Source organism: Hippocampus guttulatus, chromosome 18, assembly GCF_054856545.1.
Source record: "Hippocampus guttulatus isolate MCC_2025c chromosome 18, RoL_Hgut_1.0, whole genome shotgun sequence".
NCBI lineage: Eukaryota > Metazoa > Chordata > Actinopteri > Syngnathiformes > Syngnathidae > Hippocampus > Hippocampus guttulatus.
Genome location: NC_141278.1, coordinates 10746957 through 10889211, shown reverse-complemented (window position 1 = coordinate 10889211; position 142255 = coordinate 10746957). Strand labels below are relative to the sequence as shown.

The following is a 142255-nucleotide window of genomic DNA, read 5'->3' as shown; positions in this document are numbered from 1 at the left end:
TAATGATGTCATTGATCGATTGTGCAAATTATGATATGACACTCGATTTTCGATTACATCAGATTTTCCATGAAATGTATAATATCAGCAGATCTCTCTCCATTCAATCAGATTTGTATAAAGTCTAATGCAGGGGTGTCAAACTCATTTCACATTGTGGGCCACATACGGCCTCGGTAGATGTCAAGTGGGCCGGCCCATTAAAATTTTCCATAATCTGCTATTAATAACCAAAGTAATATGTCTTTCCTTTGTTTTGGTCTAAAGAAGCATGAGAATATTTGGAAAATGTTGAAATGTAATGAACATATTTTTTACAAAACATTTCATGAAGCACCTTAGATTTCCTTAGACAAATTTGCAATTTACTTTTATCATTCACATATATGCATTGCAACTGATCCCACTGACTGTACAAAGGCACAAAACTTTAACAAATCATCCATCCATCCATCCATCATCTACCGCTTATCCGGGGCCGGGTCGCGGGGGCAACAGCTTTAGCAGGGAAGCCCAGGCTTCCCTCTCCCTAGCTACTTCTTCCAGCTCTCCCCGGGGGATCCCGAGACGTTCCCAGGCCAGCTGGGTGACATAGTCTCTCCAGCGTGTCCTGGGTCTTCCTCGGGGTCTCCTCCCGGTGGGACATGCCCAGAACACCTCACCAGGGAGGCGCTCAGGAGGCATCCGAATCAGATGCCCAAGCCACCTCATCTGGCTCCTCTCGATGTGGAGGAGAAGCGGCTCGACTCTGAGCCCCTCCCGGATGACCGAGCTTCTCACACCCTGCGGAGAAAACTCATTTCGGCCGCTTGTAACCGGGATCTCGTTCTTTCGGTCACGACCCACAGCTCGTGACCATAGATGAGGGTTGGAACGTAGATCGACCGGTAAATTGAGAGCTTCGCCCTTTGGCTCAGCTCCTTCTTCACCACGACAGACCGATACAACGTCCGCATCACAGCAGACGCTGCACCGATCCGCCTGTCGATTTCTCGCTCCCTCCTGCCCCCACTCGTGAACAAGACCCCAAGATACTTGAACTCCTCCACTTGGGGCAAGATCGCCTCCCCGACCCGGAGGGGGCACTCCACCCTTTTCCGACTGAGGACCATGGTTTCAGATTTGGAGGTGCTGATCTTCATCCCAGCCGCTTCACACTCGGCTGTGAAATGCTCCAGTGAGAGTTGGAGAGCCCTGTTTGAAGGAGCCAACAGCACCACATCATCTGCAAAAAGCAGGGATGCAATACTGAGGCCCCCAAAACGGACCCCCTCAACGCTTCGGCTGCGCCTAGAAATTCTGTCCATAAAGGTTATGAACAGAATCGGCGACAATGGGCAGCCTTGGCGGAGTCCTACCCCCACTGGAAACGATTCCGACTTACTGCCGGCAATGCGAACCAAACTCTGACATCGGTGGTATAGTGACCGGACCGCCCGTATCAGGGGGTTCGGTACCCCATACCCACGAAGCACCCCCCACAGAACTCCCCGAGGGACACGGTCAAACGCCTTCTCCAAGTCCACAAAACACATGTAGACTGGTTGGGCGAATTCCCACATACCCTCGAGAACCCTGCTAAGGGTGTAGAGCTGGTTCACTGTTCCACGGCCGGGACGAAAACCACACTGCTCCTCCTCAATCTGAGGCTCGACTTCCTGACGGACCCTCCTCTCCAGCACCCCTGAATAGACCTTACCAGGGAGGCTGAGGAGTGTGATCCCTCTGTAGTTGGAACACACCCTCCGGTCCCCCTTTTTAAAAAGAGGGACTACCACCCCGGTCTGCCAATCCAGAGGCACTCTCCCTGTTGACCACGCGATGTTGCAGAGGCATGTCAACCAGGACAGCCCCACAACATCCAGAGCCTTGAGGAACTCCGGGCGGATCTCATCCACCCCTGGGGCCTTGCCACCGAGGAGCTTTTTAACCACATCTGTGACTTCAACCACAGAGATAGGAGAGCCCACCTCAGAGTCCCCAGGCTCTGCCTCCTCCAAGGAAGGCGTGTTGGTGGAGTTGCGGAGGTCTTCGAAGTACTCTGCCCACCGGTTCACAACGTCCCGAGTCGAAGTCAGCAGCGCCCCATCCCCACTGTACACAGTGTTAGTTGTGCACTGCTTCCCCCTCCTGAGACGTCGGATGGTGGACCAGAATTTCCTCGAAGCCTCCGGACGGCTTCGAGGAAATTCGGCTTCCATGGCCTCACCGAACTCTTCCCACGCTCCGGTTTTTGCCTCGGCGACCACCGAAGCTGCATTCCACTTGGCCAGTCGATACCCGTCAGCTGCCTCTGGGGTCCCACAGGCCATAAAGGCTCGATAGGACTCCTTCTTCAGCTTGACGGCATCCCTTACTGCTGGTGTCCACCAGCGAGTACGGGGGTTGCCGCCACGACAGGCACCAACCACCTTACGGCCACAACTCAGATTGGCCGCCTCAACAATAGAGGCACGGAACATGGTCCACTCGGGCTCAATGGTCTGCCAGGATGGACCGGCATCTTTCCCCACCATCGGAGTCTACTCACCACCAGGTGGTGATCAGTTGACAGCTCCGCCCCTCTCTTCACCCGAGTGTCCAGAACATGCGGCCGCAAATCCGATGATACAATTACAAAGTCGATCATCGAACTGCGGCCTCGGGTGTCCTGGTGCCAAGTGCACATATGGACACCCTTATGTTTGAACAAGGTGTTCGTTATGGACAATCCGTGGCGAGCACAGAAGTCCAATAACAAAACACCACTCGAGTTCTGATCGGGGGGCCGTTCCTCCCAATCACGCCCCTCCAGGTCTCACTGTCATTGCCCACGTGAGCATTGAAGTCCCCCAGCAGAACAAGGGAGTCCCCAGCAGGAGTACTCTCCAGCACACCCTCCAATGACTCCAAAAAGGGTGGGTATGCTGAGCTGCTGTTTGGTGCATATGCACAAACAACAGTCAGGACCCGTCCACCCACCCGAAGGCGGAGGGAGGCAACCCTCTCCTCTACCGGTGTGAACCCCAATGTACAGGCACTGAACCGGGGGGCAATGAGTATGCCCACACCTGCTCTGCGCCTCTCACCGTGAGCAACTCCAGAGTGGAAGAGAGTCCAACCCCTCTCGAGAGAACTGGTACCAGAACCCAGGCTGTGTGTGGAGGCAAGTCCGACTATATCCAGTCGGAAATTCTCTGCCTCACACACCAGCTCGGGCTCCTTCCATGCCAGAGAGGTGACATTCCATGTCCCAAGAGCTAGCTTCTGCAGCCGAGGATCGGACCGCCAGGGTCCCCGCCTTTGGCTGCCGCCCAGCTCACATTGCACCCGACCCCTTTGGCCCCTCTCATGGGTGGTGAGCCCATGGGAAGGGGGACCCACGTTGATTCTTCGGGCTCTGCCCGGCCGGGCCCCATGGGTGTAGGCCCGGCCACCAGGCGCTTGCCAACGAGCCCCACCTCCAGGTTAACAAATAATGTGGTATTGAAAAATATAGTAATGCATTTTAAGATTAAACAAGATTTATAAAGAAAGGAATGTTTAAACTATTTACACACGTGCATATAAAATCTAAATTTAATCCCTGCCTACACCTTTGAAACTAAGGAGATTATTCTTTACACATTTAATAGCAAAGTATTCACATGTCCTTTATAGCGTCTGCTGTGTTGGGTCTGTCTCAGTGACAGACTGAGACTGCTGTTGTCTTCTTTGATCAAAACAATGTTGTCTTCCACTCTGATCAAAACAGTGATGTCCCTAGCGGATACTCCATGAATTGCACCTTATTAAAAATATTCATTCTGTGTCCATGCATTTTTTCACTTTTAAATGATCCTGCGGGCCTGATTGAACCTCCTCGGGGCCGGTTCCGGCCCGCGGGCCGTATGTTTGACACACCTGGTCTAATGGCAGTACTCTATTTTTAGGTTTCATTTTTGGCCATCTGTTGCCAAAAGAAAAGCAAGTTCAAAAGGGTCCAGAAAAAATTTGAAGCCGAATCAGTGCAGGAACAGAGTGACCCGGTGATTGAGTGGTTAGGTGCAGGGTTAGATTCTGGCTCTGGCCTTCCTGTGTGGAGTTTGCATGCTCTCCCCGTGCCTGTGTGGGTTTTCTCCGGGTACTCCGGTTTCCTCCCACATTCCAAAAACATGCATGGCAGGCTGATTGAACACTCTCAATTGTCCCTAGGTGCGAGTGTGGGCGTGGTTGTTTGTTTGTCTCTGTGTGCCCTGCGATTGACTGCCAACCAGTTCAGGGTGTCCCCCGCCTACTGCCCGAAGACAGCTGGGATAGGCTCGAGCATGCCCCGCGACCATTGTGAGGATAAGCGGTTCAGAAAATGGATGGATAGATGGAGTGCAGGAACATTACACCACACATGATTCATGTCTATGTCATGCCAATACAGGTTTGGTGTTGAGTTTTCTACAATGCCCAAATGTATTTTCTCTGTCAAAATTTATGGGGCGCTGTTCTGGCTTCATATCTCAAATACATATCCATAGATGCAAAAGCTGGGCTATTTTTATCCTGGCCCCTGGCACTTCAGTTCTGAGAGTCGTTAAGTGTGTCTAATACGATATGTTAAGGAGAGACATTCGGGTAGCCAGACCAGGCTCAGGTCTGTGACTGATAATCACTCCTCCCAAAAATATTGGAATAGTGAGGCCGATTATTTTTATTTTCACTGACTTGAGAACATTTTGGTTCGATGAGACAGTGGATCAAAATGATTTTTGTCCAAATGACTGTTTTCCAACAGATGGTATCACCTGGTCCTGCTGGCGGGAACTATTTTTAGTTCCATCTTGGCCAAGGTTCTTAACAAGCAGTAGTGTGAAATAAGCAACCAAATAGAGGCAGCATGGAGACAATCAGAGAAAGGGGTAGGGGGGATGGTGGGGGGTCGGGGGGTGAGGGGAAATCGAGTTTGCTGTCTCAGTTCCACCGCAGAACAAACTCACTCTCAACCGCTTAGTTTCCCCTGGCTCTTAATTCTTCAGCCGACCAAGACATTTTGGACAGTTTTATGCCTCAGTTAGGGTAAGGCAATCATGACTGTAACCCAGTGTGCAAAGTAAAGTGAGTACATGCATGGGTGGAAAAAAATGAAGTGTTCTTGTTGTCACGTTCCACAACCTTTTTCGTTTGCCTTCAAGCCAATGCAAAGCGAGCCGACTTGATATAGAAAGCAACTTTCGTACACAAGATATCTCAATGTTCTTCCCACAAAAGTACATTTCAATTTCATTTTACTTTAACCCTTTCGTGCACCCTGTAACCTGATAACATGATAAGCCGTCCACTGTAATAACCGCTGTCTCTGAAAGGGTTAATGTCCTTAATATTAACATCAAACTCCAGCTGTTTTACTCATAGTTGGATATACAGTGAAACTCCTCTACAACGAAACCTACATGGCAAAAATACCCCCTAGTGTGAAAAAATGTTCATGCATGAAAGCCATTCCCACTTTTCTGCTCCCCTTACGACAAAAAGTCCCCCTGTTCCGTTATACGAAATCTTTTTCTCTGCTCTTGCCTCGCAACAAGATTCACTACATGGAAAACTAGCCTTCAACAAAAGTCTAATCCAACCTCAGCATGCCACAGCGACCTCTGCTGCTTCGTTTGGTAAAGGCAACCACCACACCGGTTTACACATGCGCAGTAGTCCAGAAAGTATTTGTTATTGTTAGTTTCAGACACAGCACGAACGTTACATTGCTAAAATGGCTACAAAACGGACCTTTGCAGACCAAGGAGTTAAGAAAAGAAAAGCATTCACGCTTGAAGACAGGATAAAAGTAATAAAAATGAAAGATGGAGGAAGCAAAGGAGAAGACATTGTGCAAGAAATTGGTGAAAGTGAATGATGATCGTAAATTGCGCAATGTATTTCCGGTTTTTTTCTTTCTACATTGGCTATATGAAGTGTCAAATAAGTGTATGCTCATATGTATGCACGATGTATTGGAATAAAAATAAAGAGTACACACATACGTTTTGTGTGTGTGTGTGTGTGTGTGTGTGTACACATCTGTGATTAAATTTGCTACAGTGAAAAGCCCCCTGTTGTGAAAAAATGTCTTGCTGCAAACATGATTTCATTGTAGAGGAGTATCACTCTACCATTTTTTAACTGAAGCCGATTTGAGGTCAGGCCTGTAACGTCTCCACATCTTTTATCATACTTCCACATCGCTGGTTGGAATTCTTACGTGGCTTCCTATTTACAGTGGTAACCAATGGGGGCCCATAATTCGGTCATTTGGTTCAAAGATTTAAGTGTGGCCTACATTGTCTGTTGAGGACTCGATTTGCTGTTCATAGGCAACCTCGTTGAGATCAGGAGTCAATGGCAGACAACGTCGCTCAAATGTCTTGATTCCGTAATCAAGATCATTCCAAATAAAAATGTGCCCTGCAGTTGGTCACATCGATTTTTCATGTTAACAACTAGAACTTTTTAAAAATGTTTTTGTGCCCTAATTGCTACTCCTTTACATCTATCTAACTTCTTGTCCCCCTGTTCCCCTCCTTGCATGGGGTCCAGGCACAATATAACTAACTACATGAAGCCTCCAGAGAACTTATTGTTATGCAACTGTACTGTTCTAAGCATGCCAGTACAAATGCTTTTCAGCACCAGGCAAGAAGGGGGGAGAAAAAAAATCCCCCGCTGTCAAAATAAATTGTTCTTTCAGGTCGGGGCTGATGACATACACACCTCCACAGTTCCTGCCCCATGCGCATCAGATGGTGGGCGGGATTTGGGGAGGGAGGTGGGCACTAGTGAGTGGGGGGGGGGGGGTTGGGTAGCTCAACCCACCCTGCTTTAGTTGGTTGCCTGTGAAGGTCATGGAGGAAAACACTGACAGAGTATAAATCAGGTCAGAGGTTCTCCCGGGAGAGCAACACAGCTGGTAGCAGGAGACGAGCTTCGCCTTGCTCTGATGCCGGAAAACAAATTCAAATCTTTTAGCAACTACCAGCCGCTGTTTAAATGTAAGCTGCACATATTTGCCATGACTCTACTCATCCTGTCGTCTTCTGTTGCGAACGACATGAGGTACTGGAATATTGATCAATGAAAAATCAAATTAGTGAGCGCTGGATTGGGAATAAGAAACTTTATCACGCCCACACTGGCTCGTACACAGCATATGGTCTGACACTGAGTCAGAGCACCTCATCGTGGTATCTAATCAGATCTTTGGCTCGCATGGCATTCAAGTGGCCCTCAGTGGATACTGTACACCTCCAGAGACCAATCGCTGACCCACTACTAAATGGGTCATGCCGGCGGATGGAACAGGCAGCAGAATGCACGACACCAGCCATCGGAGCCATGGAGTTGGTGACCCGTTATTCTGAACCAATGATGCAACGCCTGCGTCAACTGTTTCCATCTGGACTGCCAGCCGCCCCCAGTTGAAGCATGAAGAGCATGCGCCGGCCCTCAATTTTTGGTGCACCATGAATAACCGACTGGCACATTTCAAGGACGCGCTGAGTTTCTGAACAGTCGGAGTGAACCAATGCACGCTTGGTGGTGTACTTCCGAACACGTCTATAGATTCCCAACTACTGTGATTTACAAAGTATTTATTAATTTTTTTTTAAATTTCAGTACTCCACTGCAAAAAAAATATCAACAGGGTGATCAGCTTCGATTCGATTTTCATCTCATTTAGTCTTGACTGAAAAAAAAAAAAACATCAGAAGTCAGCCACTTATTTCCTACATTGCCTCTTAAATCTCTCTAACTGTATTTACTGCACAGATGAATGGGCTGAACATTGCCACTTACATGGTCTTTATGTGAAAATTATGGAAGAGGATTAGGGCCAATGAAGAAAAAAAACAAGGTTCGCAAGATTCTCTCTTTAATCTGAGAATTAATTCTGACTTTAATCTCAGAATTATTACTTTAAAGTGAGAATTCTGGCTTTATTCTCAGAATTCTAGATTAAAATCAGAATTCTGAAATCGAAGTCAGAATTCATAAAATAAAATCAGAATTCTCACTTTAAAATCAGAACTCTGAGATTAAAGTCAGAATTAATTCTCAGATTAAAGTGAGAATCTTGCCAACCTTGTTTTCTTTTTCTTCTTCGTTGCCCCTAATCTTCCGTAGAAAATGATGTCAGCACTAAAATTCAGTGCCTCGAAAAAAATCGGTTGTGATTTAATTTTTTTTTTTCTGTGTGATGACTTTTACCCAGGCCTGTCCACATAAAAGACGGGAGGTGGGCACTGTAATTTTTTCTGTCTTAGTTTATCACGTTCTGTTGTCGCCTATCAAGTCTGAAACGGTGTTTAATCTTCACCAAAATCCACATGAATGAAAAAGCGATCTGTAGAATAGTTTGAATTTCTTGACATCATATTGAGCTTCTATGAGTAAAAGGTACACACACCTCCACAAAATCAAATATATTGCCCTGGTATTTTTTTTTAAATATTATATGAACAGGTAGACAACAGTAGGAATGAGCATATGAAATTTGGGAATGTGGTTTTCGGGCATTTAGCGAAACTTTCGTTGTGTTATCTCTCCGACAGACAGGCAGGCGGGCCACCAGGTTAGCTCCCGCTAGCTCCCACGGCTAATACCAATGCTAACACCACTGCAGCTGTCGAGGCAAAATTAGCTTACAGTGGCTAAACAAACGAAGGTAGCCAAATGAAATCGGTCATAACTGGTCCGGAGTGAAAGAAAAACTGATGTAGCCCTTGTTGAAAATCAATTTGAAAATTAATCTGTTTAAAACTACCCACAGCCGCCTACATATATTTTTGAGATTTGGTGACAACAGTGGTGAAGAGTTGCCTTGATGGGAACCAAAAGGGCTATGAAGTAGGGTGCATGCTTGAAGTGGGTTTTTTTCCCCTGCTGCTTCCACCTGCTCTGGTGATAGGTGAGCGACAGAAATTCCACTCTTTTTTAGCTTTTGCTCACCAGGTGTAAGAGTGCTTCTGTCTCACACATTCTTGCTCGACTCCTTAGCAACAGTACCCCCCCCCCCCCCTCGAGAGGCACAATGTAGGTCAGATTTGTGTACATGCTTCACGCGTCCTCTCTGAGTCTCCGACAGTTAGATTTTTCTCTCAGAGAAGGTGCTTTTCGGCATTTTAATTTGTTATCATCCTTGAATAATTGATGTGCATGCGGAAATCACAACCCAGAGGAGTCAACCGCTTTGTATGATACTAAAAAAATATTTATTTTTAAAACTGTTTCCCAGAGCTCTAATGTGTTCATTTTCCAGTTCTCATGCCATCACAATGTGCCCAGAAGGTGGAGGTAACATTCACCCAATGGGAAATCGCAGTAAGACATGCTTTTTTTATGTCACGACGCACTTGATCCATTTGACTCACCTAACTACCTTGTCCAGCTCTGGCCCACCGCCACTCTGAGCCTGAGCTGCACTCAAGAATGTGCGCCGTTACTTGGTGATACAACATTGCTTTCCTCCAACCTTCTGGACTTGGTTTATTACGGTCGTGGGATTGTATTTAGCTGTGAACGGGTTTTCTGAGTCTTATTTTTTCACAGTTTCAACCTGATAACATGCTAAATTTTCCACTGGAGTAACCGCTGTACCCAAAAGGTTTAATTTCACAATTGGCATTTTTTTTTGTGTGTACTCTGGGTGATGATTTCATTTCAAAAACATTCTTTTGTTGTGACCTGGGTGATGTTTGTGGTAAACAAGGTGCCTAAGACCAAGTGGTCAAGCATGTTTACTCATTTGGGGATTTTCATGTGGTCAGTGACCACGTGAGGTTGTCAGTTGGTAAAAATAATTTTGTGAATGTCATCACTGACTCAGAATCAGTGATCTAGTCTCACTTTATATTATTCATCCATTCATTTTCCGATTCGCTTTATCCTCACAATGGTCATGCTGCAGCCCATCTCAGCTGTCTTCGGGCAATAGCTGGGGGGCACCCTGAACCGGTCGCCGGCCAATCACAGGGCACACACAGACGAACAACCATCCGCGCTCCCACTCACACCTGGGGAAGATTTAGAGTGTTCAATCAGCCTGCCATGCATGTTTTGGGAATGTGGGAGAAAACCCTACGCAGGCCCGGGGAGAACATGCAAACTCCACACAGGGAGGCCGCAGCTGGAATTGAACCCGGTATTTCTGGACTGTCACCAGTCAGGATGCTTGTAAATGGGGCAATGAATGCAAATTGAGATGACACGAGCAACAGCAGTCAGCCGTGTAATCCACGAATGATTGCCGTTCATTTTGACAACGCATGCGTCATGGAAACACAAACGTCGGATGATTTAAATTCAGTCTTTAAAAAAAAAAAAAATGTGCTTCATCTTTTGGGCGGTCAAGTTATTTTCATGGCTCAAGCGCGCGCACACAGACGCACACGCACGTGCACGCGCGCGCACACACACAACACACACCAGAGATGTGTTCCTCGAGCCGGTCCTTGGCCTCGAGGACCAGCTCGAGGACCGAGGGGCGGTCCTTGGTCCTCGGCCTTGGCCTCGGAGTCAAATCCTTGGTCCTTGGCCTTGGCCTCGGATTGCCGGTCCTCGGACACAATTAGGGATTAGAGCCTCGAAACACTTGTATAAGGACCGCAAAAATCACAAACGAATCTAATAAATTCTATCCAAGGAAACCCATATTGATGGTTTAACTCTGGCGCTTTAAGAGGGGCGGGTCTGCCACTGACAGGTAACAGTTAGCGCAACGTATAAAGAGCGGCATCACAGTTTCAATCACGGTTTGTTGCGTTCGCGATCAGCAGTTTAAATAGCGTGTAAAGCCTTTCTGTAACAGTGGTGTCTTTTATTTCGTTATTTTTGCACAGTCGTCGCACTAGAATGTTTGTTTGAACCAAGTAATTTGCGTTACAGCTGGAGTCAATAATGTCGGCACTTCACTTCCGGGTTTGGCCGTTGGGATTTGAAGACTTTTGCTCGATTCCAGTAATGTTTGCTGAATGCTTTCTCGTGTTTGGAATAATGAATATTGATAATACATAGTTTAAAATCATGGTTGATTTAATTATTTATTATTATTGTGAACTTGAAGGTATTAATTAATGTAGTATTAGTGGGAGTGGTAATAATAGTAGTACTCAGAGAATGTTTAGAGATCAGCCATTTCGTTACCTCTGCGTCCTCGACGCATAATTTTCCCACAGGACGCACAGTTCCAAACAATGTGCGTTTTTGGGACGCAAGGAAATTTCTCGGTCAAAACAAACAAACAAACAAAAAAACTACGGCAAGCCTGAGGATTTCACAGTAACAATGGTTACCGGTAGCGTGTCGTTTCCGTGGCTTCATTTTCACGGTACCGAAAAATAGTTTAATTCTAAAAGTCACCGCACTTGAATTGACTGTGTGATCCACGCGATTTCACTGCGCCTGTATGTGTGTTTGTGATGTGGTGTGGTGTGTGAGTGTGTTTCTTCTAATTTACTTTCGTTTTGTTTTGTTTTCAGTGTTCGGGGGGACGCAACAGATGACATGCGCATGCAGGTTGTTATTTTAGTCCGCAAATTGAGGAATCGCGCGGATGAAAGTTTGAGATGGCGGCGAAAAAAACTCACCAAGGTCTACTAATTACGATATTTAAGAAATGGGAACGCTTGTCTGATTTTTCGTATGAATCGTCCAAAGGGCGTATCACTAAACTCACCTGTGACGTATGCACAGAACGCGAGAGCGAAATACGACACGAGGCACGATTACGAGGCAAATTGGTCATTAGATTTGTAGGCTAATCGCTGTGAAAAATATTATGAAACAGTATTGGTTATTGTATAATTTACTGGTTGTAGCATGGTAACTTTATGAATAAAACATTCGTCACAAGGTGTAGTCATGCTAATGTTAACTGTTGGTAGAACTAATGATGACGTGTGTTAAATTCTTTCGTCAAATTGATCGCAGATTACACATGCATCGTCTTGGGAAGAGGATGTCAAGCCACATCAATACTCACCTGTATTAATGATTACCAGTCAATTAATCTTTGCAGTGTGAGATTGGAAAAAATACTCTGATGATGCCACATGAGTACACCAGTTTTTGATCTATTTATTTTTTGGAATAAACCTGGAGTACACAGCTGTTGTTCATTGTTAATGCATCGTTTTCAAACATTGACCCTTGAAACATTATACTTTTGGGTTTCGGAATTCTTGATTATCAATATCATTCAAAATAGAAAAATGGGTTCCCATGATGAACGTATATGGAACCCAACATTAGTTGCCGTGGTTTCCCATTGGGTATTCCGACAGAACCGAAAAACGGTTACCATGAATTTTCCGAAATCCTCAGGCCTGCTCCTGAATTATTTAAATTTTTGCAGCATTTGTTTATCATTGTAAGTATATGTTGTTGTTTGTGTTATTATCATATGCAATTGAATAAGTAGACCCTTTCAGAATTCGAAATTTGGGACTCTCTCAATCCATAATGGCACTCGTACTTTTCTGATCAGCGAGTCCCTGGGACTCGCTGCCGGTAAACTGTAAAATTATCACTGAGAGATTACCGCTTTTTCTGCAGTCAGTGATTGACTTCTATGCAAAGTCATTTCTCAACTTGTGTTCCGTGCTATGTCATGCCTGTTGAGTGTTGATTTACTTCACATTAAGAAACTACTGCACTAAAACATTAATTCATAAATGTATATCATATGCTTTTTTGTTTTTCTCAGTATAAGTAACACGTACCCTGACTGTTCTACTCTTTGAATAAAAACACTTCATTCAAGCGTTAGGGAGTGCAAGGGGTTATGATGGAGGGGTGTTGCAAATCATGAAGACCTGCCAAGTGGTATGATAGCATTGTTTTATACATGTCCTCGTCTAGGCCTCAGCTTCAAAATCAGTCCTTGGTCCCTGGCCTTGGAGGCAAGTCCTTGGTCCTTGGCCTTGGCCTCGGAAAATTTCTCAAGTCCTTGGCCTTGGCCTTGCCTCGGAAAATTTTCCAAGTCCTTGGCCTTGGCCTTGGCCTCGGGTTGCCGGTCCTTGGACACAACACTGACACACACACACACAATCACACGATTGATGTATTTTTCTACAAATAGGTTAATACACTCATTTTCTGTCGCCTAGCCTGTTCACGGCCAAAGTTGAACGAAATCCTATTCCAGCTCACGTTGTATATTGTTTAAAAGTCAATTACAGGGCGTACATAGATAAGGCAGCCATTTCACATTCAAGATTAAGATGTGAATTGTAATGTAGCTGAAGCATGAAAATGTTGTCAATTAACCCCAGCCTGTCTTGTAATTATTGTAATTCCACTCTAAGAATGAGTTGTTTTTTTTCCATTGCCAAGTGTTTACTCAGACTAAATTTACCAGTACCTTGTGATATTGTTTCAGTTGTTCTTTTGCGCTCAGCTGGGAAGGAGGCCAGGTCACAGGGCACAAGCTCTTATGAAGTCTCTGTTCATCTTTCCTGTTTTGTTGGAACATTTCAGTTCAAGGGGGAGTTTGCCGTGGTAAAACTGCTTCCAACGTTTGATTCAAGCCTCACTTCACTAATCATCTGCTGAGACTAGAACGAAAGTAGGCCCCTCGCTCATACGCACAAGACATGCACTGACATCCATTGTAAACAAGCCGGCATTCGCTACGGTTGCTACGTTGGTAGCATGACTTATTTGCAATGGAGTGTTACTATAAAACGAAGGGGTTTCATTTTGTAAATGGCATACAGTAAATCTTGCGCTGCACATGCCATAACGCTGCCCAGAGGCAGGTTAGACCAAGTGTTGGTAATTTTGCAGATGAACGCAGATTAAAACGACTCCTCCCATTCCCTTTAAATGTGGCATGCTAGTCGCGCAATGGCGTCAACATGGTAGAGGCCCACATCTACACCATGAAGTGGGAACTTGGAGACCACCCACATCCCCCGATCATTCATCCGCCCTCCTCATCGAGATGCCCCCTCTATCCCCATAAAAAAAAAATTCCTGCTGTATAATCCCGATCAGGTCTGCTCCTGTGAACTTCTGATCCTGTACCGTCCCGACTTGGCATCCGAGTTCATTGATGTCAATGTCTTACCCGCCATCTTGTTCATGAAGAAACAGGCCTGCAGTCTACACTACTTAGTCTCACAGGCACATCCCACTGCAAATGTGGCCTGCGTGAAATGCTCAACCGTGGAAAAATGACTACAGTCAAAGGTGACATATTTAGTTCCAGATGACTCGTCAAATAAGATTGCTTGTGGTGAAGAGCCAAAGTTCTGCACATGCAGTCTGCCTTGTAAATGTTGTTGTCTGAAAGGCTCTGGAACTACAAGCTCAGTGCTGTCCAACTCACCAAGGAAGCTGGTGAGCTATTTTAGAAGCAGCACAATTGCCAAAGTCGGTAACATTTGTTCATGTGTTTATTTATTTATTTTTACACGTGCATTGCGACACATTTATTTATTTTTAAATGGACCTTGTGCAAGAACAGATGGGAAGACAAACAAGCTCATTCAGTCGGTAGAAACAAGGTGGAATAGCATCTCTGAAAGGCTGCCGAAAGTGGTGTACCCCAGGGAACCTGTTTTGGCAGCTTTGGCAGGCTTACAAACTGACATTCCCGCACTGAGATGTGAGGAATATTAATATTTGAATGTACCTGTCCATTCTAGCTCTCTTTTCTTATGAGGCCATCATATAGCTGGTGGAAGAAAAAAGGGTTTGTGACTTCAAAGGAACACCGCCATGTTGGCTTGAGATGATTTATTTGGTTGTTCGTCGCAGAATTGTAAAATCAGATTTTTGAAAAGAATTTCCAATTGAAAGCATTTGATAGAAAAAGGCATGTGTGCCGCCATTGTCCCAATGCATTCTGGGTAGTCATATAGAATGGTTGCTGCTCTTTGGCAAGCAAAGCAAAACAAATGTGAACTAGGTACTATCATAGGCGAAAGGGAGACCTGCACAGGAAAGCTTTTTTTTTTAGGTACCCAAATTACTGAAGGAATTTTATGCGCAATGCTTGAAGTCACAGGTGTCAAACTCAAGGCCTGGGGGCCAGATCAGGCCCACCACATAATTTTATGTGGCCCACGAAAGCAAATCATGTGAGTCAACTTCCATGATCTTTGCTACAATCTGTACCGAAATGTCAAATTGTAATGTGTTAGAATTAATGTTGAGACTTTGCAATAATTTTGTTACCCTGTTAACACTCACTCAAACAATAATTGAACAAGCTATTACAGTGTAGTTGATTTGACTGATTTCAAAACTGGTAATCCATCAATTTGTTGTGCTGAAGTAATAATATATACAGTAAACATTTATTTAGTTTCACTTTCATGACGTCCCTCCGAGGGAAGTGAACCCCAACCAGGGTTCGATCGAACCCCAGGGGTTCAGTGAATCGGTGTCAGGTGTTCCGCAGAGCCTCTGCCATGGAGGTTAAGACACACCCGACTCAACATGTCAATTAGTTGTGACACGCCCGCTGCAGATCATCACATTACATGGCTTGTCCAATCAGTGCCGCGGGAAATTTAGTTCGCTCAGTCGTCAACGTGTGACTGCCGTGATAGTATGTCGTGTGATTTTTGGGGGGGAATTTATATACACGCTAACTATGTTGAGCAAAAAAAAAGAAAGCGGTTGGACGAATATGTACAACATGGATTCACATGCATCACAGAAAGTCATGGGACTCGGCGTTCTATCTGCATGATTTGTCATGCCAAGTTGAGCAACTGAACATATCTTTTACAAAACATTTCATGATACACCTTAGATTTCCTTAGACAAATGTGCAATTTACTTTTATCATTCACATATATGCATTGCAACTGATCCCACTGATTGTACAAAGGCACAAAAATTTAACAAGTCATTGGTATTGAAAAATATAGTGATGCATTTTAAGATTAAACGAGATTGATAGAGAAAGGGATTTTTAAACCATTTACACATGTGCATATAAAATCTAAATTTAATCCCTGCCTTCACTTTACAAACTAAGGGGAGTGCTATTAAATGTGTAAAGAATAAAGTATTCACATGTCCTTGATAGCGTCTTCTGTGTTGGGTCTGTCTCGGCTCTCTGTCTTCTTCTCTGCTGTTGTCTTCTTCTCTGATCAAAACAGTGTGTCCCTTAGCGGATACTCCATGAATTGCACATTATTAAAAATATTCATTGTGTGTCTTTTATGCATTTTTTTCTCACTTTTAAATTATCCTGCGGGCCTGATCGAACCTCCTTGTGGGCGGGTTCCAGCCCGCGGGCCGTATGTTTGACACCACTGCTATAACCTGATAACATGGTAACCCACCCACTGTAGTAACCACTGTCCCCGAAAGGGTTAAAAGCTGTATTGCACTTGCATGTGTTTGAAACCATTTTTACAAAATGCCAACTTGACAAGACACAGACGTTTTTTGTTTTCGCATTTTCAGACAGGTAATAAATTCATTGAAATAGATCAAAGGCAAAAGTGGCCGTTTTTCCCCAAACAAGGCTTTCTTGTTTCCTGCACTATTTTTTTCCATCTAAGTTAAACACATTTTTCTTCCGCACTCACTTCTTTCTTGGCTCGAGCATGTCGCCTCTGTGATGAGAGAGCATCCGCACCAAAGGCAGCCTCACCACACAGAATTGGCTATTCCGCACATCAACGAGGGTGGGGGTATCGAGGTGCCCAGATGAAACTATAATGGCATCGTAAATCTTAGGAAATCCCTGATGCTTATTTCAATGCTCGACCCACTCGTCATGCCCCTCACGTCATCTTTACTTTGAACCTCCCTGGAAAACTGTCCTTCACCTCATCTAACACTTAGAATGATAAATCTTCCGCTCTTGCGTATAACACATACACACACATATACGGGATACACACAAATTGTGGTGTTAAATTACATCATAAGGTTGTTATACACATAATCTAGTCGCATGGTCAGATGTGGACACGAAAGCATCTTGATGCATTGATATGACGTGCTTACACAAAGGCTGTCCTGTTGCATTGGCTTTACCGGGAACAAGCTCCAAGACGATAACACCCTCCAGATCATCGGAGCTTGCACTTGCAATTGCTCCGTCAAATTCTAAGGCAGAGGCGGCCCGGTAGTCCAGTGGTTAGCACGTCGACTTCACAGTGCAGAAGTACCGGGTTCGATTCCAGCTCCGGCCTCCCTGTGTGGAGTTTGCATGTTCTCCCCGGGCCTGCGTGGGTTTTCTGCGAGTACTCCGGTTTCCTCCCACGTTCCAAAAACATGCATGGCAGGCTGATTGAACACGCTAAATTGTCCCTAGGCGTGAGTGTGAGTGCGCATGGTTGTTCGTCTCTGTGTGCCCTACGATTGGCTGGCAACCGGTTCTTTCTTGTCTTCCGACGTCATGCGTTAACCCTTCCATGCACCCTGTAAACTGACACCACGGCAAGCCATCCACTGTAGTAACCGCTGACCCTGAAAGGGTTAAAAGTGCGCAGTACAAAATGCCACAGAGGTTTCCTGTCCTCGGTCCGGTTTCCAGAGATCTCGACATTTTGTACACGGTCACCTTATCATGAAAGCTGCATCAAAGAGGATGAAAAAGTTATCTTTCAAGATGTTCTGGCAGCAGTTTGGCCTGAAGGTGCATCGAAGAAAGCTTCTTTGTATGGCTGAAGAGAGTAAAAGCTTGTCTTTGCCGTCAGTGGCAAAGACAGGAATTACACTTACAGCAGGATGGTTAGACAAACAGAATTTGCTTTTATTACAAATTGAATGGGAAAACTGGAGCGGATGAGGATTTTTTTTCCGGGAGGCATGCAGACCAACCAAAGCTCCATATGGCATTTTAGAACAATTTGCTATGATTTTACTTTACCGTTTTTAACCGGTGATTCCTGAAGTGTGTGAGAGCGCAATTCAGGACGTTCGTGGGAAATGATACTCACTGGCACGATTTCGAAAACAGGTCTCTGAATGTTAAAACGCTTCATACAAACATAAGCCCCTTCCATGGCCTCTTCCACCGCCGTGCCAAGAACAACTTTTCGATTGCGTTTAAAAGCAGAGAATACGATGGAAGTTAGTTCTACATCAGATTTTGGTTTTTCACTGTGACGAGGTTGTGCAAAAGTGTGAGAATGTGATCGGCGTTGCAAGACTCCATAACTCTTTTGAAAGATAAGATTGCGTATAGTTCAGTCGAGGTCAAGTATACGTTACATTTCTTCCGCTTCCTCTGCCTCTATACGTCCTGCTGGTCCTCCGCGGATTTCCCTTCTCGCCCTCACTCTTCTTCCTCTGACGTCTTCCATTTTGGTTGAATAGAGGTCAACTTGCCTGGAGAACTCAAAACTGGTTTTTGTGTCGACACTAAAGCAATCGTGTTTGGATACCTGATGTATGTGTTGAAACATTTTTGCTTGTATTTGTGGGGGGTTTGTCAGTTGGTGCTTTGGAATTAGAAAGAAGTGAATCAGCAGTATTAAAACAATAAAAGACCTCAAATATTTCAGTTGGTGTGCAATAAATCTAAAATATATGAAAGCTGAATTTTTATCTTTACATTATGGAAAATAATGAACTTTATCACAATATGTGAATTTTTTTTTTAGAAGGACCTGTATAGCAGCGATCCCCAACCTTTTTTTCCCCATTGACTGGTTTAATGTCAGATAATATTTTCAAGGACCGGCCTTTAAGGTGTGACGGATAAATACAACAAAATAATATGATATGACTTGCATGAAAACTGTGGTATTTTCGAAACAGAATAATAAACACGAATCATGAGATGAGAAACGTCCTATCTGGCCGCAACACTCTCTGGTCGCTATGGTAATGTTAAAACGTGCCTTCAAAATAAAATACGCCGCAAATACAAAGTGCATGAAAAATACGACTCACCATCGCCGCATATTATGCAGAGTGGGCTTATGGTGCGTGGGAATCTCCCGTTAAGATAAATCCGTATTTTAAGTAGGAAATCCTTATACTGTCTATTAAATGTAGCCTCCTTTTTCTTGAAAGTCGTAGGCTCCTCTTCTGTCTCCTGTCTTTTCCCCTTCCCAAAGACGTTTGTTACTCATATTGCTAGCTCCTGGGTTTCATTTTAGCGGTAACCTATCACGTGGCCAAGAAGCGTGTCAAGAGTGACGTACTTTCGATTGATGTAACAGAGAATCCGGTCATTTTTCAAAATAAAATAGATTCCAAAATAAATCAAACGCAAGTAATGTAAGTTCTTTATTCTTTCTGTGCAGCCTGGTACCAAATGCCCCATGGACCGGTACCGGTCTGCCATCCGTGTGTTGGAGACCACTGATCTATAGTGACAGGCAGAACAATGAAATTGTCTTCCATTAGATAGCTGAAGGTAAAAATCAATGTGTTGTCATTCATCAAGAATACCATAATATCTTTGTTCAACTAAAAAGGGCCACATTTTACATGGAAAAAGTCCATTTGTGACCAGTCATAATTTTGGTGACATTTTTGCTTGGTGTGTGCGGTAAGAGTTTTCAGAAGTAAAATGAGTGCCTTGGCTAAATAAAGATTGGGAAACACTGTTTAAAACAAGTAAAGTTCCCGACTACAATAAACAGACATTGGTACAATACAGTAGAACCGTCCATCAAAAGATATATATTCATATTTTAAATCCATTCTAAGAATAGGAAAAAAAAACAATTGCGTCATGACGCAACAGATTCGTCATGAAAAGTGTCAAATTCACTGCACATTCAGAACTGATGAGCTCTTGATAGACAATATTACCATATAATCATAAGTAGATCAGTGCATCTTGCAGATATAAATCATGACGTTTTATATTGTCAGGACAGTTGTAGCACTTGGGAATTCATGTCATCCATACCTTCCTTATGAATTGCCACGCTGCATTTCTATTTAAAGGACTTTTCTGACATTTAGTGGTATAAAATAGTACTGCACCGTCGAGGTGACTCGAATGGCACTGTGGCCTCTAAGGGGCGCCACACAACCAGAAAGAAACCTGTCACTTTCAAGTATAATTATATTACATATAAACGAGTTAGTACAATTAACCTCTTTAGATGAAACCAAATTCAAATGTGAATAACATGCCCAATTAATATTAATACAAATGACAATACCAAACAATAGCTAACATTAGCATTAGCATCAGTTGTACTCTGTCAGTCTTACCACAGTGGTTGACATTTCATGCTTATCAGCAAACTACTAGTTTAAATTTCTTATAGCTGAGCAGCATGTAGTGGTCTGAATAATTATGGTGGACGGTTTGTAGCCTGGAAAATGTGTGTAACAAATTTATGCTAGTTGTTGTTACCTGTTGTTAGCTCACATTTTTTTGATTTTAAAAATGAATTGCCACACGCCATGCTCTGGATGGGAGAAACGGTTAGCTTAGCGCAAGCTAACTGGAAGAACAGAACACTGATGGGTTTAAAACGTTACCAGAAGTGAAAAAACTGCCAGTGTACAGCAAATGATCCTGGAGGTTAAAGTAAATTATTTTAAGTTACATGAAAGGAAAACCTTTCTGTAGGTCGACACTGGTGTGCAACGGTCGCAGAAGTCCACTTGTTTCCCAAATGTTGAAAGGCTTGGTAAAGTGCTCTGGACAAAATATGATGTACATAAAGCGCTATATAAGTGCAATCTATTTACAGTTTACCTTTTAAGATCAGATTGGACTTTTCTTTTTTTTTGGACTATGATGTTGTGGTTGAACTATGTCGACTGCCAGATTTTGAGAGCGACGGTTTTCATCCTTTGATGATGCTTCAACCCCATGTCTGTACATCACCTTCCTGATGTGGAAGAGATCGCAAAAAGAAATCCAGAGGCTTATATACTTGTCTTGACGTAATTAAAAAGTCAATTTTCCATCATATGTTTAAAGAGTCACATCACATCTGTGGTGACTGTGGTCCCACACAGTGTGGGACAAATAAAGGATATCTTATCTTATCACATGTTGTATTTCATTCTCATAACTGAAACACCAAATGATTAAACCATCTGTTAAATCAGATGCCCTCACGCTTTATTTGAGTTTTTGTGAATTTCTGTGATTAATGTTTCAGTCAAATTCAGCCAACGAGGTTCACTAAATAGAAGCCCGTGTGCAACCCTCTGTTGTCACACTGCATGCAATTACTCTTAACCATTTCATGCACCCTGTAACCTGATAACATTCCACTGTCCACTGTAGTAACCGCTGTCCCCGAAAGGGTTAAAAAGGTGTATGATTTTATTTTTATTTTACACCCAATCAGATGTGAAAGAACATTTACTTAAATTACTTTAGTTTATCCTGTTACTGTAAATGTGTGTCAGTTTCATTTAACTTCCACACTAAACATTATTCTGCATTTGTAATGTCACTGAAATTGAAAGTGCCTGTTTAAAGTTCAACAGAGTGGACAGTGTGAAACCAGACCGTTGTTGTTGTAATTCATAAATGGTGCCGGTCTGACAAATAGTGCTGTTGTCATCTGGGCTTTCAAGAGCCACATTTGTGAGCTTAGTTCTCACTTCTGGCTCAAGGAGCGTTGAGAGAAGAAGAATTTAAGCGAAAAAAATGAACCCAGTGTTATTTAAAGTAAGCCAACCAGGGGTAGATTGGAGAGATTTCGTGGCCCGAAATCAGTCATTGACAGACCGGCCCACTTCAAGCACGCCACATGTATGTGTGTGTGTGTGTGTGTGTGTGTATTGTTGGAGGATGATCAAACAGGGGGAAGTGTGTTGTTGTCGACACGGCGGGATCCCTTGACCGTTCTCCACTTCCCCAGGTCCTCCGCGTGTTCGTTTGATTCGGGCTGAGTTGATGTGCAAAAGTCAGAGGCTGGAAATGGAGAAGTTCTTGCAAGATGTTTTACTGAACGTTCAGGGCACAACACGAATCGATTCGGGCTCCTGTGAGTCTAAGATTTCATCAGGAAGCCCCGAGCAACTACAGTCACACGTACATATAGGCATAGTATGTTAATTATATTAATTAGGGGCGGGCAGTCCTTCCCCTTATGTAAAAATCGGAAACAAAGAAAGTCAAGCAAAGTTCGATTTTGGCATTTTGACAAAGTACAGACCATATCTGTTGGTCCACAAATCTTGAGATTAGGGTTCCTCTTCGAAGGCACTTGACAGCCTTCAGGGACTTTCCCAAGGTGGGAGACGCAAAAGAAAACACTTGGGGGGCTGTTAATCACTCAAGGGGAAATAGGAGCCCAGCTTCACACTACATTCTTTGTTTTAAGTAGCGGATGTTCAGGACAGAGACCTAATAGTCAAAGTCGACCTGTCTATGATACAAAGTTTTAAGCTAAACATATAACATAGGTGATATCTTCAATCCCTCTCTCGGACTCGAAAGAGTCCGAAAACTTGTTCGAAAAAGCTTTCCCTCTCTCGGACTCGTAAGAGTCCGAAACCCTTAAATGCATCTGAAAACATTATGTAAAGGTGATGTTTCAACAGCAAATACATTGGTGAGATAAATTCAAAACGATATGAAATGTGACAATAATAACGTAAACGTCAAAAACACTAATGTGTAATTCCAGCATGCAAAAATGGCGGTGATCATGAAAACATTGTGCATGCGTCAAATTCAAAAGTTATTTGGTTGTTTCCTATCATATGCAAGCAGATGCCCTCTCTGGTGGAGGCTGAGGAGGAGAGTATTCCTCCGTATGCCAAGGTGGTATAAGTGATAGCTTTGGGAGTGGGGCAGCGATCGTTCGACGAGAGGGGAGTTTCTCGCCTGGTGGATGCGAGTTGCACAAGCAACAAACCGATCAAATACTTGGCGATCATCGTCGGTGGATACTTTGAGTGTGATGACAATTTTAGGGCAGACCACTTGAATTCAGGGTGAGTCGCTGGGAATGCTGTGTGTGTTTTTTTTTTTTTTTTTTTTCTCAAGATGTGAGCTCAGCTGCTGTTGGATTGCAGTTTTCCTGGGTGGAAGTTGCTCCTGCGTTGTCTGTTGCCGGGTTCAATTTGGAGTCGTCTGGCTCTGTTCGGGATTCGTCGAGCGTTGTTTCGAAGTCGTCAGGCGTTGTAGTCGTCCCAGGCTGGTCTCCCTGGCTGTTGATGTGATGGAAGCTGATCCCTGTGGGGCCTCAAGCTGGTCTGGTAGACGTCAAGTGGAACCACGTGTCTCCCTTTCCTTGCAGGCGAACCGCAGATGAAGTCCTCTCCGTCACCTTGTATGGACCCGTCCACCTGGGTTCCGACCACTTCCTTTTCAGAACCTTTAACCACACAAGTTCACAAACATTCATTAGCGGTGGAGCATCGGCCTGTTTTTCGGTCAGGCTGGAGAACGTAAAGGTCAGCTGTCGCAGCCCAGGCGGTCCCTCCACCTGCGATTCCTCCAGTGGAGCTGTTGGTGCCGGAAACGGTCTGTTGGTATGACATTCAAATGGTGTCCACCCTTTGGCTGAATTTAGTGACATCCTTACATTCATTAAGGCAATTGGGAGAGCCTGTACCCAATTTAGCTTAGACGATGCTAATGCTTTTGCTAATTTTTCTTTGATGTTCCTGTTCATTCTTTCAACTTGACCTTGGGACTGTGGGTGGTACACTGAACCAAAAGAGTGTTTTAAACCCAGGGCCCTTTCTACTTCTTGTAGATGTTTGTTTTTGAAATGAGTTCCGTTATCGGACCTGATTTTCTTTGGGAACCCATGAGTTGGAATGTAATGATTGATCAAGTGTTTAGCCACAACGTTCGCTGTTTCCGTTTTGCATGGATAGGCTTCTGGCCATCCTGAAAAAGAATCCACAATTACCAACAAATACCTGTATCCTGACACTGGTTTGATCATGTCAGTGAAATCCATCGAAACCACTTGACCAGGAGCAGTCACGTCCGGATCGTGAGTGCCCTGTGGTGGCTTCGTCGTAGGCATGCTGTTGTACCTGCTACAAACACTACAGTCCTGTAGTTCACTTTTTACAATCGTTCTCATGAAAGGGTGCCACCAGGTGTGGAGTCGTCTCAGTGTTTCATCCACGCCTACATGGCACACTCCATGGGCTTCACTTATCAACTGTTTCAACTGTTTTTGTGGTGGGATGCATCTCCTATCCTTTTTCTATATTCCATTATCACTCTTTGCACCCCCTTTTGACTTCCACACACTCTTTTCTTCTGGACTGGCTTGCTCTTGCCACAACTTGACCGTATCCTCATTCACCTCTTCCCTATCGGTTAATTCATTCTCACTGATCATTAGTTGCAATGTGGGAAGATGATAGCCTGCTGCCTCTTTCGCCGCCTTATCAGCCGAATCATTTCCTTTTGCTACAAAGTCTGAGCGTTTGGAATGTCCTTTGCATTTAATGATGGCCACTGCTTTGGGCAGCATTAAGGCATCTCGCAATGCTAGAATGTCTTGATGATGCTTAATTGGCGTTCCTACAACAGTCACAAAATCATTTCTTTGCCACTCAGCCAGAGCCGTGTGTATTACCACGTGCACATATGCTGAGTCAGTGTAAATGTTGGCAGTTTTTCCCTGGGCTAGCATTAAAGCTGTTTGAACCGCAATCAGTTCAGCTCTCTGTGCTGATTGAGGACCTGTTAGTCTTTTTGCTACTACCGTCGTGAAGTCGTCATTCGTCATTCGTGTCACAGCGAATCCCGACTGGAGTCCTTTTTCTCCTTTGAAGCAACAGCCATCTGTAAACAGTATCATGTCTGGATTATTCAATGGTGTCTCATACAGTTCTTCTCTGAGCGTGTTTTCGTCCACTATCCGCTGTGTGCAGCAGTGTGGTTTTCCTTCCATCATTCCTTCCGCCATGTTGACGCCTTCGTGCGTAAACAAGATGTGGGGTTGGGTTAGTATTGTCTCGATTTTTCTTTGTCTCCCTCCTGTCATGGTGAATGCCTGGCTTGTGACGTATTGTACAGTGCTGTGTGATGTGCGGATAGTGAGTGGATGATGTAAAACTATGTGCGATGTTTTCTGAACGAGCCGAGCAAGAGCTGAGGCAAAAGCCGCACATAAAGGATGTCGTTGTTCATATACGTCAAGTGGAGTGGATGCATACAAGCAAGTGTATCGTTCACCAACTCCCCCTTTCTGAAAAAGCACAGCAGACACACTGCTTGATTTTTCAGACACATCAAGAAAGAACATTTTGGTGTAGTCTGGAATGGCCAACGAGGCCGCAGAGGAAAGAAACTGTTTCAAGCTGATAAACGATTGGTCTGCATCAGAAGTCCAGGTAAGAGAGTGAGTCAAGTTTCGCATGCCTTGGTCATTAACCATGGCGCGCAAAGGACGTGTGAGTTCAGCGAAGTCTGGAACATGGTGTCGAGAATAATTACAAAGTCCCAGGAAGGCAAGCATTTGCTTGACATTGGTGGGTTTGGGATGGTGCAAGATGTCATCCTTGTGTGAAGGTGACATGCCTGTCCCGTGTCTCGAAATGAGCCGCCCAAGGAATGAAACTTGAGGGCGTGCGATTTGAAGTTTGCTCTTCGAGCATTTCAAGCCAATCGTTGCCAAGTGAGCAAGCAGGGATCGTGTGGCTTCAACACACACAGTTTCAGAAGGAGCAGCCAGCAGAATGTCATCAACATATTGGATCAATAGTACTCCGGCTGGGAGAATTAGTGGCGCCAAAAGTTGCTTCAAATAGGCATTGAACAGGCCTGGAGAGAGAACAAAGCCTTGTGGCAGTCGGTTGTACGAATAGCACTCACCATTCCATGTGAATGCGAAATACTCCATCATGGAGTCATCAAGCGGGATGCAAAAGAAAGCATTCGCCAAGTCTATACAAGTGAAATGAGTGTGGGATGGTGCAAGTTGAGATAAGGTAGAATGCGGGTTGGGAACAGGCAAGGTAGGTGTCAAGACAGCAGCATTGATGGCGCGTAGATCGTGAACCATGCGGTATTTTCCGGTATTCTTTTTTTCTACGGGTAGGATGGGAGTGTTATATCGCGAACGCGGAATTTTGCATAGAACACCCGCTTCCAGCAACCCATTTATTGTGTCTGTTATACCGAGACGCCCTGATTCTTTAGTTGGATACTGTGGAATATAAATCGGCTCGGGTTTTATTTGAAAAATGACTGGAGTGACGTTGCATCGTCCCACGTCTGTTGAGTCGGTGGCCCACAAGTGCTGTGGAAGTTGTTCGAGCATGGATGCAGCGAGATCACTATCGGTCATTTCTCTGCCATGATGCCTGTCCAAAAGATTATGTTCAAGAACTGAAAAGGGATAAAATGCATCAGATTGGATCCAGTAGGCATCGAGAGATTTGGAATACAACAAGTTTTCGTGTATTGTTTCATACCAATCAGTCGCCGTTGTACACTCCCTCACGAATGGACCAAGATCCTTGGCTGTGTGTTGTGGAGAAACCATCAGCGAGACATGTGGATGGCAGGGTGGCATATACGGGTCGGACGGATCTGCCATCATGTACCATTTTTGTTGTTCGTCTGTTAGAGAAACCGAAAAGGCTACTCCTGGCTTTCCTACAAACAAATCGCCCATGTTCAATTGCCACGTGTTTCCCTCAACTTCCTTAAATGCTTCACTGTACACTTCATCACTTTTTCTGTCATAGTAGAGTGTGCAATGCATGCAGTCCGACACCATATCATAAGTGCGAAGGTTGCGAACCCAAGGCGACCATTTCGTCCAGAAACTCTCCGCCTTCCTCCAATCAGTTGAATCTGTGTCCACTCTCGCCCAGTAGATGTCAGCTGTGGCACAGGCAATTGCAGGTGAGGTGACTTGTCCCTCGAATAGCTGTAATAGTTGAGCGTCCGTGTAGACAGATTGAGTAGAGCAGTGGCAGGAGTTCCCATCAGGGAACTCCAAAGTGAGTCCATCAGGGCTGCATTTTATGATCGGGGCCGTCTTGATGAGGAGATCACGACCCAACAGGTTCACTGGACAATTTGGTGCAAAGACAAAAGAGTGCATCAACGTTTGTGAGTAACATTGAGTGCGGACAGGGGTAGTCATGTGCAGGGTGGTTTCCTCTCCCTTGAATCCAACTAATGAGATGCCGCCGGTAGTAAGGGAACTTTCTGGTGGTAAGGTCATGACGGTGGAATGTCGCGCTCCAGTGTCGACCATGAAAGGTAGAGAAGTTCCTCCTACCGTCAAGTTGATCATCGGTTCCTGCAGACCGCGGCTAGTGGATCCAGGGCCCCATCATTGCGAATATTGACCGGCAGTCGGTGGCAGGTATTGTTGGTTTGGTGGTTGAGGAGGGCCAGGTTGCAGAGGTGGCATGACAGTCTGTTGTGGTGGCTCATTATAGGATTGTTGGTTGTAGTCTCCCCTGCCACGTGACTGTGCGTAGCCTCCTCTGTCGTAGCTCCTTTGTTGTCCTCTGCCTCTGCCCCCCCATCTTTGTCCTTGTGGTCTGGCTCGGCAGTCACGTGCCCAGTGGCCCATTTTGCCACAGTTAAAACATTGTCCTTGGTCACCAGGGGGCGCTCTCCGACCCCTGAATGGTCCCGACTGATACATCATGCACTCAGAAAAGACAGAAGGTGATGAGGTGTTAGCAGCTGGTGGAGTCACGGGCTCCTCCTTTTTCTGCAAGCTTTGGAGCTGCATAATAGTCAATTGGGATTCAACGTTCTTTCGCTTTTCATGTTTTGTTTCGTTATCTTTACTATGTCTCCGTAGATGGTGCTTCAGGTGAGACAGCCAGCGAGCGTGGTCAGCGCCAGGGAGATCAGGGTTTGATTCCATGGACTGGACTACGGATTTGGGAACCCCTTTTAGCACAGCCGCCCGAAATACTTGGGAATAAAGAGAGGAGTCAGTGGGTTGATGACCTGTTTTTAGCGCAAAATCGACTTGAGCGCGATCAATAAATACTGCTGCATCCTCATCCGACTTTGGAGCAAACATCAAGTCAGAGATAACGACCTCGGGTATGGGGAACAAAGCATCTAATGCTGTCAGTATTTTCATAAACTGTGTGCTAGTAAGTGCGATGTTGTCCATAATGTCTGTAAGTCCCGATTGTTTCAAAAGAGTCTCTAACTGAGACAGCGGGCACGATTGCGTCATCAATGCTCTTACGTCACCTGCTGTGAGAATTTGACCTGTCGTGGCGCGCTGGACGGCTTTCAGCCAGCTCTCTCCACCATTCTGCATGGGAGGAAGTTTCTGCAACATCAGACTGAGGTCAGAAGGGGGTGAATGGTTTATAATACATTGCTTGACATCCCGACACAGGGTCCACCTTGGATATCATGGGAGCTTGGAAAGCAATCCCTCCCATAGAACGAGTGTACATGCCTCGCGGGCTCTGTGAAGCATCTGCATGTACTGAGGTGTCGATTTCAGTGTGTCGCGATGTACTCAGTGGTGAGTCTGGATGTGTATCTTTAAGGCTCTGTAACTTGCTTTTCATGTCAGTCATCTCCTTCTGCAGCTGGGACATGTATAGGTGTGTATTCACAGTCGCCATATCCTTCCGTCGTTCCCCCTCCTCTATCTCCTTCTGTCTCTCTTCAAAAATAACATCTCTAGCCTCACGGCTGCGTCTCACCTCTTCCTCTTCTTGTCTGTGTGCTTTCTCCTCTGCGTCTTTTAAGAGTGCGAGTAGCTCGTCACTAACATTCCTCGGCACTTCCTGATGTCTTGTCAACAAACTTTTAAATTTTATAGCTCTGTCTAGCAATTGTCGCGGCTCACGCCTGTATTTCATTAGTTCGTCAAATTCTTTTTGTATCATGTCGATTGAAGCAGTGACTCCTGCAGCCAGCGAGTCCGCAGCTGTCTGTCTGGTCGGATCAGAAGGTGGTCGACCCGCAGCGCCAACTCCATCCCAGTCCACTTGTAGGCTGCCTCCATAAACTGACAAGATAGGACAAACTGGTACAGATGTATCTTTAAGCATTTGTTTTACGTTTGCATAAGGTGAGTCGGTGAAAGGGTTAATAGGCACACTTTGTCGCCCCACGGCAGACTCACAATAGGATGGCGGCGCAGAGGGCAGCTGCTTGACTCCCACACTTTCTGTCTGAGATTCTTTTCTTGACTGTTTTACAGCATAGCCCATTGCCAACAGTCTGGCATTTTTTTGTCCATTTTTCAACTTTCTTTAGACGTCCTCTCACCTTCCTGCCTCTCGGAGACAACTTGTTTGTTCTTTTCACATCTTCCTCCAATATTTCCTTCTTATTCAAACATGCTTTTTCTACTTCTTTCATCAGAGTCACCAAGCACGCAGCCGAAGACATCGGCGGGAACCAGCCCTTGTCACAACATTCTCTCACCCACTCTCTCAGTTCATCCCTTTTTTCTTCCCTACTTTTCTCTGGCAAAGCGCCCACACACACACTACATGCACTTCTCACTTGATCACTCAGCAGCACACTACGGCCATGGTTTGGAATAACATGGGTATCGAACCACTCCAACTCCCTATCGAATTCCCCATCCATCTTTATACTTTAACAACACAAAACAAATTACAAACAAGGACACGACACACAGATTACAAACTAAGACACGACACACAGATTACAAACTCCTCTTCTCCCCTCCTCTTTTTATTTTATTAGCGGCCTTATTTATTTATTTAACGTCACACAAATTGAGGTCAATTCTTTCCCTATCAATCTCGCCCTACCTTATACTGTAAATTGAAATGTGTGACTCCCTTTATTCTTTTTCCCGGGAACCCCTTTTATTCGCGAACTGCAGTATTTAATATCCGTGAACTTCGTTGTCCACAAACTTCTGACTCACGAACCTCTTTATTCGCGAACCTCTTTATTCGCGAACCTCTTTATTCGCGAACCTCTTTACAAGTGAATTCTCCTGTATTCTCTTTATGATCTTATTAAATTTGAGGAATTCCTGTTTCTAAAATTCTTGACAGAACGAAACAACCCCGCCTAAAATAAGATCAGTCTTAAAATCAACTCGTCTTCCTCGAGGAATTCTAGTCTCTAGGATTCTTAACAGAACGAGACAACCTCCCTGAAGACGAGTTTTTCCTTTCCCTTTTTCCTTATTCTCTTGTACTTCACTTGTATTTGTCTTAAAATCAACTCGTCTTCCTCGAGGAATTCTAGTCTCTAGGATTCTTAACAGAACGAGACAACCTCCCTGAAGACGAGTTTTTCCTTTCCCTTTTTCCTTATTCTCTTGTACTTCTCTTATTCTCTTGTACTTCTCTTCTTTACCGGTTATTTTAGGCCTTTGGTTTAAGCCGCAAAACGAGGAATTATTACTCCTATAACTCGATAATTCAAGCGGAGTACACCCAGTAATACGTTTAAACCGGTTTAAAACGTAAAACGAGGAATTATTATTTCTAGAACTCAGAATTAGAGCGAAATACACCTAGTAATACGTTTAAACTGGGTTTCTCAATTACCAGCCCCAAACTAATTTGGTCTCAAATCAAACGTGAATCATCACATCATATCAGTCAACAGGGCAGAAAATCAATCGAGAGGATAAATGTCCCCTTACCTTATCAATTATGGCGCGCCGAAATTCTGCCTGTTGACCGACAATCAGCTCGAATCACGTCGGGGTCACCAATTGTTGGAGGATGATCAAACAGGGGGAAGTGTGTTGTTGTCGACACGGCGGGATCCCTTGACCGTTCTCCACTTCCCCAGGTCCTCCGCGTGTTCGTTTGATTCGGGCTGAGTTGATGTGCAAAAGTCAGAGGCTGGAAATGGAGAAGTTCTTGCAAGATGTTTTACTGAACGTTCAGGGCACAACACGAATCGATTCGGGCTCCTGTGAGTCTAAGATTTCATCAGGAAGCCCCGAGCAACTACAGTCACACGTACATATAGGCATAGTATGTTAATTATATTAATTAGGGGCGGGCAGTCCTTCCCCTTATGTAAAAATCGGAAACAAAGAAAGTCAAGCAAAGTTCGATTTTGGCATTTTGACAAAGTACAGACCATATCTGTTGGTCCACAAATCTTGAGATTAGGGTTCCTCTTCGAAGGCACTTGACAGCCTTCAGGGACTTTCCCAAGGTGGGAGACGCAAAAGAAAACACTTGGGGGGCTGTTAATCACTCAAGGGGAAATAGGAGCCCAGCTTCACACTACATTCTTTGTTTTAAGTAGCGGATGTTCAGGACAGAGACCTAATAGTCAAAGTCGACCTGTCTATGATACAAAGTTTTAAGCTAAACATATAACATAGGTGATATCTTCAATATATATATAAAACGTCCTCAGCATTTTTTGCCCACTAATTTAGCTCACGTTCTCTCTCAGAAGTTGTTTTTACCTGGCATTTTGTATGTAAGAACTGTCCAAGGATGTTTGCTTTTGTCGGCTTTTAACAATCCTTTGAAAATGTCCAAGGCAAACATCAGCAAAGTGAGCGATCGCCCAACAGGTGAACACTTTTTTCTGGGTGATTCGCATTTACGTCAAACTATCGGAACACCTCATGGCCAGAGGAGCGAATGACAAGGATTGCCGCATCTACACATATCTATTTACCTTTTCACACCTCTACCGTACGACATGTACGGTAGAGGTCCCTCTTAGCCAATGGGATGCCAGGAAGGTGCTTGGTAACAGCCAATGGCAGAGGAATGTCTCAAAGTGTTTGTAAATGTGAGAAATTTATCTGAGGCAAGTCCATGCCCTGTATTTTTTGGAAACACATATTTCTACATGTTTTTCTTTTCTGCAGTCCCGAGGTTGAATTTCCTTGCAACCCTGCAACTTGTACTTTTCCGAATGCGAGATTGAACGCATCTTCATGGTGCATCACCAATCAGCACCGGCGCGCAATTGTAAATCATTTCAAATTATTTAGTTAGGAAAGCAAAACAAGACCTTGCAGGCAAATGTGGAAAAGTCTTGAGCTGGCTGAGTTGATCTTGGCATGGTGCGCTGCAATGAGAGCATGCCCCTTCCTGGTCAAGAGAAATTGCTCCAATTTGGGTCAAAGTAAAAAGTTCATCCAAGAACAAAAGAGATTGTGAAGAGACACATTCCAAAAACCACACGCTTCTCAGTTTCACCTCGTAACATAAACCTTTTATTGAAGTCTGACCACCTTTTCGCTGCTTCAGGCAATTTTTACTTCCAAATGTTAAGGACAGATGAGATCCGTTTTTGCTTTTGTTTTTCTTAACCGTGTGGTGGATCCGCTCTATTTCTGTTCCTATTTTCAATCATGTCAGTACAGCAACTTGTTTCAGATGCCAGCTTGATACAACAGAGATTGACAAATTCACCTATTCACGCCAACTCTATCACAAAACCACTCATGAGGCAAAGTGGTATTTATTATTACTATGACATCTACAGTATATATGTTGTTGATCCAGTTATAGTCATCACATACAGTACAGTACAATTCTCTCGTCGCACGCTCTTTCACAACTGCGTATTTAGTTTACACGATATACTGTAGTTAGTATTGTATACGAAAGAATACGTCGTAAAGCATAGGGGTCAATAGAGGGCGGTGCTCTAGCGCCCTGCTATACTCAAGCACCTTGAAAGGCCCAACAATTAAACAACGAAAACGGAAACATTCAATTGAAAATATTTTAAAATGTATGTAAAGATGTTTAACTCATTCAGTACCAGCCAATTCTAGACCAAGTCTGAAAAGACGTTTAAAAACGTCTTTGGGAGTGAATGAGTTAAGGATACATAGTATACAGTTAATAGAGAGTAAAAGTCATTATTTTATCGCTGGCGTCTTCCAGTTTGGGCACACAGAACATCGTCAATGGCCCAAAATGTGACATGCGCAGTAGGTGCTCACTCATGCAATACACAAATATTGTGCAGCGTTTGGCCCAGATTTCTATCGACCACAGCCAATAATGGTTATAATAAGTTTTTTGTTGTTGTTGTTGTTGTTGTTTTGTTTTGTTTTTCAGGAGGGTATGCAAAGTCTCGAGTTAACCGACGGATTTTTGCCAATTTGAAAATAAGCGCTTTTGATAATGGATGGATGGATGGATGGATGAAACAAGTTAACATCAGCCGTCCTAATCAGTCCGCTGATTTCCTTGAAGTCTTTTCGCTGAAAATGGAAAATACACTTTGGGCCCAAAATTTGGTGTGACAAACTGTACTTAATTTCACTCTTTTCACAATAAGCAGCACTTGGGTGAATATTGGACATCTGAAATGACTAGATTCATTGCAATTATAGGTTGGGAAATGTTCTTAAAGTGTTGCACTATTTTCTCAGGCGATTGTTCACAAAGTGGTCAACCTCACCACAACCTTGCTTCTGAGCAACTGAGCCTTTCAGTGATGATCCTTTTATACCCACTCATGACACTCTTGTTTCCAATGAACTTGTTCCTGGACAGGATAAGCAACTCTGGGGATGCTAGGGGATGGCAAGGGGTGGCAGCCACCATCGCCACGAGATACCTCATCACCCAAGTTGCCATCCCTACTGTTGGCAATGAATCTATCAATAATCAATTACAACAAGAAACCAGTACCCCATTTTTAATTGCTTATTTTTGTCCCTTAGACACAAAAAATGGCAGACTGGAGGGGGTGATCAGTCGACCATAATCCACAATCACAGTATACCTGTGACTAAAATATGACTCTATTTAGGGTGCTTAGAGGGACACTGTAGATGGGGGGGGGGGGGTGACTACGATTGATGTGTCTGGTACTGGAACATCTGAAGAGGTGCTTGTGAAATGTGCCAAAGACGGTCAGAGAAGATTTTAGAGTAAAGTGGTTCATGTACCCGAATGGGGATTTGTGGAGGCTAGTGAAGTTGCACAACATCATGAATGCTGTTCATGCCCTTTTTAAATAATGCCTTGTTTTTTAGACTGAGAACAAATGCTAAGTTTAAATTAAAATTGGTGCTTGAAATTGCCTCACTGAAAATGTTTGTTGACAAGAAAATAATTTGCTGCAATGTGCTTTAAGACATAAGTACATGATCTAAAAAAGGAACCCAATTGGTCGTTCAGTAGTAACTAATATGGTATGTTTTGTTTTATGTATGCATCAGTGCGCTTTTAACAAGCAAAAATATAGTTTCACGGAATACTTGATTTATCGATAAAACGTTGAGGAGGACGCTCAGATACTAAAATCTTTAATAGCTGCAGCCCTACGAATTACTCAATTGGAAAATTGATTCTAAACGCTCATCACATTGTCTCTACTGTTCGTGTCTCCATTTTGTAACTCCAACCCACCTCTCTCTTTAAAGAAAAAACATGGTTGTTTGTGCTGCGTGTGTACGTGTATAATTTCTGCCCCCACTCCCCCATCTCCAATTGAACCTCCTGCCAGTGAACGTGTCCGAGGTTTCTTTTCTCATACTGTGACATGCCCGACAAGAAAAGCATGCAACACAGTTCGAAAACTCCAGGCATGACGCACTACCGCAAGTCAACATCTAGAGAAATGGAAAGCCACAGAGCAGCTGTGATCCAGGAGGAAATCAAGGAAGTGAATCATGGGCTATAGTTCCAAGTTAGAAACTGAGACGTCCATGGCTTGATATCAGAATATGCACTGATGCTTTTGAGCAAAGCAAAATAAATAAATAAATAACCCAAACAACCCCCCCCCCCCCACACGCATACACATTCATTAAATATTGATGTTTTCCTTACATGATTGAGTAGGTGAAACTGTTCCACTAAAATTCTATGCAGGTGATGACTATATTAACCATACACAGAATTATTTCATCAGACTGAATTTTCCTTCTATATACCTGTATCTTGCTATCGAACAACGTAACTGCTAGCTAGCTAGCTATCTGTCTATCTATCTAGATAACTAGTGTTGGGGGAAGAGCGGCCTTCTCTTCCTCCGCGTGTTCGTTAATTTCGGATGATGAGGATGTTGGTTAACCAAATAAAGGCTGGAGGCGATGAACAGTTCCTTCGAAGGGTTTATTTTATTTTTCTGCAGTTTACGAATCGATTCGGGCTCCTGAGGGGTCCAGATTTGAATCAGGAAGTAAAGAAAAAGTAAAAGAAACACATTCATGAGATTATATAGAGACAATATGATAATGAGAGACGGGGAGGTACGCAAAAACAGTGAGCAGGAAATACCTTCAACAGCATTCTACATTGTTTCTTTCAAGTGTCTGAACAAACACAACTAACAGAGGGGAATAACACTGTAACCATCAAACCTAACTAAGAAGAGAGGAATAATACAAGAGTATTCCAATTCTAGGAGATGATGGTTACAAGGACGCCAAGCTACGCTGTGGGCATGGGAAGGTTATACAGCATGACTAAATATGAGCAGAATACAGACTTCATTAGCTAGCTAGTTACTCGACCACAGCCAATAATGGTTAAACGGAGTTACCGTAGGAGCCAACGTCATCAAGGTAAACTGGAGCTCTTCGTGGTTTGGCTTAAAAGTAGGAGCATGATCAACACTCTTTTTTTTTTTGGCCAACTATCTAGCTATCTGTGGAGCTAGCTTTTTGGCAAGCTAGCTATCAGGGTAAACTGGAGCTCTTCGTGGTTTGGCTTAAAAGTAGGAGCATGATCAACACTCTTTTTTTTTTGGGGTCACAGTAATAATATTTCCCGAAAGCTAAGGGACTAAAATTGGCCTAGTTGAACACGCTACGTGCTCTTGCAGTCATACATGTGTGAATGGTTGACTGTCTTGATGAGTCAGCCCAGTATTTGACAATTAGTTATTTGTCCTGGGTGTACCGCACAGCTTACCCAAATGGATGACTGAAATATTGGAACATCTGGCCATGAAAGAAAGTAGAACCATTCTCTAATGGCAATAAATGTGGGATGGGTCCCTTATTTTGCAACTACAGTACTACAGCTCCCACACTTTGGGGAAGAATTTCAAATCGACTTTAGATTGTGTTTGTGATCTTGCGTATTTATGCTGGAACACAGAGAACTGAAAACTGTTTCCATAAAGTTGGAAGCACAGAATTGTTTGGTGAGAGTAAAATACCACACTGCCCCAAAACTATTCCAAGGCTTTTTCTTTGGGTTTGTTTTTTGAATCTTGAACTTGAGAGGCCATCTGGAATAGCCAACAGTCCATATCCATGTATATTCTCATCTCTTCCCTCATTGGACACCTTATTGCTCTTTTACGACGTTATTTTACCATCAAAAGAAATACTTTGTGTCTATGACATTTTGTCTGACCAAATGACTTTCTTCTTGGTTAATGGATTTACCTTGCGGTTTTCCATTAGGCTTCATATGGCCAAGAGCCACACTGCAGCTGCGCAATCCTCCCCCTTGTGGGAATAACATGCTGTTTCTGTTTTTGAATTCTTTTAGAAAGGCTGCCAGAAACACAACACAATGACATCACTGGCTTAATTTTGTTTCAGTACATTGGTGTTTCAGAACTTTACTTGTGCGCTGTAAATGATTAGGCAGTGATGGGCACTCGTTCCTTTCAGCTGAGTTCCTTTGCGTTCACTCCTGCTGTCGTGATGTATTTGATTTTGCATTGTGTTTTGATCTGTCCCGTCCTGTTTCATGCTGTTTTTATCAGCTCATCAAGCACATGTTTCCACCCGGTCTCATCAGCCCTGCGCCTTGTGTAAGCTAATCGGCTTCCTACAGCCTCACATGTCTCATCCAGGTGTGCCTCGTTGTCCTTTATTGCTTCAGGGCGCCCATCGTGTGGGGTAAAGCTGACCACCGTGCTTTCAGATGTTGCTTTTCGCATGATATTATCCTTTGTGATCATTGTTACAGTGGCTTGCGATATTATTATTATTAGGTCCACCTGCCTTCCCCCATGTGACCCTTGTAAAGTCTTCTGGTCCTATGACTAATTCAAGGTAAAGTAAGGCGGATTGAAAGTCAGTGGACATGATTGTCACGTTAAATGGAAATAGTGTGAATTATTTTGAAAAGGTAATGCATTTTCATAAGACAACAAGATAAGTTCGTGCAGCGGTGAAGTCATCCATCTACTTTCCACTTACAGTTATTATGGTCGTGGGTGTGTGGGAGCCAATCCCTGCTGACTTTGGGCAAGATGAATGTGAAGTGTTCCCATTTCTCCATTGCGAGACTAATAAAGGTTTTCTTTTCTTAAGTCTTAAGTGGGAGTCGGCCAATCACAGGTGGTGAAACCATTTCTTGGGAAAATAGTTTGAAAAAAAAACAAATAATAAATCTCCAGCTGGATCGCACAATGCTCACCGAGTGAGATCCAGCTTTGGGTCACAAGCTACAATTCATCCAGTCTCAAATTAAGTCCAAACAATTACACTGTTGTTATAAAACGTGGCCTTGTGAGCTTCATGGCTGGAACAGAGGACAGTCATTTATAATGGATCATAATGGAAAATTAATGAGAGAACCTCCATGAACCCGGTACCTCTGCACTGTGAGGCCAATGCGCTAACCACTGGATCACCGGGCCAACTCCATAATCCATCCATCCATTTTCCGATCTGATTATCCTCACAAGGGTCATGGGGGGTGCTGGAGCCTATCCCAGCCGTCTTCGGCAGTAGGCGGGCGACACCTAGTCGCCAGCCAATCGCAATTTGGAGTGTTTAATCAGCCTGCCATGCATGTTTTTGGAATGTGGGGGGAATCCGGAGTACCCGGAGAAAACCCACACAGGCCCGGGGAGAACATGCAAACTCCACACAGGAAAGCCAGAGCTGGAATTGAACCTCTCCCTTTCGCTAACCTGTGAACACAAAGCCCAACTTTCACAAAATCCCAGATGCTTCCTGCAAAACCCAAGCCTCACTTCAAAACAGTTCAATCTGTGCCCAAACCTGAACGCTCACCATAAAACAATTCAATCTGTGCTCAAAAACAGAACAATGTGGTCAAATCGTGCCCCGGGTCGATCAAAATTAAAAACACTTCTGAGAGGCCAGTACACACGACATCGACAAAAATAGAAAACACAATGCTCAGCTGTAGAAAGAAATATTTATTCTTCACTGCAGGCTAAATGCATGTTGAAAAGCTAAATACATTTAGCATGAGCACGTAGCAAAAAAGAAAAAAAGTACCAAAAAAAAAGCAAACCGTGCACAGTACAAAAACAAATCTTGTGCATTTTCATGTAACCCTTGTCGAGGGTTAAAAAAAAACTCTTCAAAGTCTTTTGTATTTCGCACTTAGATGCAGTAGGCCAATGTAAAAAAAAAAAACAAAAAAAAACCAGAACAAACATATCTTTCGAATAGACAAATAACAGGCCTGAAAACAGTTGGACTAATCCTCCAAAACATTATTACAGTACAGTACTTGGCACAGTGATGTACTGAAACATATACAGTGGTACCTCTACTTCCGACTGTCTCTTCATCTGAAAATTTTTAAGTTACGAAACGCCTGAACAGAAAAATTTTGCCTCTAGTTACGAAAGAAATTTCAAGATACGAAAGGTAAAAATACAGTATTGATTGCTAGTCGCAGCTCAGAGTTTCCTTAGCGCAACATATTTATAGCTGTTCTGCCATTGGCTACTACCGAGCATCATCCTGGTATCCCATTGGCTAAAAATACCGAATGTGTCTTTGTGTGACTGTAGATAGATAGAAAAGTATCTGTGCAGTGTCCTCCATTTGTTACATACTTTGATGCATTTTTATGCTTTAGAAAACATTTATGTCTGAAATATGGGGGGGGGGGACGACACATCTCTACTTACAAAATTTTCTAGTTAAGAAATTTCTTCCAGAACCAATTAATTTCGTAAGTTGAGGTACCACTGTACTTGTCTTTAAGTAGAGTGTGGAGCTATATATATATATATATATATATATATATATATATATAGTCACGATTGCGTGGTGGTGGTGGACCCCAAAAAAGCAGGCAGGAGGGAGGAGCAGGGTGAACTTGAAGAATTGTATTAAAACACAGAGAAAACTAAATCCTAAACAAAGTCCTAACAACAAAACGAGTCCAAAGTATCAAACAAAACCATGACTGAAGCTCAAAAAACTAGAACAGAACCATGACACAAACAAACAGGACAGGACAGGACAGGACAGGCAAACAAACAAGCAACAATGACCTGACAGTGAGTGGGCAGGCTGGGAGTCCTTTTATATAACTAATTACCTAACGACCAACAGGTGTGCAGCTGCAGGGGGAGCCCAACAGTGCCACCTGTTGGTCCCAAACCGAACCATCACATTTATATAGTCATCCTCCAGTAATTAGGGTACACATTTCATGAAACTTTGTCAGCATGTCCCCAAATAGCTCAAAATTATGCAATCAGTCAATTTAAATGTGACACCTTGAATTGTAAAAAGAAAAGCAATCCTGTGCACAGTCCATTCTATATTCGACACCATCCAACATTTTTTTTTTTAGGATGAAATCAAACGTCATAGGTAAGGATGTTCTGAACTCAGGTCGCTGTCTGGGCTCTCATCATCAGTCACTGTTCCGGGTGAGCTCGCCGAACGTTGTAGTCCCTCAATACCCAAAATCTCTGACGGCAACAATGTCCCCTTTTTGACGTTTTTCAGTTCTCGCTCGAGTGCTTCTGCCCCCTGTTGGCCACACTTAACGCGCTTCCATTTCATCCTCCTGTTCTGGAACCAGACCTTCACCTGAGGGGAATCACAAATGAAATCAGGTAGAGTCAAGACAGTCTGATTTATATCGGGGACAAATCACAACAGAGGTTATGGCAAAGGGCTTTACATATGGAGCGGGTTTAGAACAGTGCTGGAAATAAAACTGATTTAATGACGACAGCAAGGAAAACTCTTTGGAAGAAATCCCGGACACAATTGTCACCTAATAGGGGTTTTTTTTCAATATCCGTCTACCCATTTTGGGAACCGCAAGAGTCACGGGCATAGGTGGAGCCTATCCCAGCTGACTTCAGGCCAGCCAATCGTAGGGGCAGAGATAGACACACAATCATTCACACCCGGGGACAATTTAGCGTGTTCCATTAACCTGCCATGCATGTTATTCGGAATGTGGGAGGAAACCGGAGTACCCGGAGGAAACCCACGCAGCCACGGGGAAAACACACAAATTCCACACAGGAATGCCGCAGCTTCGATTTCAATGCCACGAGCTCTGCACTGCGAGGCGAAAAATGCTCACGAGTCGTCCACCGTGCTGCCTGTTTTTAACCCTTTCGGGGGATAACGGTACTACAGTGGACAGCTTATCAGGTTGTCAGGTTACATGTTATCATTTTTTGTGCATGAAAGGGTTAATATTTTTAAGATATTATTTTCACTTTTGGGGGGGCTTTTGGTTTTTGGGGGGCGGGGGTAATTTTTCCTGAGAACATGCATATTGACGGTACAATGTTAACGGTTGAACAAACGTTGTTACGGGGGTCTTCTTAAAAGTGATGATTATGGAGGTCGAAAGATTGCGTGATATGCTCCCTTGCTCCCAAACCTTCTCTTTCCCCTCCTCCTATTGGCTCTTATTTTGTTGGGCCACTCAAACCAGACAAGTAGGAATGTTTGTGCCTTCCCTGATCAGGTTTGGTGCCAAATTCATCACCATACTTCACAACACAATGCTGTTGAAAAACATTACGTGACTACTGGCCCAGCATTTCATTAACAGATACACAAAAAAAACAGAGGAGGGGGTAACGATTTGTAAGCAAAGTTTTTGCTCATGAAAGCCATGATTTTTAAAGCCTTGTCGAGCCGCGTATTGACGTTCACCCTTTCGTGCACCCTGTCACCCGATAACGTGGTAAGCTGCCCACTGTAGTAACCACTGTCCCTGAAAGGGTCCAATTGTCATGTTTAATGAAAAGAGAGAGGATCAGTCATAACAGACAGAAAGTAGGACCACCATTCAGGTCCTCTCGATTCAACGTGGATAACATTTGACCATCTCTCAAGGACGTTACATGGTCCGAGCCGATGGCTACATGGCATCGGCCCGCTTCAATTATGCTAGCTACAGTCTGTCACATTTCACACAGGTCATCAAATGCTTGCTTGGTCTCAATATCAGATGGCTGTGATGGCATCGCAGGTCACAGACGACTAGTTTTGCTTTCGGAGGTCATACGCCCATGTTCTTTACGATTCACCCCTTCCACGCACCCTGTAGCCTGATAACAGAAGCTGTCCACTGCAGTAACCGCTGTCCCCGAAAGGGTTAAAACCTTTCAGGGTCAGACTATTGGCTGATTTAGGAAAGACCCAGCAGAGACTTGCAGTGGGATGCCGCTCTGGCACTCGATTCTTTGTGCGGGTGAGGGGCGCTGCTTAGCCCCTCCCACTACATATTGGTAACACCGCCTGGCTCACTTCTCTTCTTCTGTCCTAATCCTGTCCCCCTATGCCAGGGGTCGGCAACCCAAAATGTTGAAAGAGCCATATAGGACAAAAAAAACAAGAAACAAATATGTGTGGAGCCGCAAAAAAATAAAAGCCTTCTATAACACTTACAATGAAGGAAACACATGCTGTATGTATGTAGGAGACTGGACTGTCTCAGAATTGTTTGTTATTAATTCCTTTGTTGTGTGTTCACAAACGCCCCCGTGGAATTTATTTTGTCATTTCCTCGCTTGATTTTTTGTTTTGGTGCATTATTTTCGCTTTTCTTAGTGTCAGTGAAGTGATCATGAATTTCAGTTTTTCTGAGGCTCTCTTTGAACGCCTCTCAGGTCGAACGAGAAGAGAGAAGGCACGGAGTAGGACAGACGTGTCTGTGTTTGTCGAGACTGTTAAAGTGTACGTTTAAAAAAAAAAAACAACACCGCTCTCGTTTTTCGGAGCTGCAACATGTATCTATATCTATTTGAGCTATATTAGCCTACTATCAAAATCTTTTTCCATTTTCAAACATTTTTATAAAGCTCCAGGGAGCCACTAGATGTCGCTAAAGAGCCGCATGCGGCTCTGGAGCCGCGTGTTGCTGACCCCCGCCCTATGCTATTTGCTACTTGTCCGTTTTTTGTAGGGTGTCGCACCCAGTCCACATACAGTTAAAATCAACCTCCTGTATAATACTTTTTAGTACTAATAGTCAACAACATGGAGGAGGGGCGGGGGGTGGTAACCTCAGAGAGCAAACCTAGTGGTCTGTTATGTAATTACATTCACTGGCTTGCCGCAAAAGTTATTTTCATCGATTTGATTGTCTATACAATTGATATCAAGAAACACGTGCCCTTACTTGTCGTTCAGTCAGGTCCAGGTTGACCGCTATTTCGTAGCGTCTCAGTCTGGTCAAATAGTTGTGGTGTGCAAACTCGGACTCCAGTTCCCGAATCTGTTCTTTTGTGAAGGCCGTGCGTTCCTTTCTGGGCTTGTTGATCATGTCTGACTTATAGCCCCCGTCTTGGGACTCTGAAATGAAAAGCAGAACATTTTCCAGTCGGTCTAGCAAAGGGAGGGGGCGGCTGGAGAGTAAAAAGGGGGTCGAATGAAATAAGACTCACTGTTTTGGTTTAGGAAGCATACAGATTGCACAGTTTCAGATGGAAGTAAAATTTGACATTTCTTTTCGTTGCCGAGTATCTTATTACAAATATGCAAATTTCCAGTAATATGATTTTGATTGTGGGTTGCGGACGAGAAGTTTTGCAAATCACCTCAATTGCAACACTTCTAAACAACATTTATATTCTACTATAAAAAGTGATGAGGTTAAAAAAAAACATGAAACAAATTCATGTTTTTCTTTTTTCAAGTTACTTCAAAACAAAACAACAACAACAAAAAAATCTCGATTTTTATCATGATGAGTATTTGTATAAAAAGGCTCCTTCAGTGTTAGCATGAAATAACTTTTTAGACTCTAGTCTAAGATTTTAGACTCTACTTTCTCGGGTTTACATTTTGTGATTGCCTCCGCACTTGATACATGCAAATTTCAAAATGACACCATCTGTTTATACAGCTATGAAATCAGAAAAAAAAATCATTAATAAATCATACCCGAATACTTGCAACGGTGAAAAATCAAATGTGGTTTTTGGCTATTGGCAGCTTCCTCTGAAATTTTTCAGATCTTTACTCTCTCAGTCAACACAATGTCTCTCCAAGGGAATCCGAAAATCTTCCACCTGGCGCCATCTCCAAAACCGCTTGTCAGTGTTGCTCAATGATTTAAACATTACGTTTTGAAATCTCGCTGGATTTGTCCTATTTAGTCTCTTTTACCATTCAATGATTTATACTGCACGTGTTCACTTCCAAGTCTTCCAAAAAAAAACAAAAAAACGATTTTTTTAAACTGCCAGAATGAGGTTTTCTGCCACCTCATGACCTAACAGCACTTGTTTTAAAAACCGACTGACTGTTTAAAATTCAACCAACTATTCTGTCGGGATACATCGATGGACGAAGGCGACATACAGTAGGTCATGACCCTTCCATTTTCTTTTTTTAAAGAGTCAAGTTCCAGGTTTGAGGAAAACAGCCTGTGGCTTTTTCGATTCATTCTATGGAAATTGAGTGTTTCTAAATCCGGATGGTTCTGAGGGCACGATAAAAAAAAAAAAAACGCATTTTCTTTCTTTTTCACCCTTTCGTGCACCCTGTAACCTGATGATAAGTTGTCCAATGGAGCAACCGCTGTCCCTGAAAGGATAAAAATGACCAAACTTGATTGCACAAAAAGCTTTGCAAATTTTAACGAGTGGCTGAGAATTAAAAAATTTGTGAACTTTGACATAAGCCAAATCAACTCAAATCATAAATTTAACTGTTTTGATCAAACTACATGGACGACTTTCAACGCTATTCCACCTTTGTTTGTCATAAATAAACACAGGCTTTAAATCCCGTTTTAACGGGATGGTAACAAATATCCATCTATCCATCCTTCCATTTTCCGCTTTATCCTCACAAGGGTCGCCGGGGGTGCTGGAGGTTCAGGCAATAGGCGGGGGACACCCTGAACCGGTTTCCAGCCAGTCGCGGGGCACACACTGAGACGAACAACCATTCGCGCTCACAATCACACCTAGGGACAATTTAGAGTGTTCAATCAGCCTGCCACGCATGTTATTGGAATGTGGGAGGAAACCGGAATACCCGGAGAAAACCCACACAGGCACGGGGAGAACATGCAAAAGCCACACAGGAAGGCCGGAGCCGGGATCGAACCCACGACCTCTGCACTGTGAGGTCAACGCTCTAACCACTGGACCATCCATCCATCCATCTTCTGATCCTCTTCATCCTCACGAGGGTCGCGGGCATGCTGGAGCATATCCCAGCTGTCTTCGAGCAGACACCCTGAACTGGTCGTCAGCCAATCGCAAGGCACACAAACAAACAACCATTCGCGCTCACAATCACACCAGAGACAATTTAGAGCGTTCCGTTAACCTGCCATGCATGTTTCTGGAGTGTGGGAGGAAACACGAGTACCCGGAGAAAACCCACGCAGGCCCGGGTAGAATATACAAACTCCACACAGGGAGGCTTTTCGAATGGAAAAAATATATATATTGTAAAATCAACAATCCAAAGTGGAAAAACATTCCTTCTTACCTTTGGGAGTCATAGCATCAGTTTCATCCGATGACAGACTCTTCTGACTGTACTCCTCACAGAATGTTCCGGAAAGTTCCCCGCCGGGTTCGGCACCGCACATATTTTGATCCCCGGAGCACTGTTCTGAAGCGATATTCTCAAGTGGCGGCAAACTGATGCCGTTGCGAGCGCTAGGGGCGGGAATCTGCTGAGAGATGAGCCACGAGGAGGACTGCTGGGGAATGTGGACCTGATGAGCTACATCATGAAGCACGTCATCGTCTCCTACTTCTTGGAAGCCGCAGCGAGCCGAGAGGTTACTGTGACTGTGTAGAGGCAACGGGGTCATGGCAGGAAGTAAATCCTGAGCTGATGTGTGAGGGCTGCGTAAACAACCAAAGAGGGAGTGATCCATGGTGGTGGGGGGGACGCCACCAAACCCTCACTCCAGCCTGTCGGAGGAAACCAGCCACTCTCCACAGAAGTAAGAAATATGAAATCAGGATCCCCCCCCCCCCCCCCGATCTTCAGATTCACCCAAAAATCCAACAAAAAAAGGATTTAGTTTGAAAAACTAAAGCCAAGCCTGTAAAAAAAAGAGGCACACTGATGACAGCAAGGAAGGTCAATACCATTTCAGCAGAAGTTGCGTTGGAAAGTCGAAGGAGAGCGGGGGAGATGAAGAAAGGAGGAGGTAGTGGGAGAATATTACATCCAAGTTGTAACCTGAGATGGAGGCTGGTTCATTGCTTCACTCCGACTGACCACGTTTATTCAACAACGGACGATAAATCCGAACCACGCTCGCTCACAGTGTAAGTGCAGTTTGCCATTTAAGAGCTCACGTGGAAATAATATATTGGAAGTGATGCACAATTTGCAAGCACACTTTAAGTTGGGCAGTTATAACTCAAGCTTGAAAGTTTTGTTTTTGTGAAATGGAGCTTTTCTGCTTTTCACAACAAAGAAATGTGAATTTACAGAACCTTGTATTGAACCCCAATGTATCTGTCACGATGCGTGGTGGTGGTGGACCCCAAAAAGCAGGCAAGAGGGAGGAGCAGGGTGTATTTGAAGAAGTGTATTGATAAAACACAGAAAATTAAATCCTAAACAAACAAAGTCCAAAGTATCAAACAAAAACCATGACTGAAGCTCAAAACTATCAATAACAAAAACATGACCCAAACATGACAGCAGCAAAGAGCAACAATGACCAGACAATGAGTGTTCGGGCGGGAATCCTTTTATAGAACTAATTACTTAACGGCCAACAGGTGTGCAGCTGTAGGGGAGCCCTACAGTGCCACCTGTTGGTCCCAAACCGAATCATGACACTATCGATGCAGGACAAGTCACCGCAACTCTGCAAATTAATTCGGGGCAAACAACTTGCTAACTCACATTTGTTGCCATAAATGTCATTTGTTTAGATCAGGGGTGGGCAAACTTTTTGGCTCAGGGGCCGCATTGACTTTTAAAATTTGACAGAAGGGCCAGGTCAGCACGAGCTATGGTACATTAAAAAAAACTGCATTTGTTGACAGTCCATATCAAACATCAACAGAACAAAAGCATGAAAGTACTGTATTAATATACTTTTTTTAAATGACAACAGTGTTGTTGATGACCTATTTTAGCCTGTGCATTGCTGCAGATGGGTTGTGATCAGACCATTAGAAGTAGAGCGATACAGAGGTACTAGGTGGTCGAAAAGATCCCCTCCTCCCCCCTCCCCGTGTTCTGCAACTTCAAGTCAATGCGCCACCTGGGGGTGAAATGACGGCCATTACAAGTCCAATTGAAATGAATGCAATCATTCACATCGAACCTTAATTGTGGACCAACCTTCGGCGGGCCAGATTAAAAAGACCAACGGGCCGGATTCGGCCCGCGGGCCGTAGTTTGCCCACCTCTGGTTTAGATTGTAACGGTGTTCATGATTAAATGTCCCGTCCACTGACTTCATCATTTGCAATGTCAAATATCCCTTACCTCAGTTTGATGCCAAAAAGTTGGGGTATCAAATCGAATGACTAAAGTGGCGGAACATTTATAATCCAATCGTTAGATTCCATTGGAAGACACTGGAAAAAAAACTTCCGTTCGATTGCCTTCCTGAAGTTTCAAATTGTCTCTTCCGGGCCGAAGCTATGTGGTGGCCAGGGGTGGCCCCTGGACACCCCTTGTCACTCTTTGGCAACCACCACCCGCTGATACTTTGCCACAAATTACAAATGTTAACTGTATATTCAAATAATTTGTATCTAATTGATCTTAATGCAAATTTTAAAAGAATCTTTCTTAAGTCGAAAAATATTTGACTCTTACAGTCACTGTTAATCAAAATCCCTATTTTCGCACCATAAAAAGTAAAGAACATGGCTGAGAAGTCATTGTTTGTCATACCATCCACAGTTATGCTTTCATGAAATAAAATTCATTCAAGCGCTTTTCACTCTCTTAACTGAATGGAGACGTTCAGTAAAGATGATGTCGCATACGGTTTAGCCATAGTTCATACGGATTTTGTGGTGAATCTTACCTATATGGCCGTATCGCACAAATCATACGGATTCTGAGAATTTCCGGGGGGTTTTCCCCCTAACAGGTAGTTCCGTTTGCTTTTGCCCAGAATGGTGCTAGTCTACTCGAATGCTTTCATTTCCGATAACTTTCCAGTAAATCACGTGGTTCCTAGTTGAAAAGAGCAGAGTATTCTACAATACTATATATCTACAATAAATATCATTGAAAATTTCGTGGGTTTTTTTCTGCCGTTATTTTGACATGTAAAATGCTTTGGTATGTTATAAGGATTTTTTGCTCTTTATAAGGATTTTTTTGGTAGTTAATACAGGTTGGCGCTCCGAAAAGTTGACAGGTATGCATAATGGAGACGTCACAATCGATGACATCACCTTATTTCCGTGTGTAATAAATGAACTGTGTGCATGTTTGTGTGTGTGTGTGGTTGAATAATGAATTACATTTATTTTCATACTGCATGCAGTATGTTTACTGGAGCCTATCCCAGCTGTCTCCAGGCAGTAGGCGGGGGACACCCTGAATTGGTTACCAGCCAATTGCAGGGCACACATTGGCGAACAATCATTCGCTCTCCAACTCACACAGTTTAGAGTGTTCCATTAATCTGCCATGCATGTTTTTTTGGAATGTGGGAGGAAACCGGAGTACCCGGAGAAAACCCACACAGGCATGAGGAGAACATGTAAACTCCACACAGCCGCCTGTAAAATGTCTTTCTTTTCTCTTATTGTTAAATAAACCTGAAAAGCGAGAATACTGATGTTGATTATTTTCTAACCACAATGTTGTTTTGGTTTTGCAAATAAGTTCTTTAAAAAAAATCTTACATGCTGATTCCTTGAGGACCATCTAGCAAATCAAGCTCAGCAAAACCTTTGTTTTGACTTGTTCCTCCTTGATTATGAGTGTGATGGGCATGGTGTGAATATTTCATGAAACTTTGACTGTGAGTGGTGTGATGAAGAATCCCGCACACATAAATACACGTATATATATCTGTCCTGGCCAATTCTTGCTGCGTTGATGAGCAACGTTGGCTACTTTACCGAAGAGTTAACTTGTTATCCTCTTTGTCTATGTGCATGCATTACTGTAGTATTGATGGTTGATTTACTGCCATGATGCAAAGAGACGGGGGAGATGTAATTTATGGTAAACATGTACTTGATTTGATTTTGAGCTCGTTAGAATATTTTGCCATATATGTATGGCGCATGCGCGCACACACAAGGATTTTCACCACTGCATTTCTATAGATATGAAAGATCTTAAAAGGCAACCGTATGCATGTTAAACTCTGCTGGCACCTATCGGGGGCAAAGTGGATGACAGCCAACCCCACTGGCCACACCTTCTTGTTGAAGAATAAAAAGTTTGTAGGTGTCATTGAGCATCTTAGATATAATTGGAATGAATGAGCTGTTGATCGCAGTATGTAAAATAGCGTAAGCCATCGGTGACAATTGATCGCTCTGATTGGCAGTTATCTAACGAGTAGTATATGAGATGGAACTGACAAAATAGCCAGGTTTACATGGAGGGACACAAATGGGGTGGAAGAGCTTTAATGGTTGAATTTACAGGGGGAACGTATTTATATATCGATTGGTTTTCTAGGAAGACGTGTGTAATGAATAAGTCTTCAGGGACGTCTTTAAAACAAGACTATAGTACCCTCTCCTGGCAATTTGAACACTAGCATGACGTCGGATTGAATATTTTATCGTAATGACGACAGAACAAAATGAGACATTGTTCCAATTTTTGTTACAAAGCACCTCGTGAGTTACAGAACTTGATGGAAGGATAGTACTGACATAACATTGAATAAAAATATGTGGGGTTTTCTTCCAGACAACGCACAATTTTACAGAAACGTTGCAAAGATCACGTTTTTTTTTTTTTTAAAACAACAAAAGACTAAATTGGGCTGTCCTAAATGCCTTCAAAATATTTATTTTATATACAACCATTTTCTGAATTGTCCAGGGTACGCTTAACGTATCACCAACCAATCACCGGCTTCCTGATAGCGTCAAACCGTAAAATTAACCAATCAAAACCAAGGTCGGTTTGAATGTTTACCCACAATGCATTACATCCCACAAATAAAGTCACACATAAACGATACCGCCACTACTTGTGGATAGTGTTATCCATCTCATAAATGGTTATATTATCACCACTTCTATGCAATTTTAAATCAAACTTTTGTTTATTTTCACCTTCTTAGAGAAACGTTTCCTCACTAGATATATACGAACTGTTCGCGTCCAATCGGCAAAAGGGCTTCAACAACGTCAGTGTTTCGGATGACAACCTTAAATGGGCGTCGTTCGCGGAATCTAAATCAAGAGATTTCGGAAGCACAATTTTTATAACAGGGAAAACTGGTAACCATTCGTTCCAGTATCCCGCAAACTATGTTCAAGATTAATATGTCTCGCCAAATCATAAAATAAGAAAACCACTTTTAGTTTCACGATGGAGATATTTTTAATTTGCTACAGCATAGTTATGAAAGGAAGAAGTAGAAGAACAAAATGTAGGAGCTGCTCGAAACGCAGCTACTCTCGCTGCGTCATCTTGAAGTGAAAATAACACATCACATAAGACACGACGGTCGTGCAATCTTAATCACTTTTCCTGCATACACTTTGTTGTTTGAAGCAGTTATAGATGAAAGAGGAGAGGATCAAAGTGTCCTTTCACCTATCATCATATATATCATAGCTCTTCATGTAACTTTATCTGAGACTTGCTGTGTCCGGGCTTTCGATAGCAAAGCCAAAGTTTATCCCTTCCTGTTCGAGTGTTCATGGTTTCTTGTTGAGGACTGCAAGAAACAGGCGGGGGCGGCAAAGACTCATTTCCCCCATTTCACTGCGGATTTGGGCAGAGCATTTATCAAGGAAAAAAAAAAGAAAATTATGATTAAGATTGTGGCTGTCATTAAATTAAGTGCTCCTCAGTGGGTGTTGAAACATTTCTCTTTTCACCTAAACACCTCCCCAGATGTAAAGGGCCCGGTGGTTGTGCACCAAACCTTAACCCGGATGTTTTCTTCGCAGTTTCCCGTGACGGCACATGTTAATTTGCATTACATTTTTTGCAAAGGTTTATATTCTAAATTAAATTTAGGAAGGTTACATGTATTTTTTTGGTATATTTATGAAAAAATTGGAACTGTGTTTTGTGTCTAGAAACGATGCTAAGCATAAGAAAGCTATCGGAGCCTAGAAATTGTGCTTCCATTTATATATTTATAAAACAGGCTCGTGATCCCTAACATGTTTTTAGTTTCTTGCTTTTGGTGATTTATTCTTTCATTTTGTTTTTCAAGTATTTGCTTTTTTAAATGTATATGTTCAGGTCTGGAGCGGGGTTTGAATACATATGATAGCCATTTAAAAAAAACTGAACACATTGCAGCGGTCAGCTGTACAATATTGGAGTCTCATTTCACTTCCTACCGGGACCAATTTGGAATTGGGGTGAGAAAACTGGACATGAGTCAATAAAAAGACAGATATTGTACCTTTCCTGGGTCAGCAAAGCTGTTTTCACTCCTGCCAGTGTCGAGTCAGATCGGTTAAGCTCCAGATCGCTTGACACCATAAGACAATCTGTATACACACGCAGTCAACACTTTCGTTGGAAGTTTTTATTTTATTTTAAAAAAGCATGGTGCGTGTGTGTGCGTGTTCGTGTTCAGAATGCCATTTTATTTGCAATCAACAACGTCAATTCATGGGAGTCTTTTTGGGGGGGATAGTCATACTAAAAATGTCAATCTGTCCTGTTTATTCATTTTTTTAGGATGTCTGTAGTGCACCCTGCGATTGGCTGGCATGCGGTTCAGGGTGTCCCTCGCCTACTGCCCGAAGACAGCTTGGTCCAGCTCCAGCACCCCCCGTGACCCTTGTGAGGATAAAGCGGTCCAGAAAATGGATGGATGGCTGTAGTGTGCCATTAAAAAGAGATTCTGAAAGCAAACAGCAAACTAAACTGTTGGGGTGGATCCTTTGTTGAGCACTGCAGCCTTGAGCAAAACACAGAAACCCTTCCTTAGCTGAAATCAGCATTCTTGAATTCTTTGTATTGCACATTAGATAAAACCATAGAAACAGAATCCTGATTTGAGATTTAATGACCACAAAGGAAATAAAACCCGCATTTAAAAAAATCATGCAACACAAATACTGTACATTTTTCAATTTTCTATTTTAACATCAAGCCTCTATTTAGTGGCAAAAAAAATCAGAATGCAAATTTAACACTAACAAAGAATTAGAAAGTATTTCATTTGTCCTTTAAAAAAATGGCCTGCCCGCCTAGTTTCACTTGAACACACAAGTACCACAAAATACTTTCCTTTTTTTTTTTTTTGAGAAGTCCATACAGTAAATATTCCCATCTCCAGAATTCTATGGAAAGGAATTTCCTTCACCCGGAATAAAAACCTATGCATTAACATTTTGACTACGATATTACATTTTACTTTATGTTAACTGTTTTGTTAAGCGCTTTGTTACAGCAGCCGCTGTTGTGAAAGCGCTATATAAATCAGCATGTATTGTATTTTACCGGAACGTACTTATGCGGAAGTTCCACTATCCGTAACCCGGATGGAGACGGAAGGCCGCGGGAGCTTAATTACACGCAGCGCTCACCAGATGCAACGGAAGACACGACGTAAGACACGTGTTCACTTCGCAGTTTTCTATCATCGGATGCGAAACGACGACGTCTAAGCGACTTTTGATTGGCATGTGTTCTGCATGTCAGAAGTCTAAATCCCAAATGGTACAACCCTATTATTTTCTCTCATACCACCTTCAATGATCAGACATGTTTTAGAATGACAAATATGAAACTGATATGACAATTAGGGAATCGCAGACAGTGACTTAGTTTTCTCCTCAATCTCTTTTGCAAGTTCGTAGAGATCAATTTTCTTCTGTTTTGCTGTGTGCCTCAATGCATTTGATTTGCCCAGGAGGCTATGACAAGTTTTACCTCTCTCGGGGATGCCCTTCTCGCACACTCGGCAGTACGGCGACGTATTATCGCCAGCAATTTTTCCGACCCAATCACGGAACTGCGGCTTGTTCAGCCACGCCCCTTGAAAATAGCATTGTCCCGGAATATTTGTAGCGACGCCACCCGAGCGAAGCGCGCCTCAACAGTCCGCTGCTCTCTGCTGTGTGCGTCCGCGCTAACATGTACTCTCGCGCACGTCTTTTGGTTTCAACCAATCAGCGCCGACGCAACTGACGTCACAGCTCAAAGACGCTTTGATCTACGACAACAGATAAGATAGCCTAGCCAACAGCTAAGCTTAGCTGTCACACACACAGCAGAGAGCAGCGGACTATCGACTGCTGAGGCGTGCTCGTTCGAGTGGCGTCGCTACATATTTGTCTGTCACTTGTTGAGATCAATAACTTCGATAAATAGATTTTTTCAGAAAATACGGTAATTGTTTGCAGAGCCAGCAAACAAACCATCCATTCACTGCCCCGACATGGCGTTGATCTATTGTTGTTACCCGAAATGATCCGAAGTGATCACGTGATCATCGTCTGAACTAATCGGTTACGGCGGGAAAAGCGGAGCGGGTACCAGGTCCTGCATTTTCAGATAAAACTATGAATTGAAATGGTAGGGAAAATGACACACAAATGAACACCACAGGTTCATTTTTATGGATTTTAGAAGCTTTCCCTGAAATTTTATGACAATTAAGAACATAATTTTACAACTTTTTAAATGAATTTTTATGAGCTTTATGGACCCGTACGAACCCTGATGTACCATGCTCATTTCCCAAATAAGGAAATTTTGTTATAAGGACAGATTGGAAAGCGAGTCTGTACTAGAGGATATTTACTGTACTGTCAAAGCCACAGCAGACGGCTGCAAATAAAGCGAAGCAACTGCATCCAGGCTTAGTAGCAAAGTGGATCTGGTATGGTTAACATCACTTGGTCCTGCTCTGATGAGAACTCTGGCGATTTCCACCGAGAGTCAATTAGAGCATCGTACAGTTCTTCGCTGTTCTGGATGAACCTCTTGTTTGTTTCCACCACATCCAACTCTGCCGATGGATCTGCCGCACAGACACAGTTGCTTACGGAAACATACCCTCACCGTAACTCAATAGTCCAAATATGTTCATGATGTGCAAGCATCAATCTCCAAATACAAACCTTCGAGTCCATCATCCTGAACATCGACTTCCTAAAAAAACAAAAACCACAATGTCATAATTTCTATTTACAAAATATGGATTCAAAACCGGAAACGAGAGCTTACCTGTGATTGGGCATACTGTGAGTAATCGTACTGTGGATACGTGTAGCCGTACGTGGCTGCAGTTTGATCGTATCCCCAGGAGGAGTAATAGTTAGGATACGCCTGCTGCTGGTGGTATTGGCTGTACTGGTCGTAGGGGGGCGTGTAGGCAGTGCTTGTCGGCCAGGTTTTGGGTTCAGGCTGCAGCGGTCTGTGCCTTAAACTGTGCACGGAGAGAAACGACATCAAAAGGACATTTTGGCATCAGGTCTCTCTCAGTCGTTTCAGGTAGTCAATACTGGAGTACAGGTACGTGTTGAAAATATCACATCAAGACACCAACACAGCTTTCAAAATTCACAGAGACCTCCCGAAACTACTAAAGAGGTACATTCTTGCCAGGTCAGTTGTTTGATGCAGTGGTGCTACAATTACTGCATTTTCCGCGCTATAAGGCGCTCCTAAAAGCATTCAATTCTCTCAAAAGCAGACAGCGCCCTTTATAATCTGATGCACCTTATATATATAGAGTTACAGTCTCTTCATATTCCCCATTGTGTTTTTTCCCTGTTAGTGTTCCTACGCCATCTAGTGGTGATTGCCAGCAGGAGCCAATTTTAACCTAAAAGGGGTTCTGCCCGACACTAATTGACACGTGCATTCCCCAACACAAACTCAAAAAGACAACTACTTTGTGAGCTCTGTGCAACCACAATGAAATTAAAATCAAAAGCATATTTAACTACTGACTAAACGAAGGAAGGAGGAGACAAGACTTCTAAGGATATTTATTTGTATTCATGCCAAGGAATGAACCCTGAACTTTTATGGCCTTTGTGTCGTGCGTCGTGCTACACCCTGAGGGAGCGAAACATGGATCAATATTCTGATTTCTTGGACGTAGTATTTTAAATTATCTCTAAAGCCCTTTGTTACAGCGACAGTGGTTGTGAAAGCTCAATATAAATTGAGCCGTATTGTATTCCCTTAACTGAAGCTCCATCTAGTGGCTGCACAGCGCAACTGCAGATACTATTGTAGCTTCTATTCTGTGCGCCTTATAATGCGGTGTGCCCCTATATGAAAACAATTTCAAAATAGACCATTCATTGAAGGTGCACCTTATACTCCGAAGCGCCTTATAGTGCGGAAAGTACAGTAATTAAATGTTGCCGTCTTGAAAAAAACCACTGTATTAATAACCGGAGGGGGTTATATTTTTAAACACGGTATTTGCTCAATGTAGCGGTTGGCTACAAATTAAATCAAATGGATAGGAGTTTTAAGTTCCATCACGACGTCATGCAAAAAGTCCCCTAAGACAAACTTACTTGCTAGCTGCTATGCTTAGTCGCAGGGGTTTACTCCCCAGTCCCACAGCTCCTTGACACTCGTCCAGCGCTCGCTTCTGCAAGCGCTCGTCGGGAAACTGAACAAAGCCGCAACCCCTACAGCGAAACACGCATTGCCTTCATCTCACTTGTACATGAGTTGACATTTAGATTCAGAAAAATTAAATAACTCGGCGCAAGGAAACACCAACGGCTTTCCTGATCATCACAGATCTGGAATAGTCAACATGGAGTCGGGTTGCACGATACACCCGCACGAGAAAAGTGCCACAATTCAGCACTGTCGAAAACGACATCACACACGTTTTCATCCATCCATCCATCTTCTACCGCTTATCTGGGGCCGGGTCGAGGGGGCAGCAGCTCCAGCAGGGAAGCCCAGACTTCCCTCTCCCTAGCTACTTCTTCCAGCTCTCCCCGGGGGATCCCGAGGCATTGCACCGATCTGCCTGTCGATCTCTCGCTCCCTCCTGCCTTCACTCGTGAACAAGACCCCAAGATACTTAAACTCCTCCATTTGGGGCAAGAACTCCCCGAGGGATAAGGTCAAACGCCTTCTCCAAGTCCACAAAACACATGTAGACTGGTTGGGCGAATTCCCACATACCCTCGAGGACCCTGCTAAGGGTGTAGAGCTGGTCCATTGTTCCACGGCGGGGGGGAAAACCACACTGCTCCTCCTCAATCTGAGGCTCGACTTCCTAACGGACCCTCCTCTCCAGCACCCCTGAATAGACCTTACCAGGAGTGTGATCCCTCTGGAGTTGGAACACACCCTCCGGTCCCCCTTTTTAAAAAGAGGGACCACCACTCCGGTCTGCCAATCCAGAGGCACTCTCCCCGCTGACCACGCGATGTTGCAGAGGCATGTCAACCAGGACAGCCACACAGCATCCAGAGCCTTGAGGAACTCCGGGCAGATCTCATCCACCCCTGGGGCCTTGCCACCGAGGAGCTTTTTAACCACATCTGTGACTTCGACCACAGAGATAGGAGAGTCCACCTCAGAGTCCCCAGACTCTGCTTCCTCCAAGGAAGGCGTGCTGGTGGAGTTGAGGAGGTCTTCGAAGTACTCCGCCCACCGGCTCACAATGTCCCGAGTCGAGGTCAACAGCGCCCCATCCCCAATGTACACAATGGTAGTGGTGCACTGTTTCCCCCTCCTGAGACGTCGGATGGTGGACCAGAATTTCCTCGAAGCCGTCCGGAGGTCGGCTTCCATGGCCTCACCGAACTGTTCCCACGCCCAAGTTTTTGCCTCGGCGACCACCAAAGCTGCATTCCACTTGGCCAGTCGATACCCGTCAGCTGCCTCTGGGGTCCCATAGGCCATAAAGGCCCGATAGGACTCCTCCTTCAGCTTGACGGTATCCCTTATTGCTGGTGTCTACCAGCGAGTACGGGGGTTGCCGCCATGACAGGCACCAACCACCTTACAGCCACAACTCAGATTGGCCGCCTCAACAATAGAGGCACGGAAGATGGTCCACTCGGACTCAATGTCCCCCGCCTCCCCTGGGACATGAGAAGAGCTCTGTCGGAGGTGGGAGTTGAAACTCATTCTGACATGGGATTACGCCAGACACTCCAAACAAACCCTCACAATACGTTTGGGTCTGCCAGGTCGGACCGGCATCTTGCCCCACCATCGGAGCCTACTCACCACCAGTTGGTGATCAGTTGACAGCTCCACCCCTCTTTTCACCCGAGTGTTGAAAACATGCGGCCGCAAATCCGATGATACAACCATAAAGTCAATCATCGAACTGTGGCCAAGGGTGTCCTGGTGCGAAGTGCACATATGGACACCCTTATGTTTGAACAAGGTGTTCGTTATGGACAATCCGTGACGAGCACAGAAGTCCAATGACGAAACACCACTCAAGTTCTGATCGGCGGGGCTGTTCCTCCCAATCACGTCCCTCCAGGTCTCACTGTCGTTGCCCACGTGAGCATTGAAGTCCCCCAGTAGAACAAGGGAGTCCCCAGCAGGAGTACTCTCCAGCACACCCTCCAAGGACTCCAAAAAGGGTGGGTATGCTGAGCTGCTGTTGGGTGCGTACGCACAAACAACAGTCAGTACCCGTCCCCCCACCCGGAGGCGGAGGGAGCCAACCCTCTCGTCTACCGGTGTGAACCCCAATGTACAGGCACTGAGCCGGGGGGCAATGAATATGCCCACACCTGCTCTGCGCCTCTCACCGTGGGCAAATCCAGAGTGGAAGAGAGTCCAACCCCTCTCGAGAGAACTGGTACCAGAATCCGGGCTGTGTGTGGAGGTAAGTCCGACGATATCCAGTCGGAACTTCTCTACCTCGCACACCAGCTCGGGCTCCTTCCCTGCAAGAGAGGTGACATTCCATGTCCCTAGAGCTAGCTTCTGAAGCCGAGGATCGGACCGCCAGGGTCCCTGCCTTTGGCTGTCACCCAGCTCACACTGCACCCGACCCCTTTGGCCCCTCCCATGAGTGGTGAGCCCATGAGAAGGAGGACCCACGTTGTCTCTTCGGGCTAAGCCCGGCCGGGCCCCATGGGTGTCGGCCCGGCCACCAGGCGCTCGCCAAAGAGCCCCACCTCCAGGCCTGGCTCCAGAGGGAGGCCCCGGTGACCCGTGTCCGGGCAAGGGAAACTGAAGTCCATTTGTTTTATTCTTCATAAGGGGTCTTTTGAGCCGTGCTTTGTCTGGTCCCTCACCTAGGACCTGTTTGCCATGGGTGACGCTGCCAGGGGCATAAAGCCCGAGACAACTTAGCTCCTAGGATCATTGGGACACGCAAACCCCTCCACCACGGTAAGGTGACGGCTCACAGAGGTGAGTCCAGTAATCTCTGACTTTTCCGTGACGTGGACTGTTCCCTTCTACTGAGTGAGATAAGGAAAGATTTTGGCTGCGACATTTAAATTACTTACCTCCAATCTGTGCTGCTTTTTATATCAATATTTTGTGACCACAACCCTCTGTGAATATTTATACGACACAAATCTTAGTAGCGACGACCTCATTTTAGTTAAAAATTGTGAAATCTGTTCTGCCCATTTTTTTTGGTTTATTTTCAAAGACGGAACATAATGGCATGTATATTATTATAATTCTTGACTATCCATCCATCCATTTTCGGATCCACTTTATCCTCATAAGGGTAGCGGGGAGTCCCAGCCGCCTTCGGGCAGAAGGCGAGGTACATACACCCTGAACAGTTGCCAGCCAATCGCAGGCCACACAGAGACTAACAACCATCCGCGGTCACACTCACACCTCGGGACAATTTCGAGTGTTCAATTAGACCAGGGGTCCCCAACCGCCGGGCCGCGGACCGGTATGGTCCGCAGGGCATTTGGTACCGGGCCGCACAGAAAGAACTTGCCTTAATTCCGTTTAATTTATTTCGGAATACGAAAGATGCTTTATTTTGAAAAATTACCGGATTCTCCGTTACATCTGTCCGTGTCACGCTTGACACACGTCAAGCCACGCTCCTCCGTCACATGACCGATTAGGCGAAAAACAAAACGCCGGAGCTTGCAAAATGAGTAAAAAAAACTCCTGGAGATCGCAAATGACGGTGGCCTTAAAAGTACGTTCGAGACAACTGGATTAAAGTTATGGCTGAATACTCTGAGGTCGCCACAATAGCACTGTTGCTATTTCCGACATCCTACCTGTGTGATGCGTGGGTTTTCTGCAGCAACGGCGACTAAAACAAAATTACGAAGTCGACTGGACATTAACCACACACTTGAGGTGTCATTGTCTCCTATTACCCTGAGATGGGACCATCTGGTTGCAGAAAATCAAGCTCGGCGCTGTGGTGAGTCGTCATTTTCATGCACTTTGAATTTGCGTTGGATCGTATTTTGAAGGCATTAAACATGACCATAGCAATCTGAGTGTTGCAGCCAGATTAGACGCTCCTTGTGTTTATTGTTATATTTCGAAAACACCACAGTTTTCCTGCAGCTCATACCATATTATTTTGTTGTATTATTTCCGCCACACCTTAAATGCCGGTCCCTGAAAATATTGTCTGACATAAACCGGTCCGTGGGGCAAAAAAGGTTGGGGACCCCTGAATTAGACTGTCACACATGTTTTTGGAATGTGAGACGAAACCGGAGTACCCGGAGAAAACCCCCGCAGGCACGGGGAGAACATGCAAATGCCACACGGGAAGGTTGGAGCTGGAATAGAAGTACCTGGTACCTCTGCACTCACTCACCGGGCCACAATTCTCAACGACCTAACATTATTTTGAATGCACAATAATGCAAAGAAGTTGAAGTTATGTTTTTTTTTCTTCTTCTATGATTCCACGGTAGTGATGTTTTTGCGATGGTATTATTTCGGCATTGACATTCTGTCCTCATGAAGAGTATCCAACGGTCGGTCAATCAATCAATCTATCCTCAAGGATTCATAAGAAGAATGCAGAAACATAATTGAGCGAGTTGATAACACTGTTGAATATTTCTAATGGCAGAACATTTAACAAGTTAGGTTCATGTGTGGAGTTTGCATGTTCTCCCCGTGCCGACGGCAGGTTTTCTTTGGGTACTCCGATTTCCTCGCACATTCCAAAAGCATGTGTTGCAGGTTAATGGAAAACTCGAAATTATCCCTAGGTGTGATTGTGAGTATTCCCATACTAAGCAGCGACATGATGAAAACTTACTTGGAGTTTCCCATGCCGTCCAGCACTACTTTTCCTCCCCGGCATGAAGGGAATCGATTGTAGAAGAACTCGTACAGCATCCCATCGTCTACCTCTGGAGTGAGATCTCCCACAAACAAGGAGTACATCTGACTGCAAAAGATGAAATGGGACCAATTATGAAAACACATAATGTGGTAACATTAAAATAAAATTCATAGTCGTCCTCATGCAGTCATCCTTCACATTCAAGCTCCTGCTTCTTCATTACGTCTCACCCTGTTTCTTGTTTCCCAAAGGTAGCTCGGTTTAACTTGAATCTTGTAGGCTGTAAGAGAAAATGAAATATGTCAACAGACCAGAAATAATAGCGCCATACTCCCCAACAATTCTTCATACTGGACTGGCTCCGGGGAGGGATTTCCCATTGATTTTACGAAGACACCTCTCAGCCGTGGCCTCATCCGCCATTTCCACAAAACAATAACCCAAGGCACTGCTGGACGGCGGCGCACTGTCAAAAGTTAAATTAGAATCACGGGTCTAGCAACAACAACAACAAAAAACTACACAGAGTTTCGACTCTCACCCTGGAACCTTGCTGCGTATGATCCGAACACTGACTGCCTGCTCACCCATGGTAGAAAAGGCTCTGGTGATGAACTTCTCGTCCATATAAGAATCCAGCTACAGATTAGTCAAGAAACAGTATTTAGCAATCGAGACATATTTGTTCATCATCACGCTTTGGCTGATGAGCTCCAATACATCGACTCTATCTAAAACCATTTTAACTTTGGATTTATCAATAAGGTTTCCTACTTGGATCAGGGCAACCATAAGGGGGTTGGGTGGGATCAATGGCAATTCTACAGAATGGTTACTGACACGGGCTTTCGATAAAATAGTACGTATTTCCAAATTGCTGCAATCCCTGAATGCGGTTGCAGTTTATAATCGAAATGGTGGTGGTCGTGGTGCACACATTTCTAAAACGTCCGAATCACTATGAAGCAAGGGGCAACATTCCCAGTTCCATTTCATTGCGCAGGTTCAGCTCAATGCTAAATACTGTACAGTGAAACCATTGTCGAAGCCGTTTTAATTGGAGCATACCGTTCATGTTCGTGACGATAACGTGAAAACAGCACGTGGAATACTGCAAATAGCGATACTTGACGGAACCAAACGAACAACTCACATCGCAATTTTAGAAATGCCGACTGTCGGGTATTCACGACAGAGTGGGGTCAAGTTGGAAAATAAACGGTTTAAAATGGTGTAGTTAACTGCCACAAGTATCGTTCGCCCAAAATACAGGGCCACCACGCGGCATTTCAACATTTCTCACAATTTAAGAAAAACAGCTATGAACTTACATTTCCCATCCATAATGTACTCATGGTGCGGTCGACAATGTGGATTTTCAAACTGGAGTTTACAAGGCAAGGTAAGTTCTAAATAAACGTGTTAGCGTCCACATGCTAACAAAAAGGAGCGGACGTGCTAGGCTAACTGTGCCCTTTGACGTCACCGAGAGGAAGTACGTCATGCCTCCGCGGGTCATTTCTTCTTCGTCTTTTAATTTACTGGCGGATTACAGCTGTTTGATGCGTACCGCCACGTCCTGGACAGGAACCGCAAAGAGCCATCAGCGTATCGTGTATGGTCGCACATAAACAATGAATCTAATTTACTCATTGCCATTGTAACACGTACAATAAAGTGTTTCCTGCCATCAGGACCAAACAAGGCATAAAGATGCTAAACTAGACACGAAAAAAAACAAATCGTGCAGAAAGATCACAGCAGATAGAAATATGTTCATTTCTGGTTTTATTGAACCAATGTACAAAGCGATGTCTTAACATATTTTACTGCGCAAACGCAAATATAGAAGATCGGCTCTTCAGCAACAAAGGGTTTGGAAAGCATTCAAAAACACCCGCATCCCGGTACTGTGATTTGTTTTTTCACCTGTGCAAAGGGTGCATAAAAATTTGCATCAAAAGATGGCACGAAGCTCCTAAACAGCAAACACAAGAAAAACTCATTTTGTGTATTTTTTCCACAAAAATCACCTCACTTCAAGAGCTTCGTATTTAATATTATATTAGGGTTGTCTGAAATGTGATTCAAACTCATACTGTAAATTTTAGAAATGATTCACCAGTCTCTGAATTGAGCTCCTGCCATGGAAATCTCAATCCCCAGACCTCAACCTCCATTCAAAACCTGTGGATTGCGCTTCGACAAAGAAGGTGGATGGGCGCTGAATAGTGGGTTTGAGATAGTGTAGATCTGATGTATTATGTATGATCTTAAGTTGCCTTTTAAAATAGAAGCGTGCGCCACGCAGGAAGTAAGTTCACAGTAGTTTATTGTTAAATAATGTCATACAAACAAATTGATGAAGCTGAACGGTTAAAAATAGAGACGGCTGCTGAGGAAAATCACAAATCGGTCCGGCGGGATTCAAAATATTGTAGATTAATAAATGCACGGCGAGATACATTTGTGATACCATAAATATCCCATGAATGATCAAGTTGACATTTTGAAGTCACGAGCTCCACCGAATAGTTGAGACATCGAATCGCAGCAGAACCAAACACTGTTGGATCATACAACCATTTAGCTATATTAATGCTGCATATGAAAATATTTATCATTTATTATTAGTTATGTGTATAAAGTATATATGAGATTTCAAATATAATTACAAAACAAAACACACATTAGGACTACAAATACAAACCCTCACAGAGAGACATTCAATCATATATGCAACATGTGTCAACAAGATATTATAAACAAACTTTATTTCAGGTTTCAACGACATGAAGTTGTCTTGTGCAAATGATAAGGGATAAATAAGTCTCCTTCTATTCTTTTGGTGTTCAAAACAGATTCCGTATTTATATAAGCTACCAGGTGAAGGAAAAATGCAAAGGAGTAGATTTCTTTCAAAAATGACAATGGATTGTGGACAAAACATTTCTGTGCAAACATAGTTGTGCAAAAAAAAAAATCGTGTTATATTATAACTGTTAATAAACCGATGCCAATATTTAGAAGATTGCACAGTATCCCCGTATGACACTTAGAAATATTAAAATTGTGATGAATGGCTTTGGGATAGACAAGGCAGGTTAGCAAGTCAAGATGAGGAGGAAAAAAAAGGTTCGGTGCTTCTAATGGCTTAATGAATATTTATCGATAGTATATTTTGTAAAATATGCAACCGTTTCATACAAATGTTACAGTTAGTGTTCTAAAAGCCATTACTATACATATATAGATCTTGTTTCAGTAATGTCAACTTTCAATGCTATTTATTTATGTACCGGTATGTATTTATTTTACTCAACATGACAAGCTTTATAGATGGAACTGTACTCAGTAAGACATTTTTTCGTAACTCAGTAGGTAAAACCTGTATATATTTGCGGTTTGGAATTCGCAGTTTCACCTACACCCAGGATATATATTTTTATAATTAATTATTATTATTATTATTATTTTTGCGGGAAACAGATCCTATGTTGCGGTTTTATACTCCGGTCCCAGATGCCACCAGATGAACCCAAAGCAATACTGCTATTGGTCTAGCGTCATCTGGTGGCATCTGGGTGGCAACGGAAGAATTTGACACGGGGATGAGGAGTGTGAATTGCACAAAAGGAGTGAATTGACGTCATCGTGTGGCATCTGTGTGCAATTTCAAACCCTTTTAGGGAGTAGTGGCGATTGTAGTGTTTCACAATTTGCGGCAAGGGTCGGTCTCTATCCCCTGTGAAGAGTGAAGGATCACTGCATACAGAAAATGACAATAGAGACTAAATAATTTCACACACACACACACACACACACACACAAACAAAAGAAGAAGGCGATAGAAGAATTCAGGAACAGTTTAAGTTGACAGTAGACAGTTTCCAAACAGCCAAAAGTGTGTTGTCATGACGAAAATCTGGTTTAAGTTAGTAACTATGAGACCCAAAATATAACCATTTTGACCACATCCGTTTGGGAACAGATTAGCCATAATCAACATTTTCGTCTCTGTAAACGCACAAAGAAACATTTTCAGGGAAGTATGGCCACATTAGATAGTATAGTCTTCATATGTGGATGGAGAAGGATAACGTCGGCATGGTATCTTGATCTGGTACTGGAGCCGATTATCGTGTGCCCTAACATGCGCACATGTAACTCACTCAGTCCATCTTCTCCTTGTGAACAAGTTTCGGAGCATCCACAAAGTCTTGCCCATTAAAGAGGATGATGGTGGCTGTAATGGCACTGCAAGCGCCCCAAAACATCACATAAGCGAAAGTCTCTGTCCATGTGTCACCTGAAAGACAACAAAGCGGAAATATCATTACGTGCTTTGGGAGGCACCTGCGCATGATTTAGTATGCACAGCACAGATGTTTGCGTGCATCAACCTCCAAATTCCACATTTGTCAGTTTCATGGGCATTTTAGAGGAGGTTTCAATGTACCAAAGTTACCACAGCAACGTTGCTATTCTCGTTTTTAAAGGAAAGGGAACGGTGTGATGTCTCCTAGCTAATTGCTGAAGAAAATTCATATTTGGAGCCACATCCGAAGGTTATCTTTTAAATTTTACAAATATTTTGATGAGTACCGTATTTTCCGCACTGTAAGGCGCAGCGTCAATGAATGGCCTATTTGAAAACTGTTTTCATACATAGGGTGCACCACATTACAAGGCCCATATAGAATGAAAGCCACAATAGGCTGCGGTTGCGTTATGCATCCACTAGATGGAGCTATGCTAATGGCAGTACAATACAGCTGTATTTATAGAGCGCAATTGCTGCAGCTTTGAGAGCACAGGTGTCAAACTCAAGGCCCGGAGGCCAGATCTGGCCCGACACATCATTTTATACAGCCCGCGAAAACAGCTGAAACATGTCAACTTCCATGATCCTTTCTAAAATGTCTACCAAAATGTAAAATTCTCATACGTAATAAATAATAGATATATTCTAGGTATGTTCTTGTTACCAAAAACCTCATTACAGTAACTAAAATAATAGGTGAAGAAACAGTTATTCTTGACTTCTTTATATGTCATAACGGGAAACCAAGGGAAACTGTAACTAAAATCAGGCCCGCCACAAAAATGAGTTTGACACCCCTGATTATGAGCTTTCATAACAGCTGCAGCTGTAACAAAGCGCCTTACAGAACATTTAAAGTATTACGTCCAAGAAATCAGAATATTGATCCATATATAAGGCACATCGGATTACAAGGCGCACTGTCCGCTTTTGAGAAAATTGAATGTTTTTAGGTGCGCCTTATAGTGCAGAAAATACGGTACTGTCACACATATGCTTGACCTGTACCTTTTTGTTTTTTCAAATGATTCCAGCACGTTTGCTCATTGTCAAACAGGAAATGCAACAATCTGCAACTGACAACGGTGTTTGGTCATAAGTGCTCATGTTAATGGAATGTCACACCAAGGCCTTCTTCATAGAAAACCTCTCCTTCCCAAATGAGTGGAGTTGATTCATGAATACAGTGAAACTCCTCTACAACGAGACCTACATGGGCGAAAATACTCCCTAGTGTGAAAAAATCTTCGTGCATGAACACCATTCCCACTTTCCTGCCCCCATACAACGAAAAAAAAACCCTGTTGCATTATACGAAATCTTTTTCTCTGCTCTTGCCTTGCGACGAGATTCACCACAACGAAGTCTAATCCAACCTTGCTGTTGTTTCTACTGCTTCGTTCGGAAACAGCAAAAGCAACCACCACACTGGTTTACACATGCGCAGTAGTCCATGAAGTATTTGTTATTGTTAGTTTCAGACGCAGCAAGAACATTGCATTGCTAAAATGGCTACAAAACGGACCTTTGGATGTCAAGCAGCTAAAACAAGAAGAGCTCTGATGCTGGAAGAGAGGGTAAAAGTGATCAAAATGAAAGACAGAGGAAACAAAATAAAAAACATTATCCAAGAAATTGATGTAAGTGAAAGTGAATGTTGATCGTAAATTAGGCAATTTCTTTCCCTTTTTTCTTTCTACACTGACTATATGAAGTGTCAAATAAGTGCATGCTCATACACTATTGAAATAAAAATAAAGAGTACACATACGTTTGTGCGTGCGTATACACATACGTTTGTGTGTGTGTGTGTGTGTGTATTATATCTGAGAACAAATTTGCTACAGTGAAAACCCTTATTGTGAAAAATTTCTTGCTGCAAACATGATTTTGTTGTAGAGGAGTTTCACTGTAGCACTGACTGACTGACTATCATATGACTGACTATCATATATCCAAAATAAACTTTCACCTCTAATCACTTAGTACTGTACTGTTATCTGCCACTGGATCTCACCCAGTTTAAATATTATGATCATTGTTACATCATCAATATATATTTTTTACACTGCTATTTCTTCGTGACGTTATTAAAGTGTCTTTTTACACTTTACATATGTGATGTTCAAGGTTTATCTCCCCCACGCCATATTTCGGGGTTTTCAATTGTGTAGGGAGGAGCCCTTGGGTAAAAAACAAACAACAAAAAAAAAAAACAATAATTGCAGATTTTTTTTGGTTGGGGATTCACTTACAAATGCATATACCGGTACATAAAAATAAAATAATTCAATTTTTTATTTTTATGGCATGTTAACAAGATAATCAGTAAGAAGTGCGCAAAGGGTTTGGCAACAAGTTAAAAATCCCGGTAGTACAGATTGACTCGAAGTAAAGAACTTACCAGCCATCAGAAGACATACAATGCACATCGAGAATGCCACCAACATGATGATCGGTAGCTGTAAAAAGAGGATTGAAGGATTACATTGGCGTGAACTCGTTTCTGCTGCACACCGACTGAAATAGCGATCAACAGACCGTGAGGAACTTCCAGTCTTTCTGCACCCTCAGAGGACCGGGGCCGTCTGATTCATCGATGACAAAATTGCCCAGAAACAAGTCAATTGAATCCTGAAACCAAATAAACACATTTTCATATCGATAGATAAATAGAGAGAAAATGAAGTTTAACCCAGGGGTCCCCAACCTTTTTTGCACCACGGACCGGTTTATGTCTATATTTTCAGGGACCGGCATTTAAGGTGTGGTGGAAATAATACAACAAAATAATATGGTATGAGCTGCATGAAAACTGTGGTGTTTTCGAAATATAATAATAAACACAAGGAGCGTCTAATCTGGCCGCAACACTCTGATCGCAATGGTAATGTTTAATGCCTTCAAAATACGATACAACGCAAATTCAAAGTGCATGAAAATAACGACTCACCACAGCCCCGAGCTTGATTTTCTGCAACCAGATGGTCCCATCTCAGGGTAATAGGAGACAATGACACCTCAAGTGTGTGGTTTATGTCCAGTCGACTTCGTAATTTTGTTTTAGTCGCCGTTGCTGCAGAAAACCCCCGCCTCACACAGGTAGGATGTCGGAAATAGCAACAGTGCAATTGTGGCGATCTCAGAGTATTCAGCCATAACTTTAATCCAGTTGTCTCTAACGTACTTTTAAGGCCGCCGTCATTTGCGATCTCCAGCAGTTTTTTTACTCATTTTGCGAGCTCCGGCGTTTTGTTTTCATCTTTCATATTCATTTAATCTTTCGTATTCCGAAATAAATAAAACAGAATTAAGGAAAGTTCTTTTTGTGCGGCCCGGTACCAAATGCCCTGTGGACCGGTACCGGTCCACGGACCGGCGGTTGGGGACCCCTGCTTTAACCCATTTACTCCTAAACACATTTATGTCTTTTGAGACCCCTCACATTCAATCCCAGGTACTTATTTTACCTTTTTTTTAACCATAAATCTTCTTCAAGACTTAGGGTTTAAAAAAGGGTCTGAAAATGGCTGACACTGACGAATTTAGTGAGAAAATATCTGGGTAAAGTTAACATTTTGGATTTTGGTGAGTACATCTGTCAGAATGAACAAATTGTGAAATCCACCTCAAGTAGTTTGGTCACCAAAAACTTAGTGACGGTTTTGCGACTTCTGATCAAATATTGATAATTTTCTTAAAATGTCGTCATGGCTGTTGTCACCGCCGTGACAAATATTTTCATTCATTTTTAGCAAGTCGGTTTATGGCGACATACGGTATGGAACCTACTTGTCGAAAGCCGTCAGAGAAGTTGTTTTTGTAATAGCGGATCATGGAGTTCCAACCATCCATCAACAATCCCCAGTGGGTTCTTTTCCCTGTCCTGAGTGGGGTGGGAGGAAGGAAAGAAAAACTTCCATCAAAGAGGAGCTCCAACAATAATTTCAGAATCAGCAACAGAGAAAAACAACATGTTAGTCACGGAATGTGTGAAACATGAGTGTTACCGTACCTTGTGAAGTCTGTTTTTAACGCACCGGTTCCTGCGTACTGTACAGCACATGCATTGGCATTGTCAGCCCATGCTGATTAGAAAGCACACAGATGTGAGGGTAATGCTCACGCCACATGTGACATGCTAACCCGCCTAGATCAGTTCCACGTTACCGTTTTTGTAGATCTTCTCAAAGTCGGCCTGTTCTTCAAGACGCTGTCCTACGTTTAGGACACCCATCCTCTGAAGACACAATCTGATACATGAAACCTCATTTGATAGCTTTTTTTTTTTTTTAAGTTGGTGTTTACCTGGAGCTGAGACTGCAAGGAGCGTCGTGCCAAAAGGCTCTGGATGACATTGGTTCTGTCCAAGCAGTCCATACAGTTACTACGGAAGACACCTTTCTGCTGGGCTAGTACCCTTCCATCCAGGTTCACCATGAAGTAACTGCACAGACGGAAAAAAAAAAAACCCATAAAAAAATAATAATAATAAATTAAAAAAAAGAGAATCGTGCCCTTCTTTGTGGGATAACACTGGCACATTGCCTTAAACGCTTTCATAGAGCTGCTGTGGGAAATACCTGTATTCATCCTGTGTTTCAGCTACAACATCCACCAAGATCTGGAGACGATCCCATCTCATCTGGCTACACTCTTTGTGGAAGTCAAAGGCGATATAACTGAGGATGGAGAAAAAAAACAAAAATGTCACACTTCTCGATGTCAAAATTGTTCAGATTTTCAGGTGAGTATGTTGATAAGTGACACATATGTAGGTGATAGTGACTTACGAGTCAATACATTGCAGATTACCAAAAGAAACTTTTTCGTCAGAAAATTCTTCAGGAGATCCACGAAATGCATCACTCCTGAGAACGAATCCGCGCTGTATTTCCTTCTCCTGTGGCTACTGAGTAAATGTGAATTTCTATGGCAGGCTACAAATTTGTTAGGCTTTCTAAACCTCCTAAATGTAATACAATAACAACAATAATCCATCCATCCATTTTCTGATTCGCTTTATCCTCACAAGGGTCTCGGTGGGTGCTGGAGCCTATCCCGGCCGTCTTCGGGCAGTCGGCGGGGGACACCCTGAACCGGTCGCCAGCCAATCGCAATTTGGAGTGTTTAATCAGCCTGCCGTGCATGTTTTTGGAATATGGGAGGAAACCGGAGAAAACACACGCAGGCACGGGGAGAACATGCAAACTCCACACAGGAAGGGCGGAGCTGGGATGGAACCCACGACCTCTGCACTGTGAGGTCGACGCGCTAATCACTTGACCACTGGGTCGCCACAACAACAATAATATACTGTACATATATTTTCATTTACACAGCTGAATAGGAACCTAATTCAGTCCAGTTAAAAGGACTTCCGTACGCAACACTATCACCGATGCCGTCGGAAAAGTAAATTCCGACAGTGAAGGTGCACAGTCAATCAAACCATCGTCTCATTCGGCTTCCCCGTTCCGGTTCCAATTTTAAACCACACGTCCGCCGAAACCTCAGTCACTGTCAGTGTCAATGTCCCATCATTGCCTGAATCCTAAAAGAGCCGTCATACCCATTTCACCGTACTACTTAACACATGTAAATCATGAATTTATAGTATGCGGCGTTGTTTCTATGACTCTGTTGTATTTGAAATGTGACAAAAAAATTAAAAAGAATAAAAATGTTAACACTTACTTGAGCATACCGTTGTTCACACCGGCCACCATCTTGGAAAATGCTTGTTCAAGTGGCTTTTCGGAGCCTTTCTGATTCACCTGGAATAAAATGAATATGTGTTTTAAGCTATAACAGTGCTTGTCCATAAATATGTGACCATCCAGTCCAAAAAAAACAACAAACAGAAAAATCCATTTGGGTCAAATTTATGAAATTAAGATTATGTACTGTACCTATTGTGTAAAGGCATTAAAAGTGCTTTCCAAACATGTACATTTAAATTTGGTCAAGACGGGTCAATTTAAAGATCAAGAATTAAGTAGGTGAGGATGGACAAAATGGCAAACCAAGTTGTTGAAGTGTATTTCTGAGCAACATTTATTAGCACGATCCAGAAAAGAATGACATTTTCATCCAGATATGCCAACAGGAGGTATAAAATTCATTCATTCAAATCATTTTTTGTTGTTTTGAAAACAGAATATGTCACACGATTTTCAAACTGGGCATGCGGGAAGTAATTCTGACCAACCAGAAGGAGCCTTTCAAAGTTAGCCTAGCAACAAGGATGTTTTGTTGACACAATGGGGGGGTTGGTTTTCTTGGTGGGTAATAAGCGGAATGACGGAGACTTAAATTAAATCCGGGGCTGTAGAGAACCTCAAAATTTCGGTTGATACCATAAATTATGTTTTTTTTTTTTGGTTTTGTTTTGTTCAGCGGGCAAAAGCAGCCGAAAGGTTTCAGTGATTTTCCGACTTCTGTCATGGAGAGGGTGCTGCCCCTTCTCAAGAAAAGCATTTCTTTCAAGGCATGAAGGGTAAGAAATTCACATGAATGACATCACGGTTGGCTTTTGGCACAGTTTCATTTGAGAGTTTGCCTTACCAGGTTAAGAAGCGTTTGTTTCCCATAGATCAGGAGCTGGGAGTCGAAATGCCTCTGGAAACCATCCAACTGAAACGTGTTTCCGAGTGGTTAGTTAAGTTTCAACTTCCTTCCATTTAAAGAACAAGACGGAAAGTGAAGGCCTGTCCTTACGTGACTGGTTGTCTTGCTGATAATAGGTTTAGGTTTGTATTTAAGGTTGGGCCTTTGACTCCAGTAAAAAGGCATCGAACCTCTTGTCTGTGGGACAAAAATAGCATTGTGAAATTATTCGGCAACTTTGAAACGCGCATGATGAGTGACATCATCAAGCCGGTCAAAGCCGACGAGCCACAGTTTTTGCATACTTGCCTGCACAAAGGAAGCCTTGGCTCCCTCGTATAAAACAATCTGCTCAGTTTCGACAAAGTTAGCAGCATGGCCTTCTGAGTCAATGCCTGGAGAGTAGAGAAATGCAAAATGCACATGATATAATTTTCACTGTAAAAATATTTAAGCAACGTTTAGCTTCGCTAATCAAAACCAATATGACCATCCAAAAATTGAATATGTAGGCTGCATTTTAGAGTCTTTCGTAGACTTCGTACCGATCTGCCGATATTTTGCTTTTGTGCAAAATCCATGATTGGCGGTGATGCTCTAATGTGCCGATCGTTCAATGACATAATTGATCGGATCCATGAAATAAGACACGACAGCAAACAAAAGCTTTTTCGCGTTTACGTGCCGACAACGTGTACGTTTGAGCCCGATAGGTCATTTATTTTTAGGTTTGTCGCGTGTCATGTGAGGGGAAAGCCTTTGCGTTGGCAACAAAAAGAAAACACCTGAATTTATCATGTTATTATGGGAACCAATCACCCTATTTTCTGCATTATAAGGCGCACCGTCAATAAATGGCCTATTTTAAAAGCCTTTTCATCGATAGGGCGCACTGCATGACATGGCGCGTAGAGTAGAAGCTACAATAGTGGCTGCGGTTGCGCAATGCATCCATGAGATGGTGCTATGCTCAAGGGAATACAATAAAATACAGCTTTATTTTATATAGCGAGCCTTCACTAGACTGTAGCTGCAGCTGTAACAAAGCCATGGTGACAAAAACGGACATGAATCAGAAATATGAATGGCATTACAAAACAAGAAATCAAAGACAAACGTTAGGAAGACAACTGATTCAACAAAAAGGCACACAAACCTCATGGACTCACATCCACTAGTAGTTAACTATGCTTTTAGTCAGTAGTTAACTATGCTTTTGGTATGATCTATTGTTTCAGAATGGCTCCGCAGAGCTCATAAAGTAATTGTCTGTCTGAGTGTGTGTTGGCGAACACACATGTCAATTAGTGGCGGGAAAAAACATTTTACGTTACAATTGGTTCCTGTTAATAATCACCATTAGATGGCGTAGGAACACCAACAGGGAAACAACTAAATGGGCAATATAAAGAGAGTTGCAGTCACTTGATATTAGGCGCATTGGAATATAAGATAAGATAAGAAAACCTTTATTAGTCTCACAATGGAGAAATTGTCGGCTTTTCAGAAAATTGAATGCTTTTAGGTGCGCCTGAAAATACGATCATTTAATAATCCGAGGTTCCGCAGCGTATACAGTCAATGAAGTTGTTTAAATTAGATGGATATATTGCTCCATGTTCTGATCAGATCTGTGATTGGTTATTTATTTGTTACTATCATTATTTATTTTTTTATTTTTTTAAATCTCAGAGATCGGCCCAAAATCCTGATTGCGTAAAGCCTAAATCATAGCAAGAGAACTTCCGTGCGTTTGAAACATTGGACAGTTTTGTTACCTCTGACATAGTATCTGACACCAGCCCGGAAGCAGCTCCTCCGCGATATGAGGATCCACTCAAAGATCTTCCCGTTGATACGACATGGTTTCATGACAATGACTGGACCATCGGATCAAGGAAGCTAGTCTGTCAAGTGTTCTTTTAAACCCCCCCAAAATTGAACATTTCCTATCTCGCGATCCTCAACGAAACAGGGAATAAAAAGGATACAGCCGTGTACAATAGGTAGAGCAAACCGGTGGAGCTATGGGAAGTTACATTGAAAGGTTAAGAAGGATAGTGAAAATATGGTAGCTATTTGTCCTTAGATGACAAGTCATATTACCTCTGGCTCTGCTGCCAGCTCTCGGAGGAGATTTGCATTCCATACAAACCTCTGATCTGCCTGAAAAACATCAGCCAAACACTTTATCTTTGTTTTTCTCAACTTCAGTTTGTGAGCCGTAATATTATGAGGGAAAAAAAAGATCAACTGAATAAAGACGTCACTTTAGTGTAATGACTCCAGAATATATTTTTAAAAATAATAATAATTTTGATCGTCGGCACCATTATTTGTTGGCTCACTCACCCTCTCTAGCAGGCTCATCTCCTGGAAGTCGGGGCTGGTATTGGCCAGCCGCTGAAGGGTGTGCGTCAGGTCATAATCGGTGCAGAAGTAGAAACCGTCTGTCGTCAGCACATTATTTAACATGGACAGGAAGGTCTTATTCTCCTGAGACTAGAAAAGGACAGAATCGTAGATTTGACAGGGGTTGGCCAAATGATTTTCTCCTTTGTACGAGCATTGAAATGTGACAGAGACACACTGAATGAAGTCCTGTGTATTGTGCCATTGTTGCTTCATAATGTGCGCACCTCACGTTTTTGTGATATACTGTATGTATATTTTTTTCAAACTAAAAGGAGCACAACTACACAACTAGGGATGCAAGACAACAATTTTTTTCCCTTCCCGCCAATACTGATAATTGGGAACTTCCTGCTTCTCCAAACCGAAACATTTCTTCTTTTTTTTTTTCAGCTTTATTTTTTCATCCCTGCCCCAATTGCACTATCCCGGCTTCCGACCCTCGTCCTCCATCTCACCATCGCAACTCAACCTTTCAAAGCTACATGTTGGACGATTTTCAAACGATATTGATGTGTGTTCATGAATTGGATTTTTTTTTTTTCTCCAAAGTGAGTAATCAAATTTGCGCCCGTTTTTGAACGCACAAAGCTTTGGTAAGTGGCCTTTGGTGTAATTGCAGTGGTTTAAGCAACAGCAGTGTATAGTGTATTAGAATGAGATGCATGCTTTCTGGGCTTTGTTGGGATAATAGGATAAGACTGCTAAGCCAATTTGCACAGCAGTGGAACCTGATGTTTCTCCCGTGACCAACTACATACTCTCTGGGCATTGTTATCACTTGATGTGCTCTTAAATTCAGTACTTTACCTTCTTTTTTATTGTATTTGAATCATGTTTGATAGACAGTCCCTTTTTTTTTTTTGGAAACGCACACATATTTTCACAAACGAAACGACCACCGTATCTGCATTTCAATAATGACCTGTAATCGTTTTTCAACCGCTGCGTCTGACAATATCACTGTTCCTGATTAGAATCCTCCCCGTTTTGCATTAGGCTTGCATGTTTTTCCCTGTCTTTGCATGAGTTCTTCTACCTGGATCTCTGACAGATGCAAAATTGTCTTCTTGTAAGAGATGATATCAAAATCCACGGCTTTCCAAACTGCATGACCCAGAAGGCTGCCCACGTTTCTCTTCCTTGTGATGACGATCAGGTACATCCCTACAGGAAGTCAGGCGGTGCAAATATCTATTACAGTATACTGACCGACATACTGAGTATGCCCCATTAACCCTTTCATGCACCCTGTAACCTGATAAAATGAGAAGCCGTCTCTGAAAGGGTTAAAGACATCTCCATAGTACCTACCGGCAACCAGGCGAATGGTCCCCATGATGCCACAAATTGGCCGGGTCACCGCTGAGGCAGGGATGTCCTTTTTACCTGTGAAAACACTTCCAGATTAGATACTTTAAAAAGGGGTCTCCAATTCATTTCACTGCGAGAGCTGCTTTGACTACAGAAAAAAAATGGCTGTGAAACCACTCTATGCAAACCCGGCATCAGAAGAGCACCGATAGACCCAATTATACAGCACTAGCCACTATAAAACAGCATCCTTGATAGCTTTTGTTTTAAAAAAAAAATGGCACGGTGTGACTAGGATGGACATGGGTAAAGGCAACTGAAGCACAGCAGATTTTAGTAGTAGTTGTAGTAACCTTTCCATAATCTAAATAAATATGTGCACAGTCAAATATATTTATCGTTAGTTACTCAAGATGTTTTGCTTTGAAACACACATTTGTTTCATGTAGTTTCTGTAAGAGCCTTCTTACTTGCGAGGGTCATCTCATTTGACACCCTGTCAATAGCCAGGACAGCATCGGCCCCGTCATCGCAGGCTTCGATGATAAACTTTTCAGGGGTGGTGTGTCTGAAGAGAGATTGGGAAACCATTTTTTTCACGCACCGGTATATGTTAAAAATACAGGAGTTGGCAGCTGCTGCCCACTGTTCTACAATAATGAAATATAAATTGTCATTTCCATCTGTCAATTTTTTTACATTGCTTTATCCTCATTAGGGTCGTGGATAAAGGAGGTAAGGTTGGATCTTTGAATAAAATCTCATGTCTGTTTACTTTCAATTTAACCGTTCATAAAACAGCACAATACAGAAATACAGATTTATATGCTTTTAGCCGGAGTCACTTGAAGGCCTTGAATAAAAACCAACAACGCAAAAAGTACAATTCATGAAACAAACACACTTCACACAGTTGGGCTGTATCCTTCTTGTGTGCAAATATTTAATATTGCAATGCCCAGATGGGATTAAGAAAGCTGCACAAGTGAAAATAAGACTCCATTAAATTATTCAAAATGTTGCGCTTGTTAATTTCATCTAAAATAATTAGAAAAGAAGAGAAATGTGGGTCCGTATAAAAAGGTTCCTGGCGTCCACCAAAGGTTACACTATACTGTATTTACCTATTAGCCCATATGTCCTGAAATCTAAGGGTGAAATGAGCAAGAAACGAGACGGCAGAAAAGAAATTGTAAAATGGTTTAAAATAATCACAATAATGATAGCTTCCCTGAAACACAAAACAGTATTCACAGAAATCAAGATACTTGCAGTGGGAAAGTGTGATCTGTTGTTTCACCACGGCAACAAATGGAACTGAAGATATGTAGTGAAACAGTGCTCCAGTGAGAGTTGTACAAACAACCTATTGTATTGTTGCCCTTTCTTAATCCAAACTAGATTCACACTACATGTTCATAGGCCGCACCAATGTTTGCTCAAAAAGCAGTATTGGGGTTTAGTCTTTCCAGGGTTCCATGTTTCAAGAAACACCCGTTTCTGACCTTTAATAACATGTTCGACAAGGGGAGTTTGGTAATCCATGAAAGGAAAATAAGACATTTTTACAACGTTTCAACAATTCTTGATTGATTAAATCATGGAATAAGGACAAAACTGTGTGTGACAATGAGGCTTCCCACCAGAATTCTCAACAAGATAAATAAATTATCTACCTAAACCGAGGTTTGTCAATACCTTGAAATAGTGTAGTTTAAAAAAAGAAATATATCAACAGTTTCCTGGAATGTTTCGGGAGTTGCAAATTATACTTTCGTAGGTCAACAAATAGGTTTGGGATTCGAAACATGGAATACATATTTGTGCCTCAAATATGACACGAGACATTCTCCAAGACGACGAATGTCCCGCAGCCACAGGGAAAATAAAAAGCAGCGCGACTGAGAACATTATCAAATTAACTATACATTTGTCAGAAAGCTACAGTGAAATTAACTGCCTCTCTGGCGTCGTGCATTATTCTTGAGGGGGTTTTAACTTCGGTACTTCCGGATGTAACAAGAGTCACTCGGTTAACTTTAGCTGTTCTGTCACTTCATTAACAAAAGCATCATTCATTTCCGCCCAGGTTGTAGCCACCACCGTCTTTCGGCTGGCTTCCCGGCTGCTGTTTGATTGATGTCGAGATCATGTAATTAAAAATGAAACTGTGGTAAATGTACTTACAAATTGTATCGTTCGTAGGCTGTCGCCATCTTCGCTGCGTCGACCTAACCAAAGCGACCCACGAGTGACAACGTCTGAGCTCGTGTTGCCAGCCCCGAGATATTCAAGCGTAACAAACCTTAGTGTTTAAATCGCTGCTTTTACAGGAAATCTGGCAACCACGAAAGGCATGTGCATTCGCATATCTGCCCGCCGCAAATGAGCAAACGAAGTGCCTGTATGTGTCCCCATGCTTTTTGAATGTGTATTGAATGGTAGCCGTGAGGATCTTCACAGTTTTTCCATTGAATTTAAAGCACTAATAAAAATTGGGAGAAGGAATATTTTCTCATTTCATTTCTTCAATAAAAAAGCGACCAACTCAAGAACACCTAATTTATTATGAATTAAGAATTGCGTAAATCAATCTCTGTAATTAATGAATGTTTTTTGCTTTTAATGTGCCTACATTTGCCCACATTTTCAGCGTTTTTTGGGGGGTTATTTTTTATCAGGCACTGCTGTCACCACCCATCTTGAAACGGAAAGGACCCCGCTTTATAAAACTTCGAAAGCAGGGCGTTCTGCCTTTCTTCTCTTCCCGAAAACGAACGAGTGACCGCAAACAACGGCCACCCAGATTTCCACATTTGTCACGGACGCAGTGTACTCTCAAGAGAGCTACAATGACCGGTAATTATATTTTATTTAATCCCACATTAGAAAAATTGCTAAGTAAGCGCTACCAGTGTTGCTCTGACTGTACTTGTGCGAAGCACGTGGCGTAAAGACGAAGCCAATGGCGCTGATCATTTTTTTTGTCATTTATTCTATTTCAGGAATGATTCACCAAGATTTCATGACTGCTTTCAGTTTGTCTATTGAAGATAAAGAATCCCAGCTCGGAGATGGGTGACCAAAGTGAGTGAAGATATTGCGTAATACGTGCGTTGGTGTCGACTGTATCTGTTGATTCCATTGTTTCTTGATGTGTTCAAGATGACGTTTCTTGTTTCTCTGTTTATAAAGCTAAATTCAGAAATGCAATATCTGCCTTCTTATTTTTTTCAGTCTTTGGCCGCTGGATGTAATACTCAACCATAATGTTGGAACTCCTGTATTCATCGAGTAATGCAGCTGTGTGTTAATGGTGAGTGTTGTCTGATATTTTGTGATTTACGTCAATTACAGTATATTGCTGCAATGATGATTCACTAGACTAGAGTCTCTGACTATACAGTGATGCTCTTTCACAGTGCACTGATAATGCATGTATTTTACTTTGCAGGATTTGTGTAAATGGAGCACATTTTTATTTAACATATTTTTTTCTTCTGCAGGTGTCAAGGCCTGCGGTAAATGTTGCCAAGCCACGTGATCAAAACTCAGCATTATGGGTACATTGGGCAGCAGGGCAACAAAAATGTGTTCCCTTACTATTGAGTAGATGCTCTCATTAGTCTACAAAAATGAACATTCAAATTACTCGTGTTGTGGGACACATCTCAGTCTGATAAAAGATCTTAAAAGTTAGCAGTTTATGTACAAAATATAAATAAAATCCCCAAATGCATACACTATAAATAACATTGAAATTCCATAAAATAAATGCAAACATCTGCAACTGCATTTACTTTAAGACTTAAGAAATGGTCACTGGCAAAAACAAAGTTTTGCATATCACCCCACCAAACTCACTTTTCTTTTTTCAATTAATCGCCTTTGGTTGACAAATGGACCTATTTGAACCTCACAAAGTTCAATTAAATATTTTGTCAGGTTACTCGCAAAAGCAATAAATTCAAGGTGGCTGCAGTTTAGCTTACGACTTTTTAAAACAGTTTCGCCATGTAGCCGTTGTGCTGCTCTTGTGCGAAATTTGGGGATAGCTGCACTTTTTTGCTGGGAAAAGAGAAGCCCTTGCTTGGTAGTGAGAGTGAAGTAACTCAACACCTCACAATTTACTTGAGTAATGCCAACGGAGTCTATTTAAAAAGGTTGCGTACCCTTGTCCTTATGCCCAGTGTACCCACATTGCTTTGCATTTGATTGCACAGATTGGCGAATTCATATTGGGTGCAGTCATGTTTACGGTGAGTATTGGAAAATGCCATGGCCTTTCGCCGGGTTTTGAATTAGCCATTTGCTGCAATGATGATTTACGAGACTAGAGTCTCTGATTTTCAAAATGAAGCTCTTTCACAGTGCACTGAGCATGCCTGTATTTTTACTCTGTGCCAGGATTATCAATGAAATGCATCGCTAATGCTCCTTTTTGTTGTTCAGGTGTCCAAGTGGCTGCAATGTGGCAGGTGCCTCTACGGGGTATGTTGGGAGTAGGGGGAAGGTTTCTCCTCAAATCGCTGATAATCCTATTAAGTCCCCACAGTGAAGAGATCACATAATGAGCTACTAACTTTTAAAATAGTGACATGACATTTTGTTGTGGGATTTTGTCACATGATTGTGCTGATGCCATTTTTGTCTTGCAGCTCCAATTTACATTTTGTGCTTGCATAATGTGCGAGGACATGCCTGTCGTATAAAAAAATTTTTGAACGATGGGCAAACCCCAAAGAAGTATTAAATGGTCTGTTTTGTCGATGATGATTCATATTCGGTTCTTCTGATGTAAAGCTGAAGTTCACTCGCAGCGCACTGAGACACTCAGACCATTATACGTTTTTCTTTAACTCAGGAATTTTATGCTGAATAAAACTGATCCATTATTTAAGTTTTGTTTTTTAAACAGCTGATTGTGAGGTGCTCAACTTGATGGCTTTCATGCATACTGCAGTTGATTTGAAAAGGTTGGCATTTTGCTGTTGATTCAGTAATTCTAAGATAAGCATCTGAAATGTTAAATTCTGTTTTACAGGTGCTGAAGCAAATTTTGGAAGGTTTTGTTGAAGCTGCCATTTTGTCTACTGTTGAATGGATCTTGTAATCAAATAAAATGGATGAATCTGACTCGAGTGTATTTTGTGTTGATTTTAAGTTAAATGCTTAAACTTTGCATAATGTTTTTGTATCATGAATACATAATTAGTATGCACCAATCACCTCGTATGTGTTTTTTTATTTAAATATGGTATTTTGTACAATATAGTATGTCCTTAAAATTCAGGTGTAATATGTTGATAACTGGACCATTCAGTTTAGGATATGAGCCTTAATATGAATTTAACAGCTAATTGTGACTTTTAAGTGCGTTCAATCCTGGAAACTAACGGGAGTTTTTTTTTTATGGAGCAAAGCATTACAAGTCGCACGAGTTTTATTTTGAAGGAAGTCACGACAGTCCGCCTTCTTTTGTTCTTGTTTTGTGATGCACGTTACCTTCAATTCACTGGCAGTTGGCTACCCGCAACAGGCCGTTTAGGAACGAATTTGAAATTTCTCCCAAATTATATCGCGGCAAGCCAATGCCACGACACCCCTCAAACACCAATTGGTGACTTGTCTCGGGGTCGACATTCGGAGAATTCAAGCTAACTACCGTAAGAGCTAGCAGTGACACCCAGCCAACGTCGATGAAGGTGATGTTTAATTTTGATGTAATTATCGATGTTAACACTTTTCGGGGATATTTGTGTTACGATACTCTGTAGCCGACATTTACGTAAGGTGTTTTATAATTGTTGTCAGAAATTACCAATTGTTACCGAGATGTGACTGCAGCATTAGCTACACTTGAACTGTCTACGTGGAAGGAAAATGTCTTTCGAGACCGAACATTTCTTCCTTTCCATTTCCAGGTACTTGAAGTGAAGCAGGGCTTGAAACTGGGGAGAAGTCTGACAAGCTTGCCGAACAATAACGTTTACCACATGACGCTGAGGACGTCAAAGCGGTGTATTGAAACTGGTCTCTTCTTTACTTCCGTATTTGACGAACCAAATAGCAAGTGCTGTGGAACCAATGTACGAAGACAATAATCGTGATGAATCCTGGATTTTGTCGACTATCAAGCCATATTTGGATGTAGCATAATTGTACAGAGCCGCACCATCGTTTTGTTGTTAGTAAATTCGGTTTTTCCGTTTGGCTTACAGAAGTGCCCAAGCAATTTCAGACAAAAGAAGCTGGGATTTTTCCCCCCGTTTGATTGGGCTACAAAAAGTTCCTCGAGGAACCATGACAGCTGTAATAGGAAGAGCATGGGGGTGGGTGCGCTCGTGGGGTGGGAATGCAGCGTCAGAAAAAACTATCTTGGATAAAGTTGAGATCAAAATGCAGACTGCGTCCAGAGAGCCGAGAGGGTTTGATCGACAAAAAGACCAAAATAGTCCCGGAGAGGATGAGTTCTGGGAAGCCCACGAGAAGCTGCAACCTATGGAAATTGAAGACCTATGTGCAGGGAAACAAGAGATAGAGATGACTGTTGAACGTGTTCCAAGATGGTGGAATAAATATCTTCCAACATATTTTATTCCCTGGGGAAGGAAAACAAAGCCGAGTGAGCTCAAGCAAAAAAAACGCCACATCAAGAGTGGTGATCGGGATATTGACGCGGACTTTTCAGACTATGGAACACCTCCTCCGTCCCCAACTCCACATTTCCAGCTAGCATCCCCCTTCCGTCTTTTTGTACACAGCTGGAACGTGGAATTGTTTCCTGAGCACTATGAGATCTGCTTCAACTTCCTCCGCCATCTGTTTGACCTGTTCGTGGTGGGGTTCCTGTGGATTGTGTCGCCTCCCGTCAAGTTTATCTTGGAAATTTTGGGGATCCAGGGACCACTGAGGCTTTGGCTCCATGGCATGGCCATGTTTTTTGTGTCTACAGTTGGAATGGCCGGACTCCTGTGGCTGATTCAGGAGCATCTCCCGGAGTTTGCTTTAATCTACGGTGTTGTGCAAGCGTTAGTGATCTCTGTCAGCCTGAAAAAGAGCGTGCTCCTTGGATTGGAAGAAGAAAACCCACAAGTGGAGGAGGAGAGCAGGGAAACTCAGGTGACTGATGAAGACAAAGAAAGGCTTTTTGCAAGTGACAAAATGAAAACAAGCGAAGCTTCTTGGTAAGTCTGATAGTTTAAGAAAATCGATTGAAAGGCTTTTCTATTTAGCTCAAGTGAAGCAACAAAAGTATTAAACATTTTCTTGATATCTGGAATGAATTGATGACAAAGCTGATAATATCACCTTCAGGCGCTATGTTTTCACTCATGACATCAAATGGAAGCGTCACACTAGTTGGCTGGAATTATGTTTACTTCATGCTTCATTATCTCTGTGGTTGCATTAAAAAATGCTCCTGGCTGCTGTAGAAGTGAAAAAAAAAGGCATTCCAAATCTTGATTTGAGGCGTGGCGTGCTGATGAAAAATTCATGTGTTGAATGCAATTATGACATTAACTCCTTCACCATCTATAACTAAGAAAATGAATTGGACATCCCAGAAAGGCCATCTCTGTGCTGTGTATGTTGGTTTACCATTGAAAATCAAGTGTGAAACTAACTTAAACCACTGACATAAAAACATTATACTCCACATATCCAAACGCTTTGTGATATGTTTGCTGAAGAAATTAGAATGATGTTTCTCCGATACCACAGATGGTAGCAGTGGTACAAGTGACGTGCCACAAAAATGAAGTGTTCTTGGCACTAGATTTTACACCAATCTGATCGACTGGACCAAAACCGGTCAATATTTAGCATTTTATGTAAAATTGGTTTGCGGAATCTATCAATCGCGTCATTGATTGGCTCAGCAAAGTTAGACGTTACAGCAAAACAGTCTGGTTCACTCCATATGTGAGCTCATTGCTAGCCTCATAAATATTTTAGCCTTGTTGGATAATCTTGTGAGCAGAAAGCCCTTGCGCTGTAGGCGCAGGTTTCGCCTTGCTGCCATCGGCCATCCACTCACAAAGTAATGGCGTTTTTGTCCTTTTTGGGGGGGGGGGCACTGGTAAAAAGTCTGAAAACCAATTTATTTCTGCCCAAAAAAGAACTACCCTTTCAGGGACAGCGGTTACAACAGTGGACAGCTTATCATGTTATCAGATTACAGGGTGCATGAAAGGGTTAATTTAAACATCTCTTGAATTCTCAATAGCGTTCATCACTCATCATAACTTATGTGAACTTCCGTCTACTTACACTTAGCCAATCACAGATGCAACCGGCAGGCAGGCGTTTTGTTGGGGGGGGGGGGGGGGAGACACGGAAATAGCTCTGTTGTTGACAGACGTACAAAACTTGCTATACGAGGATATGAGATTTACTGCGGTCCTCCTGAATGTTTTTCTCGCAACGTAATTACATTGAACATCAAGTCAGTTAGCGTACATAGGGCCCAATCTAGACAACTCCAATGAAGCCGAATGGCGTCCGGAATGTGCTTATTGTGGCATACATGACAGGTAAAATTGGGCAAACAATAGTATGTAGGACATAATAATCATTGCGGTCTGTGGGCATTGTGACTTGTAGAAACGCAGCCAGCTTCTATTACGAAGCCAAAAATGAGCAGGCGTGCGCGACTTGACGTAGCTGCTAAGTGAGTTTATGTACTTTACAGCTGTTGAACCAAGATAAGCAATTGTTTTAGCAAAAGCCTGAATGACTGCCGACGTTGGTGCTATTTTTTTTTTCATCAATGCCAGAGAACGAGATTTAAACATTACATATTAGGTTTTGTGTGGATCGTCAGTTTTAATTTGAAGAATTTGAAGTTATTTTTGACTATTCATTGTTATTATGGCGGTGGTCGACTGTAGAGTAAATATCCAAGTTGTTTAGATATAACAAATCTGATCGAAATCAATGAAATATATATTTTTTTCAAAATTGCTGATTGACCCTAAACCCACTTTTTTTTTTTAATGGAACCAATGTACATCATGGTATCTTAATATATTTCATGTTCAATGCGTGAACAAAAGATCCATTCTTCAACAACAAAGAATTTGAGCAATGAAAAACTACCAACATCCTGTGACCACCCTCCAGTGTAAAGAGCTGAGGTTACTCTCTTCTCATTCATTCCCGCGGCTTCACTGTGCTTTAAACTGTGTGGACGCTGAGCGTCTACAGCGCGGGCGCTGGGCGTCTAGAGAGTTCTGTGTAGGTTGCCCCAATGCATTGAAGCGAGACGAGTCATTGGATAAATGCTGGTTTTGTCCCGGCCACTGGACGCTCAGCGTCTCTGGGAGTCTATGGATAGTGGGCGTGTATTAAGAGTCTATGGACAGTGGGCGTGTATCGGCTGACCCGGACGCTGAACTTTTCTGCATGATGATTGGATGATCTGTCTGAGGCTGAATCTCATTTTGATTGCCAGCGAAATGAGCCAATCACCGATCCTTTAATGTAGGTCTCCATGGGAGCATCTTTCAATTCTCATTCTGTTCTAAATTGAACTGGAGACTTCTTCTAATCATCTCTTTGTTGAAAACGACTAGCGACGAATTAATCTTTTATTTCTGGTGGGTTTTATTGTAGTTGCTGTAGTTGTAGGACACTAGTTAAGACCCTGGAAAAGACGCCTTGTTGGTATGACAGGGTCACAGATAATTTTCTTGAAAAGCAACGGAGAGTGAAATCTGATCAGGATGCCTCCTGGACGCCTCCCTGGTGAGGTGTTATGGGCTTGTCCCACCGGCAGAAGGCTCTCGGGACGACCCCAAGGATAGATACGCTGGAAAAACTATGTCGGGATGCTCCAGGAAGAGCTGGAAGAAGTGGCTGGGGAGAGGGAAGTCTGGGCTTCCCTGCTAAAGCTGCTGCGCCCGCAACCCAAGCCCGGATAAGTGGTAGAAAATGGATGGATGGACTCCAGTATATCATGTTTTTATCCATCCATCCATCCAATTTCCGAACCGCTTGATCCTCACTAGGGTCGCGGGGGGTGCTGGAGCCTATCCCAGCCATCTCCGGGCAGTAGGCGGGGGACACCCTGAATCAGTTGCCAGCCAATCGCAGGGCACACAGAGACGAACAACCATCCACGCTCACACTCACACCTAGGGACAATTTAGAGCGTCCAATCAGCCTGACATGCATGTTTTTGGAATGTGGGAGGAAACCGGAGCACCCGGAGAAAACCCACGCAGGCCCGGGGAGAACATGCAAACTCCACACAGGGAGGCCGGAGCTGGAATCGAACCCGGAACCTCTGCACTGTGAAGCCGACGTGCTAACCACTGGACTACCGGGCCACCATCATGTTTTTATTTATTTATTTATTTTTGCTGCATTATGAACAGAAACTAATAAGAACACAGGAGACAGGGAATGTTGCAGATGGAATAACTTGTATTTCCTACGTCAGCGACAAACTGATTACAGTAATTGATAAAAATAGGGACTGACATTTTTGTGTACAAGGTAGTCTTGTGTGTGGGGTTTTTATTTTTATTTATTTTTTTTTTTTTTTAATCAAGCAAGTCTTGTCATGCATAACTGCGGGCATGGCAACACACCAAAGCACACTGAAAAAAAAATCTCTGGAATGTTTGTTGTGAAGGAAAGCGCTGTTGAAAATGCCAAGGATACAAAGACATTTGCCAACTGTTTTTACATTTAATAATTGGAAATACACTATATAGGTTGTAAAATGAGAGGACGGAAAGTGTCGTGTTTATTTGAGGGGGAAGCCATTTTTCATTCAAATGTTGTGTGCGGGTAAAGATAGACGTGCTCCTGTCCGTTGAGTGGTCGATCAATAATTGTGGATAATTTGGTGTTCAGTGGGTAATGGAATTTGCCACATTTTGTGACTTTTGATTCTTGAATCCGAGGCAGGACTGTCTCCGGGTACTCATACACAGTGCAAAAAGTTCCCTCCTGTCCATAATGGAGTGCGATTGGATTTCAAACTTATTGCACCTTTCGCACCTTTCTGCTCTGTCGCGTTTGCTCGTCATACCTTCCTAATCAATTAGCCAGAAAGAGCGACTGTCTGCCAAGATGAAATTAACTATGTTCAGTTTTGCTGAGTTATGCTTCGAAAGGGGACGGCCTGGCAAGCGTGTCAGGTGAATGTTATTCTGCCCTGAGTGTGCTTGAAACCGTTATTGACATGTCAAGTTGGATTCTACTGCAAAACTAAACACACAACAACAACAAAAAATCTGTGTAAATATGTATCTCCATACATGCACTGCACCACACTGCCCCCAATAGGCCAAGGCAGACACAGCAGACATTTACTTTTATAGTTCTCTTGCCAGTATTTTAATATACAGTGGAACCTCTACTTATGAAATTAATTGGTTCTGTAAGAAATTTCTGAACTAGAAACTTTTGAAGCAGAGACGCGTTTTCCATGTAAATGCCCTAATCCGTTCCAAGCCCCCCAAAATTCAGACGTAAATGTTTTCTAATGCATCAAAATATGTAAGAAATACATGTTACAAATTAGATTATTGCACAATAAATGAGACTTGTGCATAATGTAAAAAGGATGTTTGCTTTTGTCGGCTTTTAACAATCCTTCAAAAAGGCAAACATCAGCATAGTGAGCAATTGCCCTAACGGTGAACACTTTTTCTGGGGAGTCACATTTACGCAAAACTATGGGAATGGCTCATCGCCCAAGGGGCGTATGACAAGGACAAGGACATAAACCCTCTTAGCCAATGGGACGCCAGGATGATGCTTGGTAGTAGCCAATGGCGGATCAGCTATCAGTATGTTGCTTTCAGGAAACTCGGAGCTGCGAGTAGCAACCCGGACTGTATTTTTACCTTTCGTATCTTGTAATTTCTTTCGTAACAAGAGGCAACATTTTCCTGTTGAGGCGTTTCGAAACTTGAAAATTTCGTATGAAGAGACGTTCGTAAGTAGAGGTACCACTGTATTATTTTACTTGGTACTACCGGTAATTTATTTTCTTGTTGTTTTAAACTTTATCCATAGTTGAGTTTTGGTAGATGAATACACGCAAAATTTTTAAATCAATGAGTAATCAAGATTATTTTTTCCAGCTTGCGTGTATTTTAACGAATGATGGTAATTAAGATATCCTTTATTTGTCCCGCAATGGGGACATTTATTTAATTTCAATTAATTCAATAACAGCTTCTTCGTGACACCACCTATTGTCGTTCTGCTATCTAGTGGAAACATGGTGGTCGGATTCATATTGCGTCTAAATGACAAGTCGAAATGAGTTGCTCGGGGATTAGGGAACGACCACACGCTTGCCAGCGTAACATGAGCAAACCCAGAAAAAAGGTGAGCAGGGATTGGTTGTAACCGGAGCCCTTGGGCACAATCATGTCATTTTCAATCGACACCAAGATAAAAACTTGTTGACCAAACCAAGATAAAAAATTCTTGATTTGACTTCCACTTTAACACTTTTGTGCACCAATAATGATAACCTGTAACCTGATCACATGATAAACTGTCCACTCTAGTCACCGCTGTCCCTGAAAGGGTTAATGAGGCCACTATTCAGAAAAAAATATGCTATCTGTAATTCATTTTAGTGCACTGGTTCAATGTTCTTAAATCTTGGTTGTCTCCAAATCCACACTATTTTAACAATTGTTCTGTCCTCCACAGGTGATGACATGGAGCTGATAGCAGACATCGTGATGAGGTGTTGGACATCACAGCAGCAACAACAGCCAATTTTCTTGCACCACTTTCTGAAGCCGTCAGGCTTTACAACTGTATTGCACATTTTTTACAGACTTGCACATGTCTTATTCAAGTCACTTTCAACACTTCTGAAACTCGGTGTCGTCATCTGAATGTTGACACTGAAAGGTGAACCAGATACCACTTAAGGGGACTGTTGAATGTTCTCGATGTGCTCCTTCAGCCAAAGATTTGAGGACTCCCTTTTTTTTTTTTTTTTTTTTGCAGTTGTTTTGTTTGTGTATACTTTTTCATGGAGTTCAATGACCATTTGTGTGTGAGTAATTTGGTGGGATTAAGAGCCACAGAGTTCAAATGTACAAAGGACACCAAAGTAAGAGCCACTATATTAAGGCAAATCCCAACAATCTATGGTGGAAAGCGGCAGAGACACTTTTTTTGTTGTTGTTCTGAGTCATGACCTGCAAACTCAACAAGGAAATCAAATCTCGGTTTAACATCGTATCATATCAGACAACAGATCACATGGAGCAGCTTTTGTTTTCCTTTCAAAGCCTCAAATGGAACCCCAAAAGTCGAATATTTGTACAGTTCAGTCACACGTGTTGACTTACAGGTTGTCATTTCAAAGCAAAATTTCCCATAGGATCTACGCTTCAATTGTTTTTTTGTTTTTTTTCACTGTTCGCCACGGGCAAATTTACTTCAGTGCTGTTATGTCACAGTGGTGTTTTGTTGGCATTGCTGGAGTTAAATATTTTTTTCAAAAGTGATGCAAAAAGCAAACCACAAAAAAAGCAGGCTTCAAATTATCCCACCTTTTCTGCAATCAACTTTAGAGGTTCCGCTGTTGTCCCCCACCCCCATAGGGTGCATTCTGACACTAATCTGTTGTTGAATATGTTATAACGTTGACTATATCATCACTTGGCAGATTTGTCACCACCTTTACAGTGTGTTTAATGTCTGTAACTATGGTTACAGATCTCCACTTAATGTCTGTTCAAGTAACATTTCTCGATTGTTTGTTCATTCACACCTTATCAAACAAGAGTGAAGTAGCTGTGAAAAGAGGATTTTGGTATGAATAAATTAGAGTCTAGTTTGACTACTTTGTGTCAGTAGTTGCCTTGATCAGTTCATCATGCGTTGTTCTCAACAGTGAGAACAGCAGAGGCCCCAAAATTGAACCTTGTGGAACACCACATGACAGTGGGGCAGTATGGTACACAAAAGGTTCTGTTAGCGAAATAAGACCTAAACCACTCAATTCAGTTCAATCAGAGACAAGAGACTAATGCGCCATTCATAAGGCACAGATGATAATTCACGGGTGTGCCAACACTCTGAAGCCATCACTGTCGTTTGGAATGACTGTCAAAATCCATCCATCTTTCGGATGTAATTTGTTTGCTAAATTAAGTAAAAACAAGTTCACAAGATGCATGTTTTTTTCCCCCGGCTTGTATGAAAAAGAGTCAGCTAAATTGATGTGTGGCATAACAACGATGTTGCAGAACCAATTGGCTGAATATTATCCTAATTAGGCAGTCCCGTCCAAAAGTGTTGGACCAGTAAGATCAATTCCTTTGTTTTTGGTTGTATGCTGACGACATTTGGGTTTCAGTTTTGCCGACCGCTCCCTGCCGGGTTGTTTTGTCACGGACAGTCAAGCGGGTGGGCGGCAGGGGCGGTTGCTCCCTCCGCTCGCCACCCTCGCACCATTCCTTCTTGATGCCGAGCAGCTGACTTGGACCTGGGGAATCTGAATGTTGAATTTGAACAAAGTATTGCAAATATCCAATGTGGTCATGACGGTATGTGATTTCTGCCCAGGGCTTGAATGTCAAATTGAAGAACTTCAGTGAAGTGCGGGTAAACGGCGGGATGCAAATTCCGCAAGTGCTAATTGGTAATTGAAAAACGGACTGTACATTTTTTTTAAACTATCAAATGTCGCAAGATAAATAAAAATCTACCAAGAGGTGGATTTTGAGACGTGTGGATAAAGACGTATGTCGCAAAAATAATGTAAACACATTTTTTGCGTTTTCAGGTCACGTGACAGGGCCTCCTGCAACCTTTCGGCGTTAATGGTGCCATCACACTTCTGCCTTGGGCACTAACACACCACCATGCTTTTACAGATGCTGGATTTTGAACATTGCGCTTGTAACAATCCATATGCATGACATACATGACTTCCAAAATGAGGGACTTGTCAGACCCACAGCACACTTTTCCACTTTGTGTCAATCTATTTCTGACAAGCTTGAACCTAGAGAATTTTAGTGAAGGAGGCTGATTATTTAAGACAGTCGAGGAAAACAGCATATGCTAAATAACAGAATGCCCATTGGTTCAATAAAACCGCTTTTCGTAAATGCATTTTTTTTCGCCCAACAGATCTTTGTACTTGGATATGGACACATGTAGTTATGATGCTGATGCTATTTATCCTCTTTACAACTATATCCTAGTGAATAAAATGGATCGAATTTCTTTTCGGAATGTGCAGATACCTTCAGTATTCGTTGAGCTGATAATGTTAATTTTAATTTTTTTTTAAAAACGGCAACTGTAGAAAGTAAACGTCCCCTGTTCACATACCAGTTTTCATTAAAAACGTGACGTATTTCTTCTTGTCTATTATTCTGCTCCAAATATGTCCTGATACTTTTTTTTGCACTTCCAAATGTGGTGTTCAGTAACACACATACATCACAGTTCAAAACCTTTAATTCACATTCAGTTTGATTCCATGACGCTTAATTGTATTTACAGAAATGTGCATTGCCAGGACAAGACCAATGAACTGTACATGGTGTATCGCTGTGCATGTGGGCAGGTACGTCCAATATAAATGTTGAAATCAAATCAGTGTGCGTATATGTGTGTGTGATCCACAGAACGTGTTGTGAAGTGAAATCTCTCTGAGCCGAGACATGAGAGCACAAAGGTTGGGCCGACGGTTATTGCACCTTCACCTTAACGTTTTCTCCTGTTTTGACATACAGGATTAGACGTCTCATCATGGAAACCTTTGAGAAGACTCCCAAATGACACAATCTCAACACAGCACAGCAGAAAAAAAGCACTAATCGCCCCTTGGATGTGGAATGTCTGTATTTTTTTGAAACAACATGCTGCGGAATTTAATGTTTAGGTGATTATTAGGAAATTGGTTCAATAAATGAGTAGTTATTCACTCCAATATATCACACTTCTCTCGTCATAGTCTGCAAAGTAAACCCCAAAAAAAATTATAATTCAGATGCAAAATATCATAATTTATTGGACTATCTGTCCAAAGAAAGAAAACTCACATGCAAATGAACACTGAATAGTATCAACACTTCAGTTCATTAAAACCTCACACAGTCAAGAGAAAAAAAAATATGAAGTGATGAGTTGGATACAAATATAAATTGCTGTCCAATGAAAGCATGTCTCATCGTGTATCTTGTAGTACTTTATCATCCAAGACCCCAAAACGTATACAGTAGTACATGTATTTATTTATCTCATTGGACAACGACAATACAATCAAATGGATCTTGTTTTATTGTCTTTTTTCGTGTTTAGTTTTGAACTTGAGTAGTTTGAAGTGAGGGTGGTCACGATTCTTTCAAAATGGCGCCTAAAATGATATCCGTCCGCTGAAAAGCTAAAAGCATATCGCGTACCAAATATCAATTCATAAATAAAACCCAAGGCCTAATGTTGTGTATTGAGTTGAATTTGATCATCTGTATTATATTTAAAGATGGGAAGTTGACAAATTGCACTTGACTGACCACTAGCGTAATTCACAATCGATTTGATTGTCTGAAATGGTTTGAATAAAATGGGACTGGTTATCCCCTCTGAAAGTTATTTTGATGCCAATGTTGTATTGTACAAAATTATGTCCGGATGAGTTTCGTGTTGTTCTTTAGACAGCCAACATGTTGCGAATGATTCAACGGTGCTTCTGCTCCACAATGCGTCGTCGCACACGTATCAACAGTCAATTTCACGCAACCGTTAAGACGACGTCATGATCAAATAAACGTTCCTAACCCTTACGATGTTGCATACCGAAATGGTCAAAGATTTGATCATTTAAGACAATCCTTCGTTTGTATTGTCAATTTTCCACTTGCCATGTAAAGCACCGTTGTGTTCCTGAAAAACGCCGTCGAAATCCAACCATCCGTCTTAATAATTTCACATCGGATTTTTGCTGTTTTTATTTTCCTTTGACATTTTTTTTTAGATAGATAATATCACTACTTGAGACCGCAGTCACCTTGCTTTAGAATATAGAGCCACAAAATAACCCATTGCTTAAGTATGTATGTCTGAATGATCAAGCGCAAAATACACCACAGGTTTTTACTGTATTTTCCAACTTCGTGCATCTTAACACACAAAACTCCATGCTGCCTTCTATATATATATATATATACAGGTATATATATATATATATATATATATTAATGAATGTCACAGTTGTGCATCAACCACAACAATGGACCCTAATGTGTGTTGTCATCTAGTGCCATTATGTGTTTTTTTTCCATGCCTAAAGACCGATAAAAAAACACTTGAGAAAAAAAAATCCTGATGTAAGTTATTATTTGGGCACGAAAGGGTTAGTTTTTTTGTTTTGTTATGTAATAATATTCCCCTAATTGGCGCATATCTTCAGTTTTATCACAAAAAAAGAGAATAAATACGGTGCATCTTGATGGACTAAATGTGTATGCAGTAAATGTTAGTTGAGTGACGGAAAAAGAATCGTCATCTCGATGACACCTTTTGTCAAGATGGGGAGCATTTTTATAATTAAGAGATGGTTGGAAATTTTTCATCTGGGGCTCTGTGTGCTTGATGGTTCAAGTCGTGCTCTTTGGAAGGTAGCATGAAGTTTGGCTGTCTTTCTCTATGATGGAGCTTAAAGGGGAAGTCAACAGAAATGTGTTCTACACAGCGCCACTTGTCTAAACACGGCATTCTGAGTAATATTACATTCGTTGAATTTCAGTTAAGCGGCAAAATCCACTTGTTTTTAGCCATCTCAGGGGGGCGGCCATTTTGCCACTTTTCCGTCAGCTGAAAATGACGTCACAGTTGCTCAGAGCTCAAGTAACGACCAATCACGGTTCACCTGTTTTCCGAAGCTGAACCATAATTGGGTGTTGTCCGGGCCGTGAGCAACTGTGATGTCATTTTCCGTCTACGGCTATTAGCAAAATGGCCGAGACGGGCAAAAACAGGTGGATTTTACTCATACTCATTCAGATTCCACAAAGGCAATATTAATCGGAATGCCGTATTTAGACTAGTAGGGCGTCATAGAACTGATTACTGTCAAGAAAATTTGGAGGTTGACTTCCCCTTTCAGGTTAAGACTGTAGGCCTGTGGCCATGCTGTGATGAAGAACCCTTCCCTCCATCCAAATACCCTGCGACATACCCATTTTACAGGGCTATCTAGTGAGCATGAGACCTTCCAGACTTTGGGGGCGCCGTGGGTCCCCCGCCCCCCCTCTGTCCGTGATCCCTCCGTCCGTGGCCCAGGATACAGTGCGCGCTGCCACACCCTTCTTCGTCATCATCTCCCTCGCTTTCGGAGGATGACTCGCCAAACTGTCGAGGCTTCTCATAAATACAGCAGCCTGAAACAAAGCACTCTGGATTAGCGCCGAGCCTCCAAAATAATGCTTTAACTCAAAAAGTCTGAAATAAGACCTGCAAAGTGCAAACGTTGTCAATAGCAAACAGAGGGAGCCTGTGACATTAAAAAAATGCCGTGCAGCATCTTAAATTCATCGATTCCATCCATTTTCTGTACTGCTTATCCTCAACAAGATTGCGGGTGGGCTGGAGCATGGCGTGCCTTGAGAAAGTTTTAGACCACTTGAAATATTTCACATTTCGCCACTTCACAGCCTCAAACTTAAAATGTATTTTTTTAATAGAGATTTAATTGGACCAACGAACACAAAGTAGCATGTAATTGTGTAGTGAAAACGAATTCAAAAATAGTTTTCAAAATTTGAAGCAAATAAAAATCGGAAAAGTGCGGTGTGCATTTGTATTCAGCCCCACCAAGCGACAATGTTTTGTACAGCCACCTACCAGCATTGAGAAGAAGAAGAAAAAAAGTTTTCCATTTTTGAATGATGGATTCAACATGCATTATTGGGTTGACTACAATCAACCCCTGCTTTAAATTTCTCCACAACGTTATCCCTGACCAGTTTGGTGAGTTCCTTGGTCTTGATGACGCGGTTGTTCACTTGTGTTCGCTAATAAACCACAGAGGCCTTCACAGAACCGTTGGATTCATACCAGGAGGAAACACTTCAATTAACCTAAGAAACCGGTTACAAATTTATTGGGACAAAGCAGTGGCACAGCATGGAATATGGTATAAGTCTCACGCTCCTGGCAATTTAAAAAAATAAAAAGGCGGCCCCATTTGATGAGAACTGGGCACCTACCTTAGTTTTCCAAATGAGCTTCGTTTTGATTCGATGCAATTTCTTTTTAAATGCACATTTAAAACAAGAATGAGTATCCAGTTGATTATTTTTGTCATATTAACAGTAGTGACCCTTTATTTCAATTCAAACACTATAGAATCATAAGATGAACGAAAGTTTTCATGATTGAATTATGTACATTTTTTACCAGAGCAATGTCACTGGGGGAAAAATGAAAGAAAGTCCAGTTCATCACCTCAAGTCAGCAACATTTTCAATGAAGTGAATGTGTCTCAAAAGCCCAGTAAGGAACGCGTTCATTGAGTGCAACTGTATTTATAAGTGTTGCAAAAACAAGAACTAACAACGATATCGCTGAGATGCGAGCACAAGGAAGAGGCACTTACATTTTGAAGATCTCCTCCCGAGGTGCTCATTGTCGACCGTGTCGCTGGACCATTCCACTTTTTTCTCGGTTTTCCTCTTCCTTAGCTTAATTGTCAGACTACGTCCCTCCTGGAAACATGCGCCACGAAATACAACGTGCGGACAACAGGAAAAACCTTTGATCAAAAATGCTTGACAACATCCCTTTTGTAAATGTCATTTCTCAGCATTCTGTCACATTTTTCACATTGGGAATACACACCCTCCTCCGTCCAGACTGTGCGTGTGTGTTTTCTACAGGTTGTGCTATTACCCTCTTTAGGCCGAATGGCAGCTAAATGAAATGCAGCACAATTCGCCACCAGAGGTGCGGATTGCCACGAAATAAAAATGCCGTATAGATCGGATTGTGATCTAATCTGCCCCAGTATATTCTAACAATATAAATGATGCTGAGGTCAGAATGTTGATGCTCGGATTAAAGACAATGTGCTCTTTTCTATGTACTTAACGTGCCCATTTTAATATCCAAAATATATGGCTTGGTTATACCGAACATTCAACGTATAAGCGTCAGGGTTGTTTTCAAGAACGGCCTTTTCCTTTTTTTTAGCAACTGGGATATTTATTAGCCTCTGTAACGCATATTCGCCCAAATGTTTTCACCAGTGGTCATTTAATTGTTTACCTGCTGAGGGGGTGGCGGTGTGCTGATTTGAACAGTCTCCGTGATCGTCTCACTTGACGTCCCAGGAACCTCCGCCATCCCTGGAGCTCGTCTGCTAACGCCAACGTCAACTAACTTTTAAGATGGACGTCTAAAAATCGCTGATTAACAGCGTATTCTAAATCATCAATGATAACCAAACCAACAATTAAAAATCAATTCAAAGACAGGAAGAAACGTTGATGAAAGTCAGATATGAGCTGTCAAGCACACTGATGGAATGGGATGTGGCCAACCAAAATAGTCAAACGTCAAAAATGACCAATAGTTAGCGGGACTAGGAACGGAAATGTGTTACACTGTGATTTTGAATGCTACATAGTTTTATTGATAAATTCTAAATATAAATCACGATATACCCGGCAGGTAAGAAAACGCATAATAGAAGGTTTGTTTGTTTTTCTAATACAACAAACGTCTTACGGTAGCCGTGCTATTAAAGCTGTACGTTCGAAATATTGTTTTGAAAACCAACAGGATCATCTATTTCCGTTTTGTGTGTTTGACGTTATTGTGCCGAGGGAGGAAGATATTTGTAGACGGACAGCAGAGACTTCTTTCCGGATTTCCTGTCATCCGTCATTCAAAATAGACCGACACGAAACAACAATCACATACTGACATAGGTTTCATTTGTATTATTTATCTTGCTAAATATTTTCAAATGACATGTTTATCACTGGACCATGTTATATTAATGTTTAAACGCATTCCTGGTAACATGACACAAATGTAGGCTTTACAAAGGGAAGAGGAATTTTAAGATCGCTGAAGGCGGTTTTCCGTACTTGAAAAGCCCAAGTACTGTAATCTGTATAGCTTGTCCTTGAGGATGTGGCCAATAGGTCCTGTTCTAATGCACGCAAGGAGAGAAGCGGTCAGGCTCTGTTCCAGTAACTCGCCCAAGCCTTCAACATTATCCGCCTCCAAGTCAAGCTCACGCTCTCGTCTCCAAGTTGAAAAACAGAAGAGGAAAAAACAGAGGGAGCTCGCCATACTATCCACTCAACACCTTGTGAGTAGGAACGACAGCAAAGTATATATTTTAATATGTACAGGACACTGAAAATACAACGAGTTCTGCATGTTAGACTCCTTCTAAGTAGTCTCTGGAAGCCAGCAAAGGATTTGTCTCTTGACTCCCCCTTCCAAAATCATTCACAATTATCATATGACTTCCGAGTATTTGTGTGATTGTAACCTATACATACATATGACATATTTATTAATGCAATCTGCAGTTTTTAATTCCAGCGGTGATGTTGTGTTTCCAGACTGCTGAAGAAGATGCTATAAAATGGAGCGAAAAGGAGCGAATCCTCTATCCTGCTGATACACCACCTGGGGCAAAGAAAGGCGAGTTTGCCCTGTTACCCCAGCCCACACACCCAATAGTCTCTCAACTTTGTTGTTGTCATACTGCAGAACTGAAAACATTCTTTCCTACTTGCGAATATGTTTTGGCAGACACAAGCCTGCCATTTCCATCCTCATACAGTCCAGATTATGTGGAATCCAGCTGGTATCAGTGGTGGGAGAAGGAGGGGTTCTTCAGGCCTGAGCATCATGTGAGATATTTTAAATATCATGCACCATGTTGGTGACCCCTGGAGTAGATGCTAATATACATTTTTTGGAGGGGTTGTCAATTTAAGTGGTGGTATGTACTATATAAAGTATCCTTCTCTTTAGGACGTTCAGGAGTTTTCCCATGCTGTGGATCAGAACTTCTCCTTGTGTATACCACCACCAAACGTGACAGGGACTCTGCATCTGGGCCATGCTCTGACTGTAGCAATAGAAGATGCTTTGGTTCGATGGTAAATGCCAAAAACAGATTCTGAATGTTGCCTTTTTATTAAATGTATGCTTTTTGGCTCTAATTGTAATGCTGCTATGAACGATGGATCAGGCATACTCCATACTATGCTTTGTTCAATCCGTTTAGGAGAAGGATGCAGGGCCAAAGAGTACTATGGGTCCCTGGTTGTGACCATGCTGGTATAGCAACACAGGTAAACTCACTTCTGTTTTGTCATAACTGAATATTTAAGAGGGGATTTTACTCACAGTAGTGTAAAGTTGGTAAGTCAATGTTGACAAATCTGTTCATAATTTACAATTTTGCGAGATGAGGTGGCTCAGACATCTAGTTAGGATACCTCCTGGACTCCTCCCCGGTGTGGGGCTCCGGACAGGTCCCAGGACACGCAGGAAAGACTCTATCCATCCATCCATACATCCTTTTTCCGATCCACTTTATCCTCACAAGGGTGGCGGGCATGCTGGAGCCTATCCCAGCTGTCTTTGAGTAATAGACGGGGTACACCCTGAACCAGTTGCCAACCAATTGCAGGGCACACAGAGACAAACAACCATCCACGCTCACACTCGCACCTAAGGACAGTTTGGAGTGTTCGATCAGCCTGCCGTGCATGTTTTTTTTGGAATCTGGGAGTAAACCGGAGGACCTGGAGAGAACCCACGCAGGCACGGGGAGAACATGCAAACTCCACACAAGAAGGCCGGAGCAGGAATCGAACCTGGTACCTGTGAAGTCGACGCGCTAACCACTCAACTACCGGGCCGCCCGGAAAGACTCTGTCCAAATTCTTAGGCTGTATCCTCGAGTGCGGAGCAAGATAGCCTACAAAAATGTGCTCCGGCGCACCCTTCACTCAGTGCGCCGTCCGTCTCTGTGGAAACAAAGGCCAGATTTGAAGGCGAGACTCAAAAGCCGCGTAAATTTGGACACCGGCGTGCTGTCGAGGTGCGCCTAAAGTTGCGGTCATCAAATTCGGTCTTTGGAGGACGCGAAGTATACATTTGGACACAGCATACTGTATGTCCCCCAGCTGGCCTGGGAATGCCCCAGGCAAGATTTTTAAATTCTAGCCCCATAACATCAAACCTGTAAAATATGAATACATTTGGAAAAAGTGTGCTGATTGAAAAATAAGACTTGAGGAGATTACCTTTCAATGTGCCATTTACCAGTTAAAAAAAAAACTCACCCAAACATTCCGCCTCCTGAAATGAGGAGGTGGTTTGCGCCGGTTCAGATGACAAGAATGAACATACTATTATCGTTGCTCAAACACTCAATCAAAACTAAATGTGATTTTTGGAGTGTTTTTTTTTTTTGCTCAAGTATCTCAGTGGTCATAATGTAGCTGTAGCTAGAATAGGATGCTCATGATGAAAGCCAGCTGTCAGAAGCACAAATAAGAGCTTCTCTTGTACCGTATTGGCCCGAATATAAGACGGTGTTTTTGGCATTGAACTAAGACTGAAAAAGTGGGGGTCGTCTTACATTCGGGGTCTAGACATTATACCCATTCACGACGCTAGATGGCACCAGATATCAATGAAGCGAATGCTGAACTTGACTCCCAGGCCAAAGTGAACCCCTGCCACGAAGAATAAAGATAAAAATAGCGGTAGCACGAAGAAGAAAAATAAAAAATAGCGGAAAGAAGGAAAAGAGAAGAAAATAATAGAAGAGATAACAGAAAATGGAGAAACGTAGTGACAATCTGGAGAAAAGTGGGTCGAAGATCGGCCAGGTTAACCGGCAGCTGAGGAGAAGTTATGATGTAATTTACATTTCAAAAACCAGAAGCCATTCATTTATGAATGTGATTGCACTTTAGATTTGAATGAGGCAAAATAATATGCTTTTTCTCTCATATTGTTATAATCATTTTTTTCAGATGTAATTATTTTCTGTATAAAAATTAATTTGGTGTTCAAAAAGTCTTTTTTCAAACTTGAGTCTTGAAAAAGAGGGGGTCGTCTTATATTCGGGCCAATACGGTACAGTATATCGGATACTGAAACACTGCATCTTCATGCTATGTACATGTATATTTTTTTCATCAGAGCGTGGTGGAGAGAATGCTGCTTCGGGAAGAAGGGAAGCACAGGAAAGACTTCACGCGAGAAGAATTTTTACAGGAGGTTTGGAAATGGAAAAATGAGTGCGTCTTCCTCTTTACCGGCACGATACATCACTATGTTTGCCGTGCGGTCATCTCGGAATACATGTTTGCGCTGTTTTTTGTGTCAGGAAAGGAGATGAGATCTATCAACAGCTGAGGAAACTCGGGGCTTCCTTGGACTGGAGTAGAGCCTGTTTCACCATGGATAAGGTACATTTGAACTGCACTGAACAAAATCGAGTTGATGATTTTAATGTGCAACAAAGTATTTCTCCCAACTCTGCACACTAACTTAAGTCCAAAGGCTCCCGTTGAATAAGACAAGGCAATAAACAAATTAACCACTAAATGATCTTGATGTTATTTTTAAAGGAAAATTATGAGGTAATGATTGTTTCCTATCATTCTTCTCACCTCTCTCCACTATTTCCAACCTTTTTTTTTTTTTTTTGTACCAATGTGACGTTCCATATTTGTCCACGATCACGAATGTGAAACCGGTCAATATTCTTTGTTCCCGTCTCGTATGTTTCAGGGTTTCAGCAAGGCTGTAACTGAGGCCTTTGTGCGCCTGTGCGATGCCGGTTTGATCTATCGCTCAGAGGGTCTCGTCAATTGGAGCTGTGCGCTGGAGTCCGCAATCTCGGACATAGAGGTGATTCATTACTGTACATACCTTCTGTGTACAATGGATACTCAGTGGTGTTAAAGAAGAAAACATTTCGAATATTGCTCACAACTTCTCTGCTCTTGTGCAGTCAAACTTGAAAACAGGCTACATATGTAAATGGTAGCTATCTTTTTGGTACCTCATGGTCGCCCATGAATACATGATGCTTCCTCTTGCTGTACGATGGCATGCAAATCAATCCGTTTGAAGACAACAAGGTAGCCTTAAAAAGCTCCGGAATTATGTGATGGTTGTCGACCAAGTTTTTTTTTTCCCCGCCTCCAGTCAAATTACCATATTGGCCCGAATATAAGACGGCCCTGATTATAAGACGACCCCCTCTTTTTCAAGACTCAAGTTTGAAAAAATACTTTTTGAACACCAAATACATTTTGATAAAGAAAATAATTTCAGTATATCTGAAACAAAGGATTCTAACAATATATTTGTGAGAAAAAGCATGTTATTTTGCCTCATTCAAATCTTAATATCTGAACATTTAAATATGTAAACTAAAGTGCAATCACATTCGTAAATGAATGGCTTCTGGTTTTTGAAATGTAAATTACATCATAGCCCTGCGATTGGCTGGCAACCAATTCAGGGTGTCCCCCGCCTACTGCCCGAAGACAGCTGGGATAGGCTCCAGCACCCCCCCCCCCCCCCCCCCGCGACCCTCGTGAGGATGAAGTGGTTCGGAAGATGAATGAATGAATGAATGAATTACATCATAACTTCTCCTCAGCTGCCAGTTAACCTGGCCGATCTTCGACCCACTTTTCTCCAGATTGTTGCTATGCTCCTCCATTTTCTGTTATCTCTTCTATTATTTTTCTCTTTTCTTTCTTAGCGCTATCTTTTATTTTTCTTCTTCGTGCTACCGCTATTTTTATTTTCATTCTTCGTGACAGGGGTCACTTTGGCCTGGGGAGTCAAGTTCAGCATTCGCTTCAATGATATCTGGCGCCATCTAGCGTCGTGAATTGGTATAATGTCTAGACCCCGAATATAAGACGACCCCCACTTTTTCAGTCTTATTTCAATGCAAAAAACACCGTCTTATATTCGGGCCAATATGGTACTGTTTTCATCTTCAACAATAGAAAAACTGCTCAAATTTCTTGCTATATGTATGTTTTAAATTTATTTTTTTGGCAGGTTGATTCGAAGGAACTTTCCGGGAAAACGATGCTGTCCGTGCCTAACTATGAGCACAAAGTGGAATTTGGAACCATGCTCACCTTTGCGTACCCGATAGATGGTCACAGTGAGTATGAGTGTCGATGGCAGACAGGAAATACGTTCAGTTATCCATCTTATTACCAAGATAGTTTGGACTTTTCAGTGTTTGATGGCAATCATTTTGTCGTCACCATGACTGCAGCGTGTTGCAAAATATGAGTGCATATTTGGATGAGTCTGGTGTGGCAGAAAGTGATCAACCCCACAGTCAATCAAAGTTTATTTTTACAGCACTTTTCAAACCAAAGATCTTGGAGCACAAGCTGCTTTCCAAATTACACATAAAGCTAAATCATTATTGAGTTGTTCCAAGAACGAAACAAGGGCCAGTTATGGCCGCCAAGAGATTCATGTTGTCAGGAAACGCCATTGGCAACAAGGAAAGACTTGCACTGAAAAAAAATAATAAAATCAGGAATGAGGATGATAAATCGGGACAGAAAATTCATGAAGTTAAATAATTGATGACTTAGCAGTTTGAAAATACTCATTTAGAGAGATTCCCGCTTCGGGTAATAAAAACAGCCTGATCGTACAACAAATACATAAATAATTAAAATGAGACAAAGCAAAGTTAGAAATAATACGGAAGAGGATTTGGGCCAATGAAGGAAAAAAAACTGTCTTGGTTGTCTGTGAAGGGCGTTTTCCCTCCAGTAGGCGCACTTGTGCCGCGTTTTCTAATCCAGCCTTGCCATGTCTTTCAGGACTGCCAAGATGCCGACTGATTGTCGGATTATTAGCCTTCCTCATGACGCTGTCTCCAAGTGCTGAATTTTTGAGACGTTCTTGACATTTTTGCCTCATTGCCTCTTTCATCTATAACTGCTTCAGACAACAAAGTCTATGCAGGAAAGTGGTAAAGAGTGCACGATTGTCTGTCTCATGTGTTGTTTTGTATTATTTTGTCATTTTTTTGGTTAACTTTTCTTTTGATAGCGGCGCGGACACCCTCAGCAGCTCCTCCTGTTTTATGTTGAGAGGGAAGAAATTTCATCTGTGCTGTATCTTACCCATACAGTACATTTGACAATAAAGTTTATCCGATCCAATCCAATCATCGCCTTGCCCCGTGACGTCATAATATTTTTGTTCTTGTATTTTCCTTGTTATGTATTCTCGGTTCTTTCTCTATTGGATTCTCTCGTCCTTTGAGTTGACGAGCAATTTACGTTTTTCTGGCTTCTTACTTTTTGCAAGCGTTTTTGGTTTCTGCTCGTCTTTTCCTCCTCCTCAGTCACTAGTTATACTTTGCCGGTCTTGCCTTTTTTTTTAATTATAAATAAATATATTTTTAGCTCTGTCTACGCATGTGGAATCCGGACTCCTTCCGAACACCGGACAAAAACAAAATTGGCAAGAAGTCAACATTTTGAGATAAAAGTAAGAAGCTTGCCAACTTTTTTTTCTTTCATTGGCCCTAATCGTCTTCTGTAGAAATAAATGCAATTAAATGATCATAAAATAAAACAAAAGCAGTTGAATTTACTTTTATAAAATATTATTGTTCCGAGCAGGCGGTGATCCACAGGAAGGCCGTTTGCATGACCGTGGCCCGTAGTGACAGAAAGCTACCTAATTATGTGTTTTAGTTCTCACTCTGAGCATTGTTTGAAAGGTCAGCTGTCACTCTTTGTGTTCTGTCGTTTTTTTTTTTCAAACCATTCAGGTGGAGAAATAATGGTCTCAACAACTCGTCCGGAGACTATGCTGGGAGATGTGGCCGTAGCTGTTCATCCTGACGACCCTCGATACCAGGCTAGAAATTTTGGATTGAAATTTCAATGCATTGGAATTGTGGATAACTCAAAGATGCGTACACACAAGCTGTTATATTTGAAGGATGTACTTAAAGCCACTCGTTGTATGAAAGTTGGCACATCTGAATAGGGGGGAGTATCAACTCAATGACCCGCACAGCATTCTGTCAAAACGCTGAAAGTATGTTGGTTATTGACATGTACATTACTTTTTCGTAAATACGTTTTCCCGTCAAAATAAATGTAAAAGGCTAATCAAACGGGACGGTGGTTAGCACGTCGACTTCACAGTGCAGAGGTACCGGGTTCGATTCCAGCTGCGCCCTTCCCGTGTGGAGTTTGCATGTGCTCCCCGTGCCTGTGTGGCTTTTCTCCGGGTACTCGTGTTTCCTCCCACATTCCAAAAAACATGCACGGCAGGCTGATTGAACACTCTAAATTGTCCGTAGGTATAAATGTGAGCGCGGATGGTTGTTCGTCTCTGTGTGCCCTGCGATTGGCTGGCCATCGGTTCAGGGTGTCCCCCGCCTACTACCCGAAGAAAGCTGGGTTAGGCTCCAGCACACCCTGCGACCCTTGTCAGGATAAAGCGGATCAGAATTTGGACGGATAATCAAATGGGAGAAAATACCAAAACATTTACAGTGCATTTACTTTTACTTTTCTTTGTTCCAGGACTTTCATGGGAAGCAATGCCGCCATCCCTTCAATGACAGATTGTTGCCCATCGTCACTGATACAATCGTGGCCATGGAGCTCGGCACAGGTCCGCTGACTATTGTCGAAAATAAAACAGCCCATCATTCATCAGAACTTCAAAGCAGTTTCCATAATACTGTTCACAATTTCAAGTGCAGGGCAAGACTCTCAATTTCTCAGGATTTTTTTGCTATTTTTCTGACTTTAGGTGCGGTTAAGGTGACGCCTGCTCATGACCACACAGACTTCCTTTTGTCACAGAGACATGCTCTGCCACGCCTCAGCGTGATTGGAGGAGATGGGAAGATGACTCCACTCTGTGGACAATGGCTGGAGGTGCATAAACTTTGCTGTCATTACTGCTGTAGCTTTAGAGGAATGTATTTGGAGACGCCAGTGATGATTTATTCTATCATACTTCAAAATATGAAACCAAAACATCAATTAACAATTCTTCATTTCATGCCCCCTTGGGTGTTTTAAGGGAGTGAAGCGTTTTGACGCCAGGCAGCTGGTAGTTAACGCTCTGGTTGAGAAAAAGCTGTTCAGAGGAAAGAAGGAGCACGCCATGACCTTACCTATTTGCAGGTAAACCAACACCGTAAACTGTCCGGCCATATCATTAACTTCACCCGCACAGTCTTTAAGATTTAAAACGGCAAAAAAAAAAAACATGCCAGAAGTATGACACTGCTCAGTTTTTACTCACGACTTGTAATATCTCTTTCGCTTCATTGCGCTTTTGACAGATGCTGCTATATACCAAACAAATGAAACATGTTTTGTGATGACACAAGTTACTGACCATCAAGATTGAATGTCTCCACATGGATTTTAGTATTGTGGGCAAATGGGAAATCATCAGAAGACAGTTTTGACAGTTTTCGCCGGCAATAGACAAAATGGCACAACAACATTTGTAGCCCTCTGTGCAGCACAGCACGCATATAAATACTTTTTTTTTTTTTATGTAACAACATTGATCATAATCTCAGCCATTACTAGCTAAACATTGGTCTGTTATATTTACAGGCATATATATTATCTTCTAGCTGACAAAGAAAAAAGTGTACCCACCTATCCATTCTCTGTACCTTTTGTATATATTTATTTTAAAACTTGGTTTTATCTTGCAGCAGTTGAGTTTTATTTCTCTGCACGTCAGATGAAGATCCGCCACGGTTCGCTGGAAAAACTGTCGCTAAAATCTACGTCCTGTCAAAAGAGGGAGTCATCACGTTATGTTAAACTGGGTGTAAAACACTGACCTGAAACACAGAAGATTAGACAGGGACAGGGCATAAACAATGGCAGCAAGTATTTTGTGTCAAGAAGTCTCCAGATCCCGTCATGTTGTGGCCACAAATACCGATTCAGCACCCACTTTGAGTGAAGCCAGTTTACTGGGCTCGGTGAATGGATCTGGAGTGGGAATTAACAAACTGTACACTTTGGGAAGTAAAGTTGGGTTTTTAATCATGTTTTTCAAATTCTTTTCCGCATTTCTAAGCCGCTCAGGGGATGTGATCGAGCCTCTTCTGAAGAAACAATGGTTCGTCCGTTGTCATGGAATGGCTCAAAAAGCTATACAGGTAAGCTAATGTTGGTGATGTGATTATTATTTCTTTTTTTTTTCCCCCTAGCCTGGTAGAAGTGGTGCTGGCTGACAGCCAAAACGCTCAGTGTCACTCACTCTTTTTATTGTCAGGCTGTTGAGGATGGTCATCTTGAAATCACCCCTCACTTTTATACTAAAACATGGAAAAACTGGCTGTCCAACATCAGGTAGGCTGACCCCGACCTTTGACCCCCATTGACAAACTTCCCATAATGTCACTTTTGTTAAAATGTGAACAGCTGTTTGTCATCTATTGTTTGCCGATGAGTCTGAAATAACACAATTCTTGTGATGAATGCATCCTTGTTTCATTGTATGCGAGTGAACAATGCAGCTCTGTTTGCTTTACAGTGACTGGTGCATTTCCAGGCAGCTGTGGTGGGGGCATCAGATCCCAGCTTACAGAGTGGAGTTTCTGCATTCTGCGAACAAACAAGAGGTTGGGCTTTGCTATCACAATGGCCACTGAACTGCACTGTCATGTCCCGAGGCACCGCTGTATCTTTAGTGTACTGCATGAGAGACTCGAAATATATTTGGTATTTTTCTTCGGACAATGCGGTACAAATCTGGTTTGCTCCAAACAAAGTCCATAAAGCTACAGGATAACAGGGTTTATTCCTTTGCCTAAATACAAATTGCATTACAAAACAGTAAATGAAAGACAAAAGTTAGGAAGACAATTGATTCAACAAAAAAGGCACACCAACCTTGTGGGCTCACATCCACGAGGGGCTAAATATTATTAGAAATCTTGCTTGTCTCCTTATTCCTTTGTTTAGTCAGTAGTTAAGTCTGCTTTTGGTATGGTCATCGTTTCAGAATGGCTGCGCAGAGCTCACAAAGTAATTGTCTTTTCGAGGGTGTGTTGGCGACTGCACATGTCAATTCATGTCGGGCAGAACCCTTTTAGGTTCCAATTGATTCCTGCTAATAATCACCACTTGATGGCATACGAACACACTAACATGGAAACAACTCAATGGGGAATATAAAGAAACTGGACCACCATACATCAGGCGCATCAGATTATAGTGGGCGCTGTCATTGTTTGAGAAAATTGAATACTTATAGTGCGGAAAATACGGTGTGTGTGTGTGTGTGTGTCTGTGTGTGCGTGTGTGTGTGTGTGTGTGTGTGTGAGCAACTGGTCATTAAGATGTGATTGGTGGATTTGTGTACTGTATATAGTACAGTGTAGAAGAGAAAACTGAAGAATGGTTTAGAAGTTGGTGAGCAAAACGGTAGCGGTGGTGCAACAGTTTTTGTCCCATCCAAAGGGGGAAACATGATTGTTTCTGTTTTTGTTAGGACCAGTGGGTGTGGGGAAGTAATGAAGATGAGGCCCGTCAGAGAGCAACTGTCAAATATGGAGTGAAACCACAGGACATCAGTTTGACTCAGGGTACCCTCGCCTCTTTAATCCCATTTCCACATGGTATAAAATGAAATATTTTGTGTTTTCATTGTCAAAACTTGCTTAGGTTACCAAGATAAGTGATTAGAACATTGCCAACAAAGTGTGCCTTTTTTTTGCATCAGTTTTAGTCATTTATTCAGAATCATGTACACACTTCTTGAACAACAAACAGAAAAAATAAGTTTACTTTGTCATCATCTCATCATAACCATATCTTACCACGAACTACAAAAAAAACCCACCGGTTAATCTGTCTTGATTCTATTAGTCTTGTATTAATTAATTAGCATATCATGCTGCATGGGACTGTGCAATTTATTGAAATTCAATTTCGATTATTACACTCAACAATTACAATATTGGCGTACAATATTTTCCGCACTAAAATGCGCACCTAAAAGCCTTCCATTTTCTTAAAAGCTCACAGCGCGCCTTCAAATCCGATGCGCCTTGTGTGTGGTCATTACGGTAATATGTCGACCCCAAAATGGCTCCTTGCTAGAGACATGCTTACAACGCAGAGTTCAAACTTAAGGCGATCGGTTACGCAGTTGAACACGGAAATAGAGCAGAGGCAAGAGAGTTCAACGTTAATGAGTCAATGTTATAACTTGCTGTTGGTTAAGTGAACTGTGTCACTGCTTTATTAAATACGTTTTACGGACATCTGATCGTCGCAATATAAATCAGGGTGTAGTGGGGTGTAGTGTTCTGTTGGGATTTCCTTGAGCGTTGCTCCATCTGGCGGATGCATTGTAGATTGCGTCTTATAATGCGGTGCGTCCAATATATGAAAAACATTACAAAATAGGCCATTCATTAAAGGTGCGCCTCATAATCCAGTGTGCCTTTTAGTGTGGAAAATACGGTAATCATTAAAATTATTATTTTTATAAATATATATATATATATATATAAAACAATGTTAAATTGTATTCATTTTACAATGTCAAATACGACAGTGAGCATAGTTTGAGTTCAAAATTTGCACTTGAGAGATCTATTGAAATTACTTAAATGTTAGAACAGTTCTTGCTATATATTTGTAAATAAAAGTATATCTCAAGTAAACTCTAAAGCATGAAACCATACTTGAATTTATAAACGTGCACTTTTTTTTTTTTTAAATGGTAAATTTTATAAATTTTGTTTGGTCTAAAAGATACTTACAAAATTATAGCGCTTCAAAGAATTTGATTTGTCTTCATATTTTTTATGATTAAATATTTCCTTGTTTTGTACCCAAAATAAATGATCGATTGAGGAATTGTGATTTCGATTATTACCGAAATAATTGTGAGTCACCCTTTCATGCACCCTGTAATCTGATAACATGATAAGATGTCCACTGTACTAACGGCTGTCCCTGAAAGGCTTCGTTTTCTTTTTTTTTTCATAATCGAGCAGCCCCAATGTCACAATATTTAGGCCACTGACTGTTACCATGGAGACTGAATACCCTAAAATTGCAATGCAAGGCAGCGCAGACTTCTTTCCGAACAGTACCATTTCAAGTTGAACTGCACTGCATACTCGCAGTTGCAGAAATGCTGCTACCCCAATCTGGATGCTCACAGCGCATAAACGATCACATTCACAAAGGGAGCAGCAAAGATTCTCTTTGAAGGCGACAAACATTTGATTTATTGAGAAAGTGTGAAAATGGAATCAAATATGACAATCATTTGTTTGGATAAATCTTTTTTTGTATGCACGCTGGGTGGGTCAGACTCTGATGTTCTGGATACCTGGTTCTCCTCGGCGCTGTTTCCTTTCGCTATGTTGGGCTGGCCTCAACAGGTACCGCATCTCCTCCAGCTGCACGTCATCATGAATGACATCACTGATGTCAGAGACTAACCACATCCTCCTTCTGCAGACGAGAGATTTTCAGCGCTTCTACCCAAACTCCATCTTGGAGACAGGCAGCGACCTAATCTTCTTCTGGGTGGCGAGGATGGTAATGTTGGGTACAGAGCTGACAGGCCAGTTGCCTTTTAAACAGGTACTTGTGCAATGAGTTGCTCATATCTGATTTGATTTGATCTGATCTTCATTTATCTTGTACAATCAAAGCATATAAAAACTCAATAAAGAAATGATCTCAGAAGCCTGAAAATAATAAATATGTATAACTACAAAACACTAACTTTCCATTGATAGCAACAATAAATAAAAAAGACAAATCACAAATAAATCACTCTCCTCAACATCTAAACAAAAATATTTGTTAAGTCACAGCCCCCATGGGCATCGACAAAATATTTTCTGGACATGCCCGCCATCAGTGATCATTGATAAAAGGAGATTGTGGTGTGATTGATGGTCAACCTGGGAAAAGTTTAATCTGCACATTTCATTTACGCCCAGCTCTAAGAAGCTGCTGCAAGTTCTCCCCAGAACAATGTTTATATTGTCTCCCTAAGCAACAAATTTCAGTACATCAGAAACGTCTGTCATTTATGTATGATATAAACAGTGCGAGTCCCAAGATTGACTCCTGTGGGACACCTCAGCTAATGTTGAAGCAATCTGACTTGTTATTATTGAACTGGACAAATTTCTTTCTTTTACTAGTATAGAATTTTAGCCAGTCAAGTGCCACCCCTCTAAAACCACAAGTCTTCATCTTTGTGACTTAAAATCTCATGATTTAAAGGTTTTTTTGTAAATGAAAATTCCCAATGCATATTTTTTGCTTTCCGTTTGATCTCAAACCACATTGGTCATCTTTTCCATGAAATTGTCCAATCTCTCAACATAGATTTTCCCAATATCTTCGAGCATATCAAAGAGAAAGGCCTGCAAATGGTAAACAGATGTTTATCTTCAGCTTTATTAAAAAAAAATGAAAAACTAGCATATTTTGTCAGGAAATGTTCATAGTGTGAATGACAAATACATGTTCATAGCTCAACAATTTCCTCAGTTATATTCTTTTTCCATTCCCATCAGTGGAAGTTTTATGTCTTTGTTTACAAAAGCTATAATTTCCATTTTCTCACAGGACAGCGAGTCCGTGTAACTGTCTCCATAGTCTTTCTCTGCAAATTTCTTAGTATGTTCCATATTCCTTTGGATTTGTTTTGTATGTTCCATATTCAAAATGGTATGTGCAGTTTTTTTTTTTAACCTGTTGTTTCTGCTTCTTGATTCTAAGGTGCTACTTCACTCTCTGGTAAGGGATAAACACGGTCGGAAAATGAGTAAATCCTTGGGAAATGTCATCGACCCCTTGGATGTTATCCACGGAGCTTCCTTGGAGGTGTGTAACATAACAGTCTTTCAGTTGTGTTTTATTCGCTATAAATAAGAACAGTTCAAATGCTGAGACAGTCCAATTATATGCGAAAGACCAATACTGCATTGACTTTATGGCTTTCCTGCATTTAGTTGCTGTTGTTTTGTGATGATTACTTTGACCGTCCTAAGGTGAACGCTCAGTGGTTAGAAAAACACTTTGGTACCTCTTTCTTGATTCCTCTTAATTAAATAAAACTAATCACTTTGTAAACTTCTGGATTTCAAAACCGAAAGCCAGTGTGAGTAAAATCAATGTAATATGTGATCGTGCAGCATCCGATTATTGCCACATATATTCTGTGTCAATCTTTTAACTAAGACCAAGAACTCCTTTTGATTGTGACATATTTTTCTGGAACAAAGTCCATTTGGCAAGCTTCCATAATAGACAAGTACCACATGTTGCGCAAAGACCGTTTAAAGATTCATTTCTATTTAATGTTTCAGTTGACCAAGAAACTGAGAAATGGCACGTCAGCACTTCTGTGAGAACAAGACTGACTGACATGGATGCGTTTTTGTGGGATTCTGCAGTGAGGGGGAGACGCTTAGAAAACACGAGCATTCACACAACACAAGCACTCGCGCGTTATAATCACAAGAAATGTCTGTTAGTTACTTCAATCTATAATTACATATTCCAAAGTTAATACCAAAAGGTGCTCAAAGGAATGTTTTGACTTGAAAACTGACACACAAGAACAAAATTGCCGGTGCCCTTTTCTTTAAGAAAACCCCCACCATGGTCAGAAATTGAAATCACTGACAAGAGGGGAATTTTGCTGAAACGCATATAGACAAAGCCACAAAGCCTCTGGAGGAATGTGCTTCGCACAGATGGTATGAAAGTCTAGCTTTTTGGCAAGTCACATCATCTCTATGTTTACAGAGCAAAAAAAAAAAAAAAAAAAAAGAAATGTATGAAGAAAAAAAAAGTACAGCGAGAAATGGAGGAGAAGGCTCAGTTGGGTTCTGGGGCTGCTTTGCCACCACCGACTTGAGTCTGTGCAGCGTTCAAAGGAATCATAAGACTATCAAGGCATTCAGGAACTAATTGTGCTACACAGTGTCAGAAAGCTTTATCTCAGTCATGGGTCCGCCAATAGGATAATGTTCTGAAACTAATGAGAGTAGTCGAAAATTGCCGCTAACAGGTGCTGAAGTCTCATTGAGAATTACTGAAATCATTTGAGGTAGTGAAAAGGTTGGTCAATAAACATCAACATCGTTTTTGTCCTGGGCAGTTTCATGAGTTTCAATTTTAATTGTGCTGGACCACAAATGAATTTGTATTTATTCTTTTTTTTTTTTTTGGTAATGTATTATTACGTTTGTCAGTGTCATGTTATTTGTATTGTTTTTTTCTGTCTTTCTTTACCCCTTTCATGCACCCTGTAACCCACAGGCATCAAACTCAAGGCCCGTGGGCCAGATGTGGCCCACCACATCATTTTATGTGGCCCGCAAAAACAAATCAAACATGTAACTTCCACGATGCTTACTAAAATCTCAACCAAAATGTAAAAATCTCATATGTAATCAATAAGACAGATATTGGAAGCGTTTTCTTGTTATCAAATCCCACATTCCAGTAACTTCAACAATCGTTGAATAAACGGTTCTTCTTTTTATATGGTACATAATGGCCCTCCAAGGGAAACGGTAACTAAAATGTGGCCCACGACAAAAATGTTACAGTGTAACCTGATAACATGATAAGCTGTCATGATAAGCACACTGTCACTGCTGCTTTGTACTCCTTCTGGATCCACAATCTGTGTGACGTCTACATGGTGAGACACACACACACAATTATCAGTATTGTATAACTCATTGCAAACTACAGTGAAGTAGTAGTCTCCACTGTCCCCGAAAGGGTTAATGGAATGGTAAAACAAAATTTTCCAAGTTGATGTGTGAAAACAGGTCATCTAGCAGTAGTAGGTATTAACAAAAAAGTCCACCTCAATAATGTTTTTCCCCCTCTCAGAGGCTTCAGCAGAAAGTTAAAGAGGGGAACCTCGACCCCAGGGAGCAAGAGGTTGCCATGGAAGCTCAGGTCAGATCCCCTCCTTCTGATTCATATTTCCTTTCTGACAGAATGCGTGCGCTCTTTGCCTCCTCATCGACCATATCTAACTCCTCCATCTGCTTCCCTCAGAGGAAAGACTTCCCGAAGGGGATCCCTCAGTGTGGAACCGATGCTCTCAGATTTGCCCTTTGCTCTCACAGAATGATAGGTGAGTGAATGTTGTGCTGCTTCACGAGTCATTCCTCCAAGGAAAGTGTTGCTTTTGCTTTTTTTTTTTTTGATGATGTTGCACACTGCAGAGAGAACCAGACCACATACACGAGGGGCACTGCCAGGGTGCAAAAAAAAAAACGCTACTGTGGGAGAGTTTTCAAGGATAGGGGGTGATGTTTTATTGGCTTCTTCAAAGGCACATTGACAGGAGTCAGGAAAAAGCAGTCTAAGCGTTCTCCAACAACGAGTGACACTTTGTTGTTGTCTGGAATGGGACTCGGGTTTTGAACTGGTGTTTGGAGAAACTTGGAAAGCATGTTTGGGGAGAAATGTTCTTTTTTTGCTTTTTTTTTTTTTTTACGAAAGTAGAATATAAAACACCCATGATTTCAGCTTCTTTAACCCTTTCAGGGACAGCAGTCACTATAGTGGACAGCTTATCATGTTATTAGGTTACAGGGTGCATGAAAGGGTTAAGTAGTAAATCATCACATTTCTATTGCTAATCAAAGTATTTTTGAAGCATGAAAAGAAAAGCCGAAGAGATATTTTCTGCATTCCTGCCCATCCTACCTGACATAGAGAAAGACTGTTAGAGCCTCCTTAGTTTTGCAGGGGATGTCGGACTTTGTGAAATTTCAAAGATACTGCCGCAAGCGAGGACGTATTTGTCGAAAACAATGTCTTTTTTTATTTCTTGCTTTTCTTTTAGGAGAAGACATGAGTCTGTCAGTATCTCGGGTTCTGAGCTGCAGACATTTCTGTAATAAAATGTGGCAGACGCTGAGATTCACGCTCGGTGTGCTGGGTGACAACACTACACCAGTGGGGAACCTGGAAGAGGTACAACCGTCTATCCGTTTCCTGATCCGCTTTATCATCACAAGGGTTGCGAGGCATGCTGGAGCCTATGCCAGCTGTCTTCGGGCAGTAGGCGGGGGGGACACCCTGAACCGTTTGCCAGCCAATCGCAGGGCACACATAGAAGAACAAACATCCACGCTCACTTTCGCGCCAAGGGACAATTTAGAGTTTTCCTTGAGCCTGCCATGCATATTTTTAGAATATGCGAGGAAGCCGGATTACCCGGAGAAAACCCACGCAGGCTGCCTTTGCAAATGTTGAGCAACGAGAATCAGAGGAACACATTCCCTACTTTCCTACACTCCCATACTTTTGAATCGGCCAGCAGGATACCTCTTATGTAACTGTTCATGCTGTGTTGTAGTTGTAAAAGCATGATGGAAAAATGATCGCATCATTTTTCCTGATGCAGATTATTGTGAGTATTCACGTATGTTGCAACAGTAGGGTTACCCTAGTGGCTCTGTTATACTGTGCATTGGTTCAAGGAAAATTTCAACAAAGTACATAAATCTTGCCTCTGGTGAGCTGAGAAATGTCTCCTCATTCAAAAAAACAAAACAAACAAAAAAAAACCATACTAAAATAAGGTTTTTACTTTTCCATTTCTGAACATGAGGTGTCTCATTTGAGCAGTATGGACCGGTGGATCTGCTCCCGACTTTACAGCACCATAGCACAAGTCGAGAAGGCCTTTGAAGAATATGAGCTGCACACTGTCACTGCTGCTTTGTACTCCTTCTGGATCCACAATCTGTGTGACGTCTACATGGTGAGACACACACACACAATTATCAGTATTGTATAACTCATTGCAAACTACAGTGAAACTCCTCTACAATGAAACCTACAGCACATGGGCGAAAATACCCCCTAGTGTGAAAAAATCTTCATGCATTAACACCATTCCCACTTTCCTGCCCCCCATACGACGAAAAAAAAACCTGCTGCGTTATACAAAATCTTTTTCTCTCCTCTTGCCTCGCAACGAGATTCACTACAACAAAGTCTAATCCAACAGCGACCTCTACTGCTTCGTTCAGAAATGGCAACAGCAACCACCACACTGGTTTTCACATGCACTGATATACACCCTGAACTGGTTGCCAGCCAATCTCAAGATGACTTTTTTTTTGTCCCATTGTATATGCCTCTTTGTAGGAGAGTGTGAAGCCTGTGCTACTGAAGCAAAATGAAGGCTTGAAGCATGATGGCGGCAAAGTGAGACCAGCAGCAAGTGTCATCCTCTATCACTGCGTGTCCACATCTCTAGTCCTCCTCTCACCACTCATGCCGTTCCTTACTGAGGAACTGTGGCAGAGACTCCAGCCGTTCAGAACTGATGCTGCAGCCCAGGGGAGCTTGTGTCTCCAGCCTTACCCCCGCTCGTCCCAAATGGTACCACCACTACTACTTCTTCGCTATACAAAGCAAAATATATTCTGGATTTTCCAATCATAATTTTTGCATAAGATTCATTTAATGTTGTTGGACTCCATTAAAAATAATAATCCATTTGTAGCAGAAGAATTGAAACGAATCATCACATCATATAATCTGCAAACAGAGTTGTACTCGACTCACCTCAACTCAACTGTATTTATAGAGCACTTTCAAACAACCACCGCTGCATACAAAGTGCTGTACGTGGAGCAAATATCATATCTACAACAATAAAACAATAAATGAATAACGAAGATAGTAGAAAGCACAAAACAGGAAAACTAAGATCAAGTCTGAGTCATGCCGAGTCAAAAACAAAAGAATAAAAAAGAGTTTTGAGATGCGTTTTAAAGATGGGCAGTGAGGGGGCTCGCCGAATGTTCAGTGGGAGGTCATTCCAAAGAGAGGGACCAGCAACGGAAAAGACTTGATCCCCTCTGCTCCTCCGTTAAGTTCTTGGTACCTCTACTAATGTCTGGTCCGCAGACCTAAGGCACCGGGCAGGTGGGTAGGGGCAGAGGAGCCCAGAGAGGTAAGGTGGGGCGAGGCCGTTAAAAGATTTGAAAGCAAATAATAGAATCTTAAAAATAACTCTATAGGGAGCCAGTGAAGGGATGCCAGTGTTGGAGTTATGTGCTCCCTCTTACAAGTACCAGTCAAGAGGCGAGCAGCAGCATTCTGGACCAACTGGAGACACTTAATGGAGGATTGGCTGACTCCAAAGTAAAGTGCTTTGTAGGCCAGAGTAATGCGTTGTTTGAAATTGCACCGCAGGCTGTCAGCGTTGAAGATGATGTGGTTATTTTGTCATCTCCATCCTGCCAGAAACACTGGCATTTCCCAGAAGACGAAAGAGATTTCCTTCTGGTCCAGGAAGTGACTCGAGTGGCCCGCTCCCTTCGGGCTCAATGTGGTTTAACCAAAGAAAAGCCCGCTAGTAAGTCATCACGGGTAAACACTTTACCGCTTTACAGCAAGTTGGCGATAATCGGTACTAAAATATCATTTGTAGTTATGTTTGGATTTTGGAAGGGCGGGGAAAAAAAAAACTTAATTCATGGTTTGTATGTTTCAGTGTGGGTGGTATGTTCACCCAGTCAGGCCCACATTCTCCTTCATTTTGGATCTGCTGTTTGGACTTTGAGCCGGGTTTCCTGCTTCCATATCTACTGTCCCGAAGGAGCTCTACCCACCGTCTCTTCCACCCCCCCACCCAAAGGCTGCCTTGTCGGTGTTGTGGATCACACGTGTCAGCTGCATCTTCCTCTTCAGGTAGTCATCAGCCTCCTCTCTCAAATGAAGCTGGCCACTTATAGAAATGATGGTGTCTGAGACTTCATATTTCTTATGACATCAGTTCAAACTTAAGTGGACGTGTCCGTTCAAAACCGTACTTCGTCTCGCAGTAGGGAGAGAAATATTGACTCATTCTCACCATTCTTTGTTGAAAAAAAACTTTTTTTGTTTAACAAGACATTTTAGACCACAGGTGTCAAACTCAAGGCCCGGGGGCCAGATCCGGCCCGCCACTTCAACTTCCATGATCCTTGCTGAAATGTGCACTGAAATGTCAAATTATCATGTGTACTAAATAAGAAATGTTATTTTGCAATCATTTTGTTATCCTGTTTACACTCATTTGAACAATAATTGAACTATTAGAGGTGACTGATTTCAAAACGCGGCCCGGTGGTCCAGTGATTAGCATGTTGACCTCACAGTGTAGAGGTCCTGGGTTCAATCCCGGCTCCGGCCTTCCTGTGTGTAGTTTGCATGTTCTCCCCGGGCCTGCGTGGGTTTTCTCCGGATCCTCCGGTTTCCTCCCACATTCCAAAAACATGCATGGCAGGCTGATTGAACACTCTAAATTGTCCCTTGGTGTAGCGCGGATGGTTGTTCGTCTCTGTGTGCCCTGCGATTGGCTGGCAACCGGTTCAGGGTGTCCCCCGCCTACTGCCGGAAGACGGCTGCGATCGGCTCCAGCACCCGATGAGCGGATCACAAAATGGATGTATGGATGATTCCAAAACTAATAATCCAATAATTTGTTGTGCACAAATAATAATGCAATGAGACGATTAAGTGTTTGTCGTTTCAACCGTCATAGAACGGCCCTCCAAGGGAAGACGTAACTCTGAAGTGGCCCGAAACAAAAACGAGTGTGACACCCCTGTTTTATACAGTTTTATTCAAACTTCTTGGGAACTGTTTGGGGAAAGAGAAAATATATCATCATCCATTTTTATGGTGTGTGGTTGGTTTTGCACTTGGTGATTAGTTGCCCCATGGGGATAAATAAAGTTTCTGAATCTGATGAGAGTGAATACACAAAGACATTATCCTTTCAAATGTTCCCCCAGAGTGCCATGAACATTAACAAACAAGTGGCTAAGCTCACCCAACGTAGAAGCAAGCTTGTTCCCAAACTGGATGAGATCCTTTGCAAAATCCAATCTCCAGACTACCTGATCAAGGTCCCAGCGCACGTACGGGAGCAGATGGACAGTAAGGTAAGACATGGACAGGTCAGGACTAGTAACATGATTGGACACTTAGCACTTGGTTATCTCCAAAAATCGCATAACAAGGAGTGTATGTTTTGTTTTGATGCCGTCTGCATGAATAAAATCAGAAACCACTTCATTTGACTTGAATGCCAAAGTACAATTCATTTTTTTGTTCATATTCTGTATCATCCAGTTCATAAAATCCTGTTCTTATAAAATCACCAGTAACGATAATTTTTAGACTTAGCATATTTTCCACACTATAAGGTCCTTCAGAGTATAAGGCGCACCTTCAATGAATGGCCGATTTTGAAACAGTTTTTCAAATATAGGGCACACCACATTATAAGGCACTTAGAATAGAAGCTACAGTAGTGGCTGAGGTTGCATATATGTATCCTCAAGATGGCGCTACGCTAAAGGGAATATAATACAATACAGTTTTATTTAGATCGCGCTTTCACGGTCACTGCAGTTGTAACAAAGCACTTAACAGAACATTTTAAAATACTTCGTCCAAGAAATCAGAAAATGGATCCATGTATAAGGCACATCGGATTATAAGGCACACCGTCGGCTTTTGAGAAAATTGAATGCTTTTAGGTGCGCCTTATAGTGTGGAAAATACAATATATTTTGTATAAATAGGGCTTTTTTTTAAACTAAAAATCAAATAGGAATGGCATTAGCTTTCATATATGCATTAAACATTTCCTAAATTGATTAAATGTGAATTTTCTCTTTTATTTTCGGACATGCAAAATAATTATTTTCTTTTTGGCTTACTGTTGCTTCCTTTTCTTGAATTTTAGATGTCCGCTCTTCAGCAGGAGTTGAAGACTATCGAGGACCAGCTTAAATTGCTGCAAATGACAGACCGTCACCAGCAGCTATTCCAAAGATGGTGTTGATCAGTGTCAGACACAAAGTTCTTGAGGGGATATCATTTAAAAGAACAACAATCATGGCATAATAGAAAGAAGTGTAGTTGAACCCTTTCAGGGACAGTGGTTACTACAGTGGACATTTGACCATGTTATCAGATTACAAAGTGCAGAGAACGGTTAAGTGATGGTCTTTTTTTTTTTTAATGACATTTTTACCACTGGTGTCATTTATGTACTCTCACTGTACTCTCTTCAACCATTTGGATTATGTACACTATGGGACTGGACAGACCAATGTTTGCATTATGTTTGTATGTAAAAAGACACACAAACTGACTCAACGTTGCCCCCTTCCATCAGCTGTTTACATAGATTTATAAAGGAAATTGATTTCAACATCATCTTTTATTTATGGGATAACATCCCACCCAATTTAAAATAGAAAATAAAATTGAAAATCATTTACTCATATTTCAAAATATAAACATGAAAACCCTAATGCATCATGTTGTCTAGTACGCATGTGTACTACCCCCCCCCCTGCATTTGCATATTCGTAGCTTCGATTAGGGCAAAGTAGATACTGACCGAGAAGTGTTAATCTCAACAGATGGGTCTATAGAGGACTTTTCCATGCCGCAAAGCTACAGAAATATAAAACTGATTATGCCGCATTGTTGAGGCTAATCAACCAGAAGCCAGTTCTCAATTTAACAAGTACACTGTGATAAATAACTGATAGGGGGGGGGGCTGGTGCATATTTGCAGAGGTGCGATGAAGTCAAGCAACCTCCCGTGTAATTTTGGCACAAATCAAAGCAAGTCAAGTCATTAAAAGTCCAGTCATAAAATCTTGCTCAGGCCCAACTTAAAGAGGAGGTATAAAATGTATTTTCACTGATTATAAAACCACTGCATGTACACCTATCAAAGCTAAATGAGCAACTACATAGTGTATTAAATTAAAATGCATATATTTATATTCTTTTTAAAAAGCATGTGTGTTTTTTACCATTGGATGAATGTTTTCAGCTACTTCCAAGATAAAATGTACACAGAAAACATCACGAGTAAAATCATCACTTGGCAGGAAACTCCAGCCGGTCTTTTTGCATCTCCAAAGACCACAAGCCATTTCAACACTTGAGATTGGTCAGCGATTTCAAAATAACACCCACACGTGTGGATTGACTAATGGTATCGATTTGTGAAAAAGAAGAGAAAAAAAAAAGCACTTGCCAAATTGTGAAATAATTGCCATTTTGGAGGTCGATGTATTGTTTTGGTGTTCTGCTTGTCGGGTGTCTCAGGAAACGCTCTAGGGATAGTAGGCTCAACAAGACTGGGTGACAGTTTTTGGCAATCCTCTCCGTTGCTTGCATGACCAGAAGTGAAGGCCACAGGCCTAAGATTATTTAAAACTTTGATTGGGCCCTTCTTGGAAATGACAATAATTGGGGGATATTTCCACATATGAGGCATTGTGACGCAATTCATGGAGGTCTGGAGCAGCTGCTGGAACCCCCGCCCCCCATCCCAGCTGCTCGGCACAGTAGTTTATAGTCCGCCCACGGATATCGTCAGGTTAAGTGTCAATGTTTAAATTATGTTCTCTGGAGTGCTCTCACCACCTCTTCCCTGCTGAAAGTGATGGATGAGTCACTGAGATGGAGTGAAGAGGTGAACGCTCCTTAATTCTGCGTTATTGTCCCTTTCAAAATTCGAAAAGACTGTATTGAGGTCAGTTGGTAAAGATGCTGTGCTGAAGCCATCAACCTGGGTTTCATTTTTAATGGGATGTTGTGCAATGTTCTTCAGGCAGAGCAGAGAATCCCTTGGGTAAAGGAGACCTCCACTTTGTTTTTATAGGCCATCTTGGCCTTCATTATGGCACACTTGACCTCTCGGCTGACCGCCTTCTTTTCCTCTTCTGAGCCAGTGAAGAAAATCCTGTTTTTGTTTTTAATTGAGTCCTTCTTTTACCGGTAGTTTTTTCGTGACCCAGAGTTAGTTCGGCAATATTGTAATTGTTTTGGGGCTTATACTGTCTACACAAAAGGAGGTGTACACAGTCACTGTGTCTACCTGCTCATCAATGTTGATCGAGGAAAATTTTACCCTTGTTAATGTTTAAATCTAAAATAGTTTACCATCAAACACGCACACACATTGGTAAGACCCCCTCTTTGCCCCTGGAAAGAAAAAAAATCCTGGCGCCTTGCCTGGGGTTGTCCCGCCATCCTTAGAGCTAAGATCGGTCCTAAAAAATCGAGCCCGACCGAACCGGCCCGAGCTCGATCACTTCACTTGATTTGCAGGTCCGAGCCCGAAGCAAACCCGACATTTCATATTTTATTTGTGAGGACTCGGGAGGAGGAGAGGTGATTTATGATAACAATTTATGATAACTCACACAATTTTGGTGTCAGAAGTGGGATTCCCTATTAAATTCTGAGATTATAGTGTGAGTTTGAGTATAATAGACAACAGTAGTGGTGAGAAGTGAAGCAGTCCTGATGCCATAGTGTGGAGTGTCGATGGAGTAAGGCCTTCATGTACAACCTGTGGTTTGTGTGGCTAAATGTGGAACAGCTGCGCATCGACACGCATCACTGGGCGCGAGGAAGTTTTCAAAGCTGCCAGAAGAGAAACAGATTGACTTTTTGTGACTGTTGCGCTTTGCGGCATTAAATACATTGCAACGGAGACCTGAAAATGTCAGAGGACGACGCGCAAGCAGCTGCCATCCTGGCAGGAACCCACAGTGAGGATGACCCAAGTTCCTTACATTTGGGTGATGAAGGTAACTGCGTGATCGCATTACAGTCGCAAATTAGAGAACTCAGTCGAAAACAGGAGGCTGTCATGTCAAGCCTTGCAAATTTGGGTAATGTTCATCCCAGATCAATTGTTTACATCCCAAGGGAAAAACACATTGTACCTTTTTCTGGTGAGATTGGGAAATATGTTGACACTGTTGATGAGTTTATAGAGGAAGTAGAACGGGCAATAAGAACAAGAGGTCTACAGGAGGAAGACCAAGTAGACTTAATTCTTTCGCTGTTAAAAGGTTCAGCCCTAGAAGAGGTTAAACTGTGCATGCGAGGGCAACCTAAGACGCCCAGTGATGTATTTTCTTGTTTGCGTGAAGCCTTTCGAGAAAAACGTGTACTGTACCGCAACTCCTACACGCTTTTTATGCTCGCAGACAACTTAATGGAGAAGAATTGCGCGAATTTTCACATGCTCTCTCACGGCTGCTCAATTCAGCCCTCCAACAGTCGCCTAATGTGGTATCTGATGCTCAGATAGCTCTTAGAGACCAGTTCGTTGAGGGAGTGCGAGACTCCACCTTGAGGCGTGAACTGCGTAGGCTGCTCCGAGAGAGACCAGAAAGTAGTCTATTAGATGTGAGAAAGGAGGCAATGATGGGGCCCCTGAAGACCAACCACGTCACACTAGTGTTGCAAAGCACAGAAACCTGGTTAGTGACCACAAGGATATGACTTTAGAGAAGAGAGGCACGACCACTGAAGTCCAAACTGATTTATCCGTGACCCTGCAGGAAGTAGTTAAAATAATTGCCCAACAGGGAAAGGCTATTAGTGAATTGACAAATGCAATCCGTGGACTCACCATGACCAATAGCAGACCTAAAGTTCAACCCAAGTACATGAGTGACGGCCAACCAATTTGTCTGCGATGTGAAGGTGTTGGACATATTGCTAGGCAATGCCCGGTGACACGCAAACCCTCATATCAACGTCCTACTGTGCCCAGCCCGCCAGTCCAGGGAAACGGGAATCCTCCACTGTTGTGAGCCGGACAGTGAGGGGTTGGAGTGAAGGCTCAGGTAATTTGTTGACGAGAGAACGTTTTATAGAGAGGGCTGTAGGCGAGTGCCCCGAAGTAGACATACAGATTGGTGGAGTCCCCTTGCGATGCATACTTGACTCTGGAAGCAATGTAAGCACCCTCACAGAAAGTTTTTTCAGAAACTGTCTTAATGGAGGAGATGAAGATATGCACTGTACTGCTAAATGGCTTAAACTAACCGCAGCAAATAACTTGCCTCTACCCTATTTAGGTTATCTTGAGTTGGATGTGCAGGCAATGGGAGTCAGGATCCCTGAGTGTGGATTCTTAGTTATCCAAGACAGCACAGATGAGGCTGGCCAATCTTTTCAGGGAATTATTGGAATGAACATTACCAAGCGATGTCAACAGTTGGCATTGGCACTGTTTGACACCACTTTGGGTGGTGAATTGGATTTTGCCTGGAAAGAGGCCTTTCAGCGCGTGCAAGAAACAGAATTGGGAGAGAAGGTTTCAGCTGCTCGTGTCATAGGAACAAGCAAAGTTAGAGGACCGTCTTTTTCTGTCGCAACAGTCTACGCAAGGGGCCTAAAGAGGTCGTTCAATGATGCTGTAAGCATGCTGCTTGAACCTGGAAATAGCCAATTACCAGGAGGATTGATTGTGGTACCAACAGTAGTCTCTTCCCACAGCAATGTTTTCCCAGTCCAAGTCGTCAACTTGTCTACAGAGGACATCTGGTTAGCTCCAAGAACACGGCTAGGTATTCTAAGTCAGTGTCAGTGTAGGGAAGGCGATCCCTTAGAAGCGAATTTTCGACAGATTTCGGCCAACCACGAGGAAGTCACAATTAGTCGGAAAAGTGTTCAAAAGTCAAACTGTGACGTACAGGGCTTACTAGACTGGTTGGACATAGGTGGTACAACGACCCAACAGGTAGAGTTTAGGGGGCTCCTGACAAAGTATGCGGATGTGTTTGCTCTACAAGACGAGGACTTGGGATTTACTGATGGGGTTAAACACGAAATCCCCGTTGTTGATGAAATCCCAGTCAACCAAGCATACCGTCGCATCCCACCTAATCAGTATCAGGAAGTCAAAGAGCATATATCAGAGTTGTTGAGGAAAGGTGTTATTCAAGAGAGTTCAAGTTCCTATGCTTCACCAGTCGTCTTGGTCCGAAAGTCAGATGGCTGTTTGAGACTTTGCGTTGATTATAGGAGGCTCAACTCGAAAACGAGGCGGGATGCTCTTCCACTCCACCGTATCGATGAAAGCCTGGATGCTCTAAGTGGCGCCAAGTTCTTTTCCACACTTAATCTCGCCAGTGGGTACCATCAGGTGGCAGTACATGAGAAGGACAAACACAAAACGGCATTTACCACACCTTTTGGTCTTTATGAGTACCTTAGAATGCCTTTTGGGTTGTGTAATGCGCCCGCCACTTTTCAGCGACTAATGCAGACTACAATGAGTGACTTGGCATTTCAGATCGTACTGGTCTATTTGGATGACCTACTGGTCTTCTCACCAACCTTCCATGACCACCTAGTGAGGCTAGAGACAGTTCTGAAGCGATTGAGGGACACAGGCCTTAAGGTAAAGATTGAGAAATGTCACTTCCTAAAAACGGAAGTGAAGTTTCTTGGTCACCAGGTGTCTGCGGAAGGCATAAAAACAGACCCGGATAAAATAGGTGCAGTGAAACAGTGGCATATCCCTCCTACAGTTAAGGAACTCAGGTCTTTCTTAGGCTTTTGTAGCTATTATAGGAGATTTGTTGAAGACTTCTCTAAGATCGCTGGACCGCTTCATGACGTTGTTAGCACCTGTGCAGCAGAAAATAGTCGGGCCAGGGCTAGCCAGTTGTTTAGGTCCGCTTGGACACCTCAGTGTCAACAGGCTTTTGAAGCGTTAAAAAACCGTCTCACAAGTGCACCCACACTAGGTTATGCAGACTTTACTTCACCTTTCATACTCGAGACAGATGCTAGCAATTTAGGTTTGGGTGCAGTCCTTTATCAAAAACAAGCGGGTCAGAAGAAGGTGATATCTTTTGCAAGTCGTAGACTTAGGGGTGCTGAGAAGAATGATCAGAACTATAGCAGCATGAAGCTTGAACTCCTAGCACTGAAGTGGGCAGTGACTGAAAAGTTTAGGAGTTATCTGCTTGGGTCCAAGTTTATAGTCCTCACAGATAATAACCCTCTGTGTCACCTTCAGACTGCTGACTTAGGAGCAACTCAACAGCGCTGGGTGGCTCAGTTAGCAATATTTGATTTTGATGTAAAGTATCGTCCTGGCAGATGTAATACTGTAGCTGATGCCCTTTCTCGTCGACCGGTGAAGGATGAGCCAGAACCGACCAGTGAAGATGCAGAGTTTGATGGTAGTGTAGCAATTTGTAGCTCCCTGAGGACAGGGACGGTTTTAGAACCAGAGTTGGTTTTGGCAGGAGTTGAGACCCGTATGATCAGACAGCTGCAAGCGTCAGAGGCCAATGAGACAGTAAATGATGAAACTGTTCAAGATAATACCCCCACACTGCCGGGATATTCCAAGGAAGTACTTCAAGGATTTCAGGCTGCCGACCCGACTCTCAAAGTGGTGCGAGACTTTTGGAGCCATCAGAGAAAACCATCTTATCAAGAAAGAAGGGGCCTTTCAAAGCCAGTGCGCGCTCTGCTAAAACAGTGGCCCCGTCTCAGAGAGAGAGATGGACTCTTGTACCGAGTGATTAACGATGTTCACCTGGGAGAATGCTACCAGTTGTTACTACCTGCCTGTCTCAAAGATAAAGTTCTCAGAAGCGTCCATGACCAGATGGGACATCAGGGTATAGGGCGAACATTAGGTCTGCTGCGGCAAAGGTGTTTCTGGGGAGGCATGCATGAAGAAGTTGAGCAGTGGATAAAGAAGTGCCAGAGATGTGTTTTGACCAAAATGCCACAACCAAAGATTCGGGCCCCTCAAACTCCATTTTTGGCGACTCGGCCACTTGAGGTCGTTGCTGTGGATTTCACGACACTGGAACGTGCAACAGATGGGCGTGAAAGTGTTCTCGTGATAACGGATGTATTCACGAAGTTCAGTCAGGCAATTGCTGTTCGAGATCAAAAGGCAGATACTACTGCAAAAGTCATCCTGAATGAGTGGTTTCTCAAGTATGGTGTGCCAGAACGCCTGCACTCAGACCAAGGCCGGAATTTTGAAAGTGCTGTCGTGGCTGAGTTGTGCAAGCTCTATGGAGTTAACAAGACCCGAACCACACCCTATCGCCCCCAAGGCAACCCACAGTGTGAAAGGTTCAACCGAACCCTACATGATCTTCTACGTACGCTTCCACCTGAAAAGAAACGCTGTTGGCCGGAACACCTGTCCGAATTGGTCTATGCATATAATATGACTCCACACTCAACAACGGGACATTCACCCCATTACTTGTTGTTTGGCATCCATCCTCACCTTCCAGTGGATGCCTTGCTGGGCCAAGAGCAACAAGTCAAAGATGATACAGTCGACTGGCTCGCAGTACACCAGGAACGACTCAGAGATGCACATGCCCGGGCAAGAGAGATGACTGAGAGCAAAGCGGCTGAGAGAATGGCCCAGCAACAGGAGAAAGTCTACTGTCCACCTGTTGATGTGGGTGAACTGTGTACCTACGTTTCAGGCCTCTCGGAAGAAATAAGATACAGGGTGCATGGGCCTCGACCATGTACAAAGTTGTGGAGGTACAAGGAACCACCTACACAGTAGAGACCCCAGATGGAGGACTGACAAAGAGGGTGCATAGGTCCAACCTCCGTCCATGTGTGGGACCAGCGCCGGAACAGAGAAGCCCTCGCCAAGCACCTGTTAAAGAACCTATCCCAGCTCCACCATCAGAAGACAAGGCGGATGATATCGAGTTCGTATTGGTTGAAGAATTCAATGAACCACTTGCGGAAGAGGAAGTTTCCCAAGAGCCAGATGATAACGGGTCGGGCTCGGGCGGCCCGATTTTACCTCTACGCCCCCCAACCCTCAAAAAAAGTCAAAAGTACTGTTTGTTTATTGTTTATTGAACATATAAAATATGCAGTACAATGCTGCAACAAGTTGGCAAAAAGTGAAAGCAAGCAAGATATAAAAAGGAAAAGAAAATAGTCATCATCACAAATGATATGTTGAAAGGAGTAGGAAGAAGTAAAAAACTTATCCAGTCCTACCCCTTGTTATATATTATGTGAGTTAATCATTTTTCAATACAGAAAAAAAGGAAAAAGTCTACATTTCAAGTGCTTTTACCCATATGTGTACTAATCTTATCTGATTATACAACTTTGGATTTATTTATACATACTCATTCTAACACCTTTATATGTCGATTTTCTCATATTCATAACAGATAGTACTTTTCAATTCATTTATCAATGTAATTCTGATGTATTTCTATATTTTATAAATATATCAAATATATCAACTTAATTCTGATTTATGTAATTTTCTTGTACTACTCACTTGAATTTGTTTTTGAACTCGGCAAGCGAGTTACTCATTTTCAGGTCCGTTCCAAAATTGTTTCACATATTTACACCTGTTACAGATACACTCCTTTGCTTGATGTTCGTTCGTGTTTTGGATTTTTTTGTATAGGTCAGTACCCCTTAAATTATAACAGCTTTCTCGAATTTCGAAGAGTTTCTGGATGTTTTGGCAAAGGAGATTATTGCGTGGTTTGTACATTAATTGGGCGATTTTGAAGTCAACCAGGTCATAAAATTTAACTGTATTTAATTTGATATAGTTGATTTGTGGGTTCCGTATATTTGGATCTAGTAATTATTCTGATTGCTTTTTTTTTGGTAGTTTTAGAACAGGGAGTGTGTTTGTTTTACTAGCGTTTCCCCATATTTCTACGCAATAGGTCATATAGTTAGTTAGTTAGTTAGTTCCGCCCGCTCCTATTTGGAACATTGGGCGACGAGCCTCCTCCATTTGTTCCGGTCACTGGCGACCCTTCTTGCTCCATGCCAGCTGACACCCATCTCACTGAGGTCTTCTTTGGCAGTCCGTCTCCACGTCTTCTTTGGCCTACCTCTCTTCCTCTTTCCACCCTCTGGCATCCAGTCCATGGCCACACTTGCCGGTCTCTCTCTTGGCAGCCGGAGTACGTGGCCGATCATTTTCCTTCTCCTTTCAGAGACAATGTCTGACAGTTCAGCCACTCCTGCCCTCTTCATCAACTCCTCGTTGGTGATGTGGTCTCTCCATGAGATCCTCAGGATGGATCTCAGGCAACGCCGATGAAAGACATCTAACTTGTTGGTAATGTTGGCTGTCTTCATCCATGTCTCACAGGCGTAAATCGCTGTTGGGATAACCACTGACATATAGAGGCGTAGCTTGGTGGTCGTAGTGATGGCTTTCGATGACCAGATGTTGCGGAGGCGTTGGAACACTCCCGCAGCTTTACCAAGTCTACTGTTGACGTCTTTCTCCACACCACCTGTATTTGAGATGTTACTCCCAAGATATGTGAAGCTGTCAATGTACTCTATGTCATGTTGGTGTAGAGTGAGTGGTTGAAGGTGTTGGTGCTGTCCGACGGCCATGGCCTTGGTCTTTTCCTGGCTAATTCGTAAACCGACCTTAACTCCGTGCTCATGCAGATTGTTGGTCAACTCCTGGAGTGCGGGCTGGGTGTGACTTAACAGAGCCAAATCATCTGCAAATTCCAGGTCAGCTAGTCTGCTCCCTCCCCACTTGATACCAACTTTTTCCCCTGTGATGGACTTCCTCATCACAAAGTCAATTATGATGATGAAGAGTAGGGGTGACAGAATGCAACCCTGTCTTACACCAGTGACAATGTCAAAATCATCAGTTGTGCCACTGTTGGTTTTGACACAACAGGTTGAGTTGTGGTACAATGACCTGAAGATGTTGATGTACTTGAGGGGTACACCATACAGCTGGACGATCTGCCACAGTGACTCCCGGTGGATGCTGTCGAAGGCTTTCTTGAAATCGATATAGTTGATCATGAGTGGTGTCTGAAGTTCTTGGCACTGCTCTATGATGTTTCGAAGGGTAAAGATCTGTTCGGCGCAAGACCTTCCCTTCCTGAAACCGGCTTGCTCTTCCCTCAAGATGTTATCCACTTCATCTTTAAGGCGATGTAGCAGGACACTGCAGAATACCTTGCTGGGGATTGACAGCAGTGTAATGCCCCGCCAGTTATTGCAGTCTGCGAGGTTTCCCTTCTTAGGAAGCGTGACAATGACCCCACGTCTCCAGTCGGCAGGAACCTCTTCAGCATGCCAAATCAGGTTGAACAGGTGGGTAAGGCTCTCCACAACAGCGTCTTGGCCGTGTTTCAACATCTCGGCAGCGACCTCATCGAGTCCCGGTGCCTTGTTGTTCTTAAGGCCCTTGATTGCTTTGGCAACCTCAGTCTCGGATATCTCTTTCGATGTAATATTTAGAGCTGGAGCTGGTGTCTCTTGATCGAAATTGAAGAGCACGGGAGGCATTGGTTGGTTGAGAACCTCCCTGAAGTGTTCCAGCCATCTTGCTTCTTGCTCCTCGTCGCTTAGAAGTGTCCTGCCATCCTTGCTCCTGATTGGCACGCTAGAGCTGCTCCTGGAGTTGGTTAGCTCCCACACGATCTTGTATAGGGTCGTCGTGTTGTTGTTCTCGGCTGCTTCCTGTGCCTCTCTTGCTTTCTCTTCTAGCCACTGTCTTTTATCCTTCCTGCAACTCTTCTTCACTGCCCTGTCCAAGCGCCTGTACTCCTCATCTTCCATCCTCCAGCTCCGGAGCCTCCTCTTTTGTTCTCTTTTTATCTTGGCCATTTTCCTTTCATCAATCAACTTCCAGGTGTTGTCTGTTATCCATCTCTCTTTGTTGGTACCCCTCTTTCTGCTGATAACTGCTTCTGCAGTTTCAGCAATGGCACAAGAGAACATACTCCACTGCTCCTCAATGTTTGCAGGGTGTTGTGATACCTTGAGCTTCCTACTCAACTCCTCACAGAAGCTTTCTGAGATGTTGTTATCCTTTAGCTTGTCCACTGCGTAAGGTCTCTTGGGCTGCACCTTTTTCACCTTCTTCAGCTTCAGCTTGATTTTACTCACCACAAGGAAGTGGTCTGAACCCACATCTGCACCTCTGTGGGAGCGAACGTCGAGCAATGACGAGCGCCACCTTGTGTTGATGCAGATGTAGTCCAGTTCGTTCTGGGTCCCGCCACCAGGTGAAACCCAGGTTACTTTGTGGATCCGCTTGTGCTCAAAAAAGGTGTTGCCAATGCTGAGGCCGTTGGTACTGGTTAGCATCAACAGTCTCTCCCCGTTGTCGCTCGTGGAGCCTGCAGACCCATGTGGTCCAACTGTGGCATTCAGGCCCCTTCTGTCATTATCCAGTTTTGCGTTGAAGTCTCCAATCAGCATTTTGATGTCATGTCTGGGGATTTCCTCAAGCACGGTCTGGAGCTGGTTGTAGAAGGTGTCTTTATCGTCCGCTGAGGCAGCTTCGGTTGGGGCATAGACTTGTACGATGGTTACTTTGGCATATCTGGTGTAGAGCCTTGCTGTAATAATCCGTTCATTCACCGGCTTCCATCCAATCAATGCTTTTGCTGCACTATTGGAGAGGATGATGCCGACTCCATGGGAATGGTGGTCTTGCTTCCCAGAGTACAGAAAAGTTGCTCCATCAACCACGAGACGCCCTTGCCCCGTCCACCTCATTTCACTAACGCCTAAGATGTCCAGGCGATAGTCCCTCATATTCTTCAGCACCTGGTCCATGCGACCAGACTGGAACATTGTGCGCACATTCCAGGTGCCTACTAGGTCTAGGCCTAATAGGTCATATATGGAAGTAATAATGAAGAATATAATGTATGCATAGATCTCCTATTCAGCACATCCTTACTTTTATGGAGGATCCCGATGGTTTTGGATATTTTTCTTTTAATGTTATCTATATGTGGCTTCCAGCATAAATTTGCATCTATTACTAATCCAATAAATTTATTTTCATAAGCTTTTTCTATTTCAATTGAGTTTACCTTATTTTTTAACTTGGTATTTGATTGGTCTCGTGCCAAAAACAATTAACTTTGTTTTTTTCAAGTTAAGTGATATTTTATTTCTGTCCAACCAATTTTTTAATTTGTATAATTCATTTTCCAGTTTCCAGGAGCTGTTTCATATTTTCTCCAGAACAGTAGAACGTTGTGTCATTGGCAAATAGGACACATTTGAATTGATTTGAGACACTACATATGTCATTTATATATAAGATGAATAATTTTGGACCAAGCACAGATCCCTGGGGAACTCCATGAGTGATCTTCAGTTGATTTGATTTTTTTCATTGTTGAATTGCACATACTGATATCTGTTTTCTAAATAACTTTCAATCCATTTATATGCTACACCTCTCATGCCATATCTTTCTCATTTATTCAATAATATACTATGGTCTATTGGATCAAAAGCTTTTTTTAGATCTAGAAAAATCCCAACAGTAAATTCTTTGTTATCTATATTAGTAGCTATTTCTTCCACAAGCTCCATAACTGCCATTGAGGTGGTCCGTTTTTCTCTAAAACCGTATTGATTTTCACTTAATAGGAGATGTTTATTTATAATGTTATTAAGTCTGTGTGAGAATAGTTTTTCCAATATTTTTGAGAATTGTGGTAACAGTGATATTGGTCTATAATTTGTGAATAAATGTCTTTCTCCACTTTTATAAATTGGAATGACTTTTGCAGTCTTCATTTTTGTTGGAAATCTACTGGCTTTGAATGACAGGTTGCATATACTGTATATGTGAAAGGTCGCACAACAAGTTCTATCGTCTGTTTTACTATTGTCATATCAATGTTCAAGCAATCAGTTGACTTTTTATTTTTAAATGTTTTTACAATATTTAATACTTCATTATGATTCACAGCGGTAAGGAACATTGTGGAAGAGTTTTTTTTAAATGTATTTATTTATTTCAAACGTGTTTGTTGAATCAGGAATTTGTTTTGCTAGGTTACTGCCTATATTAACAAAATACTCATTGAATTCATTAGCTATTTCTTCGGTTTTCTCAATTGTATTTTTGTCTTTAATAAAGTACTCTGGATAATCTGCTTTTTTTTAGCTATTTCTAATGACATGATTAAGTATTTTCCATATTTCTTGAGTGTTGCTTTTATTTTGCTCTAATAATGCATGATAATTATCTCTCTTACTAGTTCTTATAATATTTACAAATTTATTTTTATAGGTCTTATATTTTATTTCAGCATCTTTAGTTCTCAATTTTATAAACGATTTGTATAAATTGTTTTTCTTTTTACATGCGTTTTCTATGCCTTTTGTTATCCATGGCTTACTTAGGTCGTTGTGCTTTCTGGAGACTTTGGTTACTGGAAAATGTTTGTCATATAAGAAGGTTATGGTTGTCTGAAATGCGTCAAACGCAGTATTTGGATCTTCATTCGAGTAGACCTCGGACCAATTTTGTTTGTCTAAGTCTAGCTTGAAAGCTGCGATGGAATGTTGGGTTCTGAGTCTTATTTCTGATATGTGAGTTGTTGATTTAGTTTTTTCTATCAAAATAATTATAAAAGACTGCAAAGACCGGTAGATGGTCACTTATAGCGGTGAAGAGAAGTCCACTCTCCATTTTATGGTCAATCTTATTTAGAAATATATTATCAATGTGGCCGTATCACCTGTTATTCTACTGGGTTTCAGAATAACTGGGAAAAGACTGTTGCTACTAACAACTGTAAATAGCACTGCGATTTATCCATTTTTGTATTTATATTGCACTTAATTGAACGGTGTTTGTTTTTTTTTCTTCTTTCTGCCTACATTCTTGCTGCTGGAGGCTGTAAATTTCCCCAGTGTGGGACAAATAAAGGATATCTTATTTTATCTTATCTTGCTATACATAGTATTTCCAAGGTCTGTTGTATTGTATGTCCATTTAGGTTTAATATGTCGATGTTAAAATCTCCACATATTATTTGTGTTTTCTTATCATTGGTATAACTGAGCATATCTGTCAGTTTTTTGTTGAATGTCTAGAGACACGATCCTGGTGTCCTATAAATACAATTTATGATAGTATTAGATGCCTTGTTAACATGTATTTCAGTGGTTAGGCATTCCATTAGGTTTGCTATTGTGTTTGTCAGACTCACGATTTTATTGCACCGTAGAGCGTTGTCTACATATATTGCAACCCGTCCTCCTTTTTTTCCCCCCTATTTGTTGCAATCATTTCATATCCTTCGATTCTCATGTCACTTGTTTTTTCATTGTCAAGCCAAGTTTCTGATATGGCAATTATTTTAAATTTATTAAATTTAGTCAAGTATTCTTTAATTTTTGTGAAGTGTTTTATTGAGACTTCTACAATTTAAGCGTATTATTGAAAGTGTATTTTCCAGTTCTACATTTGTGTTAAATTCTTCGTCCGTGTAATACTCTGAGTTTTTTTATTTATTCTGTTGATAGGAAAAGCCTCAGACACTAGTACCTAATTTAGTATGTCGTGGAAGACTTCTCTTTTAGTCAGAAACTATCTAGAGTAGACGTTGGGTAACGTAAAGATGGCCATTGACGGAAATTTCGGCTCGACTCGGGTATCATTACACACGAGTCGGTAATCCGGAAGTGTAGTCAAGTGAGAATGCGTTGCCGTCGTCACAAGGTAGGAAGCTCGTGGCACAAGCACCCGGAGCGTGCGAAACTAAAACCACGAGAGTCTACCTCCCTACCACTCACTGTAAAGTAACATTGTGGATGCGCGCCAGGCCACTAACACTAACACTCCTGACTCGAGAACTGAATATTCCCCATTAATATTTAGCAGTTGGTGGATTGCACAGACAAGAGACCGTGTCGGAGCCGCTGTGTGCCAGCATCGAGATGAGCTGCGAACGTGATAGCGAAACGGGAAAACAGGGTGGCTAACGTCAGCTAGCTACAAACGAGCCGGACCGGACTCGGTGTGAACCCGTTCACCCCCTCTAGTATGAGAGGCACACCGTTTTTTGTTGGGAGCGGCGCGTACGAGGTGAGTGACTTCCCCCCGCGGCTTGCATTCAAAGTGTCCTCGGGATGAGCGGCTCGTGAGTCGCGGCACCGATGGGTGTTAGCCAACAGGCTGGGGGCACGTCGGCACGGCGCATTCGTGTGTTGTTTCGACTCTTACTTGGACGTCGGTCGAAAATTACAAGAGAGATGACTGACACCCTGACAGCATTTGAAGAGTCCCGTTTTGCTGCTTCAGCGGTGGCTAGCATAGCATACCGAATGCAAAACAGTTGGGAGTCATCACAATCACGTCCCGGTGGCCTAATGTTGGCATTGTTGCGCGATATGTATCACAATTCCATTTCAGTTCTTATGACAATATAGCGAGAGGCGGTGCCTGGTGGGTACTAATTGGCTCTGTCACGGTGGGAGTCATGTGAAGCATTTCTCTCTGGTGCCTCACAGCTGGTTGGTGGGGAAAGGCTGCTGTCTGCTGCTTCTTGGCAGCTCCACGTCTCCGTGGAAAGCTGAAGGGAGTGTTTGAAGGAGCATAGAGTTTCAGCTGGTACAATTTGGATAGGAGCAACAGTTCCCTCCCGCTGCCCATCCCTCTTGTTCGCAGTCATCCGCCTCTTGTCTGCAAATTTGAACTTTCAACAGCTTTGCAAGGGTCGGACATGTCATCTGTGAGCTGCTCCCAGGTCAAGTACAGATAAGGTTTGGACAAGTTTTGTTCTGTCGAAGGTCGATTCATATTTTGTGCTTTGTGTCAGATCTCGATTCATATTTTGTCTTCCCTGACATTTATAGCTTTCTCGTGCAACTCAATCCTGATTTATTTGTACTGCTGGTGGAGGCAGTTCAGTTAGACTACAGACAAAACTGCCAACGCCTTGCAAAAAGGCATAAACATTAAGTACTGTACTGGTTGACTTACTGACTTAAGTTTATGCCACAATTGATGAGTAGAATTTTGTGAAGTAGTTGTCGTGAATGCTTAAAAGACTGCAATTGAAAGTAATGAAGTCGATCAACTCCGATTGAAGTCGATAAATTAAAGGGGAAATCAACCCCAATTACTTTTTTTTTTTTTTCAGTTCATGCAGCCCCAAGAGTCCAAACATGACATTGTGATGACTATTACGTTTGCGGAATATGAGATAAGCAGTAAAATCCATCAGTTTTTGTCCATCTCAAGGGGTGGCCATTTTACCACTTGCTGTCGACGGAAAGTGATATTACACAGTTGTTCAGGGCTCAGCTTCAGAAAACAGTGTAGTGATATTAAAGACCTCACACTCACATATGTGGATTATTCACACCCTTTCAGAACACCCTCATAGTGAGCCGCTATTTCTTTAAACTTACATTTCTATTAATTTGATGGTTGCTAACCATGAACAAGCCAGGCCTGACCAACAATAGAACCATTGCCCAACCTCACACATGATTTGTCTTATCAGTTGAATCACCTGCGGGAAAATAGATTTCATCTTGTCTCAAACCAGTGGACCGCAGTTCACATCCATCCTAACAAGATTACTGTGTGTGTGAGTGTGTGTGTGTGTGTGTGTCTATATTTACCAATGCTAATTGGTTTATAATGCTAATGCTGAGGATCTCACATGGAGAGGTTCAATGTATACCACAGTGATGTACTATTCACCTACTACTGTCATCAGAGTACATCATCTTCATCTTTTCGCAATGAAGTTTCTAGACTGTAATAAGACTGAAAAGCCAAGTAATTTAATTTGAGCAGTGATGTGCATTGTAATATTCTTTCACGCATAACGGCGACGGATGCTTGATGTTATTCCGTTTTTATGTGGCATAAAGGTAGCATGACGGGCACTCAGTGTGCACCCATCTGGTTTCTTTGCCAACGTCAGCGCAGTAATCGTCTTGCATTGTCCACTAAGGATGAGAGATTACAGTAATCAAAATCTAATTGTGATTTCAAATTTGGCATCTCAAGATCACAAAAAAAAACAAAACAAAACATTATCAGCAAAGATAAACAACGAACGTGTGGTGTGCAAATTCCTGCTTTGCTAACGCACCCTGAATGTTGCAACAAGTGTGTGAAGTGAGTTATTCTGCCCTGAGCGTGCTTTAAGCTGTTTACCGAGGCACGGGGTGAAGATAACTGTCAAAGTAAACACACAACAAAAATAATAACACATGTTCTAGATTTAAACACAACATACGCTTCGTTTTAGAAACACCGCCAATGTAAATGCTCGCAGTGAATCCTTTTGACAAGCTAATAGAAAATTTGCATTGAGATCCAGGAGTGATATTTGTGCATAAAACGAATATTCAAACACAGTCACTGCAGTAACACATACAGACAGGTAAGGCCAAACAAAAAAGATAGTGTGTTTCCGGTAACATGAAATTTCAGCATAGGGTCGCGAGGTCGGACAAATTTTATTTATTTATTTTTCATTGGTTTTTTTTTTTTCCATCAAAAATTTAAACAAAATAACCATAAAACAAGAAGACATTGAACCCGCCGCTCCGCAGCCGCCGCCGCCACCTTTTTAGTTTTCTCCCCGCTCCGGACTCGGGGGGGGCCGGGGCGCGCCGCCGCCTCTGCCGACGTCCTCCTCCGCCCTTGGTGTTTACTCGGCCCGTGGTGTTCATCAAATAGTTCGCAGACTTTTTTCGATACATCAATGGATGCTATTTTCTTAACATTGCGGTGCGAGCATGCAACTGTAACACAGAAAACGCGGTTTAAACTGTCGTCGCAGATCGCGGCCGCCGCCATGTTTCAATGTTATTGACAGACGACAGGGCAAACGACGTACGCGCTCAACTTGAATATCACGAGAGTTTGCACCGATGTAAACCCTCTACACAAAAATGTAGAGGGTTGTTTGAAAAAAAATGCAGACCGTAAAGTTTTTTTTTCGACGTAGAAATTCTCGGTCGGTCGGGTTACCGGAAACGCGTTACTTTTTTTTCTACGCCTAATATAATTATTTACTAGCGTACATTATGCTGATTATTGTTTTTTTTTTTTCTGGTCTGTTTCCAGGATGATGGCTAAAGGATAATGTACAAGGAATCGCCTTCCCTCAACCCAAAGTGACCCAAATCCCACCCCCCCCCCCCCACCCATTTTTCTTCGGCATTTAATGGAGCTGATGTATTCCGCAGGAAGATTGTGTGAATTTGATCGCCCGCTTCTCCTCCGGGCACCCTCGTCAAAAGAAGACAGGGTTTAATTTGGAATGATGTGACCAGACCTCAATTCCTGTCCAACAAAGGATCTGTAGGACTCTTTCTGCTGGCTCCAATAACGTGTTTCCCTGACTTTTATCCTTTTCCACAACCGACTCCCTTTTAGTGTTCTTGGGCCATGGTTCGAAAGAAAGGTTCCCTTATATTATGCGGTGCTTTTCTGTTTGTCACGTGGAACGCTTTGCTTTTACTTTACCTTTGGGGACGCCCACCGATTGGCCGCCTCGGGGAGGGTGATGGCACCGAACCAGGAGGAAATGAGGAGTGGGGTCTGATCAGAGGCAAAGGAAGCCGGACCAACCTGGCGGGGGAGGTGATCCAGCTGGCAGAGGAAGTTGAAATTCAGCTGGAGACCCAGAAAAAGCTCTTAAAGCAGATCGAAAGTTACAGGGCAGCATGGTCCAAGCGCAAAGATGTTGGCAAAAGAGAAATGGCCGTCAAATCCGAAGCGGTTCACCCGCCCCGGAGGCCTCCCCTTCCTTTGAAAGACAACATGGATACCAAGGATCAACCTCGAAAACACCCTCACAAGTCTTTTGTTTCACTCGCCCCAGACGCTCAGCGTCAGTCCAACGTCATCGAGACGGTCAGCGCTGACAAATTGGCAACTTTTGTCGCGAGCCCAGACGTTGTCATTCCTATCCTAGTTATCGCCTGCGACCGAGTGACCGTCAAACGGAGTCTTGACAGACTGATTCAGTACCGGCCTTCCCAAGAACTCTATCCTATCATTGTCAGCCAGGACTGCGGCCATGCTGAAACGGCCAATGTCATTGGCTCATACGGCAGTCAAGTGACACACATTAGCCAGCCAGACCTCTCAGACATCCGAGTACGGCCGGAGCACAGGAAGTTCCAGGGCTACTACAAAATTGCCAGACATTATCGCTGGGCGCTCAACCAAGTGTTCAACACTTTCTCCCAGTCCACCGTGGTCATAGTAGAGGACGACCTTGAGGTGAGTTCTCGACTGCTTCTGTCTTACTCTGATAGCGTTTCCCGTACCTAGACGGTACGGTGCGGTTAATCGTTCTCAGCTAAATTTATACCCAAGCATAATTTTGTACGAAGAGTGGTACCTCTACTTATGAATGTCTTTTCATATGAAATGTTCAAGTTACGAAACGCCTCAACAGGAAAATATGGCCTCTTGTAACGAAAGAAATTTCAAGATCCGAAAGGTAAAAATAAGATAAGATAAGATAAGAAAAGTTTATTCGTCTCGCAATGGAGAAATTACCAATTCACAGCAGCAAAGTTATGAAAGGAAGAAGTAGAACAACAAAATATAGGAGCTGCTGGAAAGGCAGCCACTCTCGCGGCGCCATTTTGAAGCCAAAATAACAAAAATAACGCAACACACAACAAATACAGTAGCGACTGCTTCTTGCAGCTCCGAGTTTCCTGAACGCAACATACTTATAGCTGCTCTGCCATTGGCTATTCCCGAGCATCATCCTGGCATCCCATTGGATAAGAGGGACCTACCGTGTGTGTAGATCAGGGGTGGGCAAACTTTTTGGCTCGGGGGCCGCATTGACTTTTAAAATTTGACAGAAGGGCCAGGTCAGCACGAGCTATGGTACATTAAAAAAAAAAACTGCATTTGTTGACAGTCCATATCAAACATCAACAGAACAAAAGCATGAAAGTACGATATTAATATACTTTTTTTAAATGACAAAAGTGTTGTTGATGACCTATTTTAACCTGTGCATCGCTGCAGATGGGTTGTGATCAGACCAGTAGAAGTAGAGCGATACAGAGGTGGTCGAAAAGATTGCCCCCCCCCAACCCCCCCCCGTGTTCTGCAACTTCAAGTCAATGCGCCACCTGGCGGTGAAATGCCTGTCATTACAAGTCCAATTGAAATGAATGCAATCATTCACATCGAACCTTAATTGTGGACCAACCTTCGGCGGGCCGGATTAAAAAGACCAACGGGCCAGATTCAGCCCGCGGGCCGTAGTGGTGTAGATAGATAGATAGATAGATATGTGTCTATGCAGTGTTATTCGCCCCTTGGGCGCCTTCCGATAGTTTTACGTAAATGTGAATCACCCAGAAAAAGTGTTTACCAGTCGGGCGATCGCTCACTATGCTGTTGGCCTTGGACATTTTCGAAGGATTGTTGAAAGTTGACAAAAGCAAACGTCCTTGGATCAGTTCTTTACAAAATGCCAGGCAAAAAACACTTCCGAGGGAGGACATTGACAATAGAGGGCAAAAAAATGATGAGGACCATCATTTTTATTCTTTGTTTCTTACATTATGCACAACTCTCATTTATTATGCAAGAATCTAATTGAAACATGTATTCCATAGTGTTCCATAGTTTGATGCATTTTTATGCTTAAGAAAACATTTATGTCTGAATTTTCGGGGGGCTTGGGACGGATTAGGGCATTTACATGGCAAACACGTCTCTACTTACAACATTTTCTAGTTAAGAAATTTCTTCCAGAACCAATTAATTTCGTAAGTTGAGGTACCACTGTATACTGGCCGCTTTGCATTATCATATGGGTTTCCACATTATGATACCGGATATTTGCAAAGGAAGGTGTCAATTTTTTTTTCATTACCTTTACCGGATACGGCTAGTCAAACAGAATAGATCACGTCACATGTAAACAGTATTTTTCCATTCAGTTCGGGTACTGAATTTGGTTTCATTCTAATCGGAATACAAGCCTACATGTAAACCATCATGACTGATGAGGATGCAGTATCAGGGCGCCCTCGAACCGTTTCATTGGTTCCCTGTGACGTGTTCAGAAATTTCATTGATCAAATGCGATGACGCTATCGCTAAATGTGTTGGTGACACGTTAGTAAAAATCTAGAAATGAACTACGTCGCATTTAACCCTTTCAGGCACCAATAATGATAACCTGTAACCTGATAACATGATAAGATGTCCACTGTAGTAACCGCTGTCCCTGAGAGGGTTACAGCCGCAGGGTTCAAAGCCTGTGGGGGAAACTGTGTCTTATAGTACAGTGGTACCTCCACTTACGAAATTAATTGGTTCTGAAAGAAGTTTCTGAAGTAGGAAATTTCGTAAGTAGAGACGCATTTTCCATGCAAATGCCCTAATCCGTTCCAAGCCCCCCGAAATTCAGACATAAATGTTTCCTAAAGCATAAAAAGGCATCAAAATATGTAACAAATACATGTTAAAAGTAGATTCTTGCACAATAAATGAAAGTTGTGGATAGTGTTAAAAACAAAGAATAGAATAAAGAACGATAATTTAACTCAACTGCATCCTCATCGGTTTTTGCCCTCCTTGGTTCATGTTCTCTCTCACAAGTGAAGTGGTTTTTGCCTGGCGTTTTGTAAAGAACTAACTGATCCAATTAGTTGACTGATCCCTCTTAGCCAATGGGATGATGCTCAGTAGTAGCCAATGGCAGAGCAGCTATAAGTATGTTGCGTTCAGGAAACTCGGCGCTGCGAGTAGCTGTCCATTTCATATCTTGAAATTTCTTTTGTCAGAAGAGAATATTTTCCTGTTGAGGCATTTCGGAACCCGAAAATTTCGTATGGAGAGAAGTTTGTAAGTAGAGGTACCTCTGTAATGTCATGTGAGACATTATTTCCACAAATCAACCTTTTTGTTCTTCTTCAGGTGGCACCGGACTTCTTTGAGTATTTCCGTGCCATGTACCCAATCCTGCGAGCCGACCCGACCTTGTGGTGTGTGTCCGCCTGGAATGATAACGGCAGAGACGCCTTGATCGATCCATCCAAAGCCGCTCTTCTTCACCGGACAGACTTCTTCCCCGGTCTGGGCTGGATGCTGCTTAAGGAATTGTGGGAGGAGCTGGAACCCAAATGGCCTTCTGCATTCTGGGACGATTGGATGCGTCTGCCAGAGCAGCGCAAGGACCGCTCATGCATTCGCCCGGAAATCTCCCGGACGATCACCTTTGGCCGAAAAGGTGTCAGTTTAGGTCAATTCTTTGACCAGTATCTACGCTATATTCGACTTAATATGGAATTTGTGCCTTTTACCAAACAAGACTTCTCTCATTTGCTAAAAGACAAGTATGATGAGAAGTTTATCAAAGAAGTTTACAACGCCCCACTGGTGAAGATTGAGGAGCTGCAACAGGGGGGAAGTTTAAGAGGACCTGGTCCTTACAGAGTCAAATACTCTAGCAGGGATAGTTTTAAAGTCCTTGCCCGGAATCTGGGGGTGATGGATGACTTGAAATCCGGAGTCCCGCGGACAGGCTACAGGGGTGTCGTCAGTTTCCTGCACCGCGGTCGAAGAGTGTTTTTGGCTCCGCCAGAAGGTTGGACGCAATATGATGTCAGCTGGAGTTGAGACAGATCCAAAAAAAACCAAAAAAAAACTAAAGTGTCGACAAGACGAGTCATGCTCGGAGGTGCACCTCTTGGGACCCAAGAATAAATTCCAACAGCACGCCGGCGGGACTATGAGCTTGCCTGTTTGCCAGGAAGCTTCCTAAATGAGGCGCTCGCTCAGGATCAGCTTGCATCGAGGCCACCAAGACAAGAATCCACCGGGTTAAATGTCACGAAAGGAAAAATTCCACTCTTGAACACAGCGAAAATGGCTTTTGGCAAAGTGCCTTTCTTTTTTTTTTTTTTTGGGACCCATTGGGACCCTTTGTTTTTTTTTGTTTTTGTTATTTCTAACTTGATTAGAAATGACAAATCCACATGTTCACAGCCACTGTAAATAATCGTCGGCAAGAGAGGACGTTGTGGATTTGAGTCAGCCGGGAAGGTTCATGTTCCGATGTCAGCGGAAAAGAAAGTGGAAGCCAAAAATCGGAACAGACTCGGGAACTCCGTCAATATGCACATACGAAACTGAGCGATAAGGTGAATTAATGCAACGATCATTCATTAAATCTGTGAAATAATCAGACAGAGATGACGATTCCTTTTATTACCTTCTCCGGTTCACATCTCACCAGTGGAACAATCGCAAAATTCCACCGAGTGGTCCAGTTCAGTTTTGATTTGCCCGTACGATTTCTCACAGTCGACCTTTTGTACGATTTGCCGTTGCTTAGCTATTTTTAAAACAAGCCGTCACCAACAACTTTGTGCGGCGATTGTTGTTTTCGCGCTTCTCCAAAATTCTTGTGAAAAGATTTTTCCGGCGGATCCTATTTTTATGGAAGTACAGAAGCCGAGTTTATTTTTGGAATCACTTCAATACATTTTTTAAAAATGTGTATTCATATACAAAAAATACATTTCCTTTCTTCTGTTCCAGACTGCCATATACTGTAGACCAGGGGTGCCCCAATACGTTAAAAAGATGTTAAAAAAGTGTAAGTTGGGGGTTCGTTGTTTTTGAATGAATGGCTCTACTTTACGAAACGGCAAAGGGAGAGATGGATTCCGTTTGAACCGCAGAGCGATCGACAACACGCTTTCGGCAACTCAAATCACTTCCTGCTTTCCCTTCCTTCAACAGCCAATCAGAAGCTATCAACATAAAAACATTTCTAAGCAATTCTTAAACAACATAATCCAATTCAGGTCATCTTATCGTGAAAGAATACGATGCTCAAACATAAAATGATCATTCATAATATAACATATGCTTTGAAAATGTTGGGCACCCCTGCTGTCGACAGTTCTTTTGCCCGGTTGGATTTCAATATTGTATCGCGAGGAAGTTTCCCCACGGCTATTTTCTAACATGGGGTGGCGATCGGCGTGTCACCCGATACAAATAGCAACAGTATTTTGAATTTGCAAGACAATTTCGACTAAAAAAAAAGAACTGAGCTGTACTGCTTTGTGGAAACGAAGCCTCAGAAAAGTACGTGATGATGATAGCAGTTGTGTAAATGCAGAATAAGTATCTTATCGATGAGAATTATATGGCAGTCAAGGATGCAGGCGCGATGGATTTTTTTGTTTGTTTGTTTTGTTGTGGTTGTCGCTTGAAATTCCAGCGCTGTTGTCCTGAGGGTACTTCTTGAAGCAAAAAGCTAGAGATCAATCTCCCAGTGTTTTCTTCTGCTTCAAACAGAATCATTCCTGTGTGTTGTTCATTTCATATCGAAAAAAAACCCCCAGTTTTCTTTCATAAACAGAATGACACGTTCCGACACGCCAGGGATTTTTTAAATTTTATTTGATAAGTAGCGTAGTGGAGAAATATCCAAAGTGTGCCACCTATTGCATTTCGTGATATGGCGCGGCTCTAAGTTGGTGTCTTTGATTGATTCTTGAATATGGTCAAAAGTATTGATGATACTTTTAGATGGGCTGATAATCTTTTTCTTTGATGCATTTCATTTGAAAAGATGTCCACTGTTTTTTTTTTCTTCCCTCTGTAGCATATTTTTAAAATTAATTTCCCGTTAGCGTGATTGTCCGTTTTCAAAGTGTTCAAAGACTGCATCCAACCACTCGCGACAGTTGACTGAATTTCATCCGTTTTAAGATAATTGCGGGAGGATTTTGTCCGTGGTAACCAAACTGTCTTGAACTTGAAGTTTAAAACTTTTGCCAAGCAGAGTGACGTTTCACCTGGATGCCCTGATACAGGGCAGGTTGTAGTTTTCATCCAAACCATGGTTTGGTCAGCTTAGGTTTGTTGAAAAACCGAAATGATTGTCTGCTAGGTTTGTGTGTGTATGTTTGTTTGTTCGTTTCAGCTAACTTAAAAAAAAAAAAAGGCTGGTGAGTGTCAAGAAATCATCACTGTACTGTATTAAGATTTGGGGTGGGGGTGCTATCCATAAGATTGATTGACATTCTGTTTGGTGATACGAAACACTGCCCGTGTTTAGAACTTTAATACATTATGAATAAAATCAGCTATTTTGATATTTGTGCAACTGTTTGCAGCTTTCTTACTTTTCATTCGGTTGTGTATGTGTATGTGTGCATGTTCAGATGAATTCAATTGGGGCTTTTTCCTGATCACGTCAATGCTACGAGACACACATTCATATTCATATTGTTGGGATTTTTAAAACAATATATTCTGATCATGTACCGCTATAATTGGGGTTCCTGCACACCCATGAGTCTCAGCCATAGCTTGGGGGTCTGCAAAATAATTTCCAGTAATTTATGTTGTGGGGAAAAAAGAAGTACCCTTCTTATCTCGGCTTTAAGCCAATACAAAGCTCCCATAGGACTGATGAATCACAATTCAGACATCCTTCCATATGTGCTTTTACGTAGTCTTGAGAGGCAAAGTGACCTCTAAAATATTTGTGGTTTGAAAGTACATCATTTGGGTGAAATTTTTTTT

The 142255-nt window shown here is 42.5% G+C and overlaps 8 protein-coding genes, 1 long non-coding RNA gene and 2 other non-coding genes across 17 annotated transcripts; 6 read left to right on the top strand and 5 right to left on the bottom strand.

Annotated features, from left to right (window-relative positions):
• Positions 1–21835: 21835 nt before the first annotated feature.
• On the bottom strand, positions 21836–27609 carry LOC147191201 (uncharacterized). 2 transcript variants are annotated; one of them, XR_015103768.1, is made up of 3 exons: positions 26302–27609; positions 25700–26215; positions 21836–23231 (listed from the first exon to the last, which is right to left on the bottom strand). XR_015103768.1 is itself a non-coding variant. In XM_086137034.1 (2 exons), the coding sequence occupies exons 1-2, from the start codon at positions 27132–27134 to the stop codon at positions 23225–23227; spliced, it is 840 nt and encodes a 279-aa protein (XP_085993160.1). In that variant the 5' UTR covers positions 27135–27609; the 3' UTR covers positions 21836–23224. The 2 variants fall into 2 exon arrangements, 1 of the variants encoding a protein (XP_085993160.1); XM_086137034.1 differs by lacking the exon at positions 25700–26215.
• A 10310-nt stretch (positions 27610–37919) lies between these two features.
• LOC147191200 (homeobox protein MOX-2-like) lies at positions 37920–44889 on the bottom strand. Its single transcript, XM_086136889.1, has 3 exons — positions 44436–44889; positions 42109–42281; positions 37920–39545 (listed from the first exon to the last, which is right to left on the bottom strand). The coding sequence occupies exons 1-3, from the start codon at positions 44830–44832 to the stop codon at positions 39318–39320; spliced, it is 798 nt and encodes a 265-aa protein (XP_085993015.1). The 5' UTR covers positions 44833–44889; the 3' UTR covers positions 37920–39317.
• A 4359-nt stretch (positions 44890–49248) lies between these two features.
• On the top strand, positions 49249–49384 carry LOC147191199 (U11 spliceosomal RNA). Its single transcript, XR_015103851.1, has one exon. It is a non-coding gene; the product is annotated as a U11 spliceosomal RNA (small nuclear RNA).
• Positions 49385–51099: 1715 nt separating this feature from the next.
• On the bottom strand, positions 51100–60808 carry LOC147191198 (tRNA selenocysteine 1-associated protein 1-like). Of its 2 annotated transcripts, XM_086136216.1 has the most exons (9): positions 60645–60808; positions 59855–59952; positions 59665–59779; positions 59544–59593; positions 59287–59418; positions 54596–54712; positions 53286–53487; positions 53180–53210; positions 51100–53079 (listed from the first exon to the last, which is right to left on the bottom strand). In XM_086136216.1, the coding sequence occupies exons 1-9, from the start codon at positions 60666–60668 to the stop codon at positions 52919–52921; spliced, it is 930 nt and encodes a 309-aa protein (XP_085992342.1). In that variant the 5' UTR covers positions 60669–60808; the 3' UTR covers positions 51100–52918. The 2 variants fall into 2 exon arrangements, with proteins under 2 accessions (XP_085992342.1, XP_085992343.1); XM_086136217.1 differs by lacking the exon at positions 54596–54712.
• Positions 60809–61628: 820 nt separating this feature from the next.
• Positions 61629–76268, bottom strand: sacm1la (SAC1 like phosphatidylinositide phosphatase a). 2 transcript variants are annotated; one of them, XM_086136215.1, is made up of 21 exons: positions 76160–76268; positions 74443–74540; positions 73973–74047; positions 73698–73825; positions 72599–72748; positions 72353–72412; positions 72238–72271; positions 72025–72126; positions 70556–70641; positions 70358–70444; positions 70205–70273; positions 69335–69414; positions 68221–68319; positions 67946–68084; positions 67808–67877; positions 67653–67725; positions 67430–67523; positions 66179–66271; positions 66042–66099; positions 63486–63622; positions 61629–63078 (listed from the first exon to the last, which is right to left on the bottom strand). In XM_086136215.1, the coding sequence occupies exons 1-20, from the start codon at positions 76186–76188 to the stop codon at positions 63486–63488; spliced, it is 1761 nt and encodes a 586-aa protein (XP_085992341.1). In that variant the 5' UTR covers positions 76189–76268; the 3' UTR covers positions 61629–63078. The 2 variants fall into 2 exon arrangements, with proteins under 2 accessions (XP_085992341.1, XP_085992340.1); XM_086136214.1 differs by having other exon boundaries at positions 61629–63622.
• A 415-nt stretch (positions 76269–76683) lies between these two features.
• On the top strand, positions 76684–79108 carry LOC147191195 (uncharacterized). 2 transcript variants are annotated; one of them, XR_015103840.1, is made up of 6 exons: positions 76684–76831; positions 76978–77059; positions 77210–77288; positions 77479–78231; positions 78425–78463; positions 79017–79108. It is a non-coding gene; the product is annotated as an uncharacterized LOC147191195 (long non-coding RNA). The 2 variants fall into 2 exon arrangements; XR_015103841.1 differs by having other exon boundaries at positions 78425–78948.
• Positions 78286–78354, top strand: LOC147191196 (small nucleolar RNA SNORD52). Its single transcript, XR_015103853.1, has one exon. It is a non-coding gene; the product is annotated as a small nucleolar RNA SNORD52 (small nucleolar RNA).
• Positions 79109–79448: 340 nt separating the features above from the next.
• Positions 79449–87806, top strand: c18h6orf47 (chromosome 18 C6orf47 homolog). 2 transcript variants are annotated; one of them, XM_086136566.1, is made up of 3 exons: positions 79449–79677; positions 79897–81159; positions 86660–87806. In XM_086136566.1, exons 2-3 carry the CDS (start codon positions 80276–80278, stop codon positions 86661–86663), a joined length of 888 nt encoding a protein of 295 aa, XP_085992692.1. In that variant the 5' UTR covers positions 79449–79677; positions 79897–80275; the 3' UTR covers positions 86664–87806. The 2 variants fall into 2 exon arrangements, with proteins under 2 accessions (XP_085992692.1, XP_085992693.1); XM_086136567.1 differs by lacking the exon at positions 86660–87806 and having other exon boundaries at positions 79897–81163.
• Positions 87807–89419: 1613 nt separating this feature from the next.
• Positions 89420–94548, bottom strand: ppp1r11 (protein phosphatase 1, regulatory (inhibitor) subunit 11). Its single transcript, XM_086136568.1, has 3 exons — positions 94247–94548; positions 93579–93687; positions 89420–92361 (listed from the first exon to the last, which is right to left on the bottom strand). The coding sequence occupies exons 1-3, from the start codon at positions 94322–94324 to the stop codon at positions 92177–92179; spliced, it is 372 nt and encodes a 123-aa protein (XP_085992694.1). The 5' UTR covers positions 94325–94548; the 3' UTR covers positions 89420–92176.
• A 336-nt stretch (positions 94549–94884) lies between these two features.
• On the top strand, positions 94885–117280 carry vars2 (valyl-tRNA synthetase 2, mitochondrial). The gene is given in 30 exon segments (XM_086137242.1): positions 94885–95300; positions 95560–95641; positions 95753–95853; positions 95978–96105; positions 96234–96300; positions 98168–98265; positions 98355–98436; positions 98762–98881; positions 100055–100163; positions 101808–101896; positions 102574–102664; positions 102806–102933; positions 103082–103185; positions 104108–104189; positions 104306–104382; positions 104567–104654; positions 105527–105620; positions 107365–107435; positions 107515–107640; positions 108796–108900; positions 110929–110997; positions 111100–111178; positions 111896–112026; positions 112667–112819; positions 113209–113445; positions 114316–114427; positions 114566–114762; positions 115851–116000; positions 116810–116874; positions 116876–117280. Coding segments are annotated over 30 exon segments (3276 nt in total). The 5' UTR covers positions 94885–95117; the 3' UTR covers positions 116934–117280.
• A 14146-nt stretch (positions 117281–131426) lies between these two features.
• mgat1b (alpha-1,3-mannosyl-glycoprotein 2-beta-N-acetylglucosaminyltransferase b) lies at positions 131427–141833 on the top strand. Of its 2 annotated transcripts, XM_086137423.1 has the most exons (3): positions 131427–131779; positions 134786–135949; positions 138626–141833. In XM_086137423.1, the coding sequence occupies exons 2-3, from the start codon at positions 135110–135112 to the stop codon at positions 139325–139327; spliced, it is 1542 nt and encodes a 513-aa protein (XP_085993549.1). In that variant the 5' UTR covers positions 131427–131779; positions 134786–135109; the 3' UTR covers positions 139328–141833. The 2 variants fall into 2 exon arrangements, with proteins under 2 accessions (XP_085993549.1, XP_085993550.1); XM_086137424.1 differs by lacking the exon at positions 131427–131779 and having other exon boundaries at positions 134722–135949.
• Positions 141834–142255: the final 422 nt, after the last annotated feature.

Bases quoted from the DNA above. Each gene is read 5' to 3' on its own strand.
- sacm1la (XM_086136214.1), bottom strand. From the start codon at position 76,188: ATGGCGACAGCCTACGAACGATACAATTT. The intron at 74,541-76,159 runs GTAAGTACATTT...ATCTCTCTTCAG, and splicing joins GCCTACGAACGATACAATTT to ACACACCACCCCTGAAAAGT. The intron at 70,642-72,024 runs GTAACAAAACTG...TCTACTCTCCAG, and splicing joins TGTCAGATACTATGTCAGAG to GCATTGACTCAGAAGGCCAT.
- LOC147191201 (XM_086137034.1), bottom strand. From the start codon at position 27,134: ATGATCAACTTGACGGTAGGAGGAACTTCTCTACCTTTCATGGTCGAC.
- LOC147191198 (XM_086136216.1), bottom strand. From the start codon at position 60,668: ATGAGTACATTATGGATGGGAAAT. The intron at 59,953-60,644 runs GTAAGTTCATAG...ACTAATCTGTAG, and splicing joins GTACATTATGGATGGGAAAT to CTGGATTCTTATATGGACGA. The intron at 53,488-54,595 runs GTAAGTTTGTCT...CTCCGTGCACAG, and splicing joins CTAAGCATAGCAGCTAGCAA to TTTAAGGCACAGACCGCTGC.
- c18h6orf47 (XM_086136566.1), top strand. From the start codon at position 80,276: ATGACAGCTGTAATAGGAAGAGCATGGGGGTGGGTGCGCTCGTGGGGT.
- LOC147191200 (XM_086136889.1), bottom strand. From the start codon at position 44,832: ATGGATCACTCCCTCTTTGGTTGTTTACGCAGCCCTCACACATCAGCT. The intron at 42,282-44,435 runs GTAAGAAGGAAT...TTTTCATTTCAG, and splicing joins TGATGCTATGACTCCCAAAG to AGTCCCAAGACGGGGGCTAT. The intron at 39,546-42,108 runs GTAAGGGCACGT...GATTCCCCTCAG, and splicing joins TGGACCTGACTGAACGACAA to GTGAAGGTCTGGTTCCAGAA.
- mgat1b (XM_086137423.1), top strand. From the start codon at position 135,110: ATGGTTCGAAAGAAAGGTTCCCTTATATTATGCGGTGCTTTTCTGTTT. The intron at 135,950-138,625 runs GTGAGTTCTCGA...GTTCTTCTTCAG, and splicing joins TAGTAGAGGACGACCTTGAG to GTGGCACCGGACTTCTTTGA.
- ppp1r11 (XM_086136568.1), bottom strand. From the start codon at position 94,324: ATGGCGGAGGTTCCTGGGACGTCAAGTGAGACGATCACGGAGACTGTT. The intron at 93,688-94,246 runs GTAAACAATTAA...GCATGTTTCCAG, and splicing joins CACCGCCACCCCCTCAGCAG to GAGGGACGTAGTCTGACAAT. The intron at 92,362-93,578 runs GTAAGTGCCTCT...GCTTTGTTTCAG, and splicing joins CGGGAGGAGATCTTCAAAAT to GCTGCTGTATTTATGAGAAG.